Source organism: Drosophila subpulchrella, chromosome 2L (genome assembly GCF_014743375.2).
Source record: "Drosophila subpulchrella strain 33 F10 #4 breed RU33 chromosome 2L, RU_Dsub_v1.1 Primary Assembly, whole genome shotgun sequence".
NCBI lineage: Eukaryota > Metazoa > Arthropoda > Insecta > Diptera > Drosophilidae > Drosophila > Drosophila subpulchrella.
The window spans coordinates 24208960-24322795 of record NC_050610.1 but is presented as its reverse complement, the minus strand read 5'-3'; the positions used below and the strand labels follow the sequence as shown (position 1 = coordinate 24322795).

The following is a 113836-nucleotide window of genomic DNA, read 5'->3' as shown; positions in this document are numbered from 1 at the left end:
AAAAAAACATTTATGAGAAAAAATGATATATGAGTGAAATATCAAATTGAAAAAAATACAACCTACAAAATTTGACTTAAAAATAATCAATATTAGATATCATTCCGAAAAATTTTCTTTTTCCATTGCTTGCTATGAAATAAACTTGATTTTTACTGAAGTTCGAGATGATATTCAACTGTATTAAAAATTGCCATACCTCTTACGGAGTACTAACCCTTTAAAGGGTATTAAGATATGCTTCTTTTTCTCGTTGAGCTACAGTCAACTCTATTCAATATGAAATAATGGGAGCTACTACTATTCTGAGTCAACTCAACTCCAGCCCAACTCCGCTCGACTCATTAATGTGTATCTCAATTATTGAACACTATAAATATTTGGGCTACCTGTCGATACGGCCGGGCCAAATGCAACAACAAAAGAGCACCGATCGAAGAGGCAGAGGCTACTTAAGAGATCCCCGAGCACGGGAGATATAGCCCCATCCCAGAGACCCCAATAGTCATCATCATCATCATCACATAGTCGTATTTAAATAAACGTGTCCCAGGTTCGCGCGGCATTGGCTTGATTTTTCTTTTGATTTCGGAAAAGTTGCTGTATTTTATAATAAGCCTGCCGTGTATTTCTCATAACCATAAATATTTTTGTACCCCCTAACAGATGGGACCAACAGACCAGGTCTTTCAGGCGGAGTGAGTGCCTCACTTTTGTTGTCGTTTGCCCAACTCTTTTTTTTATGTCCGAAAGGCTTCGAGATTTTTATTATTATTATTAGTATTAGGGCTCCATGTGCATTCTGCCCAAATTATATTGCTCTGAACGGAATCATAATGATAATGCTGATGTGTTGATGAGGTGCCGTTTGGTCTTCGATTTGGGCATAAGTAATTTGGAGCGCGGTTTTGCTCGATGACAGACCCGAGAAGGGCTTATAAATGCTGCCCATAAAGAGTTTATTGACGGATTTTGGTTGTGGAAATATTAGGTGAGACTTTCTTAATGTTACGGAAAGGTAACCCTAACTATCAGATCACGGGATCTATCATCGTAGTTTGTGTTCCTAGATATAACAATATTTTTGAGGATAAGCATGCTTGTCTTGGTGGTTTAGTTCTCTATAAGTAGTACACAAATGTCTCTGTTCTGAGTTGGTAACTTTATAAACTTTTGAATAATAAATTAAATCGTATATAACTGGTCAACTGTGTTGTAGGCAGAGCGAATGTTTTCCATTTCAGTTATTAGCTTACTCTACAAAACTTCTTTGAATACACCACACTAATTACAAACATCCTTTAACTTATCTTCAACTAAAACTTTGGCCACAGAACTTTGAGCTTATTTCCCCGGGCTGTGGGGTCACCACCCCTGTTGAGGTCACCGACGGTAATTGTAATTGTAGCCTTAGCTGGAAGTGTAACCAAGTAAGCTGCTTGGGTGGATTTGAATGGCCATAATGACGAATGCTCAGCTATTCATATGTCTGCCCTTCCAGATTTCCCCTGCGAGAAGAAGGGAGGTGTAACGTAAGGATATCGCCCAGGGGGCCCAAAGGAGCACATCATTAGCCAAGTTAGTAACCATGGAGCACACTTGAGGTCGACGGCTGATGGCTGAAGGGTGAAGGCCGAGAAGCGAGCATTTTGCGGGCTCATGTGTCAAATTGAGTGTCAACTGGCAATTTGGGCACTACACGCTGGATTTCGCCCCCGAAGCGCTGGCACAGAAGTCAAGTGTCATGTTTATCATAAGCCTATTAGAGCAGCTTTCTGGCCTCTTTTTTTGATAGCCCATATGCTAAGCTGTTTTTCCCTTTGCAGGGAAGCTATAAAAATAGTAACAGCGGAGTTTTTATATATTTTTATGACATTGACAATCACATATTGCGAATATGTCATTCAGTGCACTTGGAAAAAAGGAGAAATCAAATTGATAGGTATAAGACTTTTATACGATTTTTTGCGAAACTTTAGGAGGTTTTATTAAAATCATTTTAAGTAATAGTGAAATATTATATTATTGAAATATTATAATAATAATTTAAAATTTATCATACTTTCTTGAATATATATTTCCTTTTCCACACAATAAAACATTTGTTAGGGATCTGAAGAAGATAATAATAAATTTATATAAATACATATATGTATTTTAAAATGTAAAAGATTAGAATAACAAGAACCAACTTATTTTATTTTTCTAAGGTATGCCCGAGTTTCTTGAAGTGCATTGTGAACCCCTTTTGATCGGGTGACACAGCTGCTCGATTTTTTGAGTAAAGTCAAGCAGAGGGTCCTGACCACTAGCCCCCTCTCGCTTCCACTCGCTCTACCACTCCATATTGCCGTCTCGCTCACTGTGGTTGGGCATATATCACATTTCAAAGCCTACTAATTTAACAATATTCTCATTAATGCGAACACGGCAAAGGGGCGGGAATCATCCATCGATTGGAACTAGTAATCCGCATTTTGTTACAATTTACTACCTCGTCCCCTCTCTTTCCAATGGTGTCTGTCCGTCTCTTTCGCTCTGTTTGTTGTAGCGATTTTCAACAGATATCGTCGAAAGAAACAACATAATCAGGGAATCGGAATCTGAGTCCCAGTCCGATTCCGATTCCGATTCCGAATGCGAATCCGAGATCAGAGGGTTGTTTGCCTCGAAATTAGAAAATCGTTACAAATTCCCGCCCGTGTGTGTGTGATTTTCCTTTATTGTTATTTTGCACATTTGTCTGCTGTTTTCCTGCTGGGCTTGTTTGAACAAGTTTGCGTATAAATATTATATACGTATTTGCCCATCAGCTTATCTGCGATCGTAACTCGATACATTTTTACATATTACCGAAGGATGGCGGCAAACGGCAGAAAAACAAGAGCTAACCATGTCGGAAGGCTGGAAAACAACACCCTACTCCCAGGGGGTATTATGTTTTATAATCCGCCTGATTCATATACCCCTTCCCGTTCGCAACTTTTAAGGGGAGCGAACTATGGCCATTGCGAAATTGTGGTCAGCGAGCTTAATTGTTGTAGGCACAACTATGCAAATTACCAATGAAAATGGGGCGACGGGTAGTTGCACAAGTATTTTAAGATCTGTTGACTCGATATGACAAGATACATTGAGTTCTATAAAGGCAAAGTATTTTTTTGATTCTTTCAGCAGATGAAAAGTGATTTATTTTGTATTGGGAAATCCGAAAAACAAACACAGGAACTCATTCCCCAGTGTTTGAAAGTCCATGTTTGTTTTTTTCCTTAAAGTAAATTTCTGTTGGTTGAAAAATGTTTTGAGAGGATTACCTTTATAGGTTCAGCAATTAACTATTAAAGTATTTAAAAAATACATAGGTAGATAAATACATTTTATTTAAAGTAATTTAGATATGCTTCTCACCAAACTATCCTAACTGCATTACAATCTAAAACCAGAAATAATGGTTTCACTTAGGCACTCTGATTAGTCAATACAAAGTAATGTGATTTATGATCTTTCTGTAGTTTCCCCCTGCCCCAACAGTAGCTTCTCAACCTTATCAAGAACCTTTTCCAACCACTTCCCCACAACAAACGAAAAACCTTCCTACAATGTTGCATGTGCAGAGCGTGTTTTTGTGTACGCAGGCTGCATTTGAAAATTTTCAATTAAAATTGAACGTGATTGAAAATGATGAAAGTGCGAAGTGGCAAAAACCAATTTCTCAGCACAGTGCGCGATAATTGCAAGCAACTACGAGCGGAGTCCTCCGATTTTTGCCCCCGACTGTTGTGGGATGCGCTGCCAAATGCTGGTGCCGCATAATACAAAACTTTATTTATGGCAAAGCAGTGGCAGGCAACAAGCTGCCTGCATCTGTGTCTCCATACACGAGAAAAAAATGCATCTAAATATCTGTAAAAAATATTTTAATTACTGCGAGTGGTATAAATTGATTGATTCATAAAATATATAAATATTTATAGGCTAGCAGAGAATAGAAAACGTTGTTCGCATCAAAATAATAATATTTAAACTAATTATAGTTATATTTGATTGAAATTCACAGATATGTTCCTAAAAAGATATATTTGTATTTAAATTCTAAACATAACTCTAAAAAAATACGGTTTTCGAATTTAAAAATCTCAATTTTATGAATAGCCTTTATTTAATTTACAATTAGGTGACCTGAGTTCATCAGAAAAATCTCTAAGCTTTTTTTGAAAAATTTGATTTGAAAAACTGAAGTGTTTTCTTCATTAAGTATTTTATGGATCATTAACATTTGTTTAAAATTTGTTTGCAAGATCAGCAAACACAAATTATAAGCTCAGTATTAAATTAAACAATAACTCTTTCAGCAGCTTTTGAAATCAATTTTCTTAGCATAGGAACCAAGCCCAATTGTTTCCAGTGCATCTTTTCTTGCATCTTCATTTGGCCACAGCACAATTTTCCGCGCAACAAATGAGAGTGTAAATTTGCGTGTAAACACTCGGGTCACCCGCTGACACACGATAGAGGAACTAAGGAGCTGAGGATCTGGGATCTGGTATCTGGGATCGGGGATCTCTGATCGGGGATCTGGGAGCTGGGAGCAATCCACCGCGGAGTGGACGGGCAAACTAGACTGCCGTTTCCACCGTCGGTAGTCCGCGTCGCAATCGCGGATCGCAAAACGCGGGCGCATGCGCATGCTCACACAGCGCATAAATTTATCGAATCGAATATAAATTATATGCAGGCCAATATCAGCCGAGAGCAGCTCCTTGCCAGCTCCAGTCCAGTTCGCAGTCCACTTTTAAAGTCCCAGAGTTCCCCAGTGATAAAAAGGAACCCAGCGTGTCGCCGCGGATGCGTTGATCATTCATTATTTAAGGATTGAAAAGTTAATTAACATTTTTGCCCAGCCAAAAGCTCGGCGACTGTGCTCTCCCCTTTTCGCAGTTGCGATTTACGAGAAGCGGTTTTAAGCCGCTTTTTAGCCAACATCTTTTTTTTCAAACATTTTTTTCCCGCATTTATTTGTGGCCTTTTGCGCGAGCAAAATCAAGACCATTGCCTTGGCTTGTTGAAAAATAGCGGAAAATTGTTATTGATATTCGCAGAGATACAGGGAATGTCTCAATTTGTGCAATGTTTTGGTTGTTGTTATAAGATGAGAGGTCTAAGGGGAGAGGAATAAGTAAGGGTTACCAAATAGATCATAGATCAACATTTTTTTAGAACTTACAGATGGGGCAAAATATAAACTGAAGAACTGTATTAATTATATGAAAAATATATCTTAGTACTGGCATTCATTTTTGGGTTTTAATTTCATTAAAATTATTTAATGAGGACAAGTTATTTATATTGTAAATAAGTCTTAAGCCTTTATACTTATTTTAATAAAAAATTGGTCTCTACTTTATTTTGTGCTAAGTTCTCTAAATTTTATAAAAAATCCAAGTCGTTTTCCCCTCTTCAGTGAACAGTAGAAAAGTTCTTCTCACCAAACTTCTGTCAAGTGATTGTGGAACTCCTTGGAAACCTGTTCGAAAAGCCAAGTCAACAGCTTTACGAGCTAATCAAGTGCCACTCCTTTTGGCCTCGACTGTTCCATGGGAAAATCCAGACAAAATGGCACTGAATAAATCAAAGAAAAACTCCCAAGCTACCGGCTCCAATCAAATGGTTAAACAGGCGGCAAATATTTTCCACCCAACTTTCGCTCTCTTTTATATTTATTTTTCCTGCACCCGGGATGGGCAATTAAATTAATGTCTTAATCTGCGTTTATGGCAAACACCCCGGAACTACAGTAAACACCCTGTGAAGGGACGAATATAAGGCCACTTGGCTGCAACAGAAGTCAATAGAGCGTAATATAAATCCGTGTAATGCTCGAAAGGGATGGGGATGATTTCTGCAGCAGGACATATGGACTGGGACTTGCATATGCCTCGGATTCAGACTCGGATTTTTATCCCTCGGGGTTGCCTTTTCGGTTAGATTAAGACCTCAGCCGAAGGCCCGAGGCGTCTGGTTTCCATTTCAATTTGTATTTCTCCCTGGGTTTTTGTTCCCCGTAACTGTAATGTCGTAGCGAATCACAACAGCAACAACAGTCATAAAAAATGTATAAAAATAGCGTCTGCTTAGCAGTTATAAGCCCTCTTCCTGAACCATTGGACACATCCTAGCCCGTACTTAGGGTGCGAAATCCCAAATATTATTTTATTTATCTGAATCTCAATGCTTTGCAGCATCTGAGACAAAATAAAGGAAAGTTTAAAGCCAGGGGAAAGAGAAGGGGATAACAGGTATGAAAGGGAACGGAATAGCGAATCAAATGCAACTCAAGTGGAAAACTCGAAGCCAAAAGGTAGGGAATTCAGTTGACTTGAGAAGCTCGCTAAATGTCGTTCTCGATTGTAGGCAATCGAACATGGAACAGTGGGGCCAAAGAAGAAACCAGATGTTAATATTTACGAGTATTTAAATACTCGAAATAAAATTAAAACTAAAAAAAAAAACATTTTTATAGTACCTACCTAAACAAAATTGCAAAATCGTTTTATTTGAGGTTATATATGATCAATCAATCAAAAACACCCATATTTTTGGCGGTTTTTCAATCGTAACTTGGTCAAAATTAGTCGCATAGCTGAAAGACCGACTGTCTTGAACAGTTAACAACCTATACTAACGATTTTCATCACTTTTTGGGAAATATATTTTTTGAGCAATTTTCGCATTTTCCATCAGGGGTTATCTTATTTTGCGAAAATTGGTCAAAAATTAAAGCTTCCTGGCTTGGATGTCAATCGATTGAAAAATTTATTACAAGCTCAACGAAGCATGGCATTCCTTATTCCAACTTTAATTCGCAAAATGATTGCCAAATTACCTATTTTTTATTGGAAAGTAGTTCGTAAGATTTCAGACAGAAACACCCATATTTTTGTCGGTTTTTCAATCGTAACTTGGTCAAAATGAGGCGCACATCTAAAAGATCGACTGTCTTGGGCAGCTAACGATTTCTATCATTTTTGTGGAAATGTATTTTTTAAGCAATTTTCACATTTTTCCTAAGGGGTACATCTTTTTTTGCGAAAATTGGTCAAAAATTAAAGCTTCCAGGCTTGAATGTCAATCGAATGGAATTTTAATTACGAGCTCAACGAGGTAGGGCATTCCTTATTCCGACTTTAATGATTGCCAAAAGACCTATTTTTTAATTGAATTGTTTGAAATTATTTACAATTGATGTATCTATCAGATTTAAAATTAATCTTAAAATTTTTTATAACTTCTGTTTAACATTTAAGCATAAAATCACCTATCTTTGTGTGTCTATTTTTCCTGCCACGTGACCCTCTTGAGTCTGTCATCCCGAAATCGATTCCATCATCAGCCAAAACCCACTGTGCCCTCTCCTGAAGAATCCTAAACAGAAACGGAAAAATAAATATAAATAAAATAAAAAATGCATGCATGATTGTGCGGAACTTTTGAGAGAAGGACCCAGGACATGCGGAAACAATAATCCATAAATGTAAACATCACGTCGACATGGCACAGTCACAGTCATAATCGAAAGCCCAGAAGACCAGTTTGAGGAACGGGGAGGAATATATGCCTTTATATATTCAGGGGGGTAGGGTAACGAAAGCGTAGCTGATTTTGTTGTATTATAAACACAAATAAATAAAGGACGAGACGGCTGCTTTGCGCAGGATGTGCACGACGATCGCGAATGAGGCAAACGAGGCAGAAACACGAAATCGTCCTTCGTCCTTCATCCTCAATCCCATATCCTTCATCCTGCGGCTGCGGCGGCTAGCTTCCAACAATGGCTGCGATGACAGCCCAGCCTAAATGCCGGGCAGGAAAATATACACATATATATAAATAGGGATGTCGAAAAGGGTGCCCAGGATATCCAGGACGCACAGGATACCCTCACACAGACGCGTAATTAGGAATGGCATTCTCCATTTCATTTAACCCGCGCAATTGTGATTTTCAGGGTGCTCCTGCTCGGATCCATTGGGAAACCACCACCTTTGCACCACCCTGGCCACAGTCACAGTTGCCATTGTTCACCCATATGTTAGGACGTGCTAAATATGGGAGTGTCCTTGTCATTTATATGTCGCAATGTCGCCCGCTCCAGATCCCGCTTTTTACACGGAGAAAAATATTTGGTTTGATTGAATTTGACAATAATAATAATATAATATTTTTGATAATTGAATCTCAAGCTCATGTTCAAAAACGATTAATAAAGATTATAATCCTGGTAACCACCAATGTTCTTTACAGTTTAAAGAGGATGGACTTTCTTTTATATTTTTAAGCTATTTCTATAGGAAAAACTAATTATCACTACACTACAATAAATGTTAAATCAAATTTTTATTTACTTCTTACTTTCTAGAACAAAAACACAGAACGTTTAATAATAATAATAGCTATACTACATCAAAAACTGGAATCAAAAAACATATTAAGCAACCACTATTTTCCTCAGTGTATCCCATCCCATCGCATCCTTATCATGAGAATAAATATGGCCATAAATGAAATTAATACATTACGCATTGCATTCCTCCTCCTTTTCGATCCTCGGGCTCCTTTCGCTTGTTCACACATTGTCCTGACTCATGAATATTTAAACGTTATAGCATTTGATTTATGGGCTTACTTCTTTTTTTGGGAAACAAATTTCACATCTATCTGTTGAAGCGCCGCTTGCAAAACGGGGATTCGAAAAAACAATAAAACAATTTTAGGCGTTGCCCAGGCGATCTGAAACCATTTTGATCTTGGACATTCTTGGATTTTTTTTGAGGGGAAGGGAACTGGAACTGGAACGCGCGCGCGAAATGCACAAATAAAACATGAAAATCTGCCAATTCTTTTTTTATTTTGCCGCTGCCGTGTTCATTGGCCACAAAGACTCCGAGATTCAGATTAAGATTCGTATTTGGATTCAGCCAGGTATCCAATTGCCACTCGCAGTTAAGCGTTTCGACATGGGCAGTCAACAGCGAAAACAGCACGAACAGTGGTAGAAATATGAACTATAAAAATGTTAAACGCTTTAAATTTCTCAAAATGCTATCTTACCAATAAAAACAAAACCATAACAAATCTATTTATAATATATTTTTTATCAGCCTTACTTTGAAAATGATTCTAAATATTTTAACATCTGAAATATGTATAAGGAAAGGAAGACAATTTTAAATAAAAAAATGTTGTTTCAAAAAACCATAAGGTTTATGTTAAATTTTTTCTGGTCTTATTTAGAATACAGTATTAACTTCAAGTAAAAATAAAAAAGTTTTTAAAACTTGCTCTAATCTATCTATATTTTCTGTTTCTAAAAATACAATTTAAATGCTTTCAATAATCACAATATTTTTAGGCTCGTTTCCCACACTCCTACATATTTTTTGATCGATAAAGCCCCCGCTTTGCACCACTGTGCCAAGGCTTTGGGTCTTGTGCTGTTCGACACAAAAGCCCACAAGCAGCCAAGTTGAGCGGAACACGAATTTAGTATCGAATTACGAAAATATTTTGCTAACAACAATTAGTTAACTCTCTCGTTAATTAACACGTCTGCAGTTCGGAATCTGTGTTGACAGCTCGGAGACAAAGCGAGAAGAAAGATCGCCACGTTCTGCATCTGAATTTGAGTTCCCGCTCTCGAAATTCGTTTTGCGCGGCCAACAAACAGTTGAATGTCTTGAAACTATTTAATTAAATCAATAGGGTCAAGTGGTAAATATTTTGACCCGCGTCTGATTAGTGAAGAAAGCCCCCGGGGGCAGACAAAAGATCGGGAGAAGAGACCCCAGAGACCCGCATGCCCCACTCTATCGCATCCTATACTCGTACAACATATACGATCTGATCTGATCTCGAGCTCCAACCGAGATGATCTTTCGGGGCAAAACTTCTGCTGTCGTCTGCCGTGCCACAAATTCATTCGCTTAATTGAATGAATGGCGTTTTAAACGGGAAATTAAGCGCATGACTTGGGATGACTCGACTTTGCCTTCGCCGGATAGATGTTCCAGGAGTTCGGTCTCGGTCTCGGGTTCGGATTCGGGTTCAATTGTCAATTAAACGGAAGCAGCGTTTTCTCAACTTTGACTCGGCATTTTCTTGGGAAGCTTTCGATGCGTTCCGCTCTTTAGTTATATTTTCGATCCCGCTGATGTGAGCCACTTGTGTGGCACATTTGCCCAACAGCTAACAAGGTACTTGACAAGGTCGACTGCGGCGAGGGACTGGAAGGAAAAAAGGGGGAGGGGTGGGCAGGAAGGGGCAGGGAGTCACCCCCAACGACAGGGCAAAGTTCAGCTGCCGTGACCAAAAAAGGATCAGGAGGTTGCTCGAAAAATGCTTAGAATGAGACTATGGTCTACCCAGTAAAATGTATGATAGTAGCTTAAAAGCACTTTAGGCACCCTTAACTTTTACCATATTATCGTAATTTATTGAAAATGTGTCTCTTATCTCTGGAACAGATAATACATTTTTATTTATTTTTGTATTGATCTGAGACCTTTGCTGTTGTCCTATAAAGTATTCCAAAAGTACCAATGTTTTTAAATATACTACAAATAACAAAACACCATTTTAATTTAATTTTTATAGTCCCAGATTTCAAAGAAGTGTATTTGATGTTCTTAGGATTGTAATTACCAATAGGCCAGGGTTCCCACAGTGCGCACATACCCCATCCGTAACCCAAATCGCGGCAATGGGTACCCTGAAACAAAGTCAACAAGGCAACGCCGCTCGACCTGGAAATGTAAAAGGCAAATGGCATTTGGCTAGGACGGCGTTGGGCCTCTGAATTTGCGGCTGCGACTGTGGCAGACACTTAACTTCAATTGAAATCAGTCAGTCGGAATCAATGAGTCCATTTCGTCTGTTTCCCAACAACCTAAAATGCACGGAGCCAACGTATTGAAACAAACGTTTTTGTTTCACACAGGCAAACAAAGGGACAAGATATAGAAGTTGGAAGGAGGAATCGGAATCGGATTCGGAATCGGCAGCGGAAACCCGAATCGAGTTAATGCGCCTTTTTAAGTGCTCAAGTGTTTTGGCTAGCGAAATGCACCGAAAGCTTTCCCAGGAAATTACGGTTAGGGTAAAAGGATATGGGACTTTGAGGATATACTTGGGCAGCTGCAAGTGTCTCCCATTCCCAAAAGTCACTTCCTTGCACAACCACACAATTGTTTTGCCTATGAAAATATTATCCATACTTATTTTTGTTTCGGCTCGTATTACCCAAGGACTTATTGGCCAACTTATGCCCAGCTGCCCAGATTAAGAATAAAAGACCATTTGGAGAAGCGAGGTGTAGGCTTTCTGATCCCTTGACCTTTTCTCCGGCAGATGTCCTTAGATAAATGTTGGAAAACATTGGGCAATTGCAATTTTTTGGCATAATCCTCAAGGAGTGAGTTCTTCTCTAAATGGGAGATATTTTGCGGGAAAGGTTGATGCGGTTGCAAAAAGTAGATTACTATCAAGCGATCCAATTGTTGTCTAATATGTCTAGCCTTCAATAGAAAAGTAGATCATAGCATCCTCAAGTGTTGGGTTTAAGTCCCACAAAGGGTAGAGGGCAAAACATGTTACTCATGGGCTAGTAACTCGAAAGAGCCAACCATAATACAATGAAATTTTATGGGTATAGAATTCAATAGGAAAAGAAAGAGAAACAATATTTATACGGGACATTAAAATAAATATTATAACAACTTATTGTTAGTCTATAAGATATTTAATTTTTTGTAAAATACTAGGTCAACTTTTCTCGACTCACTGTATATTGAAATTTATAAATTAAAGTTACCTTTCGCCGCACCTCAAGGCTTAAATGCCTCAGATGAGGGAGTATGACTGCCATTTAATTTTCCAGACGGGACTTAAACATCAAGTCACGCCCTCAATGGCGACCACACCCCCAAAACCAACTCTACATCATGACCAAAGGCAAAAAATATAAAAAACAAAAAACGCCAAGATAAAACCACATAAAAAGCGGCAGCCGCCAAAAGTCATGAATTACAATGCTTAAAATCGCTCATTAGGAACTAAAATTTGTAAACTTAAGGCGATAAAGATCCCCACGAAAGCAGCGACAGTCAGACATGGCTAAAGCGAACAATGAATATGGTAAAAATAGAGGCAGCGAAGAAAGAGCGTGTGGAAATAATTTGGTTACAATTAAATAACAAAAGAATTTGTTTGGCAACTCTTGTGCGCTTTTTGGCCAACAACGTATGCCCCATTATGGCCTACACCTGCCCCGCCCCTTCTCCCACCGCTGGCGGCATTACAAAGTACTGCACTGTACTCCCCCTATATATAAAGCCATTTCCAATGCCATTGTCCAATTGTTAGGGCTCAGCTTCAGCTGTCCCGCTCCAGATTAAGCTGCGACTATAATTAAGAGCGGAACGGGTCAGCAAAGGAGTGGAAATCGGGGGAATGGGCAACTGTTTACCATAACAATGAGCCGACTGCAGGGAAAACACCTTTGGTCGCACTGGAAAAAATAAGAGGTACATAAAAAATACATCTGGTTTAAATTTGAAGTGCCATTAACAAACAAAGAGTTATTTATATTGAATTAATACACTTTACAACACTGCCTTTACCTACATTTTTAAGGTTATATGTATGCTTTCAACAACACTGCAGAATTTGTACAATTAAATAAATAATTATTATACTAAGTATTTTTAATTAAAAATATAACATCTTAAAAAAATAGATCTATGCCCAAAAAGTGAATTTAATAACCTTTACAACACTACATTTTTATTAATTTCTTTTACAACCCTTCATGACAGTATGATAATGCTAACTGAAATCCATTATTTTTTCTCCGTGCATCTGGAAGAAAGAAAAACTTTTGTCGCTGGCCTGGTCAGGTGTTAATGTCTGTGTTTATAACCCAAGTGAATAGAGCCGACTCCTATATATGAGGTGTGCAATTATCGTCATTAGTCCCCGTACCCCCCACCCAGTGCTCGCCTCCTTTGATCCACCATTGTTCTTCTGACGTTTGCCGCTTTAGTTGCGGCTTGTTGTGTATCGATGTTGCACGCTATAATTTTGAAAATAATAAAATGATTTCTTCATGCCAGTCACAGTTGTGCTGCACACACACATCATAATCATCATAATCATCGCAGTGGTCCCAAAGACCCCAACCCCATCGCCTTCGTCATTATGCTGATGATCATCGGTCTCGCCTCATCCAATTATTACAGTTTAGCCATGCCACAAGTCAAACAAAAGATCCCAGGGCTGTCAGAGTCCCGTCAGATGTTCTCTTCTTCTTGTTGGTTTTTTAAGGTTACCAAAAATTTGGGGTTGAGTGGGTAGCTCTTGGTGGTTGCCTGAGGACTCGAGGTGTTAATGAGTGGGTTGGCAACGGAATTTGGAAGGGGTTCGCCATTGAGGATCAAAATGCATACTTATTAAAAATTATCCAAGGACTTCAAATCGAACAGCAGTATGGCGAATTTTTTGCCTATATCATAACCTTTACATTGAAAACTATTCAAATAATAAATCTATTCAAAATAAAAGTGTATAATAATATTTTTAAACATAAACATAATATTTAAATTAATATCTTTTATTTGAGTAGAAACTTTAGAGCACAGTATTTCTGACTTATCCCAATCTCTTTCCGTTGCAACATTCTGTACATTATCAACTCGCAGTCGTCTAATGGGCTAATCAAGAGTATTACAAAACCCACAACAAACTGGCGCCACATTCAATCTAAATCAGAGTTAGCGCGATTCTCGCCGCTCTTTGCGACATAAAGTTTTTTGAACTTAGGCCTCACACAGCAACGAAACCCGAGTTAATTGAGTCAACTGACTGTGACATCATGCGATTGTGAGTGTGGATCGTCTGAATAGTCTTGAATATATAGGGATAATTCGCTCGAGATGTTTATACAGACAATAATCCGTCGCGCAAGGCGAATAAATTGAAAGAAATGGGGAAATCTCGGTGGGGAGCCGGGGGTAATTCTAGGGGCCTCCTGAGAAAGAGAGATTTACGTGGAAAAGAGACAAACAAATAAATTTACTTTGATTGAATAATGGTCGCATAATTGGCAACTTGAATGGAATTGAGTAGCAGGCAAAACGCAATTGAAAACTGTAACAACAAATGCAGTTGGCAGGAATACCCGAGCACGAAGTGTATTAACTAAGTGAATTGGATAATCTCATTCGCATTCGCATTCCCATTCGCATTCCCAATCCCATTCCCCTAACAACTGATGTCTAAGATTTTCGCCTCAATTGAAATGTGCAACTGAGAAATGTCAGCCGGCAATTGTCATCTAGATGGATGCGAATATCGCGCATACGCCCCGTAAGGTGCAGTTGCACAACCGCAGTTTGTTAACCTCTGGGCTAAACGATGAATCACCACCTTGGTCATGGGAGTGAGCAAGTGAATCGAACTGAAAGATCGAACTGCAGTCAAGGTGCGCCAGACAGCGACTAAGAAAAATGAGCGGTTATTCAACACCGCCAAAGAACGCGGCTTTAATTTCATCTAATAAATATGGCTAGATGACTCGCTAGGCGCCATAATCTTAAGCAATACACTGGAAAAAGGATTACCGCTTTAGGGAGGTAGCGAAAGGAAGTGTCCTTCAGAGGCCTCTCCGAATACAGTATCATTCTTCAAATGGGATCTCGAATATCCTGAAAAATGGCTGGGGAGCGTTTGCATTTACTTGTTAAATGGCTTTGTGATAACTCACACTTGTGATGTAGTTTTTAATTCCATCGCCAATCAGTCGAAATATGGATAATCCAAAAAAGAGATAAACCTTATTGTTATAATTAAAACAAGATGTATATGTGTTTCTTTTAAGTTAATTCAACTCAAGTATATATTTAAGATATTCGGAAATTTTATATTTGATTTGAACATGAAAATAAATGAGAAGCCAATATTGTTTTAAGCATTTCTCCACTCAAGTTTACAACAAACATTAAATAAATATATAAAATGAATAATAAATTCCATGTTCTTTTAAAACCATACTTTGTTGATTCTTAGTAAGCAATTGATATTAAACAAAAGAATTTAAGTTGATATAAAAATGTAATTGTTCGTTTACTGTCTCTGCGAATTTAACGAAAATGAAAAATATAAAAAAAAGTGCTTCATACTTAATAAGTTCACAATATGCTATTTTTAACTGTTTATCGAAAATTCAAAATTAATATTAATATATACAAAACATGTGTGTGGGACATGCGCCAAAATTTGATTTGATTTGACAGTTCTCAGGGGCTTTTAGCGCTACTTTCTACAAGCCCGCAAGTATATGTATACCATGCATTTGAGTATGCCTGCCGGTTATTAAGGACTTCCTGTTTGTCGGATTGTCCGATTGCCGACAAGTTTGTCGCGACAACAGATTCATTTAGCAGCCACTGCAGTTCAATTTAACACCCGTTGTCACTAACGAATCCCAAGCTCCCCCGCAGATCTCATTAATTTTCTACGTTTTTGTTTTGTTTTTCAATTTTTATTTCAATAGAATTTTAATTGGTTTTCGTTTTCGCTCGCTTCGTTCGGTGTCTAAATATACAATAATATATAAATTAAATAGTGCTTAGTTCTTTGCCTGTAGCGCTTAAGTACGTTAATCAAATTACATACATATACCATAGATATGTGACAACAAGTTACCAACTCTGAAACACTCGTTTGGAAAAGCCTTTGCAGAGGTATTGCTATCGGGTTTTGAAGGGGTCTGAGTTGGAACCACATAAAAGTATTTTTACGACAAGGTGCTATAGATAAACTTTTGATGGCTTTTCTGGTGGATGACAGACATTAATTGTTTAGAACGGAGAATATAGTTTTATTGAAGTTTAGCCTGAGTTATGCGGTTGTTGTGCCTTGAACTAATAAACAAACATTCTTTAATAAATTTCAGTTTTACTTTCATAATTCTCTTTATAAAAAGAGATTCAAAATTTAACCTATAAGATACTATTTAGAAATCCTTTTAAGTAAGTGCAAGACAATACATATATCAAATTTCTTCCTCAACTCTGCAAAGGTTTCTATTACATTCGGTTAACCGAATATGGTTTCTTCTCTAGCTCCTGCTTTGATTTTCTTATTTCCCCCCATTTCTCATCTATTTACAAGCGTCTAGCGCCTCAGTCGCGGCTATATCTATGTACAAGGAATACTTATGAGCTACAGAAGCTGCTCCGCTGGCCGAAGAATCGGAGGAATCTCCTCCACGGAATCTTCAGCTGTTGCGCGAGACAACGGTGACGGGCTTGATGAGTGGCTGTGGCGAGGGTCCCGGGGAGTCTCCGCCTGGCGAGAGGGGCGGTCCCTGACCCACCACCCCCAGGTGGGCGTGGTGTTGGGGCGGTGGTTGTTGTGCCGCCTGCGAGGCCGCCACCACCGAAAGTTGCCTTTGATGAGCCGCCAAGGCGGCGGCTGCGGCATGTTGGTGCAACAGCTGTTGGTACTGCAATCGCTGGTAGAGTTCGCTGCTCGTGGGTGGTGGGGCAACAAAGGGCGGAGGTCCCGGGGGTCCAGGAGGTCCTTGTGGACCAGGAGGCAGGCCCGGCAAGCCCGTTGGCATCCCCGGATGTCCTGGTCCACTTTTCGGCGCAAAGGGATTGTAGCGCTGATACATGCTGGCCAGCAAACTGGGCGCCGTCGGGGGATAGGTGAGAAACTGGCCAAACTGGGGATAGGCAGCCAGTCCCGGGAACATGGGTCCTATCAGGGACCTCTTAAAGGCCGCCAGCCTAGAGCGGGAGGCAGCCGTTGTCCTTCTCCTCAGCTTTCCCGTTGATCCGCCAATGAAAACATCCTCCGCCGAGGGATCCAACATCCAGTAGTTGCCCTTTCCGGGATCATCATAGTGCCGAGGGACCTTCACAAAGCACTTATTTAGACTCAAGTTGTGCCTTATAGAGTTCTGCCAGCCCTGCTTGTTGTCCCGGTAGTAAGGATGATTGGTCATGATGTACTCGTAGATGCCATTCAGGGTGAGACGCTTCTCCTGGCTCTGCCGAATGGCCATCATGATCAGCGCATTGTAGCTGTAGGGCGGCTTCTCATTGCCCTTCTTATCCTTGACCGGCTTGCCATCCGTGGACTTGTTCTCCGCATCGCCATCGGTGGTCTCTCCATCACATTCCACATCCTCCTCCACAAACTCCTCATCCACTTCCTCCTGATCGCTTTCGTTGGTGTTCAGGACGGGAGCCGGTGACATGGAGGTCACATCCAGGTCCGATTCGGGATCACTTTCCGCCTCCTGATCCTCAGAAGAACCCCAGTTCGTGGCATTCAGGTTGTTGTTATTATGATTGGGTGGAAACTTCGCCGGGGACTTCTTCTCCACTTCCTCTTCCTCGTCCTCGTCGTGATGCTCCAGAGTCTCCGGAAGTATGGCATTTATGGAGAAACTGGACTTCAAGTGGGGTGTCCTGGCCATTTTCATCAGATTGGTGAGATTCAGGCCGACGGGATGGGTACTTTGGAGCGGGTGATGGTGGGTGGTGGGCGGCAGTGGGTGGTGGTGGTGCTGAAAGTGGTGACTGTGGGCACTGATCTCGCTGGACGGCAGACCTTCCTCGATCTTCACCATGTTGCTCAGGTCAGCTGGCTTAATAACTCCACATCGCCTGGGAATTTGGTTATTGTAGTGTTATAATGCGTTATAATGTTGTTTCATATATCAGTTGTATATTGTTTTATTTTTTATAATTTTATTTTTCTTCAAGAACTAATAATGTTTTTATTCGGTTTATTTTGGCTTTTCCAATTCACTAGCTATTCAAATTGGCTTTTCGTTCAGCTGTCTCGCCTTACGTTCAGTTTTACCGACGCTCGACGACAATACACAGCCCACAAAAATACACGATTTCACGTCCGTTGCTGTGGGGCTTTCAGTGTAGACTAAAAACGAGAATTCCCAATAATTCCCAATCGCAGTCGGGCCGGTTTTCTTGTTTTTTTTTCGAACAGGGTCTTCAGAGGTGTTATCGGGGGTGGTTCTCGAAACAACCAATCAGCGCTGTGGAACGAATGATGGGTCGTCTCCCTTTCACTCACTGCAACTGGAGACTCTCTCTCTCAGATTTATTTTTCCCATTCGTTTTACTAATTGCCGCCGACAGGGAAACACGAAAAACGCCGACGCCACGCACACAAATAAATATAAACAAATATATATAAAGAGAGAGAGCTATATGGTACTCCCCATACCTCATAGAGTAGGTCACCCTTTTCCGGATTGTGGGTTGCATTTTGATACGCTAGGTCTTTCGTATACTTATTATTCTATTTTTTTTCTTCCCCTTGCTCTTTTATATCGGCAGCTGTTGGTGTTAATGTATTTCTTGTTTTTACACACAGTTGCCATTATTAATTGTATCCCGGACCGTTGTTGTTGTTATCGTTTCAGTTGCCATTTGCCCCCGTTAATTTTTCGGCGAGTTTGCAAACTGATGGACGGCGAAAGGGGGTTGCGATTCACTTAGATATGAACTGAGATTTGTGTGTTCAGATTTTGGACTTTTATTCCCGTAGAGGAACATTAAGATCATCCGTTACAATAGCCAACATTTGTATGAGGGAGTTCAATGTTCATTTCAGTTAAAGGTAGTTTTTACCTCTTAGCATCTGTAGCAAATTTTGGAAACCATTTTTATGTCCGCCGAATGTATTAGACCATATTTCTTGTTCTTCGGAACGAATCTGCTTAAATTTTGTAATAATAATTTTCTATTACTGTGTTTATGCGATGCCGAATTCACGCTTTCATTTCGCGATTTCAGCCGATTCGTGTGTGCATAAACGCCATTTCGTGAATTCGGCAACACACGAAAGTTGACTATGAATTCAACCTCAAAGCGTGAATTGGTGACAATTAAACTCCGGTAACTCTATATAATTATCGGAGTTGCCACATCGATAAAAATACATAAATACACCTTACATTTAACAAATTATTTGTTCATTTAGTGCCAATGGAAACTAGTTTTCATCTTTTATTTTGACGGTAAAAAGATGTTATACTGGCTTGCACATACTTTATCTTTAATACTAGCAAGATTATTTCATGCGAATCGAGAAAAAATAATCGGTTTAATAATCGCTAACACCATTTTCCACCGGTCCGGCACCTCTGTCAGCTGAGATTGATAGAATGCATGAATTCGGCGGTGTCGCATAAACAGGAGCAAATTTTATTTCACGCTTTTAAGAAATCATGAAACCCTTAGCATAAACATAGTATATATTACACAAAATTAGTTAGAAACAGCGACTGTTTAGATAACTAAAAGGATATCATTTATAAGATCTGTTAATAGCATTTTCATTATTTTTGGGTAACATAAAATTGTTAGATTATTTATTTTTAAAGTTCTCTGGAAGTCTAAAACGTGCCATTACTACGTCCCAATTAAGTATGTTACTTTACTTTACTGCAGACCAATTCGAATAAAATATTTCCCCAAAGACCAACTTTTTAACAACCGAGCAAATCAAAAACGATCTGACAATTAAATGTAATTTGGTGCAATCAATTTCCACGAAGGAATTTTCCAGAACGCCTGCAAAAGTGGGATAGCAGCTGCTGGCATTCGCATGAGCCACCAAACACATGCCACATGACCGTGTCTATATGGTGACCCCTCCCTAAGCGAGGAGAACCGAACTCAAAATCGAAATCATTGCTGTAATCATAATAATTGTTTTCACAAATTGGGGGCGTGCACTCGTCGGTCGTGCGATTGGATCCCAAAAGACACACACGACCACGACTATATCTCTATTTATAAGGTGAGGGAAAAACATGTTTTACCTGAACGAAAACCATAAAAAAAGCCGAAGACCAAGACGACGACGCCATGTTTGTATCGCTATCTGGTTTTGGGTGTATCTGTATCTTTGTATCTCTGTGTGTGTGTGGTCTCCACACGAAGTTGCGGTTGTGTGAGTGCGGCCACAACTTATTGGATAGCCGAGTGGAGACATGCGCTCTCTTCGGTGGAGAATGGGGATTTCCCCCCTTGAAAAAGCAAACCCCCTTTCGATACAAAATGGCGCCCAACAGTCTTCAATTGACTTTTCGTAGCCCCATTGTTTTCTCAGTATTTCAATTAAATTATTTATCATTGTATTTTCTGCGTTGGGTAATTGTTTTGGCTGCTTTGCATACAACATTGACGGGGTTCCAAAACTAAATGGATGGTAAACTTAATAATAGGGGATACCACAGAATGGTAATTATGGGTTCTCTTTGAAATTGTATGTTTGATCTAAATACATAATAGAGATGTTCGGAAGGAGGGAAGACACTTTATATTATTTTATTAATTATGTTATTATATTATGATTTATTATTCCTATACTAACAAATAACTTAGGAGGGTGTTCTGTAGTAACTTTTTTAGGAAATGAGGGTGGTATTCGTTGTTAATTATTTATTTCCGAGGGACATTTACAATGTGGTAACGAAATTACTTTGTGATGGTAATAAATAAAATATTGGTTGTAGAACTAACACAAACTAATAATGATGGGTTTGTTATGTTAAAGAGATTAAACACCAGTCTTGGTAAAAATGTGCAACTCCACCACTAGAATGTTTAATTTGACTCTAGCGATCAATCATCCCACTACCGTTGATTAACCAAATAAATAAAAATTTGTTTACTTTCCGGCGATTCATCTTGCCGAAATCTCGCTTATAATTTCAGAAGCAAAATAATCACCAAAATCCTTTCCGAAAATATTCAAAATATCAACAATTGAAAACAAACAAACCGGCCAGAGAACCGACTTAGAACTTCCCGACATTCGGGAGGCCGGAAACTACGGAGTGTAATTACCCCGGACAAACAAAAACCCATGAAAAACGAGCCACGGAAAAAAAACCAACTTGTCATTGATCAAAACACTGAAAAGGAGACAGATTTCTGCGCTACCGAAAGGGATTTATGTTTCAGGATTTCGGATCTATACACACCCATTCGGAGTTGGGGGCGAGAGTACTTTACTAATCAGCCAGATTTATAGCAGGCATTTAGTTTTGTTCCATCCCGAAGTTTTTCGATATTTTGGCAGAAATAAATCCGCGACGCTTAACCCTTTAGGGATATTTCGCTGGTGCTCTTAACCCGTTCTCGGCCGTAAAGTTGCCACGCCCCGTGGAGAAACGCCTACGCGCAAGTCCTTCCGGGTATATATGCCTTATTTTGATAGACTCAATGGCAGTTTAACCGCAGGATTAGCTTGTTTGTCTAACGGATCAGCGCGGTCCATGCAAACAAGGCTCTAAATCGTGGGTCGCCCCTCTACCTGCGGGATCGGGAACTCTGAACGGGTTAAGGGTCGTCGAGAATCGAGGTTCGAGAATCGGTGGGTTTTAAGGGATACACAGACCATTGCTTCCGCTGTTTATATGGTCTGTTTACATGGCCGCGCAGTCAGCAATGGGAAACCTTCAATGTCCTACCTACGCCCAGACACCCATTCCAGCTACCGTTTCGAAAGAGTTAAGCAAGGATTAGATCGATCCTGGTTCGGAACGAGGACTTAGCTTAGCGCGTATTAATCTTATTTCGAGGACCTCAAGCTGTGTCCTCCTCGATGTCCTTGCTCCTCCCTAATCGCCGTCGCTTAGCCATGCAAATATTTTCAATTTGGCCCATGGCTTGATTAAAGGAAAACGGTTTAACCAGGATGGCGATGGTAACATCTGATTTATATTTAAGCGTCTTATTCAGTTGACAAAATATGATGCACTGCCAGAAAAATCGAAGATAGGTACATAATATTTCAAGGCATTTTCAAAACAGTTGTTGGGCAAAACTTAGGACCTTAAGAATATGAGTTAAATAATATATATATATCTTCTATCTTTAAAAAATATATATTCTTCTTTCGTTGACTATTTTAGTATAAGAACAATTAAGTCTGAAAATAAAAGTAAGGAGTTTTTGATCAATTAAAATTGAATCAAGTTATATATAATTTTTACGTATTTAATTTTCATAGATTATTTTTCCGAAATATAGGTATTCCAGCTTGCATACATAGTTTCCGCTGTATGAAAAAAGAGTTTTCCTCTCGCTTTTCGCTCTGACCCGTTTTCAAGGGGATTATCCCGACGGGGAAAGAGCGCTGACAAATTGGCCAAATTTTGCTGAAATCACGTTCACGGTTCTTTGGACAGTTCCGGGATTCGGACACACTTGTTACACTTGTTGTTGTTGCTGTTATCGTGTGCTTCGTTTTGCAAATAAACAGCCAAATGAGTGTCCTAGAGGTTGCCTTGAGTACGGCGAAGGGTGAAATCGGGGATGGGGTGTCCTTTTTGGGGGTTGCTCCATGGTCCATGCTGCGATAGCATATGGTTTGGCCAAAACAGCGGGGTGATGAGCCGGAAACCAGGATTTAGAAAAAGGAAACTTTCAGCTTTGGTGGTTGATAGCTGCGCTATAGCAAGTAAGTCGTTTTGAAAGAGAATTTGGTGGAGATTATCTCTGTGAGATCATCTTAGGATAGAGTGTGACCATATGGTGGAGTGAAAGATGAAATAAGAAGATTGCTGGACCAAATAAAATAGCAAGCACTCTGTGTAAACAATGTTTGACAGGTTTGAAAACAAGTTTTAAAAATAGATCTTTAATCTTTTTAAAAATTATTATTTAAAATATAATATATCGAAAATTCATGATTACGTACCGCACAAAGCCGGTCGACAAACCCAAAAAACAGGAAAAAAAAAAAGCTCACCCCTTCCCAGTGGCTAACACTTGATAATTGTTGACAATGTGTTATAAACTGATTTACACGCATTTAACGAAAAAAGGGAAACACTGCCAAAACTCACGCAGAGCCAACACCAACAACAAATAACATTAACAACCCACAAACGCTGACTAAAACGAGGCAATGGCAACGCGACACTCGTCAGCAACATCGTTAAGGGCAACCGGAACACCAGCAGCACTGCACTGAGAAAAAGTTAATATACATTCATCATAAAAAAAAATAAACAAATACATTTCAAAATACATTTCTGCTCACATAACTTTCCTTTGTCTTTTCAGGATTTGGTAAATCATTATACGATCTTAAATGTTTTGACATGCTTTGACTAAATGCATAAAAGAGTGTGACCAGTTCCACCTTTTTTGCAAGTCACGAGTGTGGCCAACTGATAGTTATTCATAATAAAATTAATTAAGATGAGGAATATAATATAACATATTTCTTTTTAACTTTTGTATCTCAATTATTAAGTATGCATAATATTTAAGTATTATCCTTCACCAAATTTCAAGTTTAATCCAACATGTCAGTTATATTTTCAGCAAATTACTCGAAGGTGTATAATGAACGTGTAGAATTCTGTTATGTTCCATTATTTTTCCACAGTGTAGCAACACGAAGAGCAACAGCAGCCACCGCTTAGATGTCATCGTTAGCGCTGGTGGAAAGGTCAGTGGATGGTGTGGGGGAGGGGGTGGTGTGGCAGGGGGCGGTGTGCGTGGGGTGGGGCAAAGTCGCGTGTGCCACGCGAGGGTGGCACACTCACTCACACATACGCTTCATGTTAAGGGGACCCGAACCCCGAGCGTAATGTGGTATGGTGTTATATGGCGTGGTGCGATGTGGTGCCCTGTGATGTGTGTTAATGAACAGCGTAACAATTAACGGCAGCAGCAATAAGCGTCAACAAGCGACCGCAGATCAAATAAATAAAACTATATGATACAAACGAAGATTGGAATACCCTTAAAAATTAAATTTCTAGACCTATTACTGACTGAAAATTCAAGATGGTTTATCTGAGACAAATTTTTTTTTTTTTTTATATTTCAAAATATGTTTAACTTAGTAAGATAGACAAAATAATAAAAAAAATAGATTTTCTAACAAGTCGTAGCCAAAAGTTTATTAGTGGAAGTACCTATTTATCTATCTACCTATATATGTATTTATAAAACAATATTTTAAGATCTTATTTGTATTGAACATATGAACTATTTTTCATCTCCTGAAAAAGTATTACAAAATATTTGCCCATTGTATATCAATGTACTCTTAATTTTCCCTTTTTCAAAATCGCTTCTTTGTTGGTGGAAACATATTTTCTTCAAATACTTTTTCTCCGAATCAATATACCCCCATCCAAGGGTATAAAAAGTCAGCGGTCACGCGTAAGACTCGAACATCGTAGTCCAAAACTTGCGGGTACTTTTGCGGATTTATTGCTACACATGATCGGTCAGAGTGCTTAGAAGTTGTTTGGTGGCCTGATTATGCTGGTGCTTCCTCAGCTTCCTCAAAAAACATCGGTCAGTTCAGAATAGTTCATTCGATCTGGGGACTTCTGGGGAACTAGAGTTCCCCTCCCCGATCTAAATCAATTTAATTGAGGTCCGAGTGGTGGCCCTTGGCCTGGCTTAATTTGTTGATTGTCTGCCGAGTTTGTGTTCTGTTTTTCTGTGGCCCGTCGAAACCATTAGCAGTGTGTATCAGTGTGAAATCTGAGGCGGATTGAGTGGGGGTTCCATCATCCAGATCTTCAGAGAAGTCAGGGCTGGGAAGCAATTAGCTAGGGCTAGAAATCAAAATCAGTAGGAATGACAAGAAGTTGAAGCAGGAAGAAATCAGAATTTGGAAACGTCTTTATTTTGAATTAATTTATTCCAGAGAAACTCCTGAAGAAGTCAAATTTATTTATTTTGAAAAAGATCTGGAACTAATCCTGACAGTTCTAGGAAAATTAAATCAGTTGTGTATTTTGCAAATGATTTCTATTAGCGAGACTACACAAAATATTAATTTAAATTGAATAATAATTTTTGTTGATTACTTTACAGCACATATCATCTCGATAAAACTCTTCCCCAGAACTTTTCCTTGAATTACCCCTTTATAGGGTCACTTCCTCTTAGACTTTTTCATACCCCCAAGACATCTGCATTCGCAATTGAAAGGGCAATTCCGCTGTTCAAGTGCAAGATTGAAAAGTTCAGATGCCAACTGATCATGCACGTCTTTTCCTTAGTATCTCGGCATCTTCAGCACAGATGAACGATCAACATCCACATCCAGAAAAACCAAGAGTTAACCCCAACCCGGAATGAACTCACTTCCGTTCGGTCCATGTGGGGGATTTCTTCAGGCAAGTAGTGTTAACTGGACGGGTCGAGTGCTCAAGTGCAATTCGTAATTACTCATTCATAATTTCAGCTTAATTCTGAGCGTATTCCGCGTACATCGTACTAGGCCCATTCATACATTTATTTATTTATTGGTTCCTCCCGAAGGGGAAAGAGAACTGGCGGCGTAAATTAACTTAATTGAAATTCGGGTCAACAGAGAGGCCAAGATAATGAAAGAAACTAATTAAGGCGCACTACCGAACTGCCCACATATATGTCTACTGATTGTTACTTTGCGCATTTGTCGCTCAAATATTTTCAAATATTTTCCCATTCGCTGTGTTTGTATTGCCATTATTTGATTACTGTGTGCGCACTCGCGGCCCATGGGTTAACAATTATTGTATTAATAAATATTTGAATGCGCTGCCCTCATCTGAACCCATCAGGAACGGCCATTCCACATCAGTTTCAATTAAAAACACATTTTGTGGTCACTGTGTGGTCGCCACTTGGGTTCTGTATGGGCTGGGTTCGATATTCTAGCTTGGGCTCTCCATAGTTTGCATTATTCCTAGGTGACACACCCAATACTTGCGGGGCTTCTATATGCGACCTCATGATTCCATTTCTGCTGATGTGGGCATATACTAGTGGTGGACCCTTGTGGTGGCACATCAAGCCGGATTTTAAAACCAATCGATAATGTCAATATTTTAGCTCGGCAACTTGGCTGCTGGTCTAAACTACTTAGTGTCAACTAACTGGGCTAACAAGTGTTAAGGTTCTCATCGACAGTTACGACTGATCCAATTACACAACCAAGGTGCTGTATATTTAAAAACTACAAGTTAGCTGTAACATAAATATTTATACTTTAATATCAACTACATTACACTTAAGTTTCCCCTATTTAAAAATTATTAATCTGCTATCCATGAGGTTGAAACCAACACCTTGCCAACCACTTAGACACCTCAAAAAGATCTGCACAAAGAAAAGTTTTCAAACCTTGTAGCAACTGCTATCTACAATATCTGCTCTATTCAACTCCTAAAAACATATACAATAGAAGGAAGAATAACTTATCCCTGGCAACCGAAAAACCCGAATGAAAAAACCACCGCAGATCTTAAGCCTTTGCACAAACAAAGCGGCTGAGCAACTAACCGATTATGTATAAAATATTTATGAAATAGACCCGTCCTAGAACTAAGCCGATGGGTTTGAATCATTAGAGCGGAGAAGGAGCACCCAGGAGCAGTCTAAATGGACAAAAAGTGTAACAAACGGCACACGCATCCTGGGTTCTATATAACCATATCCTATGTACCAGGATCCGGAACCCCGAGTCCCGAAGATGCATGCTGGGTAATCAGGCCTCGGCATCTGCGGGTTGAGCCTTTCTCTATATATGTATTATGTTCCGAGGACCGAGGTCTGAGGACCCACAAGGTTGCTCTTTCGACATCGTAATCCCTGCACTTAACCCGGGTAATAAGATAAGTAAGGCAGATCCGAGGTTTCGCTTTGCTTCTGCTTGTTATCTTTGTAAATTGCATGTCGAGCACTTAAGCCAATAGAAAGGAGACTTGGCCAAGACATTCCCTTTCCCCGCGCGCGTGCTACTCACCACTATTCTATGCCAATTCTATTCTAAAGTGATATATAGTTTAAGGAACCCCGATGCCCGAAGGACCCTCGGACTGATTTAGCGACTTAGAGCTTAGAGCTACATAGTCCGGGCTTAGGTAAGTGGATTTCTGAATTCAATCCGAATCCAGGGCACATGAGATGTGTTAAGTATATAATGCGCTCATCCGATCTATTTCAATAACAAACCAGATCCAGACCAACTTAAGCCGGCCAGGGCAGCCCAATAAAACAATGCCCCTAGTAAATTGTTCTATTCGCCTGATCTGCGGATTGGGCACAACAGTTCGGCTTGAAAGATATATGGGCAGGCATATATGTATAGCAAAATATATGAATCGAGGGCTTAAGGCGTGGGCCAAAACCGATTTAACTCTTGCACTGGCCTAAGCTGAGCATAAACCCCAAATATGTACATACACGATATGGAAGCGGAGATGGTTTTCTATTTTAAAGTTTTATCTTCAGAAGATGCTGAAATGAGCAAGGAATGTGTATTGATATTTAATAAACAATGCAAGGGATAAGAAAATATATAAGCCTTGTTATAACAATCTCAGTTATACTTAATGCGAGCCAAGATTAATATTCCTCTAAAACAGCTACCTTGCTTATAAAACTATAAACGAGAGAAATAAATTAATATTTGTGATATAGTGAACACATTTATAAAGTATTACAGCCACAGGTACTTTTTAATATATACACATAAGATGTAATCCTCTTCTTAACAATACCAAGCTTATACTCAAATATTATCTATGTTTTCTGACTAAACACATCAAGCTTATTACCTAACCGATTAGGTCTCAACAAACTATTGCACAACTTTTAGCCCAACCAATCCCCCGCCCTTCTCACCCGTTTAGGCTTCCCCTTTCCCAACTGACACCTTATAAAACTGCCAGCTAATCGTTTCAATAACATGATTTACCAACACACACTCAATAAGTTACAATTATTGAATCGAAGAAAAATGGGCACACAAAATATGATAATTGCTACCGATCGTCTCTCGCCGGAGATAAAAAGGGGAGATATCTATGGGGAGTGGGGAGATTAATCTAGTAACGATGATATTAATTATCATTTCGTTTACAAATCGCCTTTGAAAGAGCGAGAGAAAAAAGGGTGAAAAGCGCTGTATTTATGATATCGCCGAGGCTTGTTACTCGAATTTTTCCCTGTCAATGTCGATTTTGTAGGGAAATGGAGGGGAAAACTTGTTGATGCTGATGATGCTCCCTTTTTCTCACATCTTTTACTCCAACGCGCACTTAAGCCACGCACACAAACACATGTCAAGTGATCAAAGAATCAGAAGCCGCCGCACCGAGTGAAATTTTCGAAAATGAAGACGTCCACTGAGAACCCGAAAATACACACAGTTTGAGAAATTTCAAAAACAACGCCCAAGTCGGTGCCCTTTCTACTATTTCTTTCCACAATTTCTTTAACGTTCTCATCTTTCAAATTGAGGCCTAAGCAAGTCCCGAGCTTACACTGCGATAAATTAGGTATCAGTTCAATAACAATAATGAACTCATTTGTAAGATCCTTGGAATGCGAATTCTTAAGTTTTTCGATGTTCCTTAGCTAATTTGCATTTCTCACAAGATATGAATATGTTCTCAAAAATCTTTTTTAATTTACTAGTAACTTTAATATTTAGAAGTACTCAAATATAAAAGTTTAAGAAACAAACAATGTAAGCGCGCGAATTCTTAAGATCCCTTAACCGCCTTTTTCAAAGTTATCATTTTATGTCCTAGCTTAGGATTTTTTATTTTTTCGATATGTATTTAAATTTCTTAATGTTTCTCCGAGTGTAGCGCACATATTAGTTGAAAAATTGTATAACAAAAGTTAAGAAAAATTGCCTGCGACTGGGCGGAGGGACAGGGGAGCAAAGTGTGCTCGCTGGACGGAGGGATCTAGACAAAGGCCTGGCTGGGGTCCAGGGGTATGGAATGGCTATGGGATATCATATCGGATCGGATCGTACCTGCGGTGCCCAGCACATCTCGCACAGCTGGAGTTGTCACTGGGCATGTAAAGAGCCAAACAGAATCGAGTCAATGGGTGATGGCTCATTTTGGACCTCATCCTCTCCCATTTTTCTGCCTTTTTCGGGAATCATTTTCATGTTTGCCGCTCCAGCTAGCAAACAACTAATTAAGTCATCAGGATGAAAGCAAGTCGGTAGAGGAAGCTGGGTAAATATTTACGGGATGTGACTGTGAGCTGGACAGCAGCTGACGGTCAATACAAAAAGAAGCTGCTGGGTTTTTAGAGGAAATCGAAATAGTCATATAGAAAATAGAAATCTTAAATGAAAATACTATTTTTGCATACTCTTGGTAGATGCAAATTCACAAAATTTATATATTCATATTTTCTAGCTTCAAAATTTTGACATATTCAACTTTGATTTATAGAAACCAGAAGTCTTCAAGAAACAAACTCTGAAAGGGTAGCAAGAAATAAGAAGCCATTTTAAAAATTAGTGTTTTAAAATATATTTTTTATAATTTTTTTTTTAAATTTTTTGTTGTTCATTCTTAAATAAATATGTACAAAAATTGGTACAAGGACCCTTGTCTGGCGAAGATCGGCAGTCCTGTTGATTTCAGAGCTAGTTCCTTGCTATAACCATCGACTTTCCAGGTCGATTCGGAGGACCCGCTGAAGAAGCGAAGCGGTCAGTGGGGAGATGACCAAAAGAATTTGCTAAACTGCAGCATTTAGACGTCAAGGGCTTTTCGCTGGGGAGATAAAGTAGGGTGAGTCCTACTAGTCCTAGTTCCTCCCCCAAGCGACCCTAGTCCCTGGGCATTTTTTGTTGATCCAAAGCGCTGGGCTTGGTTTTGCGCCGGCTCCCGGGGAATTTAGCTGGACGGGAACTTGCCAAAGAACTGCATGCGCTGGAACAGCTCGGCGTTTAGCTGGGGCGGATAGCCCTGCATCTGGGCGGGATGGGGCGACTGGTGGTGATGATGGGGGGCCTGGGGAGCCTGCTGGTACTGCATCTGCTGGTAGGCAGCCTGATAGGCGGCGGGATTCATGCGCTGGTACAGGGCGGCGGCGGCGGCAGCTGCAAAGGGAACTGCGGCAGGATATCCATAGCCAGGAGCGGGGCTTCCATAGGGAGAACCACCCATCATGGGCGAGAATATGGCCTGGCGATAGGCGGCCAGACGAGTGCGACTCGCTCCGGGATTCTTCCGCCTCAACTTGCCGGTGGTCTCGCCAATGAAAACCTCCTCGGCCGAGGGGTCCAAGATCCAGTAGTTGCCCTTGCCGGGATCATCGTAGCTCCGGGGAATCTTCGTAAAACACTTGTTTAGGCTCAAGTTGTGACGAATGGAGTTCTGCCAGCCCCGCTTGTTGGCCTTGAAGTAGGGGAATCTATTGATCAGGTACTGATAGATCCCGTTCAAAGTCAGCCGCTGTTCGGGGCTATCCTGGATGGCCATCATGATGAGAGCATTGTAGCTATAGGGCGGCTTCTTGGTGTCGCTGCCGGAGCTGATCTTCTGCTTCTTGCTGGGATTGCCATCCTCGCTCTCCTGGTCCTCGTCGAGCTGGTCCTCCAGCTCATCATCGAACTCCACATCGAGTTTGTCGTTGTTCTGGGATGACAGACTTTCGGCGGCACTGCTCATGGGAGTGCTGGTCCGGCTGGGGCTATCGAAATCCTCCGAGGCCGAGAGTTCGCCATCGGAATTGGAGTACGGATGGACATACTGATGGTGGTGATGATGGTGCACCGGCTCGGTTTTGATGGGTTGGGTTGCGGGAATGTTGGTGGGTTTCTTGGCCAAGATGGCATCGATGGAGAAGTTGCTCTTGAATTCCATTTCACTTTTCACCATTGTTTCTTGTTTCGAAGTAATGCTATTATATCTTTGGTTTCTGATGATCACACACGACTTTTGGGATCGCTTGAGATGTTTGCGCTTGAGATGGTAGCTCTGAACTGATTCTCTACAGCCCCGGGTCGGGCTATTTATAGTCCACCCCCGGTCGCTCGAACGAAGTCTACACGAAGAGAGCCCACAAGGCGAAAGAGACGGGTAGCCTGGCATGCGCTGTGAGTGCGAGAGAGAGGGCTAGCAGGTAGCTGGGTAGTTAAACCCTCTTTGAAAGACTCCGCCCTCCATTTTGTGACCATTTTGTTCCACTCGCCTTCCACATGGAAATATGTACGTGGATGTAGGCAAAGCGGACTTTGTTTGGGAACTTGTGGATGTTTATTTTCAGTCTTTTGCTGCTTCGGCGTCAAAATATCCATTACATCCAATCCAAACAGGGTCGCTCTTTGGGGTTGTTCTCAGTGCGTCTCGTTCCCGCTCGCTGTTTTGACTATTAATTGCACTAACAAGCGGCAATAAAAACAAAAACACCAAGTCCAAAGAGTCGCAATTTAATCAGGATGTTTATAAATCCATAATGATTTCTGATTGCAAACCAAGATTGCTCGAAAAAGTGGGCCATTTCTAATCACTTCAATGAGGATGACAATTATTATTAACTTAATGTTTCTGAGCAGCCAAGGATTTCGCTGGTTTTGACCTACTTTGAGGAATAATAATCTTGGGGGAATTATATTCATGTTTTAAATAATAAAAATGTTCGATGCGTTTTGTACTTTTAATTTTATTTTAAACTAAAAATATTTTTTACTAACAGAATAGCTTAAGGTATTTTTAAAAGTACGGTTTAACGATATAAGTGTCATATAAATATCATTTCAAATAAAATCAATAAACAATATATAACTAGTGTGAGACACCTAAGTCTTACTTAATTTAAAATTACTCAAACATAGTTTTGTCCAGCAAATTATCCGGGAATATTGGATTGAACATTTGATCCACTTATTATTTGACAATGGATTCTGCGAATTAGTTTGCTGGCAATCTGCGAGACAGACTCCTTGAGTTGCTCCTAATCCCGCCCAAACTAGTGCAAGGGTCGCTTTTCGTGGTCCGGGGATTATCTGAAGCAGATCAGGGATCTTGGCTTACGGCACGATTTTCAACAGCTCAATGGAGCTCAGGACGAAGGATTCCGAGCCCAGCTCTCAGGTAATCCGAAGGGGTTAAACCTTCGGGCAGCGGGATTTGTTCTAGTTTCGCGACAGATTTGCGAATTAGTTCTGGGCGCGCTTAGCCAGAATCATTGTGGATCTCTGGCAATCCTTTTGGAGATTAATAGATTTGCAAATGCATTCCCTCAAATATTTGAGCTCAGTATTAGCTTGCAGTGGAGTTTAAAGTTGGTCGGTGCAAAGTTAAGTTGTGTTTACGTGATTTGTTAGGGAGTTAAAGGAGTATCTGGAAATTATAGAAATAAGTAAAGTAATCATTTTCTCGAGGTAAGGAATGGATATACAAAATATATTTCACGAAATTTATGTTTCTAAAAAGAAGTCATTAGAATAAAGGTTTTATAGTGGAACTGTAAAATTGGGGTTCTTCACGCATTAGAATAAAGTTATAAGATTCTTAGATTCTTTTTGAGAACTTAGTAATATTTAGATCTTTGCATCATAGAAAATTGAATGTAGGCCTGACATATGCAACTCATATGGGAAAACATCCTTTAGGATCAAACAAAGTGTCGCCGACATTACTTAGCTACTAGGCTACCGAAATGGACTTAAAGTCGGGGGTTTTCGATTGCGATTGGGTTGGCAATGGACCGAGACTGGACCCCGACTACAAAAACAAGGAAGTACAAGTGGTTTTTGTTTTATGTTTTTATGGCATGTTTTGTTAGAACAATTGAACAAATATACAGGCAGATAAATCGGGCGAAAGTCAAGTAGACACAATGAAGACGTCAGCGCTGTGGGTTATTACAGATGGATGGATGGATGGACGGAGGTATGGCTATGTGGATGGGGGCGAATACTTGTCGGCGGCACTGCGCGTTTGATATCTTAGACAACTTGACAAAACAATCAAAGCAGCAACAACACATGTTCCAAATGACTGTCTATTAATTTGCTCCCTTCTCATATTTTATTTTTTGCCCAAAACCAAAAAAATAAGTGAACAAAACAATGGGAGAGTAGGGGCCAAAAAGTAGGCAGCGCACTTTTAACGCAGTAGTCCAATTGCCGATGATAATGATGCACTCAGAAAAGTCGGCAAAGTTGAAAGTGCCCGAAAGAGACGGGACTATGCGATCCGAAAGAGAAAGGTATATGGCTGTGGAAAAAAGTAGGCGGTTAACAATTGTCGAGGCGGCAGGTTCAGTTACTATTCTTTCTTCTACAGAGCGTTTCTTTCTTTTCTAAGCGAGGGATAAATGAAGATTTGAACGCCTCGATTTTCTTTGCGGCTTCCCCTTTTCTCTCTTTTTTTCTTTTTTGCCTGAGCCACTAATTGAGTTGGAAATTTGTGTAGTTTTTTGCAAGTCGAAGTTAGAGATGAAAGGAATTTCGCCGACTTTGACTCCGACTTTTCCCTGGTGGGGGCATCATTTTGACAGCCGCGACAAAACTAATTGATTTGTGAATTCCCTAAGCCATCCAGAAAATCCACAGATCCTGGACACACACATTGCGGAAATTTAAGCACTCCATGCAGTAATGGGTAATTCGATTATCAGATGATAAGGGGGAGATAGTATTTAAAAGGTTAGAAAAAATTCTTAATAATATTTATATTTGTTTTGTATATATTATAAAAGGTCCCTTTATGTTAGTCTATAAATTTAAAAAGATATTTGTTTTTAATAGATCCTTTTTTAATTTTGAAAGCAGTTGCAAAGAAAATTATTTCTAAAGGTATCCATTAAAAACCACAAATTTTAAACGACTTTGGAAAGAATGTTGCAAAGGTCATAAGTTTTAATATTTTTGCATTTTTCATAAAGATGATTTTTGAAAAAATATTTAGGACTTTTTTCGATCTCGTTTAGAACTTAATATTTTTTATATGTCTTTGTGTGAAAAAACAACCTTTTCGATGACTTTTCGTTTGACTTTAAGGTTTCTCCTTCAAGAAGATAATGCGGTAAAACGAATTGATTAGCGATTTGTGATCCTTGAGCGCACACCTTGAGTAAAATCGAGCGTGGAGCAGACCGAGAGCATGTGGTCGCTGATTGGGTGATCAGGATGCGATCAGGACCACGCTGTTTGACATTATGGTTTCATTGCCAAAACCACACTTAGGCGTTTCCTTCACGAGCTTCACGCTTCGAAAGAGCGCTACGCCTGCCTCATTAGCCAACAAAAACTGAGGAAAACTAAGGAAAACTATTGAAAACTAAGGGAATCTTTAGGGAACTATGGGCAATGCATAAGCGAATTCCAAGTAGACACCGTGGCCACAAACAATGTGCATGTAATTTTCAATTAACGCCACAAGATTTCCCTCCTTCAGAACTTTCGCCCATGATTTCGTTCCACTGTGGGTGAGCATTGAGTCTCATAATTGATCGTAATGTGCGATATTCCTTTTGAGGGACCTCAGTTGTCAACAGGACACGATGCTATCCCATCCGAACCGATCCCATCCTCGGCGACTGTCACATGGCAGGACCTCGGGACATCAGCAGGATGTCTTCGGCATTTGTCGCGCTCAGCGAGTCGTCTTTTCGCCCTCGCACTTTGCCTTTCAGTCATCCTGTCCTGTCGACAGGATATTCTGCATGTTCGGGATTTTATGGTCCTAACAATGGCCATGATCGATCTATCGATGCACACCCAAAGAAAAAATGCATTGCCTTTTTTATGCGTCCGAAACGCTGAGTTCTGTCACTAATCAGGTCCTTTCACTCGGGTATTTCTGCATAAGTCTCCGTTTATTGATAAGTCCGGTGTCAATCCCAGATTTTGAATGAATCCCGCTACTTGGCTTAGGTACAAGACCGGACTTAAGTTTATGTTGCCTTTATGATCTGGTTTCGCTCTTAGGGCTGCCAAATCTGGTAGGTAGTGGGGGGAATTTAGTTTATTGGCAGCCAGGTAAGGATTTTTATTTAACACCTCCTTGTAAAAGAACCATAAATACATATTATTTTCAAACACAAGAAAATAGTGTAAGTTAATTGACAACGGTACACTTTTCAGCAAGGGGTTAAAAAACTTGCAAAATAAAATATACAATAAACTAACGCATTACACTTTTATTACAGAAAATATTTTATTTAATCATTTATATATTATAGACATTAAATACATTTTTTAGATGTTAAAATTATTTAAGTAAAATTAGATCATTGTAAAATTTGAACAAACTGAATAGATGCATTCTATGTATGCTATTCCCCTCAAAGACCTCATCAGAAATACAGTTGTCAAAATTATTATTTCTAGCTACTACCCTCAAGAGCCTCCACCTCCTATTTTCACCTCTTTGAAGGTGGCTAAAATTTGTTTTATTTTCCAGCCATATGTGTGTCCAAGTTCCACTTAAGTAGAGTCGCCTCCCCCATATGGAAACAGCTGGAGATCGTAACCAACCTCCTTTGACAACTTTATAGCCTAACGAGCTGAAAGGATCTCCAAGCGTACAGTCAACACCCACTATAATTGATCAGTTCCACATCGGTTCATTGTACATAAAAAAAATATTTCGCATCCTTCGGGGGCGACTGCGACTTATTGATTAAGTTGTCCATGCGGTTGGGACTGGAATGGCCAGACAGGATGCATAAAAACCTGGAAGGATCCCTCGCCCGATAGCGTTGATCGAATTATAAAGGGCAACTGGTTGCCATCCACCATTTCCCTTTTTTCCCATTGCAGCTTGCCAGCCAGAACTGAACTGATTCGTCACGCAGATTTCGATACATTAAATGCAATCATTTGACAACAGGACGAAAATATTTTCATCCATTGTGTCCTAACAACTAGGATACGACACTGTGTGTGTGTGTGCCGTGGTATATACCATATATGATACATCGGTGTTCGAGAGTGAGCCTTTGCAGGTTTCCACAGCAGTGGGACTCCCCCCAAAGCGTAGCAAATGCGTGATGAGGATGCTCTATAGAGGATACCTCAGGGGTTAGGTCCCTATACCTCTATGTCTCTCCCTTTCTGGGCGTGTGAAATCGGGAAACAACGCCTGGAAGCTGGCGATAATTGCTCGTTAGTAGCTGCACCATGTCCATGTCGGTTTTCGATCAGAACTCTATTCCTCACACGGATTAAGATGTCAGGATCAGAGGGCGACTGTACCAAACTCACAGGATATATGCTGGGAATTCCGGCCTTATATATTAGTTTGATATCTTTAAAAATTAAATTTCAGTTAAAAAGATTGTAAATTAAAATGTTTTTCAATTCGAAAAGAGTTATCTTTAGTTTAAAATTGTGTTCAAGTCTATGAACCATTTTATTCCTTCAATTTTGTAATAAATCAATAAGATACATACATAAAATTACTTACATTCCCCTTTATATTGAAATCTCAGGGACAACATATATTTATTTTCAAAGATAATCGTTAATCTAGTACAAATCCTTTCTCATTTTCTAATGGTTTCATTAACAGCTTATATTTTTTTAATGTTCGATCCTGTCCCTTTGTTGGTTCACAATTTGGTTGACACCTTTGAGGGAATTCTCACCTCCATGATAATAAAATATTATCCTGCTGATCTTCCCACTGATCTTGGCATATCGATTACAACATCCTTTTGCGCGAGGCAAGTTCCCCGAAAACCCATTAAACCGATTGTGCCAAATGTGACAACATAATCCACATAAAGTAGCCAAAAGAAGCCGACTATTCTACTTCTCTGCCCTTTGATCTATATCGCCTTATCATCACCGTCGTGATTTTCGACTAATCTTGTGATTTTTGTGTGACAACATAATCGAGGCTAGATCGGCATAGATCAACAACAGCCGCATATATCCTTTGATCATCAGAAGGACCAAAAGGACACTCATTGTTCGAAACGTGCCGAAAGGTGGAAATAAGATGTCACCTGAAAAATGCAAGGAGCAGCCGCTCATGGTTGAAATAAAAGGAGTTCGGAGTCCGACTTTGAAGTCATTGTTTTAGGTACATTTTATCACATTGTCATTGCGGGTAGACCAGAAATATAAAAAAAAACAGCCGCCGCCGCCGCCAACAAATGTCTCAATTATTTCTTGTTTTCGGCCTTTGGCTTTGACTTCTATCCTATTCGACCGACTTTGGGCCACGCCTTTTGGAAAATATATATATCATGGAGTGGGAATGCGTCCGCAGCGGGAGTCCTTGATTTATGCCTCGGTGATCCTTGATCCTGTGGACGCAATCAAAGGAGAAATTCAAACAATATATAATCACCACAAATGATCGCAGCGCGTGCAAAATGTTTGAGGAATCGTTAGGATGGCAACCCCAACCACTCCGAAAAATAAACCAAACCATCACACAATTAAAGAGTCAAAAATGGAGACTCGCCGCTAAGCGGATTCTGCCTTTAATAGTCTTAAAAATCGATTCCTTTTTGGTACTTTTGGCCTTATTGAAATGAGCAGCAGACGGTCCTTTGTGTTTTGGCCGGGACGTGTTAACACAGCAATTAACTTTTACAAGGGCTGCTAAGGAGCAGGAATTTATGTTCGATTTATGCAGCAACAGGATATGGAAGGAGGATCGGATCGGGAAAAAATAAGGCCAAAGAAGAGATCTAACAGCTGGCAAATGTGATGTCCGGCGGTTGAGTAGGATCCCGAGATGATCGGTTTATGGACATTTTGGAATGTGCTTCGAGCTCAGGTGTGAAGATCGAAAGGAGATCATTATGGTTCGAAAAAACACCTTTTGGTTAAGAAAGGTAGAAGGAAATATGAAAATAAGTTATATAATAACTTTAAAAATTATAATAAAAGTATATCAAACATATAGTAAATTAGTTTTATATATATGGGTATAGAATTTTTGGGGGCACTGTTCTCTACTCTACGATCTGGTACTTTTTTCACAAACCCAAGAAGTAATTTGTTCAACAGTTGGCTATTTACTAGATCAAATTTCCCACTTTCAATTAAATGACTTCCTTCCGTGGCCACGTGAAAGTGTGTCAGCTCCATTCATGGCTCACTTCATCGGCCGTGGAACAACTTCCCCGGGTTATGGCCATAAAAACAAGTCAGATCACACCTCGTTGACATAATGACAAGATGGGAAAATGGAAATGCGTTTGGTCTTTTGCCGCGCGACGTCAAATCGGTGACACTTTCTCATTAACACAAAAACAGGCGCATGCGGTCAAAATTCGCTGACGTTTCGAGGCGCCTGCCTAACTTCGAGCTAATGTCTTGTGAATCGGGGGAAATCCGATACATCCGTGGAAAATATGGAGAAGTGCACAGAAAAAAAATTGATCACTGGTTTTTAATGAGTAAATATGTATTATATGTTAAAAAGAAAGAAATGGAATATGTAAGCAAACTTCTTTAAGATGAAATTATATTTCAAGGTACCATAAATAGGTTGATACTAATTTAATATTTTCTAGAAAATTGTTTTTTTAATAAAATTTTGAAAGTATGATTATGCATATAATCCGATTTTTAGGAATTATCGCAATCTAACCGTATGAAATTTTTGTTTTCTAATATTTTCTCAAAATGTATAATCTTTTTTTCTGTGCAGCCTGCTTTGGGGACAAGAAACACATGCGGCAAGTGAAGTGTTTAGGCGTGGACGTGGCAACATCGCGTACCGAAAAGGAAACAAAAAGTAGGCAGTGCCGCCGATGTGTTCGAATGTCGGTTAATTACAAAAAAAATCGAAACATCTACACACATCCAAAATGGAAAAGGAGACACACACTTGAGGCTGACTGACTCACTCAGATTTCATGTGGCAAGGAATCGAGGAAAGTCGAAGATGAACGTGCAACATCAAAGGCCGCCAGCGACTTGTATGTTTTCATTGCTTCAAATTGGAAAATGTCTTGGCATAGAAAATATTTGGTTATCATTGGGTAAATATGTGAGGAAAAACAAGGAAGATGGGAAGAAGAAGGATAGAATTGAGTCTATAAGGAGGAACTTGGGGAATATTCTTGGGTAAATACAAGGAATAATTGGTCCTTGCACTTGGAAAAACTCTACTGTGTTATGTTTCTTTAATTTGATGACATTTATTTTCAAGTGGCTTACATTTTTAAACATTTGTATTAAGTTCAAATTTATTTTGTAAATTTCGTAACAATTTTAAAAATGTTATGAAATCCTCGACTAGTAATCTTCTTTGATTTATTTCTCAATCTTGGATTTTTATATCAGACTTTAATTTTAAGCCATAGTAGCTGGGCTGCGATCCTCTAGGAAACTACACCGTTCTCTTATAGATGTAGTTTAAAGTGGCGTAAGTTTGATTCATCCTTTATCAAATTCCTAAGACTTTAGTGCAGTGTTAAAATTTCCACAGTTGACACAAGTCAAAGGTGTTTTTTGCCCAAGGGCCCAGCTCGAGACTCAGGTGCTGTTTTGATTTTGGAAAGCGACTGGCCGTTGTCCTTTTGTCCCGTTGCCCGCTGGCTGAAATTCCTTGGACGGCAGCGGAGATCGGAAGGTTAGTGTTAAATGCCGGCGATTTGCACCAGCAGTGCACCGGAGGAGGCAGCATCAGAAATCGGAATAGGAAATCGGGAACGAGAGCCAAAGTCAGGGGGGATCCACGCGGCAGGACGCGCCTGCCTGCCTGCGAGATGATGAGCCTCGAGTAAGGATGCCGAAATAAAGGACTTCCATTGGCACCCGCTGACTTTGACATCCCGACGACAGCAAGCAGGCCAAACTCAGCTGCTGGTGCCGATATTCGGTGTTTGGTATCTGGTATCTCGTGTTTCCCTGAGTTCCTCGGGATGCGTCCTTGGACGACGAGCAATTCGTCCTTGAGCCGAAACATCGATGTGTGGCCAAAGTAAATGGCATATTTTGGCCTCTCCTGGTTAACCGTACGCAGTTTTTGGGTAGAAACTTTGGCATCTAACGCAGAATTGTGGCCATACATTGACCTTCGGCTGGAGTCCTTCGGAGATCCTGTCGCGTTCGTTGGTCACAGTCACGATATGTTAACTAATCTCAAGTTTGCTGTTTAATTTTTGGTTTTTTGGTCACCACGGCAAGGTCGAACGAAATAGAGGTTGACAACGAATGACCTTAATATAAATTAAATATATTGGTTAAGGTGTTATGTCCTTGTATCCTAGGTAGTTGTAACAACTATTAATAAGATAGTTTTTTGTATTTATTAATAGTACCTTATAACACTCTTAAGACTTATATGAAATGGGTCAATGACTTTTTGATAAGCCAAATATCGATGCATATGATCCTAAAGATCTCCTGCAAACATCCCGTTGCGAGTCCTGAAAACGGCTATCAACCAATCTTTTTGCTTTTCAAAAATCCAGCTCATTTTGGTCTTTCAAACTTTTATTTCTCTGATATTTTTCACGGCTCAGTGGCCCTCGAAACAATCAAACTAATGGGACACCGCAAAAATAAAGGCACGGAAAACGATGTGTATAAACCTCTTGTGTTGGTCAAATTCATTTCCACTTGATTACGTGCAAAGCTCAAATCTGTTGCGGAAACCATTTAAACGGAATTAATGCTCGAACAAAACATGTGAAAACTATCGCTCTCCACCCGATCCGAATGCGAATTGCCAGGCGGGGAATATATTTATATTTCTTTTGATTATGGACTAGCATTTCGGATTTGGGTTGCCCAGCTTCGGGGCGAACAAATGTCGGAATATCGGTATATATTGGCAAAAAGGTAGAGTAGGGCGTGTGCAAGCTTAGCGGGTAGCACATAAGTCGATTCCCTGGTTAAAAAATGCTTAAGAAAAGGGAAGCACATTTGCAGAACACAAATAAAGCGGGAGATTTCTCTAATTAGTCTGTTGGTTAAAGTGTGTTATTGTCAGGAGCAATTTTCTGCCCGAAACAAGCCTTTGTATACAAACACCTGTGCAATTTTAGAATACATTTAGGAACAAGCAAAGTCATTTTACTACATAATTCAAGGGTTTTAAAAATTTTAGTTTTAACTTTAATGAAAACGTGACTTTGCTTTGAATTTTGTTTTTAGGAAATAGTAGTCCTAAAAGTTCAACACAACAATTTGAAAATAAAGGAAGCATATTCAAAATGTAATATTTTAATAATAATGGTAAATAATTGATAATGATAATTATTAACAAAATAATTGGAGTAGCAATGCTCCGCCAAACTTAAAGGATTTATGGGAAATATCTACATAATAATAATAACAAAAAGATTACCAAACTTGTTCGTTTTAAAAAACCTTTGGTAATCAATAACAATTTCATAATTCTGATAATAATATGTTTGTACCTTTTGGAGATCTTAAGAAATTCCACTGACATTAGGCCTCATTATCCCCCACTAAATGTCCTTTTTTACCAGGGGTAAGTGAATCAGATTGTGTCGCCACTTGTGCGTCGCCGCATTGCACTTAACGAGGGGCTCAAAACTCAGACTCGGGGTAAAATATGTGGCACGAGGCAAGAGATTCCCCATGCCTCCCCTTAATGTGTTTTTGAAAACTATATACAAAAAGCATCCTTTTGGCAGGACACGGTCGGAGATGCAAGTGAAAAACTGCCTGGGAACAGCACGTGACAATTGCGTCAACAGATTTTTCGCTGAGATGAGCACAAAATTGTTAGCAACAATGGCACAACAAAAAGTAAAAAACGTGAGCTAAGAAAGGGAATGTGACAGGAAGCAGGGGCGGTGGGGCCAACGGGGTGGGAGGGGTTCTCTAACCCCCGGCCAGACGAAATACCAAAACCCTGCTGTTTTTCCGTCTGCAGTTGTTGCTATTGACAATATTTATGCAGCAGCAGCACCAACAGCAAAACGGGAAAAGGGGGCGTTGTGGGTGGGGTCAGAAAATTTTTAGGGGGGGCGGTCTTTGAAGCCCCAAGGGCGAAATTGTGGTGCCTGTCTTTCCTCTGTTTGTTTTTGAATTTGGCTACATTTTACAGCTTTTGTTTTATAATTTGGACCCGCAAGGCGACAAACTGGAGGAGGTAACAAAAAACAATGAGATTTAAAAAATGAAAACAAGTTGAGCTTTTATAAGTTGATTAGACTGGGAAGTCTCTCGCTTGAGAGTTCTAGATTTTATGGAACTGCAACATACAAACTGCTCTTTACATCAACAGTTTGTATACACAACATTTTATTTTTATAAAGTATCGATGTTTTTAATATTATGTTATTGGATAGATTGTTAAATAAATACGCTGAAAATAATCTATTCATTAAAATATAAAAAAATTAAAGGAAATACAAATTCGTTTTATTTTTACGTTTCAATAATAAATAAATAATATGTAACAAAAATACATTCTAAGTAAAAGCAAATGGTCGTAGCTAAAAAAGTGTTGACCCATTGCTTAGTTCACTGGCTTAAAGTACACTTTTAACCTACTTCAATCTCTAATCTTGAAGAACCCAATACACCCTCTGCATTGCTGGATATCTGAAGCTCTCTTCAGCGATCGAACCGCTCTTGATGAGGCTCCTTTCCGCTTCCTCTTTTTTGCAGCAGCGAAAAACTCGAGTCTGCGGTAGGTTGGTCCTGCTGTTGGTCCATGGTCCTTCGCGCCGGATCCGTGTGGTTGTAAGGTGGTTTCGCCACTGCTACACTTGTTCGCTTATTTCCGAGTGTGGGGTTTTGATTATTTCCTGGGAGGGGAGGTCGGAAGGAGGGTCCGTAGCACCGCAGTACGTGACAAAGAACAAAAGAAGGCACTTGGGCACTTGCATGTTTCCTGCCCTTCCTCGGATGGAGGAGAGGATGGTGGAGGTCCTTACGCCTGTGTTGTGTTTTTTACAAAAACTTACTTGCTTCTGCTTTTGTTGTATCCACAAAAAAGCACGCTTATGATAATAATGGTATTGTAAAGCATGTAATAATGTACAAAATGTTGACAGCCGCAGTCTTTTTTGCTGCCTCCTTTTGCTACATAAACTTCTCTAACGAGCTGAAGGCAAGATTGTTACAGAAATCAAGTGGGAAATATTTGTTTTAGCTTGTTAAAGATTCGGAAAAGATAGTTATAACTTAGTTTTCTTTACTATGTATCTTAAAGAAAGACAAAAAATTCTTAAAATAGTTAAAGTAAGTATGTGTGTAACTCGCAAATGTTCCCAACAATTGTTCCCAGAAATTAACCATAACAATCCCATTTACCCAGGCAGGTTAATACTTTTATTATTTCGCCAAAAGAAAATATTGACTTTTCATATTTGCGAAAAATATTTGAAAACCACAAAAACGGATTCCTATTTATTTATTCAGAGTTTAAGAGTACTATAAACCAAAAACAAACAAAAATTGCTTGGCAGCTCGCAAAATAAACACACAGGAAATAATCAAAAGAGGCAGAGTCAGGTAGCATTGTATCTGTATGGCATGGAATTTGGGATGGAATAGATCACGGGTTCTGGTGGGCAGCTGGTGGGCGTTACTAATGTGTGAGCCAAAACGCAAACAATTTGCATTTCCCCCTAATGAAAAAACAATATTTATATGGCCCACAATAATATTACAAATGAAAGAATGGACTTGAAAGGCAAAACAAAATATATATCTTTGGGATTGCATGTTTGTATAAATATTCAATAAAAATCAAATTTCTTAATATTATAAAAATCATAATATATAAAACTTCATTACAAAACCAAATAATATTCTATACTGCTTAAAACTTATTACGCCCCAACAAATATTAAATTAAATGATAAGCTGTGGCCATATTGAAAACCCCTAAATTATTGTCTCCCATTTGGGAACTCCCCTGTTGCTCCAGAAACCAATTGGTTGGAACATAAAGTTCGACAACAAACAGGGCCATAAACATTCCCATTACAAATTAACACTTCATATATATTCCACATTCTGAAGTGGCACATAATCCAAGCGGTTCCCATCTCCATATGGCCGCAAACAGGAAGCTAATCCCGCTCAGTGATATATCAACATATTTATGGTAAACGGATCAGAGGGCTTAGGCCCACGAAGAAGGGAATGTGGGGAGCATCCATACCCATATGTTCCCCCTCGGTATTTTTAGGCCCGACTTCAAGTGGCGACCAACCGCAAAAACTTCATAAAATTTTATGAACACTCTTTTCGAGAATTTTATGTGACGAGCGACGGCTGCTTAGCACTTCGCCCTAAAATGCTGTTAATGTTTAATAAACAATTAATAGACAATCCGCATATTTTGTGGCCTTGCAGCTTTTTGATCTCCACTTCCACTGACTCACCGAAACGGGTGTAAAAATAAATACCAACCCGCTTTGTTTAATGGAATCGGATAATTACGCACACGAATTCCCATGAATCATAACAATAACAATGGAATCCGTTGAGGAATCCATCAGGAAACACCTTAAACGGTGCGATTGACAAGTCACGAGGGGCGAAGTTTGAGAGTCGAGAACTAGCGCACTTTGATGTTTGACGAACTCCAATTCGATGGGGATTCACTATAAATCACAACAAACTCTTTCTGATTATCGGAAAAATTAAACCCCTTATGCGGTGCTTAAATTGTAATTTCTTTTTCAAATATTTTACAAACTTAAACTCATATATACTTTTGTTGTGTATAGTTAAAAATAAAACTTAAACACGAATATGTTAATATGAAGTAAAACCTTCTTAACTCACGTTTTTAATATCTGTATCATGGTTTCTTGCAATTGTCAAACTGTCCAAAATGGGCATATTTCAAGAACCCCTGGCAAATCTGGAAAAAACTTCAAAAGGAAACTCCCGAAGGGAGAAAGTGGGGTACAGATATTTTTACGTGGATCATAATAACCAAAAGAGTTGGCGTAATGCTAAAAAGGCCTGCCTTGAAAGAGGAGGTCATCTGAGAAACAAACTCGTTGGTAGACTTTACAGGCAAAGTCTCCTTTTGGAGTCCTTTTTTTCTTGAAAAAACGTTTGTTCGAAATAAATTAAGCTCTTGCACAGAAGAAAACGCAGGAAAGTTAAAAATGAATTCAGGAACAACTGGAGTTATTAGGCATCATTAAAGTCTTGACGCGATTGAGGCTAAAGCGAACGAGTCATACATCTCGACAGGATTTAAGAAGATTGGATCTAGGTATTTGTGCATGGAAAACTACGACCAGAAAAACTGCATGGAGGTTGTACTCGCTTGTCGGAATAATAGAGGATATCTGGAGTCTTTCCAAAACAAAGAGAAATATGACGCTTTTAAAGTAAAGGGCGGCTTGATCCCATGCGAAAAAAACAACTATCATATGGGTGGGTGTCAACAAGCTAGAAACAGCGAGTCATATATTTCCAGTGCATCAGCGACGAACTCTTCAACTGGGAAGTAAGAATGGAGGACCGTGATGGACAATGTGTCTACTGTACTGTGCTTCAGATATTTTCATTACATTTGCCATTTGGACAATATAGTATAATTAAATGCTAAACACGTAAAATGTTACTGGTAAATATTTAATAGTATTGCATTCTATTAAAGTTTCTTTAAAAAAAGTATTTTTAAGTAAAATACTATAACATTTATTAAATGCCTTAAAAATCAATTATATACAAAATGTTTCTTAAAGATAAGATACTTTTCAAATTTAGCGCCTTAGCGAAGACACTCACCTGATTTGTTCACTTTAATTATTTGAAAGTGAAAATTGCACGGTCACACTGTAAAACGGCTTTTTGCACTGCTTAGTTAAAAATTTAGCGCCTTATGGGAAGGTCTAAGAGTGCACTGCTTATCAGCTACGGATGTTTGCATTTTTTTAAAACGCCGTTTTTTAAAAAAACCACGAGGGCCACTCCGACTTTGCTGACAAAATGCAGAATGGCACGCTCTTGGCCCCTGAGCCCCTTATGCTCTTTAAGACTGTACTGTATATGCCACTTTATAATCGCGACAGTAAGTATAAAATATATAAATCTAAATGTTTTTTAAACACCATTTTATAAACCCATAGGAACTTAGTTATAGGCTCCATTGAGGCCTAAGGATATGTTGATGATTCCAAGGATATCCAATCCAAGGATATTGATTGGCGATGCGATGATTCGGATATGTTTGTCCACCTCTATTGCTGAAAACAAGAGGGGTCACACTGCCAGCAACAGCTGATTGAGGTAGTACATTTGGGTGAAAACATTTCATATTATATTATATTTAATGAATTCAAGTGAAAATCGGGCAAAATGGAGCGCAAGGAAGTGGACACCCAGCAGTTCATCGACCACGTAAGTGGAGTATAATGAAATTCCGAGTTAAAACATGACTGTTAACCGATTTTCAACCGAAAAACAGACGCTGCTGGCTACGGAGCTAATGAATCCGAACCATTTCATTATGGATCTCATCGATCACACCTACAAATCAGAGGGGCCCACCAATCTGAGCACGAATCCCAGTTCCGGGAACTCCGAAAACGGAGTGGGCTACGTGGAAAAGGAATCGCTGACGCCGGAACTGAACTTCCACAACACCATCTTTCAATTTGTGGACAAGTCGTCGCCGGAAAACGATGTTGTGCCCAACCACCACCAGCAGGATGCCCAGCCCACTTTCCCGGCCCTGGCCATCGAGCCCACCGTTCCCATCGACGTGTCCACGGGTCTGCACGAGGACGAGGACCTCCTCTATGCCCACAACAACACATCCTGCAATGCGAACGCCCGCAAGGTCTTGCCCCACAAGAAACGCATCTCGCGGAAGCTCAAGGGCAACATAGACGCCGACCTGGAGCACCACCACCAGCACAAGCACGTCCAGGACGTGGCTCCCTCGTACTCCTGCGAAATCTGCGGCTATGCGGTGCACACCCAGTTGGACTTCTTCGCCCACCTCAAGCAGCACTACGAACCCACCGTTCTGGAGCAACGCCTGGTGGTTCAGGATCCCCAGCAGCAGCAGCAAAAGGAGCCTCTGGACATGTGCGGAATGTCTGCCCAGGATAAGGTTAGCCTAGGGCTCTAGAAGTCTTAGAAACCACAGTGTTATATTTTAAAAACAATACAAAATAGGGCACTAAAATATATATCTTTTTTAAAGTTAGGTAATCTTTTATACCCTGTACTTGTAGAGTAAAATGGTATATTCTTGATCTGAAATATTAGCCGACTTGATCTAGCTATGTCCGACTGTCTGTCCTTCCGAATTAACGCTGAGATCTCGGAAACTATAAAAGCTAGAAAGTTGGGATTAAGCTTGCAGATTCTAGAGCTGCTACGCCCTCAAACCGTCCAAAACTGTGGCTCCTAAAATGTGAGTCCAAGAAAAAAGTGATAGAAATGTAGTTGTCATGTCAGTACCTATGGATTGACTTAAAAAAAAGTTTGCACTGCCCACTCTAACGCCCATAACGCTTAGGTCTGTCCGCCGCCACGTTACCATGTATTGAAATCTCGCTTTGCTGCTTCTATATCTCCATCTCCCGTATGCTCCAATTAGCTAAGTAAAGCGTGTCTGATAGTATTATTAGAATTTTCTATATTGTTTTTAACATTTCTAATAGACTTCTAACATTTTGTTTTCCCAAAGCTGCAACAAGAGCAGGCCAAACTGGACCAGGTTTTTCACGACGTGCAGCTGAACTTTGAGAACTTTCACAACATCACTCACCACGTGGACGATGTGGGTGTCAACATGGACAAATTGAGTCCCGTGGTGGTCAACACCAACAGCACACCGAATTCTGGGCCCGTAGTCGACGATGTGGAGTTCAGCGATACGGAGGACATGCTCGAGGGCATTCGGAATGTGGTGGACAAGGTTTCGATAGAGGACACCTGCGATGAGCTGGTGGACCTTGAACTAACCTCCAGCGGAATGCCGGCACCTTGGTTCAACAACAACTTCAGGGACATCACTTTTCCGGCTCTCCTGCTGCCGGGAGAACCGCCGACAGCTTCTGCAGAGCAGGCCACTCCACTGCTGAAAGAGAACCCCCATGAAAGCGAGCACATGGCCTTGGACTTCCTCAGTCCCGAAAAGGAACAACCTCAGATTGATTCAAAAATGGAGAAGTCTCTGTCAAAAGCAGGCGAACCAAATGAGCAGCAGACCCTGTTGGTTGCCCCACCAGCCTGTCAGACGCCACCGCCTCCCTCGGTTCCTCCACCCAATTCCTCCATCGAACAGCTGCGCAGATCTCCCCTAGAGATAAATGAAGCCTTCAAACTGGAAGAGGATGACATGACGGACAGCCGACCAGCTTCGCCCTTCGAAGATGGAGATCCGGAGGATGAGGAGCACAACGAAAGCTTCTCGATGGAGGGCTTGGACTCGAGTTTGTCCGAGGAGACGCTGAGCAAGACGAGGAGAAAGCACTTTTGCGACAAGTGCAACCGGGACTTCAACTCGTACAATGCCCTCAAGTACCATCAGTACACGCACAACCAGCAGAGATCCCACAAGTGCGACAGCTGCGAAAGATCCTTCTACACACAGAGCGCCCTGAAGGCGCACGAAAGGACACGTGAGTCTAGTTTGAAATCTCTCAGAAACTACCAACTTACCCTTGATCCTTAATCACAGATTCCGGCATAAAACCTTTTAAATGCGAGAAGTGCGACTTTAAATTCCGGCAGTGGGGCGACCTAAAGTACCACATCATATCGCGCCACAGCGATATCAAAGCTCACATGTGTGAGTTTTGCGGAAAGAGTTTCTCTAGGAGATACTCCCTGGTCTTGCACCGCAGAATCCACACCAGGGAACTGAACTACGCCTGCCAGCACTGCGACAAAACCTTCCGGGCCAGCTCATACCTCCTCAGCCACATAAAAGTGCACACTGGGGAGCGACCATATGAGTGCTCCATCTGCGAGAAGAAGTTCCGAGTCTCAGGGGATCTCAAGCGGCACTCACGGATCCACGATCCGGGCAGAACTAACCAGGCGCCTGCGGAGAAAGTCAAAAAGAAGAAGGCAGCTGGCAACAACAATCTAGTGCCAGTCGAAGGGGATGACAAGGTGGCCACCAACATCCAACACAATAAGTCTGACGCCATGCGCGACCAAGCTGGGCAGGAAATCCTGGGCTTATAGCCATGCTGTGCCAAGGTTTCTTCGGAGTAAGATAGGTTACTTATCCGTTGTACGCATTTTTGTACAATCTGTCTATGTAAATAGGAGCTCGAATTTAGTGAGTAGGGAACGAAAAGCTACATGCTTGTATTTATAAAATAAAGAAAAGGATAATGTAAATATTTGAGACTCAAGTTTAGGGGTAATAAATCTGTAAGTTCAAAAAGATAGTTGGGCAGTTATTCTTAACCCTTGTTGTAATTTAAAAAACATTTCCACCTTTTCTATTGCAGAGCATTTCTTTATTAATTTTCATGTTTTCGTCTTGTCATCTTCTTTCATTCGTTTTTTCTCAAATTTGTTTTTCTTACTTCTTTCTCTTTTTGCACTTGTACCGTTCGTCGACTTAATTTTTAATGAGTAAGTATATATTAAATATATTTTGTTATTAATTATGTAACTATGTACAACACAAGTGTTTGGGCGCCTGTCAGCGGGCCCTAAACGCAATGAAATCTTTGTATTCTTTGTTTACAACATAATTTGTTTTCCTCTTTTTTTATGGTTTTTGTTTCGTTTCTCAAAAATATTCAACATAAACGCCCCGCAGCCATACATTCCATAGATTTGTGTGTTTGTTAGCCGTTCTCACAGTAATTTCCATCGCTTTAGAGCCTACAAACTAAAATCCTAGTAATGGTTGCTTCACCAGCTTCCTATCTTTTCCACGCTTTAATTTACGCTCAGTCCATGATATCTTCCGATTCTCCCGTTTGTTACACATATATAATATAATTCATCTGTTCGATCTCCCCTCGTTTTTGTTTCCGTTTCGATTTCTGTTTAATTAATTAAAAATTACGAAAACTGCATTCCTAGTATCAGTATCATATCTGCACTTCGCCTCTCCCAGCCTGATCCTAACTTCGGTCCATCGATCCCCCGCTTTATCATAAATATTCTTGGTGTCTTGGTGGTGTGGATTATGCTGTTTTGGTAGGTTGAATGTGTCGAGTGTCTCTGTTGTGGTTTTGTGGGGCGTGAAACGTTTTTAGTGGGATGATGAGATGGTTATTGAAAAAATTAGCATGGTTATCAAAACTGTTGCCTACTTTTGGAGGAAACTGAAATTTTGCCCGCCTTCCGCTAGTAAATACGATTTAAAATTAGCATTACACTGACTTTGCATCATTGCTTGGTTTTTACTTAAAAATGTACGTTTTGTTTACTTTTGCTTTGCTATGGTTGCACACATTTACTGATTTTTAGTTTTTTTTCGTATCATTTGGTTTTTTATTGAATTGAATATGGGTTTACTTGCTGCGATGATTCGTTTTCGTTTTGTTTCTTCATTTACTTGACAAAGAAAGGCAATAACTATGCTTGACTAATACACATATGAGCTGGCAAACATTTCCCAATTGTTTAGTAGTCTTCATCAATCAATCAATCATATTGGTGGGGCTCGGTATTCAAGCTAGTAAAAATACAATTTTTTCTTTTCAGCTTGGATCCCGAGCCCTGAACTAAACCTTTAATCGTATGCATGAATCTTGATGGCAGCTTTTTGGTTTTGTTGTTTGTCGTTTCTCTTAATTGTGGATAAATTGAATATTGTTTATAAAATAGCTCGCTATTTTATGTTGTACATTAAACACATAATTTAACTGTTTTTCACCTGTCGCTGCGACAGTTTTTCTTTCGGCTCCCCGTTTCTCATACAAAAGGTTTTGTTTGCTTGTTTTATATTATTTCAGTTGCTATTGTTGCTTCACATTGTTGCTGTTGCTATTTCTGCGTCCCAAGTGTTTGCCACACTATTTTCCCTCCATTTCTCCCAATTTCCCGCTTTCCCTCTGGCCGCTCACTGTTTTTTCCAGCTTTCCTTCATTTTATAGAAATATAATCTTCTCTTTTTCAAGTTTTGAGTCTTCTGCCACATCACCACAAGTGTTTTTCGTCGGATTTTTAAAAAAATTAAAATACATTCTACTCCGCTTCTTCGGATTCTCCCCATCGATGGCATGCCAATTCTTCAAAAGTTTTTTGGTTTATCCCACACAAATACAATATTTACAGTTCACAGTTTCCACTGGCTGGCCTTTTATCATCTAAATCATTACACCCAGAGCTTTTCCTTAAGATTATTTTTAATCATCTTTGTGATCCTTTCTGCCGTACGGCTAGCATACGACTTTCTTTCTTTACACCCCCTCGCTATCAATTTCGATCATCTTTACACACCGGAGCTTCTTTAAATCTATTGTTCTTGCATCAACTTTCGATTCGATCCCCCTGCGCATTACAGTGTTTGTTTGTTTACAGTTTTTCAGTTTAAAATTGTGAAAAAATAGCTGCATCTATTGTAAATTTTAGGTTTCTCTTGGTTTTGTTGGTTTGCGTTAAAATTTGAATTACCTTTAGATTTATATAATTTGATTTGATGATATTTTCCTCTGTTGTCTGAATCTGAATCTTGAATCATTTGCTGCTGCTGCTGCTGAAGCCGAGGTCTCCTACCAACCCCTAGGCTGTTCTCCGAGTACAGGTTCAGTTTGGTTCGTATAAAAAGTCTTTGATTTGCCCCCCGTTTCCACTGACCATCCATCTGCTCGTCCTATTCCCACGAATTCCGGATCTTCCGACTTCTCCGGCTGCTCTGGTGTTAGCATTAGAGACTAACCTGCTGCATCTTATCAAAATCTAAACACGGCCGGTGCGGTCGCTGCAGTCTCTGGGTGGCGACGGCGGTGACGTTGGCCGCATTTCCGGCGGAATTGGCAGCATTGTGTGTCGTTGTTGTTGAGGCGGCTGATGCAGATGCAGATGCAGATGCGGATGCGGATGATGGTGGTGATATTGTTGTGGCATTGTTGCTGGGTCGCCGCCTGGGCGATATGGCGCAGTGGAACAGTTTCGCCGGCGGACTGACCGATCGCACCTCCATGTCCAGTCCGGTGGTGCTGGCCGGACTGCTCCGCGAGCTATTGTAGTGGAAACTGTACTTTGGCTGCGGCTGGTAGATGTGATGGCTGCTGTTGCTCATCTTCAGCGAGCTGCTGCACGCCTTGATCACACTCGGTTCGTTCTCGTTGCCACCGTTTCCGGTTCCGGTGGCGCCTGCCACACCAATCTTGGCACACTTGCTGCCATTGCCGCCACCGCCGTTGTCGCCATTCTCCTCGTTTACACTATTATCACATAATTTAATATTTTCGATGCCACATCGGGCCTCCGATAATATCAGTGGCGTTGTGGAGCGGAACATCATATGGCTACGATTTGGCTTGAATGCCTCCAATGGCGGCGATGTGCGAAAATTCACGGGCGTCAAGATCGGCTCCAGCGAGTTGCGCAACTGTCGTGGGATGAAAACATACTGCATTAAAAATTATTTCATAAAAAGTGGGACAGATTCTCAATCTTCATGTGCTTGAAGAAGTTAAACTTTCCTTGGCAGGGATTTTTTGGTTGAATTAATGAAAAGTTGAACTGGAAAATGTATACCTCTTCACACAGATATCTATTAGGATCTCATTCCTTAATCAAAAAGGAAATACGACTTCCTTACACATAAATCTTTTAAATAGATTTTATCTTAGAATGGCAAAAAAACCACATCTTCATCTAGAAGTTAAAAAAATATATGCTAATCGATCACCATGGTGCATCTAAGCTCTTGCCGAACTAAAAAGGTTAGGGTTGTGGAAAATTTGTACTTTATCACACAGAAATCTATTAGGAACTCTTTTAACTAACTCATCTAACTTTTAAATAGATTGTATCTAAGAATGGCAAAAAAGCGACATCTTCATCTAGATATCTAGAAGTTCAAAAAAGGTATGATAATGGATCATGGGGCATTTAAGCCCTTGCTGCATATGCATCGTCTAAGTCCCTATGTTTTCAGAGTTGAGAATCCGCCCGACAATCCCACCAGAACCCACCTCGTCGTCGGAGCTGTGGGCCAGCGATCGCTTGCGGTTCTCCACCATCAGCGTGGAGCTGGAGCGCTTCGAGTTGGAGGTGGTGGCCCGCTCCTCGTAGGGCGCCTCCGTGTCCAGCGAGGAAGTGCATCCGCGGTTCGAGATCCGGGAGGCGCACGAGGAGCCCGTGGCCGCCGTTCCGCCGGGATGCTGACCCGCCTGCGAGGACGGCCCGTTGATCACCTCCAACTCCTCCTCGGAACTGTGCTGGTCGTACATGAGATGGGCACAGGATGACGACGTCTGCTGGTGACACATCATTTCAGGAGCGATTGGTTTTTGGCCAGCAACACCTGAGCGATAGGATGGAGATGGATGATATTAATATGGATCTATAAGCTTTTCTGATTTATTCAATACCTATCAAAGCTTTTTAAAGTTGAGGATTTCATTAGTGTTTAAGATTATCTTTTAAAAACAGAAATATTACAAAAAAAATCAACACAGAAATAACATTACAACATTTAAATGCCGAACCGGGCCAAAAAAAAAAACCGTTTTTCTAAATGTAAATGGTATTTCAAACCAAAAACGTGATAATTTCAGTTTCGAAATAGTTTCAAAATTTGTCATCGAAACCTGTACCTGCCGTTTGGCACTTACTAGTTTCCATTTCCACGTCTAAGTGACGTTGGTTTTCCACATCGAGGAGTTCACCATCAGATTCTGTGCCAGAGTCATTCGATTCACGCTGCGGAAGAAAATAAATTAAGTTAATTAATAATTAAGTTAAGTTAAGAAAGCTTATTCTAAAAAAAAACAAACAAGTACAACAGAATAAATTGTATAAAACTAAAAATTTTTTCTAAAAAGGTATAACTTTGAAAACTTGTGCTCACTTTCGAAATATTTAGAGTGAGGTTTCTCTTACATATTTGCAAACTATTAAGAAAATAAAATTTTTTTTAAGTTTTTTTGAAAACAGTCGCACAATATGTTTAACCAAACTAAGTTAAAAAATTAAATTTAAAAAAAAATATTCAAAACCCACACCTTTTTACGCATAAAATTTTTGGTTGCCCTTAGTGTGTTTTCTCGATTTTTCTGCCTGACAAACTTTATCATGATTTTCTGCTTTGGCCTTTATTCGCTTCACATGCCGCACGCACACTGCGACAACGATGCACCCACGCAGCGCGCACACACACAGAGGAGAAAACTTACTACGACGCCGCAGTCGCAGTCGGCGTCGCGGTCGACGTTATTCTTCTCCTCCTTCCGCTTCTCCTTCTGTTCCTACTACTATTACTACATACTACTGACTTTTTGCCGTTGCGCCTTGCACGCCGTTTCTATTTATACGCCTCCGCATGTATTTTTGTTTGTTATTTTTACGCGCTGCTTCGTTTTGCGCTTCTTCTCTCTCCGCTCTCTTTACGCGCGTGTAAAGTGTAAGCGGCGCTTCCCTTTTGTGCAAAAATGCAATTTACGTTCTCGCTCTCGCTCTCTCTTTGGTTGTAAATCCGTAGTTAACGAGTAACCGCAGCGGTTAAGATAGTTCTCTTAACACTAGGGATTTTAGATTGTTTTAAAACATGTTTTTCCAAATGTTTCAATTTTTTAACCGGTTACAACCGATGTTGGTTCTCGAACTTTGAATTTGTAGGTTCGAGTTTTGTATTGTGAGTGGCAATCTCTCTTTCCTACAATCTCTTTCGCGCACACTTGGTCCTTCCGCGTAGTACTCAAAACACCCGAACTCAAATCCCGAACGGACACCTTTCGCCGTAACTTATACAGCACGGAATTATCGATTTTTTTTTGGCACGGCCACGGGAACGGAAACCAGACGACGCGAAATTCGCAAATAAAAAAAACCAGGCGCACACCGCACCACCAGAGGGTTAAGTTCTGCGCTTTTTGGCCTTTTAACCCATCGAAAATTGGTTTCTAAACACTCTTTGGGTTCAGATCGGGTACTCTTCTTCGACGACCTATTGTTTTTCCTGTCGAAATGCAGTTGTGCAACGGTTTCGAATCCGCCTACGCCTGCTGACTTTGCTGGTTACTACGGTGTTACTGTGTGTATCGGGTATATATCGGGTATATATCGCATATAGCTCACCGCCCGTCACCGGCTAACGTTGCGCTCCAACTGAAAACCCATTGCGTCCACAATGTGGCAAGGCAACACTGTTGTCTCCAACGTCTCTGAAAATCTCTGCGCTGGCGCTGGAGAGAGACCACCAACCCCCATTCCCCGACCAATTCTCCACTGCGTGCAACCCACGATTCACTTCTCACTTGCAGTTCCAGGGTTACCAGGTGAATGGGGAGATACGCGGGGTCTTCCATGATAAAAAATTTTGATTTTTAATCTTTACAAAAAATATTTCAATTTTTGTTTAAAAAAAAATTGTCTGCCTAAGATAGTTTTCAACATGTCAGTTATAGAATAGTTCTAAGGGTTAAGTTTTTAGATCATGTACTTTTAAACGATAAATGTTTAAAGCCAAATCCATAAATTACAAGTGCATTTACTACTGCATCTACTGCATTTGAGCCCCGATCGTATTACACAACAATGTAAGTCTTGTTTAATTGCAAAAGGTGCGCACAATAACTGATTGTGGATAATCGGCGTGTAGTAATTAGCTGTGCTAAATTAACATTCCCTGCAAATTTCTTTCGGCTGGTTTTCTTTTGTGTGCAGGTTGTTTTCCCATTCATTGAATTCCTCGCCCATTCCCACCCAACAATTGCGCAAAACAGCGTTTGTCTGGCAACCCTGGCCGCACTCACAAAGTGCACTTACTACTTGGATGCTATGCCCGTGTGGGCGCCCATGGAAAATTGGGGGGCGTGGGGGGCCTGTCGTAATGCTGCTCGCTTTTGTACATGCGCGCTCAACTCGTGCCTCCAACAACGTTGGAAAAGGTGCCGAACAAAAGTGTAGGGGCGAGTTATAGCAATTTGACATCCACTTTTGGTTCACTAAGTTGTTTGCATCACAAAGATACTGGGGATAAATAAAGACTTGTTGGGAATTTAATTTACTATCGAAATTTACCCAAACTGTACTTTTTATATGGAAAACAAGAAAGGAAGCCGAAGTTTGTATACCCTTGCAGTTATAATTATTAAATAAAAAAAATGATATTCCTAGCTATAATTTGTTTTATATTATTTTCCCACCAATTTTCCGATTGTTCCTATGGAAGCTATATGATATAGTCATTCGATTTTGATAAAATTAAATCCGAAATTCCGAACTAATTAAAAAATGTCATTTCCAAGCGTAGGAGTTTATATGTAAAAAAAAAAAATATTTTTTTTTATAGATTGACTCGTCTAGTAATGCTGATCAAGAATATATATACTGCGTTGCAAACTTCTGACTGAAATCATAATAACCTCTGCAAGGGTATAAAAAGACAAATTTGGCAAATAATATATGTAGTCATGTTTCTTTATCAGAGCCTGTTGGAGACTGGCACCAACCTTATCGTTTAATTAGAAATTTTGTAGCGGAACTGAAGGGTTCTTTTAAAAGCCGAAATAGAATTTAGTTTAATTCTGACTTTCGCTGGGTATACACACAAGTAATGGTTAAGTTAACCAGTTTCTTTTTGTACTTAATAATTGTATTGGCTGTTTATGGATCTCCCGTTCACTCCGAGCTCCCAGGATCTGTTGCTGTTTGCCTATCCTCTGTGGCCACTCTGTATGATAATATTTCGAATTTAAAGCAAGGCTTGGACAACCGGATGGAATCACTGTTACAAATAGCATCGTCTTTGGAGTCAAGTAAATCAACGCTGAAGAGTCATACAGAGCCGCTGGAAGTCTCAGGATCTGTTTGTGTACTTAAGGACGCACCTCAACAATGCGGAGCCTTTTGCATGTCCGCTCTCAGGCCCCTGTTTGACGACCTGAGAAACATCAAGCTAAAGATGGAGAATCAAAGAACAACCTTGGAGTCTATCGTAGGACAACAGAGAAAATTGGATACGAAATTGGACAGTATGCAAGATCAGCTGATGACAACAGTAAGGATCGCGATGGAAGGACAATTGGCCACCTTGAAGGATTTCATTAGCAGCCGAACATTTTCTGTTGAGCCAAGGGCAGAAAAAATCAATGACACACCCAGAAAAAAAAGAACGAAAAAAATCAAGAACATTTTTCATGAAATGCGAACAATCCGTTCTCCATTTTTAGTTTTCACATTTCGAACGTTTGTTCACGAAAATCGAACGGTGTTGGTAACAATTTTTACCGACGAACAACTTGGTTCCAAATTGCGAAAAATGTTCTCAGATATCGAACGCCGTTCATGAAAAAGCTGCGATAGACGCGATAAAGTCTATCGAAATCGATAAACTATCAACATCGTTCATAAAAACATGTATGTAGGTCTACTGTCCCAATTGTCCGTACTCGAAAAATTCGCTTGGTGGTCCAGCTGCTAGAGCGTCCGCCTCCGACACATGGTAGCACAGGTTCGAGTCCGCGAGAAGACGGTTGTGAATTGTAAGTTTTATTAAAATATTATTTCTAATGTTTATATGTACTTCTATCAATAAATAATTACTTTGTCATCAGCAAAATAACCAAAAAATATTTAATTCTACCAATAACAAAACATAAGATGGGAAATTAAATAAATCTCTACCAGGCGTGTCCAGAAAGTCTAGCATGTACACAAACCTCATTTTTTTTAGATTTTTATGTTCTCAGGTTAAGCCCGAAATGTTCTTAAACTGACACCATTCGTTCGGAACCCGACCTAAAGTTTCGGTCACATTTTACGAACGACCGTTCATGAACTGTCAACAAACGGGCTCACGCACTTTTTGACAACGTTTGGTCTTGATTTTTGAACGTTTCGAACGGATTTTTTTCTGGGTGCAGGAAAACTTGGGAAGAATCTATGATCGCCCGGAGGAATTATAGACGTTATTGAAAACGAACAGGAGTGGAACTTAATCAAAGCTCAACTCAAAAAAAATTTTTACTGGCTTGGAATCTACCAAATTGGGGATGACTACAAGTCTTCAGTCACCGGCAAGCCAGCTCCCTTTGTTGAGCTGCCAAGTTTTCAACTCTACTCTCAGAATAGAAGCTGCGTTTCAGCGTTTGCGGATATGAATCGGATGATTATTTTGGACTGTGAACTGAAAATTCATTTTATTTGCCAACTATTGTGAATCCTTTTATATTAAATTTACATTTATAAACTTTTAAAATTTGTTTGGCCTACAACTTCGTCTCGCACCTTCCCTTAGACGGCACAAGAAGCAGCTGGAGCGGGCAGGTTCCTACACCTTTTCCTATGTCTATGGGTTGTAACGTGTGGCAGCAAAAAGGAGGGGTGAGAAGAAAGGGGTGAGGAGAATTTGAAGAGGGGAAGGAGAGGGGAGGGCCGTGGCAAAGAAGTGAAATAAAACGAAGCGTGCGAAAGTCGTTGCAACGATGATATGGGAAATTGCAGCCGCTTTTCGCCACCGAGTGTGGAAAACATGACATGGAAAACTACGCACGAACTGGTTTTTCGGTTGCCCAAGGCAGATATCTGAAAATTTATTTAATTTTTTTTTCCAAATTTTGTTGCTTTAAAAATTTTGCTAGATTTACTTTCGTTAATAACATGTTTGGTAGAAATACCATTTTTTTTTCTAAATTGTCAAAAACCAAAAAGGTTCAATTATTTTAAAATCATGAACTTTCTATCTAAAAATTTGATTTTATTTAGTAGTATTTTTTAATAAAATAATTAATATTAAGGTATGTAACCATTTTCGTTTTCAATGTGTTATCTTTTTACTAAATATTTAACTATGTATGACGCTACTGGAATTTTTATTTTTATTGATGTATCTTTTAACTAATTTGTTGTATTTTTTCTCGTCACTTTTGGCACTTTTTGCAAACTCCCTCGTGAGCTTTTCAATTTGCTTTCAATTTTACGCGGAAAATTTTACTACGAGTCTACGTGCCACAAATACATGCACACACATTCGCTGTCTCGCTCGCCCGCAAGTCCAAGTACTTTTGTTCCATTCATACCACACACACACGCGCGAAGGCACTCTCTGTCTCTTTTCCGCTCGCTGGAGAGAGAGCGTCTGACGTAGGTGGGTGGTGGGTGGAAAGGGGGTGGGGCGGTGGTGCTGGTGGTGCAGCCTTCAGCTTGAGTTCTAAATTTAGCACTTGCAACTTCAGCAGGACCCTCTCTCTCTCGCACAGAGTAGAAAACTTACTTGATTCGCTCGCTCTCTCTCTGCTTATCTCCGTCTCCCTCTTTGGCTATTGGTTTTCCCTTTGTTTAATCACAAAATTGTTTATTTTCTTAGTTATTAGTTGCTTGTTTTTTTTTTTTGTTTTTTTTTGGTTGCGGAAATGCAGGAAAACCAGCGGAAAAACGGACCAGCGACGGCGAGTGAAAAACGATGAATGGCGCTTACTACAGAAATTAAACAGCACGCGACGCGTTTTTTGGAGAATTGACTAAACAAGCGCTGAAAGAGAAGAGCGGGCACGCGCACTCTCTCTGACTCTCACTTTCCCCTCACTTTCCCCTCCCTTAACCTCCACAAACTCGCCAGTGCAGACAGCCCAGCCTTTTTCCCACCATTCTCTGTTTTTTCAGCTTTAAATCCAGTAGTTTATTATTTATATAACACAAGGAATTCTTATATTTTCAACAACAAAATTAAAGATACCTTAAAAATTACGCATACGACACGTATGTCCGTATGAATGTATTCCAAATTTAGTCGACCATTTCTAACCTTGTGAACATATTGATATCGTTTAAGAAATCGCTATATAAAATACAGAAAAATAACTAATCTACGTCATAAGGATTAAATTACCAATTTTATAAAGTGCAACAGTACGTATGAGTGATAAACTCAGATCGACTCAAAGGGAGCCCAAACTATTTTTTTTTAATTTTTGTTATGCCTTAAATGCCATATAGCGGGTGAAAGTAGAACCTTAAAATGGTTCACATTCATTTGGCCCGCCCTGTTAAATAATTCAAAGATTTGGCAGAACTGTCAGCAACTATCTATTTAGTTTTGAGTTTGATAAAAATATATAAAATATCAATATATCGATATTTTTAAAGAAAAAGTAAATAATTTATAATATTATTTATAATATAATTTTTGTGGCTGAAGATAGATATTTTACATCTTTTATACATCTTTATATATCAGAGTTCATCAAAGAACACTGAAAAGGGCGAATCTATATTAAATCGGGGTTGAAAGCCAAGCGAAAATTAATTCTTATAAAATGCTGTGCTACTAAACACAAAAATTAATATATACAATTTTACACGGGATTCACATTTAGCGAAGACACGAATCGCTATACGTAGGTTGATGGAAAATAAAAGATGAAAAATACGTTGAGATTCAAATTTTTTGTTTTTATTTTCTTATATATTAAATTATAGGTGACCCAACAAATTTTAGTTTTGAAATAAATTCAACTAAAAGGAAATAAACAATTAACACTTATTTTTCGTGGAAATCCACTGATCTTAAATTTTAGATTTTATCAGGGTTCCTTCCTATTTATAGATAAGGTTAATTTAATCATTAAATTAGATAAAGAAAAAAGCTTTTGTGTAGTAAAGACATGTTGCGCTTTGGAATTGTATTTTTCGGCGACCTAGACAATGAGTTCTTCATAGGTTTTGACAAATTGTACATGATACTTGCATCGGAACAACACGAACTTCTAGTCATTTTGGAGGACTATATAGAAGATAATAGATACCAGCTATTCGATAACTTTACAATCAGTTCCGAGGCTACCAACTACAGTTTGCAATCAGTGGGATCATCCTATGGGGACGCCGGAGATTTACTTTATTATCACCTGGTTATGCAGTTCAGTACTAAGGACCGCAAGAACGACCTCGGTGGATTTGCGAACTGTGCTCAATATTTTATGGGAGCTTGGTGGTACCGTCATTGCCATACGAGGTATGGTAGTGATAATTGCATACACCCGAATCGAAACTAATAGATCTTCAATATTTCTTTTTAGTCACTTGCTCGGAATTTATGGCGAAAATAAAAACGGACGAGGTATACTTTGGGCTACATTTGGATACGACTATGCTAACGTTTCTTACATGCTGAAACGAGCCGCAATGTTGATAAGGCCGAAAAGGCTTTCCCTTAATCGAACTTTGGCCTTAGCGATACATTCAAATAAAGGTATTTTCAATTGGTATATATACTTTTAATTTTCCAGTAAATACGAAAACTGACTCAACCTCAGCTTCAACTCGGCTGATTAAAACGCTTATCGGAACGATATACCTCCAAAAATCATATAGTATCTATTTTTCTGGGAGGGTTAATAGGTAGCATATAAGGACAAAGAATATAAAGTGTAGTATCAGTATACAAAGAGCCACTGTGAAGACATGGTGCGGTTTGGAATATATTATTATAGATTTTATTGTCATTATTAAATACTTCAGCCATGCAAGATGGCAATGAAGTCTGTACTCTACTATCGGTGTGTAACAACATTCAAGCCATAAAATCAGAGGTTTTTTTTCCGCGAGTGCAAGGACTACAAATAAGGATTTGGCGATCTAGACTAAGAGTATACTGGGCCTAGAAAAATTGCATGCGATGACATTAAAACAACAGGAACTTCTAGTCCTTATAGAGGATTACGACGGAAACAAGGCTTACGAGCTTTACGATGACTTCAGTGTTGGTCCCGAGAGTAACAATTATACTTTGGAATCGGTGGGATCATTTTCTGGGAACGCCGGCGACTCACTTACTTATCACCTAGGCATGCAGTTTAGCACTAAGGATCGCAAAAATGATGTATGGACCGGAAACTGTGCCATTGAATTTACCGGAGCTTGGTGGTTTCGAGCATGCCATTCGAGGTCAGTATGTACTAACTTTGTTCTTTGGTATAAACTTTCATTTTTTCTTCAGCAACTTGTGCGGAACCTACGGGCAGTATAATTATTCTAAGGGTGTAGTTTGGCACGCGTTTACCCACCTTTTTACCGATATGAAACGCGCTGTAATGATGATAGGGCCGAAAACAAACTAAACTAATTCCAGAAACTATATTTTGCTTAGATTCTGGAACTATCGGACAATTTCCTGATTGGTTTATATAATTTAAGAAATAATAAAATATTAGATTGTGGTTTTATCGGACATAAGTCTATAAGGGAATATACAAAAAAATTATTTAAGTCTTTGGAAGAAAATTTTATCAAAGCACGCCATAAATTTCAGGGAAAGATATTTTCTAAATTTAAGGGTAATTTTTACTACATTAAAGGCTAATACTTTTTTCACAACAGAAAACAATTTCTTGGATGAACAAAAGCATTTCTTAAAAGTATAAGTATTTTTTTTTCATGTTTAATTCTGTTTTATTCTTCTGTTTATATACAACAACTTAAAACTAATTCGTTCCGGCAATGGTTAATCGTAGTCTTAAGGCTAATGGATGGAATGATCTAAGTTTACCACACAAAAAACAACGGGCGGGCGTGTTCGTCTCTCTTGGTCTCTCTCAATCGTAATCTCGATTTTAAAAAGTATACTTTAAAGGCAAACTAAAAACTACGAAGCTGTGGTGGTTAAGACCCTCAACGAAACTGACAAAAAACGTAAGTAAAAACTTAGAAACTAAAAGAACAACTTAAGGTTTTCTCCATCAAGTGAAATATTCAAAGTCTTAATTTATCTAAAAGGAAATACTTTATCAAATTGCGAAATTATTCAAGATTCTTGTCAGTCTCGCAAAGAGCCGATGGTGAGTGTTAAATTAGAGTATGAAATGGATGACGACCCCTCACATGGCCGTTTCCAGGGGCTGACTGTGACTGCGTCCGTTGGTTTGCAGGGGCTGCAGCCCCCCCGTGCCACCATCCCCATCGAAATCCGTCTCGAGCAGGGCCTCCGACTTGGAGCGATGATACGGATTGGTCAGCGGTGAGGGGGTCGTCGGCGAGGACTCTTCGGATCCCGTCTGGTAGACCGTCTTGGGTCGCCCATGCGCCACATTCGGTGCGGCCGGCGGCTGGGCCAGTGGCCTCGGCGTCCGGTAGTGTGAGACTGGAGCTTTGCTGCTCCGCACGGCAGTGTAATATGAGTCCGGACGTCGCATGTCCGCCGGTGTGGCCGGTTGACTGCTGCCCGGAACAGCGGGCGCTGGACGGTACAGTGATGACTCCGTGGAGTAGTTGAATTGGTCCAGCTTTTGATCGAAGGGCAGGGAGTCGCCGCTACTGCGGTGCGGCATGAAGCTGCTGTGCGAGCTCCTCTGGTACTCGGGTAGATTCTGCTTGAGTTCGCTGAGGAAGGCCAGTCCCGGCTGGCCACGCCTACCGCCCGGGGTGCTGCCCCCACCGCCCTCGGTTCGCAGGGGCAAGGTACTGGCGTTGCCATAGTAATCGGAGCCACCCTCGTCGACCTCCTGATCGGTGTGATGTATGATCGGCGTGTCCTCGGCCACACTGGTACTAATGGAGTTGGCTCGAGTGCCACCGCCGTAGGTGGAGTTGTCCCGGAATCCCTCGTTCCGGTAGCTCAGCTCGAAGGCGTCGGGCTCCAAGGCGGCAGCTGCAGCGGCGGCAGCTCTCGCCCGATGGCCACTCGCCTTGGAAATGGTGGCCACCTTGTGACTCTGATGATCCTGGGCAGGCGGCTGTACTGGTCTCAGGGAGTTCTGATTCACATACTCGTTGTAGTGGGGCTTCTGCTCGTAGCCCTCGAAGCTGCCAGCCTCCGAGCTCAGCACACTTTTGTCCATCGAATCTATGGATCCGTTGGCCACCATCTGCTTGTAGTCCTGACTCTTCGACAACGTTCCGTTGCTGGACATGTTCTGGTTATTTTGATGAGCCCAAAGCAATAACATAAAATTGAGTAAAAATAAAAATAAAATAAAAACTAAGGATTAATCAAATCAAAAGCAAATCATACATAATTGGGCCTTCGGCGAAGGGAACCCTGTGGATCGATGCTGTTCAAGCTGCGCAAACTTTGGCGAATGCTGTTTCTCCTCTGGAGTCGTTGGACATGACGGTGTTTTGATTTGGCAAACCAGCAGAAGGCCACCAGGATCAGCAGGATAATGGCAAGGACAAAGGCTGAGATAATACTGATAGCAAAGATGTCTGCTCGCCAGGACAAAGGATCAATAATAACCTGCAAAAAAGTGATTCATTAGCAAGTGTTCTCTTACTTCGCTAAAGAGCCTCTTACCCTGGGATCCATTTCGCATATGAAACCGCGCTCTTTGCCGCAATCCTCCAGTTCCACTTCTCCAAAAACGAAACTCGTGCAGCGTTCGATGTGATTATAGTCCTGAATCCAAACCTTATCTGGATATTTCAAGTGCCTCATCTGGCTTTGCAAATACTTCCATAGCGTTGTCTTATCGGTGCGTATGAAAGGCATAGTGGAGTTCTCCGAGCGACAGAAATCCCGAGCTTCGTGGAAAGTCATGGGTGCTCCCACATAGATGAAGCAGGTATCATGGACCAGGGCCCAACCTGGAGGACATTTACCATCCAGGATAGTCTCATTGTTCATTTGGAAGGGCACTGCTAGGACCTCCAATAGCATGGGATCGTCTGGTGAGAGTTATCAGAGGTTTATAATGTTTATCTTATATATTTAGCTTTACAAAAACTCACCTGATTTATCTCTGATGCGAGACTGCACCGATATAGTATTATTGTAGCTCCAATAATTGTGGCGAGCATCGATCTTAGAGCTCCAGGTTTCAAAGGTCCTGTTTTAGATAATTTGCAATTAATGAAAGCTCTGGAAAGGTTTTATTTTGATTTAAGTCTTACCTGTTTTCATAGTCAAAACTCAAACTACGGGTAGGAAAATGGTAGGAAATAGAAAAAACAAAGTAAGAAATTAGATTCTCATTAATAGCTTCAAAGGTGAGATTAGGAGTAGAAATATGGGAAAAGTTTCAATATAAAAGAAGGACTTAATTTTTGACTTCCTCTATAACACTTGTTTTTAAATAAAGTATAATATTTACATGGAATTATTGACGGTTAGCAGCTCATAATCGTTTTCATAGTTCTCAAAAATATTATCCACATATTGCTGACCCGCCGTTCCGGCCACAATTGTTGCCCTTGTCATCCAGTTGGTGGCAAAGTTCCTAAACATCGAGGATATTTAAACAGAAAACTTATATTTCCATCTATATCAAAGACTTACCTATAGAAACCATTGTGGGCCGTGGTCTGATAGATCTGCAGACGCACCTTTTCGAAGCCAGAGACCTCCATGATTCTTCCGCCCACATTGCTGTGCACATAGTTATAGCTAAAGTTGGATACCACCTGACATAATCTTATCACATCCTCATAGCCAGCCATATTCTGGGCAAAGTAATTGCGATAGAGTTCAACTTCCTGGTAGGGCGAGGATTGTCGCCCTTCCACGTAGAGAGCGGGGCGATTCCGATTCCTCATGAATAGATTGTGATGAACAAAGCCGCGAAGTGAGGTTGCAGAACCTCGAGAGTCAGCTCGAATCTTCAAGCCTCCTTGGTTTTCTGTGATGAGGTTGTTCTGCGGTTTAAAAAAGAAAATAGTTTTTATTTTTCCTAACTGCATACAAATCCGTTACTCACCATAAAGTACAATGAGTTCATGTTCTGCACATCCAAATTCAAGGCCGAGGTGCAGGTGGAAAAGTTGCCATACAATTGCCGGCAATTCTTCTCTATCCTATTGCCTATCAAAGTCAAAGTGGGCGTGACCTCACCCGCAGAAGAATAGGTTACCGCCCCCTTCATTGCACCTGAGATATGGGAATCCGTGATATTGTGCAAAGCATCGCGATCTTCAAAAAGATTACAGATTTAATATGAATTATATATAAAAACCTTGAAGGTTAACTTACATTGGCCTAAAGTGGAAATGGGCACCGTAACGACCTCTGCTATAAAACCATGAGTTTCAGGAGCACCACTGGCCACCAACTGAAGACTCATCGTTGGGCCCTTGGTCTTGAAGAACGACCTTTGATTATCCGTATCAGACTCGATTTTACCCAAATAGGTGGCAGTCACATTGTAGATATCACCGTCGTAGAGTTTTATAAAATCGGTTCGGCCATAAAGCTTTGAGTGATTGAACAGATTTGATTGTAGCAACCGGAAACCTATGGGCTTAGCTCGAAAAGCGGAGGTAAAAATCTTTACACAGTTAACAGGATTATTATCGTATTTGTAGTAGATCAGCATGCGCTCTTCTATGGTCAGCACCTTCTGGGGATCGCATATGTCCACCAGCGAGAAGAGTTTATATGGAAGGTCCAATTTCTTCAAGGGCGAAAAACTGGATTCATCGCTATCACGACCTTCGCCACTCAAAGATACAATGCTGATTCCGGTTCCCAATGTTTTGTTGATGTTCAGGTGATTCAAATTCAGTTTACCACTGGGAGCTATCATGTTTATGCCATGATTAGCCGAGTTCTCAATGCTCACCGATGTTATGGATGGGTTCTTGTGAATGGCTTGAATGGCGGCCGCCTTGTGATTATGCAGTATACCAGCCTGTTCAATCCGGACATACTCCAATTGACTTTCTCTCAGTGGTAGCCTCGCATGAGACCTTGTGTTGTGCAAGCGATGTTCATATTGGATTTCCTCGAACTTTGAGTTGGCGAACCGTATGCCACCCCAATAGACTTCATCGTCAGCGATGCTGTTGCAGCTGACAAACACGAAGACATCATCCCAACGGCATTCGTGGCGATGTCCATAGAGTTGACCATTCAATCGCTCGGCACAATCCTCCATTCTCTCCTCATCACCCCGGCACTCCAGTGGTTGAACCCATGACCAAATTCGAGTCAGGGAGTTCGTGTGGAACTCTATCCTGCGATCATGACCGTAGTAAACATTCAAAGGATCATATCCCAATTCACGGCAAACCACTTGGGCATTTCGCTCTGTGAATCTGCTATCGCAAATGGGAACCCACTGGAGAGTGGTGTGATTGAAGTACTCCAGAAATCCCTCGTTCAATCCGAACATTCCATCGGCATCTCCTGTGCAATTATTGGCACTGGTGCAAAGTCTTATCGAATCGAACTCCGTAAGAGGAGCACTCATGTCCTCCAGAGCTCGTTTCTTGGGCTGAGCATCAGTCAGAGATTCCCGTGTGGCATTTCTAAAGGGTCTCATTACGATGGGCGATTCCTTATACCCGATGGCCACTAGGGTACCCAAAACCAGTATGCCCACATTCGGTTCGAATTCCATTGTAACACCATGGTTTATAGTCAAAGTTTTGCCGGGCATCACCGTGATATCAGAGTGTATATAGTAGGGAGTGCTCTGTTTCGTCAATATCAAGTCCTTGTACACCCTGCCACCTCTATAAGTAGACAAATCTATCTCCTGGTCCTGATTGAAGGGTACCACCACCGAAACACTGGCATCGTAGCTGTCTTCGATGAGGAAAGGTTGATATATGACATCCGCATGATCGTTCCAATTGTCAAAGTCAAAGATCTTGGCCTCTATGAAGGCGGTGTCCTTGGTGCCCCACCAATTTTCTCTGGCCTCAAAGTAGTTATTCAATCTGGCCGATCTCACACCTGCCACCAGATTATAGTCCATTTCGTTATCGGATATCAAATTGCGGTATAGTCGGACATTCTGGACACCATCCAATCGGATCACAGCGGTTGGTAGTTTATGTTGTTTCTTAATTTTCCTCGCAGCCTTCATATAATGGTTTCTGTAGTTTGCAGTCATGGTGACAATATTATTTCCCTTGAAACTATTGAATTCAATACTGGCAGGTACTTGGCCAATGATTTCACTGAGGGAATCCGCATTGAAGAGCAGCACAAACTTGGCATTATTCGACTCGAAGCGATTGTTGTCGAAGCGCAGTCGCTTTTCCATTCCATCGAGAGATACCAGAGCTCCTGGACAATTATTCTCCCTAAAGACGTTCGATGTTATGTTAAAAACAGTATAGTGACCGGAAACGGAAATGCGGAAGTCGCGATTTCTTTGCCAGGTGCTGTTGCCAAAATAAATGGAGTGCGTAAAGTTCTCGTTGTATTGCCAGACATATGGTAAAGCCACCTAAAAATATATAGACCTAGTTTAAAACATTTCAATACAAAATAAATCCAATTCCTACCTGAAAACCTCCATGGGTATTCTGCTCCACTGTAGTATCCTGTATCACGTAATGGAAAAGATTGTTAGATGATCGCAGATCCTTAGACATTTGCCGTATTCCATGACCATTTTGGGTGATCAACGAACCATTGATTTGCAGGGTTATTTCTGATAAGTTACTGGAGATCACATCCCAAAATGGTGACCTTATAAGTACAGCTTCTCGTTCGTTGTAGCTCAATTCGGAGTTGATTAACTTGACTGATTCGTTCGCTTTCCTCAAATAATACTCCCCATTATCCCCTATGTAGCGATTGTAATAGATACCCGTTATGCCTCTTAGATTCTTTTGTATCTTCGTTGATCGGATGGTTAGTGTGGGCACTGCTCCGCTGACTATGCGATTCCTAATGTTTTGAACTGGAGCGGTGACGGTACTCAGCATCAAAACAGCTCCTCCCAAAGCCTGTAAGCCGCTTTCGTAGTATATTATAATTCCATAACTGCTGCTCGTGACTGGGAACACATTTAAGTCCCTCTTGACTTGCCAAAGATCACTCCTTATGTTTTCTGTTCGGGCATTCAGGATATTTATGCTTTCCGTGGACAGATTGTGAATGGGATTCAAGAGCTGAATACCTATGACATAGCCAGCTGGACACTGAACCACTATTTTCCTGTTGATACTTTGTCCGAGGATCTCTTCCGTCCTTATGTACTTGTGCTCAAAGGTTCCCAGATCTATATTGCTTATTTCATGGGGCAAAATATACGGATCGTAGTCGGTGTCAAAGGAATTAAAGTCTGTGGCCATGTTAAACCATCCACCGATTTCCTTTTGATCCAAAGCGGAGATCACGGCATCATGAGAAATGCCACTGCCTTTGTTGTCCTTGATAATCGATCCCGAGATCCTAAAGTCCAGTTGCTTAAGGCTAATGCCACTACCTCTATTGCCAGAGAACTCTGAGTTTTTGATGTTATTTACGGACTTTCCAGCGTAGATATCAGAATATACAATGCCCAAGCCATCTTGCAGGTTGTTCACGACTCTCACATTTTCCAGATTGTGACGGGCATGATCCATTTGAACGGCGGGCCTAAAGGCATTGGTGGTGTAGTCAAAGAGCCCGGCCTTTTCCACAGTAACGTATTGCAGATCAGCTCTTTCGGCCAGCATACTGAACCGTACACCGGCCCAAGCACCCTCATAGCACCTGAGACCCACATCGTTCTCATGACTGCAGGTGTTTTCGAAGTCGTATTCAGCCCTACACTTTGTGACGTCACTATCCTGAAGCGTACACCTGACATTGGCCACCAAAATGTCCTCAGAGGTGCCGGCATTTGGTAGCTGCGAGCGGAGTAATCGCCAATCCTGGGGGTTCAGGGAGTAGCCCAATTGGTGGCACACCAAAGCCGCATTTAGGACATTCCAGCCGTAGTCACAAACAGTACCCCATCGTCCTTTTAGATAAACCTGGAGTCTTCCCTCATTGGCACCCGCCCCACCAACCAATCGAACCGGAACTCGGGGCACTCCATCCGAGGGTATTACTTCCGTTTCCATATCAATGGCTTCCGTTTCGCTGTCCAAGTCGATGGTTTCCGTGTCATTATGCTCGCCTATGATCGTTTCTCTTTTTAGGGTAAAGAGTATGTCATCGGGTCTGCGTCCTCTGGCTTCCAACTTTCCCGCCACCATCATTCCCACGCTGGGTTCGAACTTGAGCGTGGTACCAGGTTGGAGTATGAGCTTACCACCAGGTCTGATATTGATGTCCTTAGTAACCGTATACGTTCCAGCCGGAACCATGTCCTGACCATCGACTTCGCCACCAATGATATCACTTCCCTCGTGGAAAAATCGGGGAACCACCGTGGAAACCGTAATCATGGCTGTGGAACCAGGATTCGAGCTGTGTAGTAGGTAAGGAATATAGCTAATCTTGGCCAGATTATAACGATCGTTGCGATGGAACAGGCGGGCATATATCTTGTTCTCATCCGTGTGACCCAGCCAATTGCAAGTGGCATTGATAATCTTACTTTGATCGGTGAGTTGGGAGCCAATTTCGTACATGGAATCCAGATTGTGCAGGATGTTCCGGAATATATCTACGTTACTCGAACCCACGACAACGGGTGCTGCCACTCGAGATCGGGGATTTAGTCGTCCAGCACCATCACTTCCCTCAGAGCCAGCTATTAGCGGACCAAAAGCTTCCGTGATGTTATTTCCCCTCACAAAGTTCCTTGTAAAAAGTATATATTGTACTTCAGCTCTACTGTAGGGCGATAGGCCCAAGGAAACCACATGTACTCCACTGTTCCTCATGAAGTAGTTACTCTGTATGATCAGCTTTACAGGAAAGTAATTAAACTCTGGGTATATGTAGTCGTTGTTTATGAACAAGCAGCCATAGGACCCATAGCGGAACATATTGTACTCAATCCTTCCCTGGAGATTCAAGGCTGGACTTAGATTTATGGAGTTTGCCTGGGAGTATTTAAATTGATTGTGTCCCAGCTGGAGTTGCATATTGGGCCGTCCATTGGCGGTGGCCTGGTAACAGGATTCAATGAATATATCATTCTGCTGGCTGCCGTTGAAACTATTTCCTGTGATATTAACCCAAATGGGTCGGCAGAAGTTGCCGTGAAAAACTCCAGTCTCTAGATTTCCACCGATTTGTGAGTACTCCACCACGCTGGTTTGGTTAAATGGAATATACTCCATTCGGTCTACGTCGGATGTCTGATTCAGCCAGGTGGCTATGCCATATCCTTTGTTGGCCGTTAATGCTGATCTGGAGACGTTACGGTTGCCGCCATAATAGGTGATATTCACACCAGCGCCGTTGTTGAAACTTATATTGGAACTGGTAATGTTGACATCTCCGGCTCCACTCGTCACATGAACTCCAGCCACATGACCATTTCCGGAGACGGAGCTACCGTGCACATGGAGCTTTGATCTTATATTATCGATGGCTACGCCACGCCCTCCATTATCCTCTACGGTGGATTGGGATACCCTGAGGTCATAGGCCACCGAATCACCGGAGGTCATGCGGAAGAAACCATTCAGCTCCTGCCTGGCATCCGCTCGAATCCTCATAAACATTTTCTCCCTCGTCGAGGTGACACTTTGGGGTCTCGTGAAGTTCCTGGCCTTCCATTCGAACAGCAAACGATCATTTGTGGAAGCTCCATCGTAAAATTCCACGGTGGCCGTTTCGTTTTGCATCAGCACGAAATTCTCGAAGTGTAGGGTTAGAAGATATCCTGGTCTTGTGAAGAAATACTTGCCGCACTCCTTGCCAGATCCTGCGTAATATTTCTGGGTGAACGACAGCGAGATGGGATAGGTCTGCCCCGAAGTTGTGGGTAAGGTGCAGAAATCATATATGCTGGCACGATCTTTTCTCTCCGTTCCCCTCAAATCGTGGCCCACATACTTTACCCCATCTCCGGCATTATCCACTATGGAGCAGCCATCCAGTTGCACTGATCCCTGACTAGAGTTGACGAAGACTCCGATGCCATTGCATTTTCTAACCGTGACATTTTGCAACTGGAATCCAGCCGAGGGTCGCGTGCTATTGAATCCTGTGTAGGCCGAATGACTGATCACCACATTCTCCATCTGGGGAGGAAGTCCTTGGACTTCCACAGCCGACTTGGCACTGAAACCCGCACCATTTCCTGCCCTTATGATGTCCACGTATTTCAAACGAGACTCCGATTGGGCCGCATAAACTATGTTATCTCTACCCAGAGCTTTTGTAGATGGGGCATTATCGAAATATATGCCTCGCCAATGGCCCAGAGTATCGGAATGTACGGGCAAACATTGGATTCCCAGATCATTGTGATAATCACAGGCACCGGCCCCCATTTGTCGGGAAGTCCAAGCGCAGTTCTGGAGATTACTTTCGCCACCTTTGCACTTGGGCTGTTCGTAAAGAAGTCGGGGATAGTATCCTGCTGTTCGTTCCACCCAATTCCAGAACCGACCGCCTCTATAACCCAGCTGCTTGCAGGCCACTCCATAGTCAGCCAATGTCCAACTGTTCAGGGGAAAAATAAAATCTTATAAATTCGGTTACTTAAGGGTTATTAGAGAACCTACTTTCTGGAGTTGGAGCAAACGGATCGCCAAGCTCCCTTGTGGAAGAGCTGCAGTCTTCCCTCCACTGGAGTGGGTCCATCCACTAGTCGTATGCCCTTCTCCTGGTCATCGGGCAGCTCCAATTTATAGTTGGCCGTATTACTCTGGGACTTCAGCACAATTCTTGAAGTGGGTGTGCCCTAGAAGGTATATTCATCGAGAACTTGAGTTCTGGCTTCAAAATATATATTTTATATACATTTTTTACCTCAAAGAAGGTAATTCAAGAACATTGAAATAATAACGAAAACGTTATTACTTAGGGTTATCTATGTTAACAAAGTACTTGGTGAAAATGTTTTGAGGGCCCTGAACAAAAAAACTTTGTGGTTCATATACTCTTAAGATTATATATGTTGTTGGGTTGACCCAAATTCCTATGATGATCCGTCTCTGGGGTTAAAACTTTAGTAACTAGCCGAATGTTGTTATTGATAAAGAAATAAAATCTTATTTGGGCAGGCAGAATTTTGTAAGCCTCTGCAGTTAAACAAAAAATACTTATTTTAAGTATAGTATTAAATTTAATAGTGTTTTTCCTCCATTATTTTCTCAGTTAGTCATGTCTGCATTTTCTTTTGAGATCACACATTTCACTTTGACTTCGTTTCTCTCACGTAGCATGCAATTATTTTCGTTTTCAATTATGATATCTTCTCACGTTTGGCCTTCGTTTGCCAATGAAAACCGACATGGGGAATACATAGTATATATAATTTTCGAACCAATTGGGGCATCAATTAACACCTATGCTGCGAAGATCTCCAAACGAAAAGACGCCCTCTGCCGCAAAACAGTTTAATTAAATTAACAGCAAGGCGTTCTGAACTCTTAACCTTAAAAACTCATGACTCAGTGGTGTTTTGCATATCCCAAAAAAGAGAATAAATAGTGTGAAACAAACATATCGAGGGCTTACAATTGGCTTAAGAGTTTGACAAAGCTAATTTAATCATTTCCCTTTCGGTCTGTGGAATTGTCAATTATGCGACTCCGACATTCACTTAAATCTAATTAACCCCCGGTGACCCCTTGACCGCTGATTAAGAGGCTAGGAACGGAGCGGAACATGCAAAGTGCACGTCATAATTGAGAGGAAGTCAACTGAACTTGGCTGACCCAATTATGGGGTTAAAGATGGAGCAGGCCCTAACCTACCGCTATATACACCACACATAGTATTATGCCCTCCATATGAATTCCGAGCTTTGCCGCTATGTATGTATGCACTATCTCCCCTTTTCAATGATGTGTAAATCAGACAATCGCAATCTTATCGCTGCTATAGAGTCAACAATGAGAGAACTTCAGAACGAAACTTTTGTATGGGGCTTATCTATTAGTAAGATTACTCATAGTGAACCCGCGGCGGCTGATAGCAACAGGTGCCGCCTAATCATTCGCAAAACGCCTACAGGTGTAGACGTGTAAAAAATGTGATTCGACTAAGTTATTACCCTTTAAAAAGTATAAAAAATTTATAAAGGTTCCAAATTATTTTGCTTTTTTTTATATATCATACAAGTTTAGCTTAGCATGCTACATAGTCGTCTAAGTTATAATAATCTTCAAGCCCATAACTTTTTCTTATCAATAATATTATTATAAGTTGCCCTATAGTATTGAATTACTGTACGGAATGCCATTCTACGATTTCATTATTGGTGTTATGGCCATTTCCCAAGCTTATTTCCTAAAAACATTTTCGTTTTACCCCAGTCTTCTAGCAATGCACACACTCTATATAAGGTTTCTTCCTGTCAATCATACTCAAGTTACCCAGAGCTTTTCCTACACCATAATGAATTTTCCCCATTGGGTTTTTCCGACTTACCACCGCCTGCAGGACGCCGCTGATTTTGAGTCCTTTGGTGGGGGCGAATTCGATGGTAACACCCGGTTCGATGGTCAGTCGGGCTCCTCGCAACACCTCGAGGTCCTCGCGTGCCAAGTAAGGACTCTCGCTGCGCCGAAGGATTCGGTCGCTGAGGATTTCCCCGCCTTGCAGTTCGGTGTACGAGGCCGATGACGTCATCGGGGAGGTGGAACTCTGTGGCGCCACCGTGACGTCTGCGCCAGAATGTCGGGTAGCTGGCAGAATTTGGGTGGCGCCATCGAGACTGGCGAACTCGATGTCATTATCCTGCAGCAGTTCCACCTCCTTGGAGTCAACGGCTTGTGGACTCTCCTGGCCCCTTGCCAAGTGGGTCGAGAAAATCAGCGTTACGACCACCCATAAACATATGCTGGCCCATTTTGGATCCCTGTGGGGCTTACTATTTCGTTGGCAGTTGGTTTTATGACGTTGCAGCTTCATTTGTGCATCGTTTTCGTATCACTTTTCGTTGTCGTTAAATTTGGTTTACTTTTCCTTTTAACTAATTACTTCACTAGGGGTTTTTATTACACATTCGCCATGGCAGTTTTGTGATTATTAAACAGCTGGATGAAGGAAAACGAGTGGACATATAGAATAGGATTAGGTTTTAAAATTTTTGGCTTAAGGTTTTATATTTTTATTTAACTCCCACGTTGTATGCTTAAATTGGACATTTATTTATGGTTTTTTAGGGATTTTTTGTCAATACGCAGCTTTTTTTGTATTTAACAAATTGTATCTCATATGTTTTCCAAAAATATATAAGAATTTTATGTCACTGTTTTTAAGCACTTTAAATATTTAAATTTGTCTTTTTTTTTAAGTTTATATCAGATTTCTTATTCACAAAATTAAAATATTTTTTGTCCAACACTGTTTTTTGAGCTCTTTAACGCCATAAAAATCACTTTTCCGGCTATGTTTTAGGGCTATTTATCAGCTATCAACAGTTTTTCATGCTTTTCATACACTTTTCATTTATTGTTCACCAATTGTTGTATTTTCAACACCGCAACCTCAAAAATCTTGAGATTTCCCAACAAAAACATGGGAACTTTGGTAGGTCTCATTGTTAACAAATTTTTTTAATAAGCCGCTAGAAGAACGGGCCCAAATAAAACCGAAAAAAAACAACAAAACTTCTACCAAAACACACACACACACATATCAGCTTTTTGATTTTTCTTTTTGACTTTTTTCTATATTTCCTACCCAAAACACGTCCATACGCAAAGAACCGTTAGCAAAGACTGAAAAACCGAGAGGGTTTAGTATATGGCATTACCCACCAAAAGAGCGAGATGGCGCGATAAAAAGAGTGGCTGAGGGAAAGAGCGAGGGCGACGAACAACAATAACAAAAGAAATGAGGCAAACAAACAACAATATGTTAAATATTGGGGAGTTGTTGCTGGAATTCCCCCACTTTAGTAAAATAACTGTAAAAGTGGAGGCATTTCATTCATGCCACAAGAGAGCAGGCCAGAGAGAGATGGAGCGAAAGAGAGCGACGCACGCACCGCGAGTTCGTGTTTTTTCCCCAAGTTTTCTTTATTTTTCCCTCGGTTACGTGTGCGTAGTAAGAAGACAGAAGAAAGCATTTCCACCTTCGACTTATGGGCTTTACCCAAACTTTCCCCCACCCTCACACTACACTGAGCAGAATTGATAAAATCGAGGATCAGTAAAATAACATATATTAGTTAAAAAACCCTTGGTGAATAGTTACCGGTTATGCTTTTTAAGTGCCCTTATTAAAAAATAATAGTTTTGGAATTATCTGACATTTATTTATGATCTTAACTTTATACCATCCAAATTATTAATGCTGAAAACTATCTAACTATTATCTACCCAACCAAAATTAATTATGTAGACTTGAAATATTCTAGTCTTATCTAGTCTTATCTTATTTGTAAGCTGAATTTCAACAAATACATATTTTTAAAAATTTATCGTGAACTGTTCTTCCATTTTTTACTGTGCACCTCCAAGATTCTTGATAACCAGCATTTTAAATTTATCGAATATGCAAAGCAGCTTTATGGGGCGGGGTTTCCAGGGGGCAACGGTGCGTGTGTGGATTGTATCTTGTATGTTGTATCTGGCATATGACGGTCGATGGATGTGACTCAACTGCAATGCTGAATGTTGTTTTTGTGGTTGCCGTGACTGCATTTGAAGTGCATTCAAAAGTTTATTGTCTGTCTTTTTATGGGTTTATTAACTTTAGTTTGGTTCGGTTTGCGCATTGGCATTTTGCGTTCCTCATAAGTTGAGTGAATGCACTAAAAGTGGGTCTCTCTTTAAGTTGCTCTTAAAAATCATTAACCTTCAATAGACTAGGTATAGGTAAAAAGGAGCTCCTTTGTCTCTGTTTCGTTATCGAAGAAAGTTAACGAAAGGTTTAAAATTACTTAAAAACTTTAAATGATAAGACTAGCGGGGGACAAAAAGAACGCAAAAAAGTTTATACCTAAAAATAAATCGTTAAAACTTTTCAAGTTTATAAAATGTAATACTTCTTAAATACTTTTGAAAATACTTTTTTTTACTAGAATACGATCTAAATCTGTTGAATTCAGTTTCCATGGCAGAGTTCTAGTTTAATTGAGCTTTCTCTGAATGGTTGGATGATGTGAAAGGGTTTTCCCGCTGTGCAGCTGTTTTTTGGTCAATTTTACAGCCATTAAATTTAGTTTCCGTTCTAGCACAGAGTTCAACAACCCGATGGACTAAAATTGGTAGAATAATGCCGATTGTCTAAACAATTTAATGGTCGTTTGAGGTCTCGTTATTGCCCAATTTGTTTTGATGAAATTACGAGTATCTAGAATTTGTTAGTCATTTGCCGGCTTCAACGATCGTTGCATGAGTAACACTACCCACTACTCATCTGATAGTATTCCTCTCTGTTTCTCCCTAAACGTAAGTATTCTATCTCAGAGACTCTCATTGATGATGCTCACCGCGCTAAAATGTTAATTAGCTTGACCAGCGAGCTTTGTATTCCCAGTATCTTTAAATTGTATGGGTACACACGCATTGAATGTATATAAGTATTCAATTCCCTAAAGCATTTTCCTATGGTAATGTTTATTTTATGTTGATAAATGAATAAAAGCCACGCCAAAAACAAACTTTAAAATATGATTTAAATTTTTCAAATTTTTCTATATATTCCAATGAAAAAAAAAAAACTAAGAAAAATTTAACAATCTTTAAAGTTAGATGAAAATATGGGGTATATTTCAGTCCTAAGACCTGTTGCTTTATATGTACTTTTATCTATGGGATTTTATAATGCACCGGGAATACTTAGGTCTTTGTTTCTTTTCCTTATCTACGCCAAATGATTGATAATGCCCAACTTCCTCTTACGTATGCGAAAGTGTTCTTTTAATTCACTTTGTCCACTTTTTTACTACCGACCTGTTGTAACCAGAATGGCAACGCGTCATCGGCTTCCATATTCAATTGCCAGTCGAGTGACTAATGCGGAACGGAAGTAACAGAGGAACTCCACGAGGAACTTGGCTATTGGGAACCTGTCTATAAAGAGGGATGCGAGGGAGCCCAGCGGTATTAAACAAGTGCAACCAACGTTGCGGCTCGCTGAACGCATCAACTTAAAAGTTGCAGTTGCAGTTTATTGGCCACAAACCAGCGCAAAAAAAAAAAAATTAAGTTGAGAAAAAAATTGCCGTAGATGGGGCAATTAGTTGATGCCAAGAAAGCGTGCAAAAATAGGAAGAAACAGAGCAGCAGCTAACAGAATTTTTGGATCCAATCTTTATACTTCGGTGACTTTCTTTTCGCTCAGAAAAACCATATATTTAAGTATAGTCCCTTAAGTACACTTGCTGTTGGATACATTCAACTTTCTGTTTTTGAATCATACATTTTAAAAATATTAGAAACACATGTTTTTCCAAGGGACTAATAATATTCCTACACAAAAGAGCACCAATTTGTTAATTCCCTCGAGCAGCATATAATCACTTTATTATAAGAACCGCATCTCTTTTCGATCGATTATTTGATTAAATTTTTGCCTTCAAATATCACACAGACCACCAAATTGTAAGTAAAAAAACATAGGAAATATAATTCTTTCACTCCAGAATCCTATCTCTTTTAAGCCGTAACTTAATGCGCGTCTTGTATGTTTTCTTTGTGTACTCCACTTGGCATTTAACAGGTATTGGTGTGTTTGGTAATACTTTTTGGTGGTGCCACCAACACAACCTCACTTTTTGGCCCAAAGCTTCGGGTTTTCACTGTTGGTTTTCTTTTAAAATACTTTATTTTGCCACCACTTTATCAAATATATTTGCACAAATCTCCTCCGATAATATTTCAGTCGTTTCGGAATGGTTTTTATAGACTTTTAGAAGCAACGCTTTTTGCATTTAAGGCGCGGTCAGCCAGCGATCACTCACACTCTGAAGAACCGACTGTACGTATACGTGACAGCCAAGAGAAAAAACAACAAAGCACCGTTGAGATCAATAAGTTGCTACTGCCAAGCGTTATTTTCCCCGATCAAGCGCACACGTCCAACATCGAACACCTTCTGAACCGAACTGAGTATCGTACGCAAAGCTGAAAAACCTAGTAAACCGAGCGATGAGCGGCACAGAGCGCGTTGAGTTCGGAAGAGAGGAGCCGCCATCCAAGGTGGCCAAGTAAACCCATCTGGTAAAGACCAAAAGCCCGGAGAAGCTTTCAGGTGAGCTACACTCCGCTCTCAGTTACCTTGGCCGAAATGCTAAAAGTGGCCAATGCAGCAGCCAAAGCTTCGGGTTCCAGAGTTGGTAACTTAACCTGTTGCTGTTGGTAACCGGGTAACAGTCGCCCGACTCGTGGGTGGTTTGTGGATCTGTTAAACCACAGGCAAATGTTACAAATGTTCGGAATTGGTTATTATTAGCAAAGACTGTAAGGTTTTTCACGTATTGGTAGAGGGGATTTCTGTAATAAATTGATAAATATTATGATAAATTGCTTCAAATATTATATACTTTAAGCATATTTGTTGATGGGAAATTTATTTGTATAAAAAATAACATTAATTGAAATCGAAGGCATTTTATTTTTGAAACAAGTGTGTCAAATAACAAAAAAAAATGTCTTTAAATTTGTTTTTTGATGTTTTGCATTTTAAATTTCATCGACCTGGCAAATGAAACGATTTGTTCGTTTATCACAAGGGCTCACATGCATGAAGCCTGATCTCAATAAAACACAGTGAAGTGATTCGTCTTCGTACTTCGGTTCCGTCGGTGTCCATTTTGTAAAAGGATTGATCTTGTTAGACTCCAAAGAGCTAAATTGACCCCTTTCTGTTGGCTCGTATATGCCTAGCCAGTAGAAAGTTTTGGCTTTAAGCCTAGCACTAATTTCATCAAGTTGTGCTTGGTTGTTAATGGATGCCAGTTGTCCTCCCATCTTGCGACAGGTTTGACTAGCAGATTTCCATGTTTGCAGCTCAGTTTCTTCTATATACAAGTATCTCGAGCCGATACGCACAATTCCGGGAGGTAGGGTTTTTTTATCTATTTTGGATACCATTTCCTTTACAAGTGCTAATTCATTTAGCAGCTTACTTTCTAAAGGCGTTCCTCGCAGCATTCCATCGCTATCCATTGGGTCGATTCCGTGCAAAGACCTATCCAGGCTATCCACCTTGACAAGCATTTCTTTTATGTGTCTTTCTAGCTGCCCCATGCGAACAAACAGAGGCGTTAATGCCGATACACAAAAAGCGCTGCATTGTTGAGGCGCATTGCTAAGGATACAAACAGATCCTGGATCCTGGGAAGAATGAACAGAGTATCCAAAAAGATTCAGTAGGATTACTGATAGAAAAATATAGTGGCTGAGCTTAAACATTATGTGAGTCTTGACGATTTAAACATCCAACAAAGGCAAAAGTCGGATGTGTACTAAATGTGGATTTTGAGCTGGCTTCGTACGGAATTCCGGAGCAGTCCAAAACTCTGCGCAGCAAGACCATATCTGGTACCAGCCTCTGACTGCTCTGATAAGGAATATATTCAAAAACAGGGAAGAACGCTATAGTCGAGTACCTCGACTATCAGATACCCGGTACTTAGCTAAAGGGACCAAAGGGAAATGGAGATATTCAATCAGCAAAAGCGAGATTGAAATGCGCCACCTACCGGCGGTAGACAGGTTTAAGCGTTGTGGGCGTTAGAGTGGGCGTGGCATATATGCGTTACAAACTTGCGCTGCCTTCAAGGCTACGGAATATAAATCTGAGATCCCAAACGTGGCAAACTTTTTTGGGTCAATCGATAGGTATTGAAGAGAACAATACATTCCAGTTAAAATTTTTATTGAAGCATCAAAACTGTAGGAGCCACAGTTTTGGGCGGTTTGTGGGCGTTAGAGTGGGCCTGGCACTCTGCTGAAACAAACTTGCGCTGCGCAGGAATCTCAGGAATCTGCATGCCTAATCTCAGTATTGTAGCTCTTATAGTTTCCGAGATCTCAGCGTTCATACGGACAGACGGACATGGCTAGTTGACTTGGCTAGTGAACCTGATCAAGAATATATACACTTTATGGGGTCGGAAACGCTTCCTTCTGCCTGTTACATACTTTCCCACGAATCTAGTATACCCTTTTACTCTACCAGTAACGGGTATAAATAGAGGAAGCTGAGGAACATTGCACAAACTTTCTTTAATCAATAAATAAATTCCCAGAATTAAATGTAACCAAAAATACAATAGGCACATAATTCAGTACTCGATGATAGGGCTTAACAAAGTCGTAAGGTTTATCATCGACTTTTTATATCTACGTGCCGTTTTTAGGAACTACTTTTGAGAGACGCCACCGCAGGCGTTGTTGGGAACTACAAGATCTTAAATGATATCTACTAGGGCGCCGTTTCCAGTAGTGGTAAGAGTTGGAACTAAATACATTAGCGACACCTGGACGGTAAGATACAATAAGATTTTAACGTACTTTGATAAATAAAATTCATTTGAATGCGATCTGTGTATATATTTCAATCATACATTCTTTTTAATTAGTTGTTTTCGTTCTTCAGTGCAAAATGTAGGTAAGGTACTTAATATATCGTTGTAAAATTTCTTCTGAAGACTAACGCAAGGTCATCATGTTGACAAACTCCTCAAAATTGATGTGATTGTCCTGATCGAGGTCGTACTCGCGAATCATGTCCTCCAGCTCGTCCTCACCGACTTTTTCGCCCAGTGCCATGAAGACGGCCCTCAACTCGGTAGCAGAGATATATCCATTGTTCTCCTTATCAAAAACGCGGAAGGAATCGCGCAGTTCGTCTTCCTTACTTGTGTCGCGCATCTTGCGAAGAATCACGTTGCAAAACTCCACAGCCGCGATGGATCCGTTTCCATCCGAATCCACTTCATTTATCATCGACTGCACCTCGGATTCGTTGGGCTGGCGACCCAGTGCACGGATGACCACACCCAGCTCCTTGGAGGTAATGGCTCCCTCGTTCTCCTTGTCCAAGATCCTGAAGGTATCTCTGAGCAGATCCTGTTCCTCCCTCGACAATTCATCCATTTCGTCCGGTTGATATTATTGAAGTAATATGTATATTGTTTCAAACTATTTTACTCGAATGATGTCTTTATACACACTTGTGTGTTAGTTGAAATTGAGTTACTTAAAGGGAGTCCTAGGATTGAAAGGTATTATCATCGGCATCCAAAACAGTTTTCGGGTGTTCCGCTTATCGGCACTCCTGTAAAGACGACGGATAATAACCAATACCCAATTCCCAATCAACCCTAAAACTTCATATCTTGGTAAAAGCAAAGACTAAAGAATCTATACTATCTTTGGTAAATATAATACTCTTACTTACTCCCGCTTTTCCTTAAAAATTTGTTGGAACTATACCTCAGTGTTATTATAAATATGTATAAGCCCCCTCAAAGTTTTTTGGGTAATATCCGAGCATTCCCACGCACAGTTTGGCAAGCAAATCACGTGCTTTCCTGGACCTCAGATGATATCATCTGGCGGAGAAACTCTGCGGCTTTACGCGAATTATTTTATAGTTAAACCAGAAATTGATGTCATCAGTGGGGGACAAATAATATGGGCTCCCATTCCGCCCGTTGAGAAAATTCCAGGAAGCCAACAGGCAACTCCAACTGGCGGTGATGACAATTTGCGTGGCATTTTAATTGAACTTTCTACGTGTTTGAGTGGTGTACTTTGATTCGAGCCCCATCCAGCGATTTTTCGTCGATTCGAGTCAATGTTAAAGGCGTTGCCACAAACCGCAAACTGTCGTGTCTAGGAGGTCGGGGAGGGGCCTCGAAACGTGCCTGAAGTATTATTACCGCCGTCTGTGATTGATGGCCTCATGCGAGTGAGTCAGTGGATTTTTATAACTCTACGCAGATCCCTTCCCTTCAATCAAGTGGCAAAAAATCTGGACATCGATCTCTCTAATATTAGCTCATTTTATTTCAAACTTACTACCCAAAAGTGTTTTGAGGAGAAACCTTGGCATTTTTAGGAGCTCTTAAAACCTTTTTAAGTCGATAACCATAAATATAGATATATTTCTTAGTCACATAAATAGAAGAAAAATATATTTTCAATTCAGAAAATTATTTTCTTGAACCAATTACCAAAAATATATGTTATCCCTCCCAAAAAAACACAACAAGACTTTCAATATTAATGCAAACTTTATTTGAAATAAACTAACTCGCTATGGTTTGAATAAAATCATTTAAAATTGAAGGAAGACCATTGAATTCTAGTGGGCTGCTTACAAGAACTACTATAAAACTTGTAGAAACTAGGCCTAATTACATAAGGTTCAACTGGAATGTTGCTTGTAGTTTGATTGCGCTTATGCTCTGTTTTACACTAACTTTTACTTTCAACCATTTTTTTCCCTACAGCAAAACCGATTTACGATTTTGTTTACTCATTAAGATTAGCTTACCGGATAAGGAATCATAAATAAAAAATTGGAATTCACTCAGAAAGCAACACTTAGTGTTGGGGCGGCCACACATAAAAAAACTAATCGATAGACTCTCGTACTAAAGGCTTAAACACCTAAATGGGCAGATTTACGCTAAGTTCCTAACACATAAGGGCTCTATAAAATGCAACAACAGAGTTTCTTTTCGCTTACAAGTATCGCTTAGGGGTGTAACTGTTTTAATTACTTAGTTTAGGTTTATTGCCTTGCCTAGACATTGTACTAAAATGTATTAAAACGTAGCTCTAAATTAATTTTAATGTACTTTTAGGTCCAAGTAGGGGATTTCCTATCGTTTGGCCATTGGAAACAATTGTTTTTGTCATTGATTGAATTGGCGAAGACGGAATTGATGTTTTAGATTTTCGACAAATTATGCAAGATCAAAGATTCAGAACTAGATCTATACAATGAATGGTTATTTATTATCTCTGGTGTTTTGAAATCTCTTTTAAATTAACCTAACAGTATGCATTACAATCTTTAAGAAACCCTATCAAGTGATTTCAAGTACCTCAATTTCGCTTTCACCAACTATTATAGCAATTGTTATTATGTATATTGTTTTTAACGTCTCATTATATCCTCAATGCTGAATCCAGTTCTTCTGGGTGGTGCAGGTGGTGGTGCTATAGGTGGTGCTGCCACAGGTGGTCCCTTTTCGGTGGTGGCTCCACTAGTTTCTGTGCTCGGTGGCTTTCCCAAAAGTTGCCTCGGTGGATGTCGCGACATATTCAGAGCGTAAATACTGGGATTATCCACGAAGGTCCTTGGGCCCAAGCCAGGATGGTGGTGCGGATCCATCAAGTCCAGGGTCGGTGCCGGCAGAATCCTCTTCCTCATCGGGATCGAACCCAGAAAGCTGGGCATAGCTTCGTGCGGTGAGTGCAAAGGTTGATTGGGCGGCTTGCCCGATTCCGGTTGGGTTATTATGGTGGGTGGTGTGTGCGGCGGCGGTGGTGCACCCTTCGATAGGTTCAGGCTCTTGTGGTGCAAGTCGCGTCGGACGTGGAGTATGGGTAAGTAGGGATCTCCGTTGGGTGGGAGCAATGCGATGGAGTGTCCCTGGTGTGGGTGGGTCGGCGGTGGGGGTGGTGGAGCCCCCGGTGGTGGTGCTGCTGCTGCCGGATATCTCACAAAGGAAGGTGGAACCGGTAGGCTGGTAATTCCGGAGTTCCCAGGATCTTCCAGATGCTTCTCGCCATGTGGCCGCATTGTGTAGGTTTCGCCACCCTCATGATGACAGTGGGTCACTCCCTGACGCTCCGGCTTGGTCACCAAACCCACTGAAGGGCATGGCAGAGTGGAGGATGCAGCTTTACTCGCCTGGAAGCGAGCCACCAGAGCCACCTCCGCCTGCTCCTCGTCCTCGGGATCAAAGTCCTCCTCCTCCTCCCGGGCCAAATGATGAACTCTGGGCAGATCCTGCAGCTCCTCCTCCTCGTCGAAGTCATCGAACTCCTCTTCACTCTCCTCCTGATCAATGGCCGCCTTGCGCTTAAGTCTCATTCTTTCGGACTCGGATTTCTCGCCAGGACCAGCCGAATCGCCTAGATTGTGAACCGGCGACTGGCGGGGCGAGTCCACCTCCAGCAGGGAGTCCTCCTCGTCGCCACTCAGATTCCTGGCCTCATCCTCCTCGCCCACATCCACATAGTCCCCGGAATTGACCTCGCCCACTGCATGGGTCAGGGCATGACGTCGCAGGTCGCAGTTCCGGCGGAAGACCTTGCCGCACGAGGAGCACTCATAGGGTTTATGATCCGTGTGGGTGAGCAGATGGGTTTTCAGGTTGGAGCGCTGATTGAACGAACGACTGCAGACGGGGCACTTGTGTGGCGATTCCTCCATGTGCAGGATCTTGTGGACAGCCAAGGTCCTCGACTGGCAGAAGCCCTTGCCGCATTCTGTGCATTTGAAGGGTTTCTCCTTGGAGTGGATATACCTGGAAAAATTTGAGGGGAAAGAGGTGAAACAATTAGATATTATTGTTACTGCGTGGGCGTTTTCTGGTAGCTGCAAGTGGTAGCTAACCAGGTTGACAGTTATCTCTGCTCAAGTGCAACCTTAACTCGAACCCCGCAAAATCGATAAAGCTCGCTGATAATCAGCCTTTGAATACCCTAACTGGGGTTATGATAGGTCAAAGGAGGGCTTAAAAGTTGAGAAATTATGTCAAGAGGCTAAGTAATCCGCATGTATTATATTTAAAATGTTGGCAAGCTGACTCCTCTGCTTTAAGATACGGATTAAATTGTATCTCTGCCCACAAGAACAGTATGCAAAAGCTGTGTCTTGAATATCTCCTCCTCCATAAATATCTTCAAATATTTTCTTGTCGAAAACCTTTTAGAAACATTTATAAGGTACCCAAAACATCCTTATAACTGATAGGGTATTTAACTTTCGTGTCTGCGATCGCCTTGCATTAATTTTTTATGTTTATGGCGGCCATCTTGGCAATGGCGTCCACTTGTTGTTGGCTAGCAGCAGCCTCAGTTAAAAGTTAAAGTCCCCATCACCGACGGAGCCTCAGATTCAGCATCGCATCGGAGGCAGCAGCTGCTGGTGAAAAAAAATATAAACCCAAAACAGGTTCTGTCTCTGGCTCTGGGGCCCCGAGATTCTTCTCCCATGCTCTGCGCGTTTCTGGTCAAAAAAAGGAAAAAATACAAAAAAATAAAGAAGAATTAGCCCCGCGGCAAAGCAAACAAACGACAAATGGACCGATACCGAACGATCAAAAGACAGAACGCTCGGACAGGCCGACACATTGAAGTCGGGATGCTGGATGCTGGATGCTGGATGGCATGGTGGATGGTGGAGACCTGCTGCCTGGCATCGGCATCGGGATATATAGCGATACACAGCCCCCAACCCCTCGGCCTTTCCTCGGTTTTAATGCTGGTGGAGGAGCCCCAAAGGAAAACCAACAGAGTTAATTAACTTTGTGTTGTACTCTTCGACCAAGATGGAGTTTTACTGGCAGTCGGAGGAGCTCTGATTTCGGTTTCTTTTTATAGGTTTTATAGGGGGAAAATTCTTCTGCGTTGGGTAGGAAAATTCCTCGCTGGGACTGGACATTTCCTGGAAAACTACGTTGGTTTTATGTGTTAGCGATAACCAGATAATTTTTAATCTACAATAGGACCTAACCATTTGTTAGTCTTTTCTTATTGCTTTACATGAAGAGTAAAAATATTAAAAGTAAATTTGAAATACATTTCCCTAATTCTTTAAAATATTGAGCTGTGAAAATAGTAGTTTCAAAAGGAGTTTTTAAAACGGGCGGTTTTCTTGAGGACTTTCCAATCTATACTGTTACTACTACAACTACTTCTTTCTTTTACTTTAATAAGCTGTCCCTTTTAGCTAATAATTTGCAAATTTAAAAGTTTATTCTTAAGCTTCATAAAAAACATTTAAATAATGATATTCTAGTAACGAAATGATCTTAAGGGTATTTCTGAATTCCCCTACCAATCGCACTCTGAATATCCAACATATCTGCCGGCCTGAATAGCAATTACCAGAGCAGATACTCCCCTTTTTTACCCCAACCCCTGTCCAAATCCCAACTCACCTGTGATCCCTGAGGTGATCCTGTCGCCGGAACGCCTTGCCGCAGATATCACAGGAATAGGGCCGCTCGTCCGTGTGTGTCCTTTCGTGGATGAGCAGATTGTACGACTTGGTGAACTGTCGATTGCAGAACTTGCAGATGAACTGCTTCTTGGGCCGGGAGGCGCGACCAGGAGCTCTCAGCAGACGTCTATCGAGTCCTGCATGCATTCCAGGACCCAGACCAGGTGGGAAGAGAGCTGCGGCGGCGGCGGCTCCTGGGGGAAAGGGAAAGCTCCCGGCTCCCGTTGGCGAAGGACCGGGTCCGGTGAGATATGGCGGAGGTGGGACGCCGGCCGGTCCGTATAGCACTCCTGGGGGTGGCACCCCTGGACCTCCAGGTCCTCCAGGACCTCTGCCCAACATGGCCGCTGCCGCCGCGGCTTCTCTGAGGGCCAGTTCCTTACGCTTGTCCGCCATCATGGCAATGATCTCGTAGTTGGAATTACTGCCGGGACGAACCTTTCCGGTGGGCAGGACCGGCACAAAGGCGGAGATCTCGCGGTGGTGCGACGGTGGTGCCGGCGGCGGAGGTCCATGGAGTCCCGCCAGATGCTGCTGATAGGCCAGCTGTGTTTCATACGCCGAGATCCGGCTGGCCGAAGAGTTACGCGAATCGCCGTTGCCATTTTGGGAGCCGCCATCCGATCCTCCGGATCCGTTCCGATCCACCGCACCGCCCACCGCCGCCGCTGCCGCCGCCATCGAGGTCATGAACTGATCCATCCGGGAAGGTCGCAGCATGGGTATCGCTCCACCGCCTCCTCCTCCGCCGGAGATCTCGCTGGATGAGCTTTCCGTGGGCATTATATTGGAGGGGCTCTTCACATTCCGTTGGAACTGCCGGAGATAGGGATAGAACGAAAAAAAAACCAAATATAAAATAAGGGTGGTGGTAAATAACAATTAGTAGACGATTGTGCTGGGTTAATTGGGCTCTCGTTTTGGGGGCTTATCTTAATTGCGAGCCAAGTGCCATAAACAGTTATTTCCACGTAGTATTTTTATAGCTCTTAGGGTAGTACGCGGTATGATAGTCACGTGGGCTCACTGGGTTTTATAGAGATATTTTTGGGGGCTGAAATTCTAAGGATTCATGCCATGAATGACAGCTTTTGCCCGTGGTCTGAAGTAACTCAGGTTCTGGTTGAGATATCATTTGAGTTGAAACTTAAATTAAGTTTATAATAATTCTGAATCATTAGATTTTTTTTTACCATAACAATTTATAGAAGTAAAGTAAATGTTTTCCTTATCTCAGTCTGTTGTAACTCACTTTTAAAGCACCCCAAATTGTTTAAATTTGTTTTTAGCACTTCTTATCAGGGAATAAAAAAGCTTAAATAATAAACTTGCCAAAAGCCCGAGAGTACGAATAATCACATCTCTTGAAAGCTGTATATACAGAATTTATCCACGTGAACGTGCTTTATTGGATCACAAAATAAAAACAAAATAATGCTCCTTATGCTCCTAAGAACCTTATGGTATCAGCAAATATTTTCACAGGGTAACTAAAAAGTTTATCACATTATGGCCCCAGACTATTGTTGTTTTTGTGTTTTTTCCATATGAACTTTATTATTAATATTGTTGTTGCTGGTTTATTATTATCAGCGGACTGCCGACGACGACGAGTGAAACTAAACTGAAAACGAGTCGCAGTTTGGCACCGCGATCGGGTGCTTCCAGTGCGCAGGTTAGATAAGGTTGTGCGTCTAAAAAACCTGCCTCCGAACCTTTTCAGTCTCTGAGTAAGCAGCACAGTAGTAGCGATATAAACACATACTCTCTCGCCCAGCCAGATATATATATGTGTATATATATGGTATATCGCCAGATACCCTGGCACTCGCAGATACAGATACAAAGATACAGATACAAATACAGATGCAGATACAGGGGCAGGCAGCCAAGTTGCCGTCGGTTTTGGTAAATGACTCGAACCGAACTCGACCGACTGCTTACTGGATTTACGCAACAGGAGCCTCGACTTCTGAGTGCCTCGGAAAAAGGGGCAGGGGTTTGGGTTCCGAAACGTGATCATCACGATAATAACAAAATAATGCAGATAATAATGATCACAATGATGGCGGGGCCATAAAATTTGTGGCCCCATCCTGCAAACGCTTCTTGCTGCCATCTTAAAGCTTTGCACAGGAAAAAATGGCGTGGTGGACCTTAATTGTCCTAGTTTGTATGGAAGAGTTGTTAGGATAATAATATAATAATATTATATGTTTTCCTATTTAATAAATGGGATAAGCTATAAGCCTGTAAAATATAGTATTCTGCAGGGAATTTACAAAATAAATTTAATTATACTATTTTTTTTGGTTTCAACAGTGTAACCTAATTTTTGGTCGGTGTACTCTCCTCATTTAAATTTATAACCAGTTGCGCACAGACGAAAAAGCATAAAAAATAACCCTGCTGTCGGTGCAATGACAGTTTTGCTTATCATTTGCTAGAATCGTTCTCGCTGTCTCGCTTGATTTTACTGCAAAATGCTGCAACGTCATCAAGATCAACATTAACATTCAGCCAACATCAAGCAAAGTGATCGTCATAGTTGGGTAAAAAATAAAGCTTGGCCAAGAGTTTGTGGCAGTTGAAGAGGCGCCCATTGTTGGAGGTACCGTTCTTTTTTTTTGGATGTCTAGCTCAGGGGGTCTTATCTATGGAAATAATTTTGGCATTGTCTGGCTGGAGAGTGCGCTGTCAGATTAGCTCTATAAAGTAGCTGAAATCATGACTTGATCATGGGTGTATCATTGTGATGGTCTTTGGGGGAATGACTCTGCGGAGCATACGCAGTTCAAGTGGAAGAAACATAAGTAATTCAAATGTATGTTAGGTGTGGGTAGGACTTATCTTATTTGATTACAGTAAAAATTATAATAACTATCTCGAAAGGTGTACCGAATCATTTATATGGTAAATGATTAAAAAGGTCTAGTCCTTACCATACCCAATCGCACTTTTCTTTTTCTTCTTTGATATCAGAAGCACATGCCAAAGTAATCCCCACTTTTATTAGATAGTAATTGGATAATACCTCTACTCCCAATCCATTTTATGGTAGCAAACACACAGTATTTCTAATCTAACCCATGCGAGTTCTCTGCCCTCGCCGATAATCTGTCGCATTCTATCTATATTGGATTCAATAAAGCACTTATCTGATCTTTTTATGACACACTCGGCTCTAGTAAATCCCCAAACATAGGCGGACCCTTTGCTTTAGATGAGCGATCGCCCAGTAATATCTCATTCGATTACGATCCCGATAATCCCCCACCAGTTTCGGCTCACGTATTTCTGGTAGCCTCGATAGAAATAAAGTGTAACCCGTTTTGGGTTTTCATATATTTTTTCCCCGATCTCGGTACTTTTTCTAGGGTTTGTTTCCTCACTTTTGCATTTACGACCGCTCGGACGGCGCGACGTACCCACGTTTCTCCCCACACCACACCCTGTGCACATACAATGTACATTTCAGCGTTCATTATCTTTTTTGAAACATCGGCACTTTTGAAAACGTAAAGCCAAATAAGAAAAACAAATAAAATTCATGTAAATAATGGACATCATCAGCAAAAGCGACGGCACGTAGACTGCCGTAGAAATATTGAGAGAGAGTTGTGCGCACAGATACATTTACCGATGCGGAGATACAAAGATACTCGTACCCAAAGATCCACAGATACAAATACACCGAGACGTTTGCGCAAACGGTTGCCCAGCAAATGAAGCCAAAGGCTTAAAGTTGGGTGCACTGTAAAAAATTAATACGGTTTGCCAATAAAAAGTACCTTAGAATTTTCGAACGAAAAAATATGTAACAATTTCCATCGATTGTTCCTCGGTCTTAAAAATTTTAAGCGTAAATAATTCTCGATGAAACTTGGGGATCTATACTCAAAGTATATCGATATTAACGATATGATAACTCGATAGATCTATTTATTAAGCTCCTTATAATAAGAGCAGAGCTATATTTTTAAACAAATCAAAAAATATTATATCAATTACAATTAAACCATTTCTTTCTCTGTACCGCACATATAATAAAAAGAGCCAGAAGACCAACTACTGCTGGGAGGAAAATAAAAGATATCGAGGAGCAATTTGGCTGCCACTTTTTTCCCTCCTCTTCTTCTTGGGCCGTCTTGCCTCTTCTGCTGGATTTTCTGGGTCCGGGATCGGTTCGTTTGCTGGGTTTTTGTGTGTAAACATCTGAGGCCAGCAGAAACCCAGGGCCCAGCAGAGTGAAAAGGTTTCAGTTGATAAAAAAAAACAAAAATATACAAACACACAGACACACACTGGGCAAACGGATTTAGTGTTTGTATAGAAAACGCAGAGAGTTGAGGAGGCGAGTTTGTCCCTCCGATGATGGCCTACGATGGTTGGAAATGTCCATGCGTCTTACTGCCCAGTACTTAGTGTTAAAAGGGGTATATCAGGTTACTCGCAGCGAGAAAAACCATCCATCAAAATCTAAACGACTTGTAATAACTGTGTAGAACTGAGATGGAAGGAAGTAGATAGATGGAGCGGCACTACAGGTCTAATCAGAAGTCCATGGAATAAATAAATAATATGTCTATTAATCAGATCAAACCATCTCATACAAACAGAACAGAGGTACTAGCGAGTTAATCATAGGTTAAACCATTAATAACCCACTGCTTAACATATTTATTTCATTAATTACAGGTTAAATGTATGTCCACTGAATATTACGAAATAAAAGTACATGATATTAGTATTTTTTTAAAATACAGTAGGGCTTTTATTTAAAAGCAAATAAATAGGGAAGAAACCTGGGTATCCTAGGGTATTCCTGTAGCTTATCAGTAAACCTTCACATCTGACCATATCTTCGGGGCCGAGTGCTTACCGGGGTCCCCATATGCACTTCAGTTTGCTTACAAAACACCAGCCAACAACAACAAACAAGCCAGAAGATGATGACGATGGAAAGTGGAGTGGTGGGAGGAGTTCCTCGGAGGAGGAGAATGGGTATTACGGGTGAAGGAATGGAAAAAGGGTCGCCGAGATCTGCTTTGCAGTTCGGAATGCTCTTGGCCAGGCTGTTTTTAATCCCTTCGGGATACTTTTTACCTTTCCTCCGTGTGTAGATTTGTGTGTGTGAAGGCAGCTAATAATCAAGGCAACGAAGACGAGAGGGAAAAACGCCGCAGACTTATAATTATAGTCGAAGAGGAGACCCAAGAAAATAAAAAAAAGCGACCTGCACTTCACATGCGTTAATCTGAAAACCCTTTCGGGCCCAGGCAGCATCTGAGATTATAGTCAATATTAAAAATCTAGCATAATCATCGCCCATGGTGGAAAACAAGTTGGGTTGCTGTTTTTCTGCTTTTCGCTCCCGAGGTAGGCAGGCGATCTTCCTTCTTCGCTGCCTTGTCTATAATTTTCTTGATTAATATCCATGAGATTTACACATTTGGAGTGGTGGCCAGTACCCAGTTCCCCACTCCTCTACCCACCGTTTCTGTGTGTGCCGGCCATTAATTTAAAAGCTTTGCTAATTTCGCGGGGAAAATCGGAGAACGAACAACTGCTAATGAAGTTTTATGGGTTCGGGAATGCAGCTGCAGCAGGATTGATAATGTCGTTAGCATAAATTGAAAATGCTTTAAAGTTATGACCAAAGATTTGTTATTATTAAAGGGTGGAAGGCTCGAAAGTGTATCTTCGAGGGCTTATGTTTTAAGGAAAGAAGGTGGCTATAAATAACATATTTTAGTACAATATTAAAAGCTGGCAAAAAAGTATTACAGATATATTTTAAATTCAAATTGAATTACTATCTCTGGGACCCGGAACATTTTTTAAATTTATTCTTCCTTGAAACTGTTTTATTCTCGACTTAACTTTGACTCTTTCTAAAACTAATCCCCTTTGCAGTAATCCACTTTGTATGCTAAGCCGATCTCCTCATAAATTTCTTTGGCATATTGTGTTGCACCTTTCTTTTGAACTAAATCCATTCAAGAATTTCACCCCTGAATAGAGATCTTAAGATCTTTTGTTATTGGGATTGCTACTTTTTTCAGACAATCTTTTGTATGACTATTTCATTGGGACTATTCTTATTTATTAGAAGAGTTTATGCTAATAAGTCTAGGGGCCTTAAGACTATGATTTATTAATCTCCGTGCAATTGGATTATGATGAGTAATCTCTATAAATCATACCCGTGCTTAAAAATTAATTTTATCCTAATTTTAGTTATGCAAAATATTTGTCTCATCCCAATCGATTTTCTCACATCTTTAAGACCAACCCAAAGCATAAAATGTTAACTTTAGATCACCTTTCCGCTGTCTGATTTCGTTAATAGAATCAAATATTCATATTCCCCTAGACAACGTCTAATTTCCTCATCAAAATTGATGAGTCCCCGTTCCAGAACGACAATAAATGAACTGGTCTATCAGGTGAATTATAGACACGTGCCAAAACCAGGCGTGTCTTGTCTATATATCCATTCCCATTTTAAAACCGAACATGGCGAAACCCTAACGAGCCATTGTTCCGCCGCTTTATGGCCAACTAAAATTCATCAGCCATTTTGTCACGATTTTAATTAATTTCGATTTTCCTGCCAGAAGGCAATTAAACATTTTCCCCTGCTGCTGGTGCAACCGAAAAATAGTATAATAGTTGGTATCCGAAGATGGAGAGGAAAACCCACCCAAAGAGCTAAAATGCAATAAACTTTTATGGTACTACCATTCTTATGCTAAAAATCTTTTTCGATACAAAACCAAATAGCCCATAAAGCAAGACAATGAACCTCCAAAATAGATCTCCACTGGGGCGAAACAAAAGCCAATAACTTTATAGAACCGCAACCAAACCAAAAAAAAAAACACCCAGACTGTGAGAGCGCGGGAGGCGTTTTATAAAAAAGGTAAAAAACATTAAGAAAAAAGTAAAGCATTTAAAAGAAATCAAGAGATGTAGATGACGATGATGATGATGGTCTGAGGTTGAGGCTGAATCCGAATCCAAATCAGTATCCGAACCCAACAGAAGCTTGCGGCAATTGCGTTTCCTCTTTGGCCACACGTTCTGGACAATTAAAGCCCGACCGAGTCAAGCTCCGAATCGGAATCGAGCCAAGTTAAGACCGCGACCACGACCGAAAACCGAAAACTGAAAAACTGAAAACCGAAAAACCGGATTCAAAGCCCAGAAAGAGCGAAAAAGACGGCGAGAGCGACCAGTGGCCACTGGCACGGCTACAAGTGAACTGGTTTACAAAGAAAAGAAACAGAGGTGGAAAAAAACAAGGGGAAAATCCTGATTCTGATAGCGGGTTTTCTATACCCTATTGCAAAAAATGTATCAAGTCTTAGACTTCAAAAAAATTATAATTGAAAAGTTTTTGATAGGAACTTTCACAAGAAAAATCTTTAAGACAAAAAAGTTTCGATCAGCTTCTAAGTTGACTAAAATATCTCCATTGTGTTATAGAAAAATATATATCCAAGACATAGCCTAGTCTTTGACAGTAAATAATTCTAGGTTTGAAAGCACATAATATTTTCTAGTTAAGATAGGTAATGTACAATGTTATAAAATAGTATAATCATAGAACATTTGTAATATTTCTTCTAAGTATAAATGCTTAGCATTATTTCTCTGATTAGGAATCTTTAAGTACTAAAAAACAACCCGATATCATGATGATATACTTGCTCTGATTATGAATCCTTAAATATTAACCGATACATTTTAAAAAAGTCGAAAGAAATCATAATACCCCCATCGAGGGTACTTACAAGAGACCCCCAGAATTCCAAGCGAAGGTTTTTCGAGTCCGGCTCGAAGAGCCCAACTGGAGCTGAGCGCCACAGCAACAACAATGGGGCACGGTGGGAGGGGGTGGTGAAGAGGTGAGGGGGGTGGAAGGGGTTGGTGGTTCAGACTCCACTGCGGACTGTGCGGCACCACACTGAGTTCAGTGGCAATGACAGTGGCACATGCAGTTGTAGTGGAAGCCGCTTGTCGGTCGACAGTCCGCCAACCGCCAGCGTTGTCGCCCTCTCTTTCTCCTTTTATCGCCCCGTCTCTTTCACTTTGTGGAGCAGGTTTTGAGATATATCTCGGGTCTTTCTCTCTCTCTCTCTATCTGCGTACTCGTTATTTTTTTGTACTCGCTGCCTTTTTGGCCAACGCAAAAATACCAAAATAAAAAAATAAATAATTAGCTAGCCCTACGCCAAAAAAAAAATAAAAGTAAAAATAAGTGCTGTGGAATTTTTCTGTTCATCTTAGTGGGCAGGGCCTGTTCTTGGCGGAATCTTACCTGTGGGTTAAACAGAAGAAAGCCCCAGGCTCTTTGGGCTTTATCTTTGCGGCCTCAAGTATCCAAGTAGTTTTTCAACAAGTTTCTGCTTTTTGTTAGTTTGTAAGCATTGAAATGCCTGGCATTGTTTTTTGTTTTTAAAGTAGAAATTTAGATTTTTGGAGTGGCACTTGAACTGCGTTGTGTTTTTTTTCGCAGGTTGTTTATGGAAATTTTTTTTGGAAATTGTATATTTTGTTGATTAATTTCTGTGAATTAGAAAATAGAAATTTGATAAGGTTGTGTTGGATTTTGAAAGGGTCTTTTAGGGTTTTTTTTTTTTTATAATATATATGTTTCGAGCGTTATCCGATTGCTCAGCTAAAATGTATTTCAAAACACGCACACAGTGGGACAATTTTGAGATTTAAATCACGGCACGATCGCCCTGGGGGTGGGTCAGAGGGGGCGGCAGGGGGGCGGTTACGGGAGCAGCGGCAGCTTCAACGGCAGTCAGCTACCACAAACCACGTAGTTTTATTTTTCTTTTTTTCCAACTAAAAATCCACGTACAACTCGCGCACAAACACACAGTGTATATCGCGTATCTTACAGATACAAAAACCGAACGACACGAAAAAAACCCGAACCGAAACCCACAACCTCAGCGAACTGAAAAACCGAACGAGAACCGAGAGATACACGGCAGCTGAAATGTGTTTTTCTACATTTTGTTTGAAATAGGAGCTGAAGCCAGTGCAGCTACCAATTCGCTCCTCAAGTAGTCCCAAACTCTTCCCACACACAGAGTCAGTTGCAGTTGAAAAGCGCTTTTCTCGAGGCAACTGGCGATGCAACAAGTTCACTCACACACACTAGCACACTCAGAGCCCGCTCAATAAGATACATCGGCGAAAGATACAGATAGATATTCAGAGCGAGAGGCACTCACAATGCAGTTCACTTTTCCTATGGGTATTACCAACGATCCGCGCGCAGGTGCGTTAGCCACGATCAACACTCGAAGACTGAGCCACGAACCCAAGAACAGGGCCCGAATGGAGAAAGAGAGATACGAGACGGAGAGAATCGACTGAGGCTGAGATAGGGAGAAAGAGAGGGCGACATCCGACGAGTAGCGAGCGGGAGCCGGAAAACCAGCTTAGTGCACTCGGAGAAATTTTCTACATATTCCGAAGTTTTAAATATTTAACTTAGGTGAGGAGAGCTAGTAGTTAGTGATAACTTAGGATCTCATATATGTCTTACAACAAAATTACTTTCTGGGTGTTCCAAATATCTGAGTGTCTTACAAATATAAAGAAAATCCAAATACAACCTTTTAGTATTGCAAATATCTAAATATTCAGTTTAATGAATAGTATCTAATAATATCTAATAATATTCGAAATGGGTTGAGATATACTATATCATTAAAGTACGTATGGTACAATTCTCATTGATTACCCTGATCCCCTATTTCTTTTTATGTATTTAAGTTGTTCAATAAGAAAGTACCGAATTTCTTTCAGTGGAGGAGAGGAATTGAACCGAACTCAACCCAACCGACCGCCAGTCGCACGCTGCTAAATGGACAGGCGGACCTATAGACGGACTTATACAGAGACTGGCACTGGCGGAGCGTGGAACGTGCATTCGTACGACGAGTTATTGTCAGTTAGAGCGCTACCTGTTTACCGTCCGACTACCGACTACCACCGACTGCTTTTTTGGGCCCGGTCGAGAGGGTAGGGTAAAAATTGCCCGGGTGTTGCCAGATTGCCATTGCTTCTGCCAATGGATCGTTATGGTGGTTTCCCCTGCAGAAGGTGGAGGGTGTAACTCTGGTAGTCCCCTGTTTATGGTCATTCCTTTTTAGTGGGGGTGTATTTCTTCTTTGGTCTTTGTTGTGGTCTTATTTAGGGGAATGACTAATCGAAAAGCAGTTTTAGGGAGGCAAGATGATAAGGTTTCTTCGGAGAAAGGGTTGCTAAGCGGCGATTATATGGAAAGTTTGTGTGAAATAAAGTGCATTACTCATATTGCGTTATCTATTATGATATGGCAATCGGCCTATTCTATTATGTGTTTGATAAGTAAATGTCAAATCCTTGTATCTAATTAATACTTGATTTGGAATGCTTAATGAATTATTGGAAATCTTTTTTTATTTTATTTTATATTTTCAATGTACACTTTAACGGTGACTTGTTGAAAAATTTAACATATTTCGGCAGCCAAGTTTTAAATTTCTTGTTGGGAAAAATGATTGTAAAACAATACGAGTCTAGCACCAAATTATCGCCAGACTGACTTTTATTAATGGTAATTAGTGTTTATGGTGCACCATGACGGATAATTAAATGGCCAAAAATAGGTAGAGTCCAAATATGGGCTTAAGTGATACTACCCCAAAATTTCCTATAAGCCTTATCAGTTCTGGAATTCCAGCCTTAACTATCTGGCAACCTCGAGATCCAGCATCAATGCGGTCAAGTGGTAAAAGAAAAGAAGGAAAAAAAAAGCAAAGCCCAAAAACCAGTGAGGGTCCAAAAGTAGGGGGAGTTTCGGTTCGGGCGCGATGATGATCACGGTCGTAATGATCCCGAGATGCCGAAAAGAAAACCCGAAAAGTACCCAACAAAAGAGAGCCGGAGCCATGTAATTAAGGTGCTGCACAGTGGAACTAAATTGTGGCTGTTGCCACTGCAAAAACAGTAAACGGAAAATGGTAAATGGAGATACAAAGCGGCAGCCAGAAGACCAGAAATAAGTGGTAGAAAGGAGAAGAGGGAAAAACGGTAGCTGGCTCATAGGGCGAGCGAATTGCTATGCTAGTCGTCGACTTCCCCCATCAACAACTGTTGCTCTTGCTGCACTCAGAAAATAGTTTTGCTTTAAAATCTATCATATATAGAAATCATCTATCTAAATTATGGAATACATAGAATTACTTTTCATCCATGAGATATATACATTTTATGGAGCTGTAAAGATATATTTTATTTTATATCTTTGGGAAGGTTTACGTTGCGAATTATCAGGTGGAAAAAGTGTTTTATTTGTTGTATTCTCTATTATCCTTACCTTGCGCTTTAAAATCCACCAATTTGTTATAAAACATTTGCTAAGATACAAGGAAATCATTCAAAGTTGAATGTTATCCACATTTTAAAAGGATTTTTCTAAGTGCGCGGCGGCCAATGACGTTTCGCCCCTTGCATATTTTGCATCGCTTTACGATTTTAAAATAAATTACTTGAAATTTGTGTAAAACATGTGGCCGACATGGAGTTCAGCTGGTAGTTTCGAGCTAGAGGGCCAAAAGCAACAGGTTCATTGATCGCATTTGAAATGCTTCGTTGGCCTCAGCAGGTAGCTTGTTTTTTGGGCTGGGCCTGGATCGAATCCGATTCGGAATCGGATCGTTGAGCCATATTAATGGTGTTTAGATGCATTTCAATGCCCCCGGGCTGTCAGCAAGACACACATTTGTCATTTGTTCTCGGTATATTCTTTATTTAATAATTAAAGCTCTTATTTAGTTTTCTTTTTCTTTTGTTTTGTTTGGTTTTGCTGTCTCGTTTTCCACTCGATGAGTTACAACATAAAATGGCTGTCTCTTATGTATATCATATAATCATAATGCACACGTTTAATATCTAATTTTTATTTTGCGCCTCGCCGAATTGGAAATCTCTATTTAAAATATATAAAATATGTGTATATATATTCGCTACCGTCTTAATAAAAACAAAAAAGAAGCTTCAAAATTGTTGCATCCTCACTCAATCTCGGTATTTGAACACTGACCCAAAAAAACAGGAAATCAGCATTTTAAAGATCATATCTTTATATGACAAAGTAACTACTGGATTCCGAATTAATTGCTATTATATTATTGTTTGACCTACCATGAACGTTGATGTGTTTGCTTGTGAGTATGTTTCCTAAAAAAATCCAACCTATCAAAACAGCTAACTAATTCTGGCTTATATCGTAACAGCGCCTAACTAATAATCGTTTCCAATAAGGACGAAAACCGTTGTTAATTATTCACAAAATGTTGTGTTCTTGTTTTTGATGGAAGCAGCTATGGAAAATGGGGAACTCACCTCGATCTCGGCCTTCGATAATGACTTTTCGAACTGTTACACTCTGATAATTTCGAATTTTGGTCTCGCTTGAGTTAATTTTTGTTCTGTATTACCCTTTCTGTAAATAGACATTTATCTAAAAAACGTTTGTTTTGCCTTGCCTGGATTTGAGCCGTTGAATACCTAATCATTTAAATTTGGATTTAGCCTAGCCGAATTCTATATACATTAGACAATCAATTTGGTCTGCTGTACTATCATTTCTCTCTCGTTTCTTTTTGTGGCTAAATATATGTTCTATGTATATAAGTGACAAGACAACCTCACTAAACATAAGTTTTGTATATATATATATATATGCCATTTGTTGTAAGCTATATAACAAGAATACACACCAAAAATGTTCTATCGTATTCCTCTATATGTGTATATATTTTGTGTATGTACGCTTTGTTCAAAATAGTTTTAAACCCGATTTGAATGACCGACTAAATTCCTTGGACTAAGCAATCGCCTATGCCTAAAACTAATTGGTTTGCTTGGCTTAAGTTCTAAGTGTTGTTGGTAGTACCCGTACTAGTGTCGAACAAATCAAATCATAAATATATCTCGTCATCGTCCCGCCTAATCCATCAAGTAGCTAAAACTGCGACGCTTGAGCCGGCTGCTCAGAGCCGATCTGGAGCGGGTCTTTAACCTTAGTTACCCGGACTTTATCCAGCGGTCAATGGAGTATTCCAGTGCGGATATCCAGCTGAAAGAACGAGTAGGAAATACAAAAATTATAATGAAAATTGTGGCAGTCATAGTTTAATAGATATAATCGATAAGATTCAATTGCGTTACAATTTATAGGATGCTAAATATTTCATAGATTTTGTAACAACTCAATAATAATAACTTTAACTCATTCATAAAAATCTTTTTTAATAAAACATCCCAAAAACAAAATGTTGATATTTAGAAAAATATATTTAAATGGTACTTAAATGAAAAATCTCTAGGAATAAGACTGACTTTCTCCTATTTATTTAGGCTTTTATACAAATACCCACCGCTTCTTATCCATTTCGCTTTCGGTGCAGAAAAAATAATGACGCAATTTCGTTTCTGGTGGTATTATCTCGAACGAGTTCTTCTTGCCGGATGCATTGGCGGACATTGAGGCCACTTTGTAGCCGTGCAAGCAGGCCATGCCTAAATAGAGAAATTGAATTAATTGCTGGCCAGTCAGTCACCTGTTTTTCGTCAATCTAATCTAATCTAGTTTTTTTCGAGCACTCGAGTTGACTCACCGAATGCACTCTTGCTATTTGCATCTTGGTAAAAATAGAGGCAGGCATCCTTAAGAACGCAATAGCGTTTCGACCATCCGCACCACCTTGAGCCCAATTTGAGTAGGTAGCCAAAGCAATCGGGCCTCTGAATGTTGGTGGGACTCTGGTACAAGCACCGCGCACTGTGAGGGAAGCGATGTGAGAGAGTGGATCAGTAAGGAATGAATCAGTCTCCAAGATCAATGCCCCCAACCTTTTGTCCAGCCACTGGTTGTCCTGGGAGGCCGCCTGTCTGAGTAGCTGAAGCCACCTATTGGCCAGCTCATCGGAATCGGCGGCCACGTACATGGGAATACCCTCACCGGCATCCACTTTGAAGGCGAAAGGTTTGCCCACATCCACAGGACACAGGTCCACCGTGTGCTTGGCCATTATCATGGCGCCAACGGGCTGAGAGTCCTGAAAATGTATACATATCACTAGAGTTTGTTGAGGTGTCAAAAAGTATGCAGTAAAAAAGCATAACGTAAGTCCATCGGAGTTACTTTCTAAAAATAGGTGGTGCTTTTATAAGTTTTTATAACTGGTTTCAAAGTTCTAAATATTTCTGTCAGTCAACCTTTTCTTGGGAATATATAGTAGTTCCTAAAATATACCATTTGAATTCACGTCTTTGAAAGTTCCGAGAACTCCAAAAAAAAGCTCATCCCCAAATCTCATTAAAATTCATACTCACATCTTCCGTTTTGTAGTAGTACAGGCAATTATCGGGCCTCAGGGAGAACCAGCGTCGCACCCATTTCTTTGAATTCGGGGCTCCCTTGGCCTGTCCGCTCTGTCGCCACAAATATCCACTGAATATGGGCTGACTTGGTGGCTCCAGCTGTTCGTGCATTAGAACTCCAATGGTCCGGGCCACCTGCAGTTCCAGCTTTTCGCAGCCATCGTGTGCGATCTTGACCACCTCGGTGTGATGTTTGTCCAGCACTTGGACTCCGTTCACGGAGATTATGATGTCGCCCACCTCCAGGCCAGAACTCTCCGCCGGAGTCTCCGGTTCAATGGCAGCCACTACCACGGGCTTGGAACCGTGGATACGGAAGCCAAACTCACCGGAATCGCTCTTGACCACCACGGTTTTATCCACGCCTAAGAGAAAAAATATTTGATTATATGTTCACTTAAAAAATTGTTATAATGTAACTTTTCTTTAAGAAAAAAGGATATTTATTTAAATTTTAAGAAATCCATAGATGGTTTTTGTATGTTAGTAAAAGATGTTTACAACAAAAGTTGATATAACAAGAGAACGTATAAAATCGAAATGTCAAATATAGTATTCATTATTTATAAAAAAAAGATATTATTTTATTTTATTGACCATCAAAATTATTTTACTTAATTTTCTCTCATCATTTTTCTCCGAGTGTGTTTTGTCAATGATTATTTATAGAGAGAGAGAGAGAGAGACGGCGATTTAAGTGATTTGTGATATTTTATTTCCGGATTTCGTCCGGACATCATTTACCATGTGCACCGTTGGATAAGTTTGATATCACAAAACTTTCGCGTGCCCAGACCAAGAGCATCAATTTCAATACCTCCTCCAATTTTCTTCGAACCGAGTCCGGCGTCGAATTAGACGCTATTAATTCTGTGTGGTAATATGCACAAAAATGGAAAAATTAAAATAAAAACCCCAACCGGCAACGTTTCGTTTTTCTTGTTTACACACCAATCATTTGGCCTGAGTATTGTGTAAATACCACAAAAATATTCCGAAAACTTTTCGCACTTATTTCTTTACATTTGACTTAAACCGAAGTACCGAACGGGAAGCGTTGCGGATTTTTTACGGTCGGCACACAACAAAGCACGCACCTCAACTATTCTCGATAATAGAGCCAAAAAACTATGGGCATGGGTTGTTTTTTTCGGTTCTGTCTGATATTTCCCATTCCTGCATACATATCTATGTGTGCCAAGTGCCGGTCATGAAAATGCGGAGCGCCATGTCATTCTTTACCTCTAAAGTTCTCTTATTTGGGGCTTTTCTCTCAATCGCTCTCTATTTCTCATTCAAAAAAGGCGCACGTTGTGCCAAATTTAGAATATTGTTTGGGTGTTCGAACAGGGTGCTTTAAAGTGGGCCTCAGACTTACGAAAGCTGTTGTTCTTCTGGCGATGATACATTTCCAGGGTACAACGTCGCTGGACGAGACGATGCAGGATCACTTGGTATTTGGCGTGGAAGCCCTTCTCGGACTCGGTTGAAGCTCGACGTTCCCTGGAACGATCTAAAAGGAAAAAGGGCATTGCTTAAGGAAAAGAAAATCAGAGAACAACACAGCACATATATGGTAATATTGTCAAAAAAGGTATAAGGATAAATCTTGGAAACAATGTGCTTTGAACTCAAGGTGGTACTGTGCACTTAAAACAAATGGAGTGGTCGGGTTGATATAGAACATCCCATAAATTAAACAAATAAGACATTTTTCGAAAAAAGTACCCCTTGTCAATCACTTTACTATCAGCTAATAATTAAATCAAAAACAAAATTGCAAAAATAAATGGTATATATTTCTTGTTCAATCCATTTTTATTAAAAAATCTGAATAATTAATTCTGGCACGTCTTCTTGCATATCGCCTTGGTTGCGAATTTTCGGACTAACTTTTCACAAGGTTTTTTTAATGTATGACACGCATTAGTGGTAGCATTATAATAATAAAATGTAATAGGTGTATTAGCAGGCAATATACATCTTTTGATTTTTGGCTTCGAACCGCAAATGGCTACAATTAAGATTATTAGCCTTTATTATTGAATAAGCACTTAAAACTTACGTTCCTTAAGAGAAAAGACATGGACAAGCCATATGGTGATAAAAATAAAAGATCTTTTATCAATCTTCATCGTCTGTTTGGCTTGTACTTATTCTTCCCTAATGAAAGTTACCTCAATGTTCGTTTTTTCGCTATGAACCGCGTCTAATGTTGTTCGTTATAGAAAATTTTAATTCTTTGTTGTAAATTGACAGCCCAAAATAAACTTTCTTGTTTAGTTTAAATAGCAAGTAGTAAAGTTATTTGCTACTTGAAATATTTGATTTCCACAAAACTCACGCAACATTTACTCGACTTATCAGACTTATATTACTTATAAGGCAAATATAAATATAACTCACCGAAACACTGATGGTCCAGCTGAGTCCACAAGTCATCATCGGTAAGTCGAGTATAGCGACCTGCGTCATAATGTCCTTTGTAGATGATGTGCTGGCTCTGTTCAGTGTTTATATCCGGTAAAACACAGGGACTGGAGCCGGCAGGACGCAGTACGGGAGTATTGGGCAAACTGGGAACGCGTCCACGCTCCTCGCTCTGAAAATAAATAGGATTTTTAAGAGATCACTTCGAACCACATTCCATTTGCAGGATAAGGACTACAAAATGCTACCACTTACCTTTGCCCTGATGTTCTCCTGCCTGGTCTTGTAGTGCCGGCCTCTTTCGCCGTGATATCGCTCCTCGGATCGGAATCGCTTGTCCATCTTCTTGTATAGCCGCTGCGTGGTCTTGGTGGTCACCGGGGAGTCGGCAAAGTCCGATGGCGGCTTTACAATGTCCTGTTCGATGTAGGGAATCGATTCCACCGAATCACCGGCGAGTTCGCTGATGGTGTTGCTCTGCTGCTTGCCCTCCATTTCCTTGCCGCAATGGTGACAGTGACTCTGTTCTCCACTGGCAACATTGCCGTCTGCTTCGCTATAGAACACGGAATCGGATCCTGGTGAAACGGATCGCAGGGATTCAATGGACTTGGCTTTGAGTTGAAAGGTGTCCGATGTGGACTTCGACTGGGTACCGCTAGTTGTTGTTGTTGTGGGCAGTTTGGGCGACAGCAGGGATGTGGGCGTGGCGCAACTATGGGGTTTCTTCACCGTCAACGGAATAACTACTGCCTCTGTGGTTAATGACTCCGATGTTGGAAACTTCGATGTAGTGGAAGAAGCAGAGGTCATAACGGTTGTGGTGGTGCATGTCCCGGCTAAGGCCCCTGCTAGGGCGCTAGTTGTAATTCCTGTTTGGGCGCCACTTGACATGCTGGCATCTAGCAGGAGCTCTGTATCCCCACTGCCGCTGCTTAGACCAAAGATAGTGGGCGTGGCACGACTCCTTCGTACCGCTGCCGCCGCCAGAACATCCTCCCGTGAGCTCTTTCTCAGCTGCCTTCGTATTTTGGGACGGAAGCGTTTCATCTTGCTGGGACTGCTCCCGTTGTCCAGCGGTCCCGAAGTCTGTTGCTCTGGCGATGTGACTTTGCTAGATCCCGAGGGTTTCTTAATGGGACTCGTTAGGGCCCGCATGTTCTCCTTCTCAATGTCCAGTTTCATGCTAGTCTTGCGCCTCTTCCTCTCGTCTTCCTGTCTCATGCGGCGGGCTTTGCTTCGCATCACCTGCTCTCCATCATCTTCGTCGTGAGGACTCTCGTAATAACCGGAGGAGGAGTAACGCACTTCACTCCGCTCATCCTCGGATATGGAATCGGGCTTGGGCTTGGTTCCAGTTACAGTTCCAGTTCCAGGAGGAATACTTTCAGCTGAGCTCACTTTCACTTGTGACGTTCCCGAACTGGCCACCGTTTGTGGCTGACTTTCCTTGGCAGGTGATTTGATAGCTGCTCCCGAGACAGGACAACTGCCCGAAGAGGTGGTGCTACTTATGGAGTGCGATGGTGATTTCCTGGTCAGCTCAGCCACCGAACCAATGGGGGACTTCAGTTGGGCCTTGGAAAGCGGAACCTTATCCTTATCTTTCTCCCTCTCGTCGTGCTGCAGTAGTTCCTCCCTCATGGAATACAGAGAACTAGCGCTTTCGAAGGAACTGCCGGCATGGGTCTTCTCCAGCTGCGAACTCTGGGTGGAAACTGTGGAATAGAAAAGATTTCAAGCCCAAGTTAATAAGCTTATATGGGGAGGTTTACTAAGTACAGCTAAAGCATTGCGGGCAAGGCATTTGATCAGGCATCAACAACATTAAACTAGGGAGGCGAGAGAGAGATATAGAGAGACAGTCAAAGTTGAGGTGTGGTAGATGAGTCTACGGTCTATAAGCTAGAGGCTGTATAAGACTAGGGCGCAATGCATGGAAGCGGTGAGAGTATACGGTGGTTTGGAGCAATGATGGTGGAGTGGTGGCCACGAACACAATTCGATTTGGTTTTTTTGTAACACTCATTCATGGATCAAGACTTGGGTTGGTTATGCGATTTGGTACGAGTTCTACACACAGACAGGAACACACACAGCACGAGTACGTATCGGGGGGCCCAAACCTGGCACTTGTGTGGTCGACGATGAACTGGTCGTTGTCGGCGGAGTCTTAATACCTGGTGTGCGTTTCGAGGTGTCCGTGCAGGTGGCATACTCATCTGTATTCGTACTGCACTCTGAGATATCCGCACTCCTGGCGTAATCGGTGGCGCCCATGGGCAGGAACGAGGCATCCGAGTGTCTGGAAAGGAGTATGAAATGCATAAAATATTTTTTAGTTTTGGCAAATGTAAAGCCTTGGAAATCCTATTCTATTCTTATGTATTCTGTTTAAACTATGTAATTTAATGAACTAATTATTTCAATAACATTTTGAAAGCCTTTAATTTAACATAAAGTAATAATAAAACTATTTAATTTCCTATGTGTAATCAATGTTATACAATATCATAACTATCGATGAACCTTTACAGTTTGCAGGGCATACTTTTGGGCAGAAGATAAATGTATCTAGCTGCTTATCAAAATTTTAAGTAACCTTTGTTTGGCGGCTCCACCCATGAACATGAGCTGACGGGCGTCTGGAACGGATCCCCTGGCCACCATGCTCCTCTTAGGCAGTGGCGAACTTATAGATGAGTCCAGAATCTGATTTGAAGATGGGGTCACAGCGATTGCTGGTGGCGGCATCATGGGTTGAGTGGAAGCGGGCCTCGAAGCGGTTGGCGTGGGGGTCTTGATGATCTTCGGCAGTGTTTGTAGGCCATAGGTGGGGCTCTGAGATAAAGCACTATAACAGAATGATCTAAAGAATATGTTTCATATACCCACTTGTTCTTCGAAATCCAGGGCATCGGTGTCCACCGAGCTTCTCTGCTGGTGCTGCAGCAGCAGGTTCTTTCTCTTGGAAGAGGGAGTCAATAGCAAGTTGGAGCTATAAGATCCATCGGATATATCGCGCTGCTCAGCCGTCAAGACAGTAACCTGCGACTCATTCCAGATGCCATCGGAATGATCGCGTGTATTGTCATTGGCCAGTGAGTCTGAGGAGGGATAAGTTGAGACATTGGCCAGCAGTTCATCGCGACAAGGACTGGCTGGGGTGGATGGAAGTCGCAGGCCAGGAGTGGGAGTGCCCGAGACCTTGGCCTCGTAGTCGTCATCCAAACTCACGGAGCGCTTGCGGAACTGAGAGCGCTTGTCCTGGATATCCTGGTCCAGATCTGGCTGGGGATCCACCCGACAACCGCAGGGAGTTATGTTCTCGTACAGCGGCTCCTCGTCCTCCTGGTGATCCGTCTCCAGCTTCTGCTCATCCTCATCGATCTCCTCCTCGTCGGGCTCGTCTTCCGCCTCGGAGGGCTCCTCCTCGTCCTCTTCCTCATCGCTGGGCTCAAGTTCAACTTTTCTAACCTCAACTTCGACTGGCTGTGGCTTCAGTTTGGGCAGGGTCAAGGCTGCCGCCTGTGCCATCCGCTGCTGCTGCATCTTCCTCATGGCTATTTCCGCCTTGTGCTGCTTCCGGTGCTTCAGCTGCAACTTGGGACTCGGTTTGGGTGAGATGTGTGGCTTGAAGTCTATGAAGATCTCCTGCTCATCTCGAACCTCCGGCTGCGGCTCGTCGGGAAAGCAGCTGACCTTGTCGCGTCTGCGAAAAGAGCTCCTCGGTCCGAAGCCGTCGATGAGTTTCTCTGTTTGTCCATAGACCGGCATCGACTGGCGTCTCAAATCATCGCGACGAAATGGAGAGTCAATCATCTGGGGCAGCATGGACATTCGGCGATGTTGGGCCGCCTGCTCCATGCAGACCTCCGAACTGTAGCTCTCCGTTTCGTGGGGATGGTCCTCCTCCTCGTCGTAGTACTCCTCCACTTCCACGTCGTCGTCGTTCTTGCAGTACTCACTGGGTGGCGGCAATAAATGCGATTGGCTAAAGTCCAAGGGAACACTATCGGCTATCAGTTCCGAGCACTCCGTAACATGTTTGCACACATCCTGTCTCCTGGGCAAACTGTTCGAATAGAAATCCGTGTGCGAGGTACAAGCTCGTCGAGGCAAACTGTTGCTCTCGTAGTCGAAACTTTCGTTCAGGGCCACCGCCGCGGCATTCACATTCACATACTCCACACTCTGTTCGGAGGGCGAGGGTCGAGTCCTGCTCAGGTGCTCCATTCCCAGGCCATAGCTGTGGGCATCCAGTAAAGGGGGCGGTGGCTTGTAGTACATGATGTTGTTCTGGGCATCCGAGAGGGTCTGCAGGGGGGTCACGTCCTGCGATTGAGTGCGGTAGATCATCTCGTGGGGGTAAATCGATCTGAGGGGGACGAAATATTACTATCGGAGCAATGGATGCGTTTTGTATTTTGTAATTGATGGTTAAAGTTTATTAAAATAAAAATGAATAGTAACGAAATGTTCCTATCATCATAATATAAAACATACCCTTGTTGATAATGATGCGATGGAATTTCCTTTCCGTTGGGTATTTCAGAGAGGCTCTTCGTTAGTTTCTTGCCATTTTGTAGGCCGTTCGTTTGAGCCCCCTGGGAGACCACTTTAATACGATGAGGTGGCCGGGGACTTAGGGCCAATACCTGGGTATTATAGCCAACTTGACCCTGTCGCCGGGCAGCTGCATCCGTTTGAGTGGCCTGCGTCTTCATGGCGTTGCGGAACTTCTTCTCCACGATGAGAACTTCCGGACTGGGCAGTGGAAGAGCCAAAGGCAGGGGCTGTGGTATGATCAGGCCAACCATGTTGTCTGGAATTGGGGAGGTTATGATATAACTTAGAAACATCCATTCTATCGCCAGTAAATGAAAAGATAATTTAAAACGAATGAGTTTAAAATTAAAGAAACTTAAAAAAACAACGAATTTCTATTAATATTTAGCCTGATTTACATATTTTATGTAAGTAAGATAAATATTTTGTGACTAATATATGACTAATATAAGGAAAAAAGTAATGTAAGAACCAAATTCAATTGATTTTAGTGAACAAAGTGATTGATCTTCAGTTGTTCCTTGAAGAGTTAATCTGATAAGGGATTTACTCATCGTAGCCAAGCCTCCCAGCAATTTATTGGCTAAATCAAAGACCTCACCTGGAATATTTTGGTGCAGGTGAATGGGGGCATGGTGGTGCTGGCAGGGCTGCAGTTGAACTGGAGGTGGCAGCCAGGTTTTCGGCAGGGTGGAGCTCTGTTGCACCTGTTGGCCCTGAAGAGGGGGCTGCAGGGTCTCGTACATGGAGCCCGTGGCGATAATGGGCTTCTTGCCGCCAATTAATCGCTCCTGACTTCGGGCGGTTTTCAATCGCCCTGAGGATCGAAATCCGGCATTCACATTATCGAAGCTGGTGAGTGTGTGGGACCGGGCGAAGCTCACGTGCTTTGTTCTGGATAAGGGAATTTGTGAAAGATTGGATTTCTGGAGGGGATTATCTGGCAGGGACTTACCTCACATTTCCGCCCTGCTGTTGGTGGTGGTGCTGGTGGTGAGTGGTTGGCATCGTGGCGTATGTGGGGCAGTGATACGAGCTGTGGAGTAAGGACATCGGCAGAATATTAATCAAGTTCCCCTGGCAGCGTTTTAGCATTTTCAACACACAAGCATTTTTATTTTAATTTTATTCATTTAATTTTAACTAGATTTGTTCGTTTTTTGCTTTTCGGTCACGTGCAGACACATAACATAAATAAACAGTTTTAATTAGCGCACTTTTTTAATAGAGTTTATTAATTTTCTTTGCAGATTTTTGCATACATATCTTATTTAAGTATTTTGTTAGATTTTAGATCACTTTACATACCAAACATTTAGATTAGCGATTTGATTGGTGTGTGATGTTGGTGGTGTAGGATTTGGTGGAGCGCAAAGCTCGACATAATAATTCCGTAGCAAAACATCCTGGTAAAAGGATTCAAGTGGTGCTGTACAACAAGTTGCCCTTTACACATTTTGATCATTTCATATCATTTAGTATTTGGTGGGGTTTTGGTTGTGGCAATTCAATTGTTAAATTTTGGTTGATTTTTACAGTCGTTTGTTTCATTATTTTTTGGATTTTTGAGGAGAGAAGGGCAGGTGGATGAATAACGAAAAAGTACACGAAAAAGTATTTTTATACAGCATTTCTAGTAGGGTGTATATCAGTGGTTTTTCGAGTGGTTGAGAAGAACTTGGAGGCAATAAGCGGCATTATGCAATTGATGAGTCGGAAAGGCAGGCATTGCAAGCGATTTACATATATATACAAAACAATATATGTATATTCATAGAGACAGATCGGGAGAGTTGAGGGATATAGCGAGCGACAGAGAGTTAGTGACTACGGATAGTGCGACAGTAAAGCATGATCTAAGCGACAGTTGGCATAGCATTTTACGGTTTTTAATTTGGGTATTTTTGGTTCTTGGTTATTTCTGTTTCTGTATTGATTTGCGATGCGCCCTCTCAGGCCGTTCATACCTGTGGTCCGATTGGTAGTCGGAGTTGTTGTTGGTCACCTGTGGCACCTGCTGCTGGCCAATCCAGGTGTAACGGCCTCCCAGGTCCGCTTCACCCGATTTACCAGTGCTCAAAATCGATGCCGGCTGACGGCGAAAATAGGAACTTTCCAATTCGTGTGTGTCTGTGTAGTTGTTCTGGTAGCTAGAAAATATATTAAATGAAAATTTTTTATAAATGCTCTAATAGCAGTGTCTAAAAGTATGCAAAGAAAATATTACCGTCGCTTTTCGGTATACAAATATGATGTTGCATACCTTTAGACACCTTTTCGAAACCCTGGTGATTATACAGTTTGTTCTGCTGCTATTATTTCTACCCACCGTGGATACTTTTCAAATGGTGCGTAGGCGGCCAGATTCTCATCGGAGGGCACCCGGCGACCCACACAGCCGCCCAAAAAACTGCCCGACTGCGTTTGACCACGACGCGAAAGGCAGCCAAAGAATCGTTCCCGCCTAGGACGCTGCTCTATGCTGTGCAGCTGGCGATCTGTGAGGCAGTACTTTGAAGATATTAAAATTTATGTTAAACATAAAAAACGATATTTTACCACGTCTAATTTACCTGTTCCCTAATGTCTCCGCGTGAGTAGACTGAAGTGCGAGGCTGTAACTCGGTGGAGAGTGTGTGGCGAAGTCTTCGGCGACCAGTGTGTTCGTCTTCGGAGTCGTAGCTGCGATCCATGTGGCTGGAGTAGGTGGTCTAGGGGGTTGTGTAATACGAAATAATTATATGTTATTTAATGATTCTTGATTTTGATTACATTCGAATAATATGGATAATTTCGTGATAATGATAGAGACTGTCAACATCATTGAATCGTATATTTTAACAAAAAGATTTCTATTCATATATTTGTTTTTGGAATACTTAATTGTTCTACCCCTATCAAAGGACTTCCTGTCGTATACTTAATTTAGGTTTTTCAAAAAGCCAGTAGAATATTACGTATACGCCTAATAAAAGCTATGAATGCAAGATCTAATTCAAAAATGAACTTAAGTTAAATAATTTAAGCTGGCTTAGAACTCAAAATTTACTTTTTAAAAATATAATTTTCCTGTCTCTTTAACTTTAAAAAGAATCAAAATTTCTTTATAAAATATATATTTTGCCTGTGCTTATAAACCTTTTTTTTCTTAGTATTCTTGTCTTTTAATTACCGTTTTAGTGGTCTCAGATCCCTTTTTCTATACTACACTCAGTGCTAATCTTGACAAATAGTAATCCCTTAATTTCCTTCCTAGTTTCTGCCCTCCCATCTTAAGCTCCCCAAATGTTTCCGGCCACTTGCTGAGTTGTCCTTTCCTGCCCTCCGGATTTCGCCCAAAATAATTGTGTCAATCATTCGCTATGACAGCGCCTCCTTCCTGGAACTTTACGCCCCACAGAAATTAATTTCACTCGCCGCACACTTTGTGGTGTTTTGTGGCTTGCGTTTTTCGGAGAGGTGTTCTTGAGTACGAACCTTGGTGGAGACCTCAATGTTGCCCAGTGACACAGCATGATGCAGACCTGTAAGTGAAAAGGTCGTTGTTTCACTTGCCAGCGGAATAAAAGATGCGATTATGCGCCTCTGGGCCGGGGATCCCAAGGACTCACCAGTTCCAGTCGTTGATGTTGATGATGCTGTGTTTCTGCCACGCAAGGCAATATCCATTTTCAAACAGCCAACAAAGGAAATAAAATGGAAAGGAAAATAAAAGCGAAACAGGGGCAAACACACACACACACACGCTGTTGGGTACAATCAACTTCTATATATATCCTGGGAAGTCCTCGTCTTTTTCCGTGTCAATTGTCTGGGCCAGGCTTTGAAATCCCCGACTTTAGCTGCTCCATGGTGACTCCAATATTGGTGATTAAAAAACTTAATTACTACGAGTGAGGCCTGTTGTTCGTTGTCATTTCAATCGCTTTTCCAGACGGTTTCGACTGCTCTGCGTTTGTATACTAATCTTCGTGGACTTATGCAAGGCAGCCAGCAATCGATATTTGCGCTGGCCAAAAAAGCGTTGGGAAAAGCCGTAGGAAAAACGCAGAGTGGACGTTTTTCGCTGGGGCTTTTTACGGTTTTTAATTTGCGTGCGTTTTCCCGCGGAGTTGGCTTGGCATTTCCATTAATTGTTCTTAAATTTTGCTGAGTTGGCTGCTTTTCACAGGGATTTTCTCCGTTCCTTCTTTTTTTCGGCTGGGGTGTGTGTGTGTGCTGCGTGGCTTGAGTAACCCGACAGTTTTCACGGATTTTCCGGTCTCCAAAGGACGCTCCTCACTCGACGGCGCTGATGCTGGAACTGCTGAAGCTCAGGCAGCATTCGCATTTTCCGACGCACCGAGAGAGCCAGAGGCTTTTACACACGAGAATTTAAGAGAGTTTTCCTGGAAGCGAGGCAAACATAAAACAGATGTTCGGCATCTGGTGCGTTTTCGGGGGGTTGGTGGGTTTTCCTGGCTTTTCGGGGGATTCGGGGATTCTGCGACTGCAAAAGCGCAACAATGAAAGCGGCTGGAAGTAGGCAGTAAAAGCATGCGTTTGCGCACAGCATCTGGGCAAAAAGGCAGCAGGACGTATGTCAACAAGGCAGACAGTCGGCCAGGACATGACGGCCAGGACATGCCATCGCCATCGCCACATCCCCATGCCCCATGTCCCATGCAGCTATTTCGGGAGCAGAAACGGCAGAAATACCAGGAACAGCAGCATCGTCACGTAGCCAACGGCTAAATTTCACTTAGAACGCGTTCGAGGCGTCCACAATAGTCGACTTCACACGGCTTCCATGTCTGGCTTTAAGGCAAAAACATGTCTAACAAAATGTACACGGTTGGAAACTGAGAGCACCCGAACTTTTATTTCACTTTTCAACTTTTGTAACCTGTTTTAGCCATCTGATTGAGCTTTGTATAATATTAATAAGCCTCTCTTGTTTAGTTGGCTGCGATTTTCGAATCTTTGGAATATATTCAGCAGGAATATTAAACACTTTTTAGTTCTATGAGCCAAATAAAATATTTCCATAAAATGAATTGAAGGTATTTTGTCAACCTTATACTATAATATAATGAATATTTCAAATGTGTATCGAACATTAATGATTTAAAATTTATGCGAACCTTTAAAATGTATATTATAATTAGCTAAAAAAGCTAAATTAAGTTTGAGAGATATTCTTTATCTAAAAATTGAAGGACAAATATAAAAATACATGGTTTTAGTCAAGTCTGAATAATAGTTATTAGAATAATGGTAATGGTTAAAAGTCAACTGCATTTTTGTTATTTTTTCTTATTCTTAAATCTATTTTATTTTTCATTCACGATGAATATAGGTATAAGCCTTATAAACGTGGTATTACATTTTCTCGGTGCACCTCCATCTCATCATACTCGGGAAAGCTTTAATCGAAGCAACGAAGCTTTCATGCCTCTGCGGAAGAATTTAATTGGTTTTTGTGTGTGAGTGCGGAAGCGTTGTACTCCGGCATTAAGAGTAGTTAGGTTAATTTGCTTGAGATATCTGCCACAAAATGAAAGAACAAAGCCAAACAAAGCTGCCGCTGCAGCATTTCAC

At 41.0% G+C, this 113836-nt stretch overlaps 10 protein-coding genes across 22 annotated transcripts; 2 read left to right on the top strand and 8 right to left on the bottom strand.

Moving 5' to 3' along the window:
- Window positions 1–15576: 15576 nt before the first annotated feature.
- LOC119546672 (fork head domain transcription factor slp2) lies at window positions 15577–17984 on the bottom strand. Its single transcript, XM_037853131.1, has one exon. The coding sequence runs from the start codon at window positions 17690–17692 to the stop codon at window positions 16331–16333; it is 1362 nt and encodes a 453-aa protein (XP_037709059.1). The 5' UTR covers window positions 17693–17984; the 3' UTR covers window positions 15577–16330.
- An 11407-nt stretch (window positions 17985–29391) lies between these two features.
- On the bottom strand, window positions 29392–30856 carry LOC119546872 (fork head domain transcription factor slp1). The gene has a single exon (XM_037853478.1). The coding sequence runs from the start codon at window positions 30761–30763 to the stop codon at window positions 29777–29779; it is 987 nt and encodes a 328-aa protein (XP_037709406.1). The 5' UTR covers window positions 30764–30856; the 3' UTR covers window positions 29392–29776.
- Window positions 30857–46017: 15161 nt separating this feature from the next.
- LOC119546046 (zinc finger protein 436) lies at window positions 46018–49171 on the top strand. Of its 3 annotated transcripts, XM_037852072.1 has the most exons (5): window positions 46026–46047; window positions 46102–46158; window positions 46226–46876; window positions 47459–48395; window positions 48455–49171. In XM_037852072.1, the coding sequence occupies exons 2-5, from the start codon at window positions 46117–46119 to the stop codon at window positions 48964–48966; spliced, it is 2142 nt and encodes a 713-aa protein (XP_037708000.1). In that variant the 5' UTR covers window positions 46026–46047; window positions 46102–46116; the 3' UTR covers window positions 48967–49171. The 3 variants fall into 3 exon arrangements, with proteins under 3 accessions (XP_037707999.1, XP_037708000.1, XP_037708001.1); XM_037852071.1 differs by having other exon boundaries at window positions 46018–46158; XM_037852073.1 differs by lacking the exons at window positions 46026–46047; window positions 46102–46158; window positions 46226–46876 and adding an exon at window positions 46918–47182.
- A 2114-nt stretch (window positions 49172–51285) lies between these two features.
- On the bottom strand, window positions 51286–59313 carry LOC119546048. 2 transcript variants are annotated; one of them, XM_037852075.1, is made up of 4 exons: window positions 59135–59313; window positions 53535–53622; window positions 52893–53224; window positions 51286–52303 (listed from the first exon to the last, which is right to left on the bottom strand). In XM_037852075.1, exons 2-4 carry the CDS (start codon window positions 53542–53544, stop codon window positions 51617–51619), a joined length of 1029 nt encoding a protein of 342 aa, XP_037708003.1. In that variant the 5' UTR covers window positions 53545–53622; window positions 59135–59313; the 3' UTR covers window positions 51286–51616. The 2 variants fall into 2 exon arrangements, with proteins under 2 accessions (XP_037708003.1, XP_037708002.1); XM_037852074.1 differs by lacking the exon at window positions 59135–59313 and adding an exon at window positions 53925–54990.
- A 1211-nt stretch (window positions 59314–60524) lies between these two features.
- LOC119547562 (ficolin-1-A-like) lies at window positions 60525–60914 on the top strand. The gene has a single exon (XM_037854463.1). It carries the CDS (start codon window positions 60525–60527, stop codon window positions 60912–60914), a length of 390 nt encoding a protein of 129 aa, XP_037710391.1.
- A 1384-nt stretch (window positions 60915–62298) lies between these two features.
- Window positions 62299–78696, bottom strand: LOC119546314 (protein bark beetle). Its single transcript, XM_037852513.1, has 13 exons — window positions 78561–78696; window positions 74075–74682; window positions 72202–72380; window positions 68086–72139; window positions 65822–68027; window positions 65550–65761; window positions 65132–65487; window positions 64947–65072; window positions 64747–64770; window positions 64585–64682; window positions 64151–64521; window positions 63869–64093; window positions 62299–63770 (listed from the first exon to the last, which is right to left on the bottom strand). Exons 2-13 carry the CDS (start codon window positions 74555–74557, stop codon window positions 62736–62738), a joined length of 9369 nt encoding a protein of 3122 aa, XP_037708441.1. The 5' UTR covers window positions 74558–74682; window positions 78561–78696; the 3' UTR covers window positions 62299–62735.
- Window positions 78697–81150: 2454 nt separating this feature from the next.
- LOC119547237 (calmodulin-2/4) lies at window positions 81151–81799 on the bottom strand. The gene has a single exon (XM_037854016.1). The coding sequence runs from the start codon at window positions 81700–81702 to the stop codon at window positions 81256–81258; it is 447 nt and encodes a 148-aa protein (XP_037709944.1). The 5' UTR covers window positions 81703–81799; the 3' UTR covers window positions 81151–81255.
- Window positions 81800–82825: 1026 nt separating this feature from the next.
- LOC119547233 (protein bowel) lies at window positions 82826–96119 on the bottom strand. Of its 5 annotated transcripts, none has more exons than XM_037853999.1 (4): window positions 96052–96119; window positions 95121–95368; window positions 86733–87610; window positions 82826–85094 (listed from the first exon to the last, which is right to left on the bottom strand). In XM_037853999.1, exons 3-4 carry the CDS (start codon window positions 87575–87577, stop codon window positions 83717–83719), a joined length of 2223 nt encoding a protein of 740 aa, XP_037709927.1. In that variant the 5' UTR covers window positions 87578–87610; window positions 95121–95368; window positions 96052–96119; the 3' UTR covers window positions 82826–83716. The 5 variants fall into 5 exon arrangements, with proteins under 5 accessions (XP_037709927.1, XP_037709929.1, XP_037709928.1 ...); XM_037854001.1 differs by having other exon boundaries at window positions 96082–96101; XM_037854000.1 differs by lacking the exon at window positions 96052–96119 and having other exon boundaries at window positions 95121–95458.
- Window positions 96120–98594: 2475 nt separating this feature from the next.
- LOC119547231 lies at window positions 98595–112547 on the bottom strand. Of its 6 annotated transcripts, XM_037853997.1 has the most exons (21): window positions 111868–112547; window positions 111734–111780; window positions 110830–110967; window positions 110586–110767; window positions 110224–110406; window positions 109212–109292; window positions 108858–109150; window positions 108194–108512; window positions 106583–108065; window positions 106290–106528; window positions 105868–105992; window positions 103943–105405; window positions 103664–103859; window positions 102636–102770; window positions 102209–102286; window positions 102002–102127; window positions 101210–101622; window positions 100727–100932; window positions 100492–100655; window positions 100252–100393; window positions 98595–99950 (listed from the first exon to the last, which is right to left on the bottom strand). In XM_037853997.1, the coding sequence occupies exons 1-21, from the start codon at window positions 111923–111925 to the stop codon at window positions 99899–99901; spliced, it is 6123 nt and encodes a 2040-aa protein (XP_037709925.1). In that variant the 5' UTR covers window positions 111926–112547; the 3' UTR covers window positions 98595–99898. The 6 variants fall into 6 exon arrangements, with proteins under 6 accessions (XP_037709925.1, XP_037709919.1, XP_037709921.1 ...); XM_037853991.1 differs by lacking the exons at window positions 102002–102127; window positions 102209–102286 and adding an exon at window positions 109565–109702 and having other exon boundaries at window positions 105814–105992; XM_037853993.1 differs by lacking the exons at window positions 102002–102127; window positions 102209–102286 and adding an exon at window positions 109565–109702.
- LOC119547251 lies at window positions 103057–103420 on the bottom strand. Its single transcript, XM_037854031.1, has 2 exons — window positions 103323–103420; window positions 103057–103271 (listed from the first exon to the last, which is right to left on the bottom strand). Exons 1-2 carry the CDS (start codon window positions 103390–103392, stop codon window positions 103096–103098), a joined length of 246 nt encoding a protein of 81 aa, XP_037709959.1. The 5' UTR covers window positions 103393–103420; the 3' UTR covers window positions 103057–103095.
- Window positions 112548–113836: the final 1289 nt, after the last annotated feature.

Excerpts from the sequence above, each read along its gene's own strand:
- LOC119546672 (XM_037853131.1), bottom strand. The coding sequence starts at position 17,692 with ATGGTGAAGATCGAGGAAGGTCTGCCGTCCAGCGAGATCAGTGCCCAC.
- LOC119546872 (XM_037853478.1), bottom strand. The coding sequence starts at position 30,763 with ATGGTGAAAAGTGAAATGGAATTCAAGAGCAACTTCTCCATCGATGCC.
- LOC119546046 (XM_037852071.1), top strand. The coding sequence starts at position 46,117 with ATGGAGCGCAAGGAAGTGGACACCCAGCAGTTCATCGACCAC. Across the intron at positions 46,877-47,458 it reads GAATGTCTGCCCAGGATAAG|CTGCAACAAGAGCAGGCCAA; the intron begins GTTAGCCTAGGG and ends GTTTTCCCAAAG. Across the intron at positions 48,396-48,454 it reads GAAGGCGCACGAAAGGACAC|ATTCCGGCATAAAACCTTTT; the intron begins GTGAGTCTAGTT and ends CCTTAATCACAG.
- LOC119546048 (XM_037852074.1), bottom strand. The coding sequence starts at position 53,996 with ATGATAAAGTTTGTCAGGCAGAAAAATCGAGAAAACACACTAAGGGCA. Across the intron at positions 53,623-53,924 it reads AAAATTTTATGCGTAAAAAG|CGTGAATCGAATGACTCTGG; the intron begins GTGTGGGTTTTG and ends TTTCTTCCGCAG. Across the intron at positions 53,225-53,534 it reads AGACGTGGAAATGGAAACTA|GTGTTGCTGGCCAAAAACCA; the intron begins GTAAGTGCCAAA and ends CCTATCGCTCAG.
- LOC119547562 (XM_037854463.1), top strand. The coding sequence starts at position 60,525 with ATGTTGCGCTTTGGAATTGTATTTTTCGGCGACCTAGACAATGAGTTC.
- LOC119546314 (XM_037852513.1), bottom strand. The coding sequence starts at position 74,557 with ATGAAGCTGCAACGTCATAAAACCAACTGCCAACGAAATAGTAAGCCC. Across the intron at positions 68,028-68,085 it reads ATACCCATGGAGGTTTTCAG|GTGGCTTTACCATATGTCTG; the intron begins GTAGGAATTGGA and ends ATATATTTTTAG. Across the intron at positions 64,771-64,946 it reads CTAACCGTCAATAATTCCAT|TTTGAGTTTTGACTATGAAA; the intron begins GTAAATATTATA and ends TCCTACCCGTAG.
- LOC119547237 (XM_037854016.1), bottom strand. The coding sequence starts at position 81,702 with ATGGATGAATTGTCGAGGGAGGAACAGGATCTGCTCAGAGATACCTTC.
- LOC119547233 (XM_037853999.1), bottom strand. The coding sequence starts at position 87,577 with ATGCCCACGGAAAGCTCATCCAGCGAGATCTCCGGCGGAGGAGGAGGC. Across the intron at positions 85,095-86,732 it reads GATCACCTCAGGGATCACAG|GTATATCCACTCCAAGGAGA; the intron begins GTGAGTTGGGAT and ends AAATTTTTCCAG.
- LOC119547251 (XM_037854031.1), bottom strand. The coding sequence starts at position 103,392 with ATGAAGATTGATAAAAGATCTTTTATTTTTATCACCATATGGCTTGTC. Across the intron at positions 103,272-103,322 it reads TGTCTTTTCTCTTAAGGAAC|CCATTTGCGGTTCGAAGCCA; the intron begins GTAAGTTTTAAG and ends TCTTAATTGTAG.
- LOC119547231 (XM_037853997.1), bottom strand. The coding sequence starts at position 111,925 with ATGGATATTGCCTTGCGTGGCAGAAACACAGCATCATCAACATCAACG. Across the intron at positions 110,768-110,829 it reads GCGGAGACATTAGGGAACAG|TACTGCCTCACAGATCGCCA; the intron begins GTAAATTAGACG and ends ATATCTTCAAAG. Across the intron at positions 110,407-110,585 it reads CCATTTGAAAAGTATCCACG|CTACCAGAACAACTACACAG; the intron begins GTGGGTAGAAAT and ends TATATTTTCTAG.